The sequence below is a fragment of the Archocentrus centrarchus genome, chromosome 14 (assembly GCF_007364275.1).
Source record: "Archocentrus centrarchus isolate MPI-CPG fArcCen1 chromosome 14, fArcCen1, whole genome shotgun sequence".
NCBI lineage: Eukaryota > Metazoa > Chordata > Actinopteri > Cichliformes > Cichlidae > Archocentrus > Archocentrus centrarchus.
Genome location: NC_044359.1, coordinates 9,962,444 through 10,106,622, shown reverse-complemented (window position 1 = coordinate 10,106,622; position 144,179 = coordinate 9,962,444). Strand labels below are relative to the sequence as shown.

Sequence of the window (144,179 nt, the reverse complement as noted above, 5' to 3'; positions counted from 1 at the left end):
TCAACCTGCAGTTCTGTTGGTGAAAATGCCTTGTTGATGCCAGGTGAGAATGGTCAGACTGCTTCAAGCTGATAGGAAGACTACAGTAACTCAAATAACCACTCGTTACACCTGAGGTATGCAGAAGAGCGTCTCTGAATGCACAGCGTGGCGAACCTTGAATCGGACAGGCTGCAGCAGCAGAAGACCACACCAGGAGGCACTTCTGTCATCTCAGAACAGGAAACTGAGGCTACAATTCATGCAGTCTCTCCAAAACCAGAGAATAGAAGACTAGAAAACCCTTAACTGGTCTGATGAGAGTTCTGTTGCGACGTTCAGATGGTGGGATCAGAATTTAGTGTGAAAAACATGAAAGCATGGATCCATCCTGCTCAGGCTGCTGGTGGTGTAATGGTGTGGATGATCATTTCTGGGCACACTTTGGGTCCCTCAGTACCGACTGAGCAAACACCACAGCCTACCTGAGGATTGTTGCTGACCACGTTCATCCCCTTATGACCACAGCGTAACAATCTTCTGATGACCACTGGACAGGTCACCGATCTATTGGAGGGCTAACACAAAGAGGCAGACAAGCATTTACACTCACATTCACACCTACTGCCATTTTAGAATCATTAACATAATGAACCTAGCATGCATGTCTTTGGACTCTGGCAGGAAGCCGGAGGGAGCCTATTTGGGCACAGGGAGAACACCCAAACTCCACACAGAAAGGCCCCAGCCGGCCCGCGGAGTCGAACCCAGCGCCTTTTTGCTGTGAGAGTCTGTGCCGCCCTCCTGAAATCCAGCCTTTCTCAATAGTATTTCTTTCCAGTGACTCAGTATGTGTCGACATTCCCGAAAGATATGATACGGTTTGCCGTTTGAGAGGTGCAGTTCCTCCAACACTTGGGGTATCGTAGTATGCCTTCATATCTTTTCAGGTGTTCGAGAAAAATTCCATCCACGCACATGATTTTGTTCTTTTCCATTAAAATGCAGATATCTTGCCATCATTCATGTGATATTATAAGCCTTTCTTCATTTTACTGTCCTTGCTTTTATACATAATGTTGTATTCATGTCCTGGAGAAATGATTCCTCTTTTTAGTATGTACTTATGAGCAGCTGGAGCCCTTCATCCCACCATCACAGAAGGGATTGTAATAAAGTGTAGTAATAAGTTTTTTTCAACCAAACTAATGCAGGCACATTTTATAAAGCTGATTAAAACAGAGTGCATGGTAACCCATCCTCTTTTTGAAAGATCTGAGCTGTTAGTTGTCTGAGAGAGTCACGATTTTCCCCTTTCTGCTTCAGCGTGTGCGGTTCAACTGTAGTTCTTAGGCCATCCTCAACACACCATAACTGTCAGCTGACTCTCATCTGACTGTCTTTAAAGTATGAAAAATAAGCATGAAAATCAGACCTGCACCACCTCATCAATACACAGATTATCAGATTAAACGTACTTAGTACACACAAAGCACATTTATTAGATAAATTGGTAATTACAAACATAAATGACTAAATCAACCAATTAGAGGAGCAATTCTACCAATCAATACATACATGGACAAGGACTGAGAATATGGAACTGATGGAATGCTGCTGTCGCCCTGACCCAGTGAGAGAGGTTATATGCAACACACATGGGAACTATGGATGAGCTGAAGACCGACATCCACACTGATCAAGAAGGACCTGGAAGCTCAGTGCTAGAACATCAGTAGCTACTATTGAAGCTGGGGATCCAGAAGCTACAATGTATTCCCAGTATTCCTGTGTAGTTTCACATCTCCCTGACTATCTCACTTTTTCTTTGCTAACCTCCTCCTTTGAATACTTCCCTGCACTTCCTCATTCACCACCAAGTGTCCATGTCTTCTTTCCTCTGTCCAGAGGATACACTGCACACGTTCTTGGCAGTTTCAGCACTTCGGCTGTACTTTCCCAGTCATCTGGTAACTCTTCCCCACCACCCAGAGCCCGTCTCGACTCCTTCCTGAACTTCCTGCAATATTCTTCCTTCTTTAACTTCCGCGATTTAATCCTTGCCTCAGCCCTCATTTGTTTCCTTTCCTTGATTTCCAAAGTCATCCTACAGACTACCACCTGCTGCTGCCCAGTTACATTCTCCCCTGACACCTTGCAGTCTCCTGTCTCATTCAGAGTGTGCCTTCTGTTTAAGTTATTGTCTGCTTGTATGCACCTTCCTCCACTCTTTTGGATCACCACATGTTCCTCGGTTTTGCATGGCTTCACTAAAGATACTAAAGGCTCAAAATCCAGCTGATAGTGAGAGCGCCGGGTGGGACGAAATGATTCTTTTGTTTCCTGCCTGTTGGTCGAAATTATCTGTAGTTCACCGGTCGTCCTGTGGGGGGCAGCAGCAGCCGCACCCATATTTGTCTGTACCTGCAGAGAAGAAGAAGAAACGACTCGGACAGTAGAGGGTGGAGGAAAAAAAAACGGAGGAGCTACTCCTGTTTACAACCACATAATGGAGTCCAAATGGCCAAATACGATTCGCAAGCGTATATTATTTACTGGATTTACGCTTTGTGTTGTGTTAGGTGAGTGTTAAAGCCCAGCTTGGGTTACATTTCCATTTGTAAACGTTTGAATTTGAGTTCATTATTTTAGGTGGGAGCTCAGGTTAGCAGGCTAGCAGCGTTTACACCTTTATTTCCAATCCTTTAAGAGTTAACACCCTTTTGTTCAGCCTCATAGCGAGAGACGATGTGTAACACACCCGGAAATATTTTTACAGGGATGTAAGATGGAGAGGCCACCTTATGTGAGACACGATGTTACAGGAATTTAAATCTGTGAAATTCACTAAAATTTGAATGGAGTCTGGTACAGGACGGTGGCTGCCGCCCCTGGCCGCGTCGTCCTGCGGAAAAGTGAAGGTGGGTCCAGCCGTGGAAAGTCGCAATGCTAACCAGCTGTTTAGCTGAAATATGAGTCACTGGGTGTTTAAGACAAATGACGAGTTTATTTAAATTTTCTATCAAAGCGGAAAATATTCAAAAGCGTGCGCTGTCATTCGCGTAACCAGGATTTAAAGCAAAGCCTCGTTAAATCGCTGATTTCTGAATAGCGCTTTTGTTAGGTCTGCCTCAACGGTATTTACGTGTCACTGAGGGTGGTTGTGTACTAATCGAGGTAGCAAACAAATCCAATTTTATTTAGATAATCTAACAGCATAGTATATCTGAACACAAGTGGACTAGCACAGCCTCAGCCCCCCATGATAACATCTCATTTCCTCGTCCGCTAAGCCTTTCCTGACTCAGATAACGAAGTAAACACAGTGGACTTAATGGTGCACGTAGCATCACAACGGCAGGGGCATGATTTTTTGTGTGCAGAATTTGGCTTTAGATAACCAGATTTACGTCAGTGTTTTTGGCAGGAAGCATGGTAGTGGCTTCGAGTTGTAACTACGTGTTATTGCAGCTGTTAGTGAGAGGCACGAATTGAAATGAGCAAGAGCCCACTTACCTACTCATGCAAAGGATATACGCGCCCTTCCTAAGCACACAGTTTGGTCACACAGTAATACATTATTTTATTTATTATTTTCACGTTACATTACTGATGTGCTGTTATGTGCTATATATTTCTCAGCTCAGAGTATGCATCTTAGAGAGTCAATTACACACTTACATAATGCTGCAGTGAAAAATGCCTGAAGCACTGAAGTCCTTAAAGTCCAACTCAAGATTCACTGGTTGAAAGTAACAGACTGATCTCTGGGTTATCTGTAGTTGATTTCTGATATCCTGGACATTTGCAAAAATTATATTTGCAGACAATTTATTTTAGTTGGATAGTTTCAACTGTATGTGTTAGGAAAATGTTGACTGTAGTCCACAGTTGAGGACCCTTTTCCTCCTCTGGTGATTTCTGCAAACTTGGGCTAGAAACATTCACATCCAGGTTCTCCACAAGAATCAGGACTCTAGCACTGGCACAGCTGCAGACAGCACACATAATTGTACCAGTGAGGATGAAGCTGTAGTAGTCGATCCTTGAGAAAACAAATGTTGCACTTTCTCCAGGTCTGAATGTGGAAAGTATTGGTTATTCTCAAGATCATTCTTATTTGGAGACAGCAACACCAAACTACTTTGGAGCTTAATCTATAAGGAGCTGAGAGTGATGTTACTACATCTTTTAGGCTTGAACAATAGATTTTGTGATAACTTGAAGAAAGTTATGCGGCATCCAACATTTAACATGACAATACATTTAAAAACAGCAGCTTTTACTGTCTCACGGGACAGTACATCTGTGATGTTGGTGTTGCAATGAAAATTAATAAAACTTGACCAACTGTGAGTATATAAATGGAAAATACCATAGGACCTAAAATTGCATCTTGTGGTACACCACAGGTAATGTGAGCTGTAGGTAATGGGAAGTTGTGTATTCTTACTGAAAAGGTTCTTTCTAAAATATGAATAAATCAACCAAGTACATTGTTCCCTGTTGCCAAAATCATGTGTTCTGTTGTATCAAAAACTGCTTATATCTAAAAGAATGAAGTTGCACTCTCTCCCCTTTTAGCTGTTCAAAGAAGATAATTGGTTACCTTTAGGAGGGCAGTTTCTGTGCTGTGTAGAGATCTAAAAGCTGATTGAAATTTCTCAGACATGCCATTTAGACACATAAAGGCTGAAATGCATTGAAACCACTTTTTTTTTAAACTTTCAAGTGAGTGAGAGTTTAGCAGTTGGTAAAAACCTGTTAAGAACATGAGGATTGTGTGCCAGCTTGAGACAGCTTAAACCAGCACCTAGGGTTTTAGGATCATTAAGTCTCATTTGTATATCTGTATTTCGTTGGCATCCCAATGAAAGAAGTTAGGGGTTCATAAAATATGACCAACTGGAAACATATTAACAGAAATACCATAGGACCTAAAATCGAACCTTGTGGTACACCACAGGTAATGGGAGCTGCAGATGATCAAAGCTGCCTTTTCTGAAAAGTTTCTTTCTAAAAGATAAGAATGAAACCAAGTGCCGTGTCCCTGATGCCAACTCATTGGTTAAAATCTTATCTATTGTATCAAAAGCTGTGCTTATGTCTTAAAAACAAAGCAAAACAAAAACTAACTAAATTGGCACTCTTTCCATTTTAACTGTTAAGGAAGGTTATCGTGACCTTGACGAGGGCAATTACTGTACAATGTAAAGCTCTAAAAGTTTATTGAAAATTTTAAAAGCTGTTAATTTGAAACATAAAAGCTAAAAATTGTGTTGAAACCACTTATTCTGAAACTTCTGATAAAAATGGGAATTTAGAAATTGGTCTAAAGTTGTTGAGAACTGAAGGATTAAGAATTCGTTTTTTTTAAAAGAGACTGGGCCACAGTATGTTTGAAAGGTAATGTAAAAAGAGCTGTTAATAATCGATAAAACAATGGTTTAATAAGGTTTGCGTGAGTGAACAGTAGGATTTCAAGTCCTGTGGTATCAAGCTGAAGAAAATTTTTCTGCCATCCAACGTTTAACATCACTGAGATAGTGACTGCAGCTTTTAGGATCTTCAGGTCTCATGGGAAGGTATGTCTTTTATGATGTTTAGCAATGAAATAAGTTGTTCTAGGTTCATAAAATTTCACCACATGCAAGTACATAGTATATAACAGCACCTAAAATTGAACCTTGTGGTAAAGCACAAGAACTCTGATCTGCAAATGATGAATAGCAACCTTTTTAAATTCTCAGCTCAAACACTAACAGGCCGTCTTCTGTATTATCCAACTGTTTTTCTTTTTTTAAAACTTCCAAGTCACATGTATCATATTGATGAATCATTCAGCTTCTGCAGGCTGAATGTGATCTGGCATTTTAGGAAGGATGTTCATGAAATTGAAAGTTAGTGCAGGAGTTGATAGTTCCTTTCTTATTTGATTGTGAAGTGGATGTTTATGTGAAATGGCATCTTGAAAGCAGCAGTCACACATGTTTTTATAAATCTGGGTACTGCTGTTAGAGTTGCGTTTGTTTTCTGAAGTGTGGTGTTCCCCGAGTCTAAATCTCACTGTTCATTAAACAGACTTGGATCAAATTTTTGCAGGAGGCAGAGGCTACTTATTGTTCTGATGCTTTTGCACTCAGCCTCTTAGATCCTCTGATTGCAGGGAAAGCTGTGGAATCACGTGTCTCTGTTTGCTGATACTTGAGAGGCTTGAGTTATATGCTTATAGTTGCATGAAGGCCTTTCAAGGTGGCATAAAAGTAAATCTACTGTTTAACATTTCCCACTCATAGCTGCTATGGACAGGCTGTTAATGAACTGTACAGCCAGTGTTTGTCATTTATCAACACAGCCCTCTAAGGAACATTTGCTGTATTTATTTGTCTCCAGTGTACACTATGTGTTATAGTCACCTCTATAAAGTAATAAAATCACAAGAAAGTATAGTTGTCAAAAATGGCACTGATTTTGTGTTTAAGGCTGCCAGGGGGTCACATCCATTCTCTCAGCTACAAGAACAGATTAGGTATCACATTACCTGATACAGCAAGCTTTCAGTGCTATGAAGGTGACTCTCTTTAACTCATTAGATTTCCATGTTAACTTAAGCTGATAACATAGTCTAATCTGGTCTGAAGCAGTTTCAGTTTAAAATTGACTCTAAGTGCCACATTTTCACTAATTTACACTAATAATCATGTTGTGAATGCTAGAAAAACATTTTTTTTCTCTATACATGAGTTCACTGGTCTGTCACACAGGTATAGAGACGAGTTGGTAACAATCTGGCAGCCATCGGTTGTGTGGGGAAAAATGTATTCCCTGATTGGTTGGCGAGTGGTTGCTAGAGGTTGAAATCAGTTGCAAAGAGGGTGCTGCAATGAAAATTTCCTTGCCGCTGTTGTCCATAGTTTGTATAGAAGTCATCGACTTGTTTGCAAACATTCACCACCTACTAGCCGAGCGCTAGCAAAACTTGAAGAAGTTCAACAGAAACCAGAAATGGAGAACGTTCACCTTCAAAGTAAAAGTTGCACCAACACGTTTCAAAAGGCGCAACTTTGTATCGTGTAGTTTCAGACAGTAGTGTACGGTGAGTGTTTTTGCAGACAAGTCTGAGTCTTGTGTAAACTACGGGTAACTGCGGCACTCTGCTAGTGACCATTTACCATCCACTCACCAGTCTGTTTAATATTCATTTTTTTTTTTTTTTTTGCTAGCAGTGGTTGTCAGATGTTTTGTGAAAAGATGCTACCTTAAGCTGAATCTTGTCACCTGTTCCTCTAATAATGTCTGACTGAAGCAGGCATCACTCAGTTGGTCCATTTTGTGCGACAGTGAAATGATGCGTCAGAAGCCCTCTTTTATGAGACCCTGTGCAGAAGCAGGATGTCTGGTTTAGCAGAGACAGCTGATAATCAGCATCACGATACTTGTGATGTTGTTTCCAAGCCAGCTAATGCAGAGAAAGCCTGCCCATGTTGCTCTGTTTTACATGCTTTTGCTCCACTATCCACAATACCAACCCCCTTCGATTCATCCATCAAATGTGTAAATAGACGAGTGAATAAATGAACAGCAAAGCACTTTAAAAGTACCGGTCCGGTGTCCATTTATATTTTGTTTGGTTTGAAGAATCTTACAGGTGGCTGGCTAAAGTACTGTCTCAGTCCTCATCTCTCATAAACTGAAGCCAGACTAAAATCTGTGTCAGACATGCTTCACTGGCTGTGATCTCACTTCAGTTGTTTATTTTGCACTGTGCGACTCATGCATGCATGTTTTTCCCCACACAGGGCAGCTAAGATCAGGCGAGAAGTACTAAAATAACATTCAGTTCTACAGGACTGCAAGACTGAGGAAGTTTAAAAGGGTTCAAAGATCAGTGGAATGAATTTGTTATACTGTAATTTATGATTTTGGGGCATGTTCACAATAGAAGTTGCTGCTACAACAGCAACTCTTTTTTTTTTTTTTTTTTTTTTTTTTTGCAGTGTTTGGATTAAATCTCGCTAATTAAGGACACTTGAATAATTGAGTGAAATGAAAAATTAATAGGGATGCACTAGTTGTGAAATTCTGAGCTGATACATGTTTGGTTTGTTCTTGTTGTGCTGTTTGTGCGATGAAAACAAAGAAATCTCAATATTGACCTGACTGTATTTCAGCTCTTCATTGAACTACCTTCAGCTGAGCACACATTCAGCCCTGCAAATTTATGGACGTTGACTGATACGAATGTTTGGCTGACAAATTGGTCCATCCTTTTTGATAATTATTAACTTGTGTAGGGATGTGCCGTATGATATTGTTTTAGTTTTTATGTCATGTACAAGTGTCATGTTCACTCATGCTCACAACATCAAGACAAGTTAAGACAAAGTGTCTGGATAGTTTGCTTGAGTTGCATTTAATTGTTTTGTGCTATAAATGGTGCAGGCTGCTGAAGAGTTACAAGGTTAGGTTAGTGTTAAGCAGTTATGTTATACTTAAACATTCCAGGTAAAACACTACTTGGGCTAGTTCTGTCAGTACTATTGCTCTATAACGTTGCTGCCGCTGGCACTTTGTGGCAGTAGATTCATACTTTGAATTAGGTAGTCTGTCATCGGTGGCAGCAGTTCATTGGAAAAAAAGATGAAATGTCCTTCACGCTTCCTACAAGATGCGACCCCCAATAAAATGTGCTCGGTATTATTTTTTTCTATGTCATCAGAAATGCTGTTAGCGCAAATTTCCTTGAAATACTGTGATATAATTTTAGCCTGTATCACCCACCCCTTCTCATGTGGACAGATTTTACCCTTTTCTGAACCCCTTTTTCTCAATACCTCCAGGACATCCTGAGATGGAAAACTTCTGATTAGCAATTGGCACAAAAATAGCAACTCTGTTTATAATTACTGATTAATAATGAAGTCAGTTTAGTCACCTTACATGCAGATAATCTGCTTTATTACTGCAAACTGAATGTATTCGGTTTGCTCTTCCAGAACACTTGTTTTTTGGTGTCTTGGTTTGCATCCAGTTATTGGTGCTGGGAAGCTATTATAGACTGTTTTGGTCATTACTCTCATTACTTTAATATGTTTCTCAGTTACTCTCCTTACTTTGTTACACTACTTTTTTACATTAATTTTACACTACTTCTTAACATGTCCTGAAATGCATTGTCAACCTAATTGTCAGTTAACAATAGAAACCTTAGGTAGAGACCCACACACTGACACAAACCTCTATCCTAGAGGACACACAAGAGCTTCCTTTTACGTGTTATGAACACAAAACTGGTAACACAAAGGAAAGCTGAAAAGCAGCTCAAAGAGACTTCAAAGCGATCGCTGCACCGATTCAACTGTGGAGATGTAGAAATGTGAAATGGTGTAAAACAGAAATACTGAATAAACAGTAGTGCCAGGTTTTTAAAGAAGCACCATCCTTACCCACACACAGAATGAGAGAGGCTCTGGTCTAGTCCTAAGCTGCTTACTGCTGTAAATTTGTGTAAGACTGAATTATCTTTACTGATCGAGCAGGTTTGCAGAAGTCACATTTTATCTTTGGCTCTCTGCTCCAAACCATATGCAGGGATTTGGTGTCTGATAAGCCTTTGATCACCATAATCTATTAAACTGGACTTCCTGGATTGTATTTCTTGGTCCTATCACTGACCTTCTGCTGCCCCTTGTGGTGTTTTTTTTGGTCTGAACCCCCACTGATTTGTGCTTACAGCCACAAAACCCACATCTGCGATCGACATACACGCCGATCCTGAGGTAACGGTACAGAACGGCACCGCGGGGGTTCTTCGATGCACCTTCAAGTCCAGCGAAGTGGTCAGTAGCCACACCACGGTGACCTGGTACTTTCAGTCGAGCCAGCCGGACAATCAGTTCTCCAAAGCTCCATATGTGGTAAGTTCCTGCCGGTTGTGTCCGCTCTGGGAAGATTTCCCACAGTTTCAGGATGTTTTTCTGCGATTGTTTTATCTGTGACACAAGAAGAAAGGATTCAGCTGTTCCCTGAGGGAAGGGTTAGAGCTCATTGTGATGATTCGGTTTCAGTAGGCTTTCAGTTTCAGCGCCAGGCTTTTATTTATACATCAGGTACAGTTTGTGTATTTCTTTATACTCTCTCCACCTTCTGTCATTACATTGCTATATATTTGTTTTAATCTAATTTTTCTGTTTGCTTTCATCATGTTATTCTGTGCTCATATCTTGCTTGGGCATGATCGCTGTCTCCCATTGTATGTTCTAATTTTTCTGTTTAGTTCTTGTAGCACTTTGTTGACCTAAATCTCTTCTTAGACTTTGGTTTTCAGCTGCAGAATTTCCCTGCGGTGTTTATATTTGAGTCACCCGCTCACAGCTGGTAAATTGACTTGAACATGTTTAATCACACACAGTACTGTCAGTTTATTAGTTTATATTCTTCTGAGACACTTAAACACCAAAAAAAAAATAAAGAGTGAAGTTCACGTCTATCCCATCCTATGTACAAAATCTTTTTGTTTACAGTCCAGTCAGGCTGGGCGGGGCCTGTCTGTCTGCTGTGATCTGACTCATGTATATATAATGACATAGATGAAGGGCCTTTAATTTGCAGAGCAGTCATGGCAGAACACATCCACGCAGTCTACACTTGAAACGTGTTCATCGAGCTGCGTATCTTAAAACATCAATCTCTCTGATGTTTCAGACTCATGATTTGCAGACTAAATACTTCTCTTCCTACAGAAATGGCACTTGCCCAAAAAAAACCCACCAAAAACTGAGATGAAGGAATCTGCTCAGTGAAGGAAGAAGGCTGTGCAGCAGTAATGTGAAAAAAAGTCTTTCTGCTATCTCAAAATCTTCAGTGATTCATCTGAATGTCAAAATGGTCAAACACACTAGGATTCCATGCATTTCAGTACCAAAAAATAAAATCAAGAGATGACCTACTTTCCATGTGCAGATCTGGAGGGCTGTCCTTGAGCTGCTTTGGACAGGTTTGAGATGCTCCCTCCTTTTGTTTAAGATGTTTTACTCCATACATCAGAGAGTGAGAGAAGTTCAAAGTTGGCTTACGACCCAAGCTTGACACTCGAGAGCAGACAGGAAAGCAAAGGGGAATGACACGCGGTAAACAGTCCAGGACAGACTCGAATCTTGGCGTCAACTGAGTGAGCTTTAGCAGAGCCCCAGTCAGATTTTAAATTTAATTTGGCTGCATTAGATTTGGCTTCCAGTGATTTTTATCAAAACAAAATAATTGTGATAAAACTTTTACCTTTTTTTGCATTCATTTTGGCTACAAAGTTTTTGTTTTTTTTTTTGTTATAAATCAAATGCACATCTTTACTTTACAGCAGGGTGCTTTGGCTCCGCCCTAAAAGCTCGAGCTCACTTGCAGTTTAGTTCAGCTCCAGCCAAGATGACTAAAGGACAGCCTTTTGTAATCAAGAGACAATCTAGAGAAGAAGTCAGAAATTTTTACTGTCAGGATTAATCATTAATATGAGTTTTGTTGTATTCAGTCTGCCTTTTTTGACTACAACACTTGTGGGGAAAACAAAATAAACTCAGTCATAATAAATTGAACTAAAAACGGTGCCACACTAAATGTTTGGGAATCCAGCAAAGAAGACAATCTGGTCGAGTTGTTGCAGTAGAAACCTTGTTTTTGTGTGATGCATCCTGTTATCGATTGTGAGCCAAAGCAAACGAACATGGAAATAAGATGGAAAAACAGCTGTGCGTGTCAGATAGTACTGGTAGGTTCAGTATCATCGTACAGTCTGCATGCATAATGCTTGATGTCCTGTCCATATTTATTAGATCCACGTTGCAGAGTGTGGCTGCAGTGAAGATTGTACAGTGTGTAGGTGTCTTATGACAGCTGATGTTCCTGTATACGAGAGCATCAGCCACAGCCAAAGGAAATCAGCTTTGTATTAAAATGATTTATTTTAGCCAAGTGTTTCATTTATTTAAGCATGGTAGGCATTATTGTTTACCAGATTATCCAAATATCTATCCATTAATTTGTCAAATACAGGAAACCATTGATTTCATAATTGATGTTTTAATTATTTGTTCCACAGATTAATGGTTTTGTTTATGAAATTTAGGTTTCAGTTACTAAAGCATATTAAAGATCTTGTGCATCAAACTATCAAAACATTGTATTATTATTGATATTATTATTAGTAGTAACTGGAGATATTTTTTATTATTGTACATTTTGATCATGCTATTGGAAAATTGATCCATTTAATCACATTGAGCGGAACAAAAAAAAAAGGATTTGTGTATAGGCTAAAAGCGGAACATGTTAGCCTGTTGCTAGGCAACATGATGATGTCATAATAGCTGATATAGATGAGAACCTTCAGGGGCCTGAGATGTAGCCATTTATATTGATTGTTTAAACTAAATAAAATGAGTATATTTTTACCAGTATTTCCTTCCATGTTGTAGATTTACTACTTTTCAAATGGGCAAGGATTCCCGGGACAAGAGGAGTTCAAAGACAGAGTGCAGTTCATTGGGGACATCAACAAGAGGGACGTCTCCATACAGCTGAGTCCCACTCAGTTCAGCGACAATGGCACCTTCTTCTGTGACGTGAAGAACCCACCAGATGTGAAGGGGACGCAGGCTCGAACAGAGCTTAGGGTCGTGCTGAAAGGTGAGTTTTTGTCAGATTTATTTTTAAATTGATGCTCCGAAGTTAAACATTGTGAATGTAGGAATTGTGAAAGGTGAAATGTTGAGTTGGTGTGGTTGGGAATGAAGGAAATGAAAGATGTTCTTTTAAATGATTCTTGGTGCTCTGCGGCCTTGGCCAGACACTCGTCAGTTGTTTTCACCCACTCAGCAGGGCTCTGTTCACACACATGCTGATTGGACAGTGAGAAAACACAGTGTAGAGCAGCGTGAGCCTCAGAGCACTGAATCTGTTGTGTTTCCAAGCAAAGCAGAGGCTTTTCTCTGTTAGTGGCTGATCAAACACGATGGACTGGATGGCAGCCATTTTAACCGCAGTGTGTCGAGTACACCACCTGTAACAAGTTAAATCCTGGATTACGTAATAGTTTGTCCAAGAATGCTGCTGCACCATGGTTTCAAACCACCAGAAAACTGAAGGGGATTACCTGCAAACCTCCTCTGTATCTCCTGTTAGTCATCTCTAAACCTTAGATCCAAATCTTCCAAAACCAAGTGAAAAATGTGAAAGACTGTTGGCAGTAAAAGTGCCAAAATCATCTCTGCCCTGCCTGCTCAGTGCTAGACAGTGCACACACACAGTTGGATATCAGCCTGTGAACACAGTGAAGCATTTAGCTGCTAAAAAACTAAAAGGGCTTATATTTATCTGGTGCTCACAGCTGATTTTAGCAGCCCAGTTATTACAGATTTAAATGGAGCATGATAAGCGGAAGAAAATGGATGGATGTTATAATGTTGGGTGTTCATATTAGATGTGACCAAAGTTATAATTAATGAATAAACTGTATGAAAAATTAAATTACTTCCTGTGCATCAAAAGCTCAAGTTTCAAATGTTTTTTCTACCTCTGTGACAGATGTGTCCTGCTGCAGATATTTATCTTGTCCCCTCTCATTGTCCAGATCAACCTAAAAGTTGCAATTTCCAATCAAGAATAAAAAAACGGGATTATTTTGTAGTTTTACCGCGTAATTCACCAGAGCTTTGAGGTCACATATGACAGTTTTTCTTCACACAGCTTCAAATCACACTGGGAGTATTTCAGCATTTAGTCTGCATGGCATCTTTTATGGTCTCGTGGAATCACAAGTATTTTGATCACAAGAATTGCGATTTCATCACTGAGTGGGCGTGATCACTTCTTGCAGCCACATGGGACATGAAACACTCTGTTCCCTATCAGGGGGATGGTATTTGGGTAACTGGGCAACAAACATTATGCAGATATCCCTGAAAGCAGCTAAACGGCCCGTCTTTCTGCTCTAGCCGTCAAACTGCACGTACTTCAGTAAACGGGGAAAAAAGAAACTATGAAAAGTTGTAGGAGAAGTTGATTGACAGTTCATGGTTCATTTTTATGATTAGAACTATCACAACAGCACATGTACAAATACATCTGAGGTCATAAATTACTCCACTTAAAGGTCAAATTAATTAAAGGAACAAAAATAATTGGATCAAATATCATCAGTTAATTAATGAGAGAAGGCCAAATGAATGCAAGCTGTTCCAACACAGACGTCAGACCATTGCACCCCTGTTATTGGTTTTCACTCGGCTGAAGACCACATCTGCATGTGATGACTTCTTGGCTTCACATGTGGCTGCACCTCCTCATATCTAACATCTGTATCTAAGAATCAATACAGAGCCAAAATAGAAGATGTGTGTTGTAGTCAAGTATGTTTTAACCACAATTTCTGTTGGCGCTAACAAAGCGCTGCCTTGGTATTGTTCCAGCTTTTGTTGCTCAGCTATGAGAACCACTCCCAGCTGTATTCTTGGTTTTATGTCCAGGACTCGGGGATTAAGCTTTAGGCTTTATTTATGGTAGCATAACTGTATTTATACATAGTGTAGGGAATGAGTGGGCCCAGAATCTTATCTGTGTATTTTGAAATCCATTTTTATCTTATTGATATTTTATGTAAATTCACACACAAATATTTTCCAGGTGTTTCTGTTTATTGTCACACATTTTTTGGCTCTAACAAAGAGCTGCCTTGGTATTGTTTCCGCTTTAGTTACTGTGGGTCTTTTGCACAAAAACTTGTTTTTGTTTGTCCATTATAAATCCATTTTAAAGCTTTGAATATTTCATGCAAATTACAGCAGCAGACATTCAAATATTGAGTTAAGATAAAAATATTTTTGCTGTATTTGTGTGTGAAATATAAGTGTTTTTTTTCACAATCTTGGGCAGTTCTATACTAATCTTTTGAGTAACCGATCCCAAATTGTTGGAGTAATAATTAATGGACTAAAGAAAAGCTTTGAAAGACCTTCAGATAATTTGGGGATCTATTGCAGCACAAGAAGATGAGGGGGTGACTCAAGACTTTTGCACAGTCCTGTAGGTGTTTCAGGCATCTTGTTAGGATGGCTTCTGGGTGCCTCCCTTTGGAGGTTATCTGGGCACGCCCAAGTGGGAGGACACCCTGAAGTAGACCCCAAGCCTGCTGGAGCGATTATAGATCTCATCTGACTTGGGGATGCCTCGGGATCCCCCCAGGATGAACTGGAAATTGTGGCTGGGGAGAAGAATTACTTAGCATCCTGCCACTGCCACCAAACTTTGGATAAGCAGAAGAGGATGGATGGATGGATGGATGGATATTGGTAAAATCAACTCACATTGACCTGTTCTTTGTTTTTTCAGAGTCTCTTCCTCAGAGCAAAACTACCGTTATAGTTGCAGGAGTTTGTGGTGCTTTAGTGCTGCTCGTCCTCATTGCTGTTGCTGCCTGCATTGTCATGAGGGTGCTTCACAATCGCCATGATTATGAAGGGTAAGTGAACCATCCTACTGCTGATTAACTGCAATAAAGCTGCACAACTCTCAAAATGCCAACACTGTATTCAGAATGTAAAAGTAATGGTAATAAAAGTAATGTAAAAGTAATGGTGAAACTTGACTTTGACCCGCCCCATTAAGTAGTTCTAAGTATACACATTTATTAGATGATTTATAACACACTCGTGTACATGTGATATCACGACTTTCTGTTATTGTATTCATGCATGCAGAAATAACCACAATCTTTTTGCACTTATATTTTCAGTATAATTAATGAATTGAGTTTTCTACAGGTAATGTATTTGAATTTTATTATGAATTTTTTTGGTTTTTATTTATCTTTAGGGAAGTGTGATAATCGTAATAACCCACATCCATACAGGATCCACTAGTACAGCTTACACAGTATTAAAGTCTAAAATTTCAAAAAGTTTGAGACATTTTTATCTTGTGTACCATAAACAGTTTCAGCTGTAAAATCTTTTATACCTACAGCCATTTGATATGTTTTAAATCCATAAAGTAAAAGTGGATCGCCTGCACATTCTTTAAGTGGCATTTTTGGCTGACACCGTTACACAATATTCACGTCATTGTGAAGGGAGAGTGACGGTTTTAGCCCAAACTGTAATTTAATCGTTTTGCATTTTAATTGTTTTCAGCCTCTCACTCAAAGACAGGTTTTTGTAATTTATTTACAGTCTATCATGAATCCTTATTGTTACATGCTGCTTCATTTTCTCAGCTATGAAGGAGTCTTAAGGGCTTAAATTTATTTATTTTTTTAAACTAATTTATTGGATGTTTACACTGTGTATACGCATGTTAAAAACAGGGGAGGTGTTGCCAGTCAGATGGGAGAATTTCTGAACTTGTTGAAAAATGAGTGTTAATGTAAGAATAACTATCGATGTGGTATATTAATTTATAGCTATCAATCAGAGTAGTTTATGACCATTAATCTGTGGTGGATACAAAAAAAAATATAAGACACTAATGAGACTAAGAACCAATAAAACGTATTTTACTTTAACAAGCAAGTCATGCTATGGTCAAAGTAAGCTAATATACACACAACCAAGCCAATAAGAAAGGGTTATAATTATGGGTTTTTTTTGGTTATTTAATTCTGTTAGTAAGCAGTAATATAGTAATTTTAAGAGTAAAGCAATACTGCTAGCACTACAGTCGAGTCAGCTGTGTTTAATGCTGAAGGTGTTGGGTTTAATGCTCACATTATGCATTTATTATACTCATATGAAAATGATTGATGATAAAATGCCAGGTAAGTCACACAGATGAGTTACATGTGCTCTGTTATTGGTTTCCTGAATCTTTGTTTTGTTTTCAGTAATGTTTCACTTCAGAGATTTTCTCATCAGACCTTTAACTCTCTGTAGCGCTCTAGCACTTTAGGATCTGGTGTTTGGATGGCCTGATGTTCTACTAATTATTAACATGTTTGTTTTTTAAGAAATTGTCAGCTCTAGACTTTGCATGGCTGAGGTATTTTGACCATTTCTAGCTCGCATGCTGCAAAAAAGTCTCTTTCTTCATCTCAATGAGGTATGCACACAAAGAGCTACAAATCTGAGAGGTGTCCCTCTTTTCCATCAGGAAGGTGCCAATGAGAAGCCAGTTCTGTCATGGTGTCTTTTGAGAACATGTCCACATTTTTAAAAGGTTTGAACAGCCTTTGCGCAGCAGAAACCGCACTCGCTGAGAAGCTTCACTGGCTGAGAAGTCTCTCTCTTGTTACCAAAGCAGCTGCAAATTTCGTGTGGTAGTTTTTGTGTTCAACCTTGAAATTTTGTGGAGCCATGCCAGTGCTAACTTTTTGTGTGGAAACGGGTAAGCATCAGGCGCTAGCAACTGCTTGAGACGAGTAAGAAAAATATGTGGCAGCTCTTGCTTGACTGCTGAGTGGGTTGAGCCTGTGAGCTGAGCTAACAGTGATCTGCGGGGTGGCTGTTTTCACTGGTGCCGGTCACATTTCCTCCATTACACTGTATTAACACCACTAATTTCACAGTAACCCCTTGTACTAACATCACTGACGAGCCTGTTGCCATCTAATCAACATATTGTCTAGTCATTCAATCGATTTACATGCAAATAAGTAAGTAAGTAACCTGGTTACAGTCATCTTTCTCCTTTAAATTGATTTGTAAACTGTCATGTACATGAGGAGCCTGGTTAATATAACTGGGGTAAGGGATTAGAGTGACCTGGTTTCCCCCTTAAGGATTCTTCCCAGAAAAAAGCAGATTTCTTTGCTGCATAACAGGTTTAATGATGGATGTCATAAAACTCTACAACAACCTTAAATGTATGTATAGTCTGGTTCTGAGTAACAAGTGCATGTAAACCCAGGGTTTTCCCCAAGAATTGTTAACAATTGTTTGTGAGGTGGAGGCAGATTTGGAACAGTTTAATGCTAGGCACCTGCTATAATGTTAATAATGAAGTGGCGCAACCAAAACTCAACGCTGTAATGTGCTGCCCTGCGTTTAGATATGGCATTTACATAAGCATTTTAATATTTTAAATATGTAGTAATACATAATTTCAATCTTGACTAAATTCTGTGGGATTAGAAGCACTTATACTAATACATTTTTATTATAAGGTGGAATGAAATGATACTCCTTTTGATTTAACTCCACAGGATAAAATTCTGGGATTGGTTCCAAAATCAAAGAAAGAAAGTTTTTCTTTTGGAATCCTGAATCTCAGTTTCAAATATTTAAATAAAAAAAAAAAAACTAAGCTAATGAACCAAAGCTTTGGGGTTTAAAAATGACTTGCTTAGTATTATTCTTGGTTGTGACTAAAGTTTTAGGTGGGAGGCCAGCTTAGTCCTGGCGGTCCTCAGGCCTGGAATACACTGATATGAATCCTGTAAACATGTAACCGGGTTACTTAACTACATAAACTGTGTTTTTTGTCCTTCATTGTTTGCCACTAACGTACCAAACTAATCAAAGTCTTCCTCATTTGTTTCTGTCACTCTAACTCATCCCTCAGCAACTATTGTTTTTATGAAACGTTTTTTGTTTTGTTTTTTGACAAAATGCTTTTGTTGGCAGTGTTCAATCCACTTACTGTGACAAAATTATGGCAGCTCATTGTTCGTTTAGCATTCATGTTGTTTGCAGGTAAACTGCCTCTCTCACCTGTTGCCTTTACTAGAGTTGCACTGGTTACCTGCTTGGTTTATAAGGTTTACAACAACCTTTGGATTAATCTTTGAATTAAAATTGGATCGTCTGAGTATTGATTCAAGCACAAACCAACTGACAGTTTGTTGTTTCATCTGTTTATATATAATAAGATAAAAAAGGGACCTTTTGAGGCTTGTACAGATTAAAACCAAAAATATTTAGCGTACCGTGTTAAAAAATCTTCACTTTGGTGAAGCTTAAAAAGGATTAATAGTATATTGCCTGTATACTTACTGATTAATCAATCAGTTGTTGCTGCTCTTGTTTATGGGATTAATTGTTTGCTGTCCTGTCAAACAATTGTGAAAAAACTGATCAGTGTCCAATTTTTACATGTCTTAGGTAGAAGAGCAGCAGCTAGTAAAAGTTTTTGTCTGTCAGAAACTCTTACGTCATTTCCACTAATCTTTTGTGTGTTCAGTTAAAATAATATAAATTACTAATATTTATCCATAAAATGGATGTTGACAAACATATTTACATGATTAAATATTCAGATTTGGTATGGTGATGTAAATAGTAAAGACATGTTGATACACTCTAAGGGAATCAGTTTAGTATGAAATGTATCAAAGAGAAGCACCAGTCCTCACAGTTAATTATTTTTGAAGTGAGAAAATATTCAGATTACAGACTATATTACTTTAACATTACAAATGATAATGTAGGATAAGATCTTCCACAAGGTCATAGTGAGGATTCTTCTCTAAGGCAACAGTCACACTAACGAAAACAGTGTTTGGAGACTAGAAGAATTATTGGAACTGTGTGTGATAAACGATAAATCTTTGAACTTGTTGCTTCAAAGTTGCGAACCACTCGCAGTCAGCTGCCATGTTCATAGCAACTTTGATGCGTTGAGACAACGATAACACGGCAACAAGTCAGAGTTTGTCTGCTGTCAGTTTGCCATTCAGTGATAGCGGAAATCAAGTTGGGAATTACGTGCAATCTGTTTGGAATAATACGTCGATTAACTGTCCACATACAGAGATTCACATTAACTGCTGACATTCAGATCCCAACGTTCTCAATGTTACTTTTTACATCCAAATATGACTGGAATGCAACAATTTGGCTGCAATTTAAATTAAGTCCTTTGTTGCAGTGAGATGGAACAGTGTGCACTCATCAGTGCAAACTCACCCAGATCGATTGCAGTGAGTTGACAATCTGTCTGAGAGTGATTGTGGTCAGTCTGTCAGATGGCGATTGTTTGGAGACAGGCTTTCTTCCACCAGATGACCTGTGCAATCGTTTCGTGATTGAAAGTGGTCGCCCCGCTTACTTGCATTTGGTCAGCATAATCACATAATTACCAATTTTTTTTTTTCTAGTCGATTTAGTGTGCCTGAGCCATAATGAAGAAAAGGTGAATTTTGGGTCCCTGGTTCCTTTCTGACGTGTTTAAATGCTTTACCAAAAATCTTCAGATTATTCTCTTGTTACTGTTATTAAAAAGACAAAAAACAAAAGAACAAAACACAAAGAAAAAAAAATGCAAATATCACAAACAAGAAGCTAAAACTAATTCAAGTAAAGTATTTGTCTTTTTAAATGTCTATCAATCAGCAACAGTAAATAGTAAACGTAGGGCAAAAAATAAATATATAAGAAGTTAGACAAACAGGTTAAAAAAAAATAAGCTAAATTAAATACTTTGGATTAACTATGAAAAACAAAAAATGTAACCTACAAAATAATTACAGTATTTTGGGAAAATTCTCCAACACTTCACGTTTGTGCTGAAGAATCAATCATAAACACATTCATCAAAATATTTAATGCAATATTATTTTGGACGTGCTCCCAAAGCTGCAGGACCACCAATCTGATACGGTGTAAATCCCATCAGTGCACCTCTAGGCGGCTCTCAGCTGCAGCGTTTCATGTTCTCATCTCATTATTTTGTTTTTGTCTTGTGTCCCATTATTTGTGTCTCTCACTTTGACTGTGCACCAATGATTGCTCGACTCCGTAACACCTAAACTAGCTGTACGTCCTTGGAAAGCATGAACTCTGAGGCTCCGCAGCCTCGAAAGAAGGTGGAGTCCAGAGTGGAGGGCTCCAGGTCTACCAGTCCCTCGGGTCAGCGACAGGTATGAGCTGGGGGGGTGTTTGGCTGAAGGAAGGGGGGGTGGGAGTGGGAAGTGGCTGCCTCCATTTCACTGGAAGTAAAAGTTTATTCATCCAAACAGAACTTAGAACAACTATAACCATCCAGACTATTTGGTTAAGACCACTCTTTACTCTTATTGTATTTTTTCATTCATGTGTTAAAAAGAACAACACTACAAAGTGCTTAATCTTGGTGTTTTGCAGATCAGCTGACTTTGTTTATTACATGCCAAGCTATACTTATACAGCATGTTTTTCCATTGGTTCCATTCCAAATAAAAACCTAAAAATGCTGTTAGTTTACTATTCAAGACAAGACAATTTTATGTTGTTCATCAGGTGTTGTGTTTCTTGTATTTAGCTAACAGTGTTTGTCCGACCCAAAGAACAGTTGTATATGGACTGCAGAGCCCCCACGTGGTCCCAGTGAGGATTAATTTTTTTTGTTTTTTAGGACAAGTCCTCCCAATTTATTGTTACTTCAGTGTTTCTTCTAAAGGGTGAACTGCTGTAATGAGATTTCTGCTACATGAAAATGTGTAATCTCCCTTTATTAAAACTGCACCAATTATAACATTTATGATAAAATAACTGATCTCAGTTATTTTCACTATATATATATATATATATATATATATATATAAATAAATAAATAAAATATTGATGTTTTGATGACTTCTCACAATGTTTGCATTTCATGCGACCCATGAAGCCAGGCTGACCTGTTTTATGATACAGCATCATGCATTGTGCAGCAGACGCGTCCAGCTTGTGGCTGCACGGGCACGAGTCGGCACCATTTATATTTAGAAAGAGAAACAGTGGAGCTGGTTCACCAGCTTTCTCACTGAGAGACACTGCCACTGTAATTGTGACTGCAGCCATGGGATGACGCAGCTGCCGTAGTCACGGCTGTCGCGCTCATAACACTGACTGCATTGTCTGTGTGCGGCGATGATCCGGCTGCAGTCCTGCACTTTTATGGTTTGTTGGTCACACTTCTCTAAAGAAAGCAGCCTGTGTTCAGTTGATGGCTGCTGTGAATGTTCATAGCTTGTCCCTTCACAGTTAAACTGCTGACAACCAGCTGTAGTAAAATCTAACGACTGAGTACAGGTATCATTGCATGAGGCGGTAAAGATTTCTGCTTTCTGTGCTTGTGAGACGTGACGTGTCAGTTTATTTATCAGCGTATGTAACTTATGCGGCAGTATAATGTATTGTTATTATAACTGAATTAAACCCACTCAGAAGCTGTTAATAAGGGTCAAAAGGAAATGTGAAAAAGTTCTTGTTAGTGACCTTTCAGGGGCTTCTGTAACACAAACTAAAATCAAAATAATTGCTCAGTAATTTTCCAAATATGGGCTAAGTATCTAAACCTTTATCTGTTTGTGTGTTTTGCCTTCACACCTCAGTGGCTAATCACTAATTAAGTCAAACTATAGGAAGCTGTTTAACAAATGAACAAATCTGCCACTATGAAGCTCCCTGAAAAAACACACCTAAGTTTCTAATTTTGGACTTCTTTAACCATCTGTGTGAGTAAAATGATATCAAGGTTTGTGTTTATCCTTTTCCTCTTTCTGTGAACGATGTGGATGTTTTTGTGTCTTTCACTAAAAGTGTATCTTTCCCACTCTGCATCTTCTTGTTGTGCTCCAGGGCCCGGTGATATACGCCCAGTTGGATCACTCAGGCAGCAAAAACTCCTTCCATAAGATGGAGCCCGTGGTCTACGCCGACATTCGTAAAAACTGAAGAGGAACCGGGGACCAAAAAATAAGTAAACAAAATACAGTAAAATATGAGACCTCTCTATCAGCTGCTCTTGGGAAGGGTGGGGATATCTCAACAGGGACACAAGTGGTGCAGTTTCTCTCTTTCCTCTATCTCCTTTCATATTTTGTCCTCTTGAAAGCATGATGATGTTATACAATAAAGTAATGTCTCCATGTGCTTTGTTGGAAAAAAAAAAAACTATGAAAACACTAGTCTGTTACATCAGCATCAGATTTGTTCTCCAAAACAGTGGTACACATAAAAATAAGAGCCTTCGGTTATCATTGCAAACATTTTTATTTTTGTTCTTGTAGCTCTGTGCCCCCATGAAAGGTTTAGCAGGCTGTTGCACCAACTCGGCAATCATTGCTTGAGCTTCGCACACCTTAACTGAGCGAGCCCCGTTTAAAACACCGGTTTATAAACCTTTTCATCCAGAGAGAAGACGACTTTACGAAGCATTTATTTGATTAAAACTCGCAGCGTTTGTCTTACATTGCCTTATCATTCATTAATCACTTCTGCAGTAACTTTGGTGCTTTTATTGACCAATGAAAATGGTCATAAACTGTACAAACAGCAACATCAATAAAGATCAAAGAAATTCTACCAACGTCAAAACCTCAAGTTACATATTTGTGTTATAAACGGCAGACTGTAGTCGTCACAAAGTCTCACCTGTGCCCTCATCTGATCCGACTGATGGGGGATTGTGCAGCATTTAGATAAGTGTAAACAGATGTAGTGTGGTTCAAACATTGTGCTCACAGTGTAGAGTCCCATTAATGAGCCGGGCAGACGCTCCACCGTTTTATTCTTGTGTTCACTCGCTGGCCTTTCCAAGCTCCTGAGCTCACTGCGTACGCCTCAGTCATCCTCTCTCACAGCAGAAAACCCGATCAGCCTGTTCACCGATCAGCCCAGAAATTACTAGAAAGAAAAATAGAACATGGATGGAGAAATGTCTAGGAATTTAGGACGAAGCCTGTTACATCTAATGCCGGGTTCAGACTACACAATATTTTTCTGTTCTGATGATGGCCGTGATTATAGAGTCATAAAATCTTGCCTTTTTATACCCGAGAGTGCCTGACAGCACTGAAAAGGAGGTGCTGGTGATTTCCAGGAGAAAACAAAATAAAACTATAACCAGATGACGTCCGCCAGAGTGGTGTGCATGACACTGGCTGTTTTGGTTTTAACACATAGAGATTGACTAGCAAAACCGGCAACATTATTCAGGTTAAACAAATAAATAGTCATTTTGGTGATCCAGTCAGAGGCGAGGCAAGTCAGAGGGAGCCAATTTGGCAGCACCTTTGAAACCCCTGTTTACATGAGCAGGGAGAGACCCTCAGCAGTAATTTCAGGGGTCACATCAAAAATTGCATACGTAATATTACCAGTCGAATTCTCATGACATCACCCTTGAATAGTGTTTTAAAAGCTTTGTTTTACTTCCATTATGCGCAGACAGTGATATTACACCATATCGACACGATCATCCCAACAGAACGCTAAGAAACACAGATCGAGGTTATGTAAGCGGTTAGCCAAGACAAAGCATAACGGTACACTTACCAGCATCTTTAGTATGAACGTGAGTAGAGTCCTCCTGCTGGAAGTGTCCTGGATGGAGCATTGTTTTTTTTGTCTTTTTTCATTACGATCCACTACACTAGATACACTCACTTCTTCTCAACACCTATTTTTATTCATATTGGTCAGCCTGACACAGAAATCACCGAGCTAAAGTCCCGGATGAGCTGAAGTCCTGGTCAGCTGGGCTTGCCACACTGGGAAACCACTGAAATTACCTCAACAGTAATTTCAGTGCTCAGTGGTACATAAAAACTTCATTTAAATACAGTTTAAGAAGGTTTTTTTTATCCTTCAAGTTTTACTTTATCAGCTACTCAATCCTGAAAGACAACATGATGCTCATCCCACTAGAACGCAAAAGCAGTCCAATGCATATTCACATTGTGGACACGGTGCGCCCCAAAATAAAGCAAAATTGTACACTTACTGATATTATTCCTACAACAAAGGGCAGATGTGTCTCCTACCACACAGCTGGAACCTTCCCTTCAGATAAGTTTCTAACATGCCAGCCTCTCTGTTGAGGTGATACATCCCATATGCAGCATCAGTTTCCATCCATTATGACACACTACATAAGATAAAATGACTGACGCTTGTGCACAACACCCGTTTTTTTGTTCCTGACTTGAACCCGTGCCCTGCGTCATCACAGACTTGGATGTATTCGGGCCAATAGGCTGTAGTCTGAACTCGACATTAGCCGAATTAAAAAGGAAAAACACTCCAGTAAAACGGTTAAACCGTAACTTTTTCCCGGTGGGAATTCAGACGTACTGTAACATGAGTCAGCGGTGACCGTTCAGGGTGAAAGCGGGGCCAGCATGTACTGTAACCCGTCTGTCTGGCTTCATATCTGAACCTCTTCGTTAACACAGCTGGTGCAACAGTCTGCTGAAGCCACGGCTCCTCCTCCTCCTCCATCGGGCACCTCCATAGTGATGATGTTCTGTAAAGGCGTGTAACATTGACATAGGTTTTACATCGCCCTTCAGTAACTTTGCATGCAGATATAATAACATCTAAAGAATACATTTTTGTACTGCTCGGCTAGTTTTTTTTTTTTAATTAATTTATTTTTATAAGCAGAAGCAGCCGTCTGACGTTGGTGTTACTGTGAGCGCTTCAGTTCTCTGTAAACTCCCGGCATGTCGTTGTGGTACCTTTTTTAAAGACGCCGCCTCCCTTTTGATTTTCACCTCAGTGGAACATACAGTACCTTTGAGTTTGAGTCGCGCTCATTTTCAGTTTTTTGTCCTGGTTTTTGTACATAGAAACACACGTGCGATGCAACCCAGGTAGATTTATGTGTTCTTAAGAGTTGATGAGCAGTTCATTATTTCTTTATTTTTGAAATATGCATGTTCAGTTCAATTGAGGTGAAAGATCTATGAAAACTCGGAGACGTTTATGGAACAATACACACGTTTGCATGCAATTTACTAACATAACACACATTATTATGAGAATATCCGTCCTCGTATCTATGTATTATGTAGAGCTCTTTTTTTTTTTTCCCCCAAACTAATGGGCCAAATATCTAATACCAACACTTCAGATGCTTTAAATACATTCCAAATTTTTTGCTTTCTTTTGAAAATCCAAATTTATGTTCTGATTTTGTTTTAAAGCGAATATTTTTGTTGCAGCCGGTTTTTATTTCCTTCAGCTTCGTCTTGTGATTCCAAAATGCAGTAAAGCTCCATGCTGACCAGTGTTTGTATATATTTCTTGCTCATCGTGTAAGATATAGTGCTGTTTACTGTAACTCATTCCAGTGTGGTATGGCTGTGGATGTCTTTCCTGAGAAGGAAAGGGGTTTGCTCGAGGGGTCTGTGCAGAAGGTTGGTGGCATGCTTCATGTTTTCTCACTCGAGTCTTAATTATTTGTCACCAGACACTCCGACATGTGTGTACAGCACCTGCAGGAATTGTCTACGCCGCCGGTTTAAAAGGGCTCCGGTTATGGTTTCTTCAGCCGATGGTGTCTACAGAAAACATGGTGCAGAGGTCCAGTTATATGATAAACTTGCAGAATAGTTTGGATCAGCTCCTGAAGCCTGAATCCTTCAAAGCTCCTCTGGATGAGATCCAAAGGAATTTTTCAAATGAATGAATGAAAGTAAAATACACTTCTCGTTTTATATTGATCGAAAACAGCTTTGTTTAACATACTCCATTAACGGCTATATAATTTTCCCTCCAGCTGATAATGTAGGATCTGTATCACTTTTTCTCTCAGTATCAGTGTGTTTATTGAACCTTACAAACCTAAAAGTCTGCGACTGTACAGGCTGCAAAGCTCATCACACACCTGAAAACAAAATTTGCAAGTAGAGTCCAACTTTATTGTCCTGCTGGGATCAATAAAAGTCCAGCAAGACAATGAGAACAATAAAGCAAATATGCAAATAATCAGTGTTAAAGTTCACTGTCAGAGGAAATGTTACCTGCCAGTGTAACCTCCATCTAATCAGGGTAAAGGACAGTGCAGCTTTGCATATGTGGACGCTGATCTGTGGGGAAATAAGGCTGCCGGCTCTGCTTAACCACACCCTGTGTAGCTCTTTGCCACCAATTTCACCCAGCGGCAGCAAGCGACCTCCCACAGCCACTTATTTCCCTGTCAATCACTGGTTACTGAGGGGGGGGGGGGTCTCTCAGTCTGACCACCAAGTCCTTTTTTACTGGACAGATTTAGGTTCCTGAAGTAAGCATTACTCCACGAAGTAAAAAGGCCGAATAAAACTGGTAAATCAGTGCAGAAGCTCAGAAATCCACAGGAGGAGATGAACACCCCCCCTCCACCACCACCACCTCTGTGATTTCACAGCTTCAGTTTCTTCAGGAGAAAAAAAAAAAAGTGTTTGTCTCAATGCTGACAAATAAATGGGAAATTCTTATAAATAAGAGATTCTGTCTTGATCTCAAATTTAGGAAGCCCTCTGTCACAGCATTAAAAACAAACGTGCTTTGGTTCACCACCTTCTGGCTGAAGAAATCCACACCGGCCGCTTTGACCCGACTGCGGTCGTGACATCACGCCCCGCGTGGCGCCGCGTGTCTTCCATCTCCCCCTCTCTGTTGGTTTTTGTTGTTTTTGAGCTGCGTTTGCAGCAGGCATTTCAGAGTCTCGACCAAAACGAAACATCAGTGTACAAACCGTTAGCTGCTGGTTGCTTTGCTCCTAATTGTGACTCGTTGCAGTGTTTAGTGCCGTTGTAGAAATCGTGATGTAAACTATAAATTATGAAAGATTTCCGATCCGACGGAGCTCGCACGCGGCGTTTGGAAAGCGCGCGCTTCGTGTTTATCGATGGTAAATAGTTGTGTGTTATTTGAGAATTGTTTGCTGTTATGTTGTAAAATCTGCACTATGTCTGGCATAACAAAGACAACAAATACCCTGTGATTATTATTATTTTTTTTGTTATTTTCATTCATCTCTGAATGACTTTGGCCTCTGTTTGTTTAACGTCTTTAAAACTGGAATGTTGTACATTTAGTGCCTTTTACATTTCATCTGCTAACTTGAACATCTGCTCAAAATAGAAATAAGATTCATCTATTTTCCTTTTCTTGTATGTATTTTTTTATACACATAATATCGCCTGTATCCACTGTTCAAATTTTATATAAAACTTATTCCTGGCCAACTATCCACGTGTCCTCATCATTATCACACCAAACTGTCAGCTTTCTGTTTCATGTCTTAATTTTCACTTCCTTTGAATAAGATGACGACTGAAACTTCATAATTACTGCATGAAGTTTTAACTTCATATTAAGATCTTCAGTTTGAGGAGTATTTACCTTCTTTGTAATTTTTTTATTTATTTTTTTTAACCAAAGGTTAAACTTAAAAATATGAAAATAAAGCAGGATGTTCATGTTGTATCTGTAACATCCATAAACTACTTTGTGTACAGTGTTGTGCAAAAGTCTTGTACCACCCCTCTTTTTTTTTTTTCTTTCATATTTTCCTTCCAAGGAGCCAGACCTCAGAATTTTTTTTTTTAAGTGATCTTGAGCAATAGTTCTCCAGGCTTTCCAAAGGCCTTTTAATGTTTTTCTTTGGACACTGGCTGAGTTTTCACTCATTTTCAGTCTTGTGTGTTTTTTGTTTAAGCCACTGAACACCAGCCTATGACTCATTCAAGCGCAAAAAGGCAGCGAACTCAAGGGATGAACCAGTGTTGGCTACAGATAACAACTTGTCATTACGAGCAGGCTGTTGCAATCACACATAATTTATTCCCATTTCTTCAGTTGAATATACAAGGAATGTCAAAGATTACACAGTTTGAAAGGCATAAAATTGTATTTTTGCACCAACAAGGTGATTCCCAAAACATGTTAGCTAAAAACCTGGCATATCTCAGCATGGTGTGCAGTCCTTAAAAACAAATGTGAAAAAAATGGACAAGTGAAGGACAAAAGAAGAAATGGCACTCCTAAAAAGCCACCTATAGCAGACAATCAGTATCTGAAAGTCATGATTTTGGGGTTTTTTGCTGTTTTTTTTTTGTGTGTGTTTGTTTTTTCCTTTTTGTTTAACACAAACAAAAAAAAACCCCCAAAGACCTGACACAGTACCTTAGAGATGTATCTGGTCCTTCAATTGATCCATCTACTGTTCACTGAAGCCTCATGAGAAATGGCCTCAGTGGAAGGGCGGCTGTCAGGAAGCCATTCTTAAAGAAGGGAAACAGGGAGAAAAGGCTGACAGATTACAAAAGAGCTGGACTGAAAATCAGATCAGTGGCAACAGGATTTTATGGAGTGATGAATCCGAATTAGAAATTTTTGGTTCAAGTTGTCAATATATACAACGGTGGTCAGGAGAGAGGTGCAACAGTGTGTCTATAATAGAGGCCAATTGACACATTATTACCTGTTTGCTGATTTATTAGTATTTGTAATGACCAGTAGATGAAAATTTAAAAAGGGAAGAGGAGGACCAGAGAAACACCCTTCAACCATATTATGGGTGTTGATATTGCATAGTTTGTCCACCAGAGGGCACTCTGTACCTGTTGGCAGCACTTGTTTTGCCAAGCAGTGTGACAGAGAAAGGCAACCAACATCCAAAGAGCTTTGAGTGTCCTTCAAGAAGCCCGAAGAACTATTCCTGAAGACTGCTTAAAGAAATGAGGAGAAAGCTGCCTCAGAGAGTTCAGGCTGTGATGAAGAATAAAGGTGGTCAGACTTTCAAGTTCATTAGAACTGTACAAACTCTGTTTTTGGCCTATATGCTGTATTTTTCCATTTATGTTTGTGCGTTTCAATAAACTGCTGTACCTGTATCTCATTTTCCTACCAAAACACTGGTCAAGACTTTTGCACAGTGCTGCATGAAGTTTAATCCCAAGGTTCCCAAACTATGGGTTGGACCCACTGACTTATTTTGAACTGTAATTTTTTGTTTTTTTTAAGGGCATAATTTCTGGGTCTGAAAAGGGATGCCACTGCAACAGTGATGGACCTGATGAACACAGGTCCACTTCCCGGTGGGGGTGGGTGTAGATTTGGTTCCAGAACCAAACCTTATCTAATGGACAAGTAGGAACCATGAGTACTGCTGAACAAACAGCAAAGGAAATCTGATTGATGCAGAGATGATGAATGGGACATAAAGGAACAATTCATTTCTCTGACCTGTTTTAAATTTTGCTGTGGGATTATATTGGACTATTTGTCCCTTTAAATTGAAAATAGGGGAAATAATCTGCCTGATTTGTAAGGCTTGAGCTATTTTATTGTTTAGTGTACAAACAAGAAAAAGTTAAAATTTGAACTAATTTTTGTTGTTACCATTCAAAGACCAAGTTGCTGTAACTATTATAAACTTTTATCAGTCTAAGTGAACAGAGGTGGAAAAACTCAGATCTTTTACTTAGTCATAAATTCAGTACACTAAATATACACAGAATACAGTTGATGTAAGGAGTCATGCAATACTTAATGCTTCTAGAGAAAAATAACTGATGCTTTCATTTTTTTCCCGAAGTCTAGTTTACATTTAGTTTCATTCATTTCCATTTAGTTTCATTTAGTTTTTTGTGTTCAGGCGGCGCTGCGCTTTCTTTGCCTGACCAGCAGGAGGCGGAGCGGCCCTTCAGGTGCGCCTGAGCGCACTCGATCTTAAAAGTCTTCCTAAAAGCATCCTTCCTCACCTCATTGATATGATGGAATAACATCCCTCTGATCTGACTCTGTTTTTCCAGGAAACAAATATGTTTGGGGGATGAAAGAAAAAAAACACCTCACAAACCCGCGAGTGATGGTGACACTGAGCTTTTTATGAAAGGGAAACAAAAAGTCTGGGAATCCCGGTGAATGTGAAAGGGGACAATCCCCTAGGGAAACATGAGAGTACTGTGTGTGTGTGTGTGTGTGTGTGTGTGTGTGTGTGTGTGTGTGTGTGTGTGTGTGTGTGTGTGTGTGTGTGTGTGTGTGTGTGTGTGTAAACATGACACCTAATAAAACATGGCAAAGAGCGAAAGGATGGTTAATGTGAAACTAAACCTGCGCATCAACACAGCAGACCAGGTAAGGATCCTTCTCCTGCGCTACACCTGTTTGTTTGCGTTCGTGTGAAGTACCTGCGCACCTTTCACGCAAGTAGAAACCTTTTTAAACTCCGGATGTAAGATTTTAAATTCAAAACATCAGCTTGTGCATTAATACGAATCTAGTTTTATTAGATCATAGTTTTCACCAAGTGCGCCAAGTTCTTGTACTTTGATGCCTTAAAGTGGACCTTTATATCGCACTGTCTGTACTGTCACAGTAGAAGATGTTCGTATTAAAGACGGCCAAGTTTCGAGTGATGAAGAGCATACCTACAAAAGCGCAGCCTTCAGACTGCTCTAAAAATACTCCGTTTCAGACATTTTTTCCCCCTACTTTTGGCTCTGGATGATGTCAGCAAGAGCTGCCTATCTAGCACGGTCATCTCAGGCATACAGGTGAGATGAAGCCCCTTGTTTGTGAGGGGCAGCCAATCGGAAGAAAGTTAGGTGAGGGGAGAGGGGGGCTGAAGGAACTTGTTTCGCACACACCGTGAATCATGCAAAGCTGCTTTAGTAAAGCCCCACAATGAAAATATGAGTCTGGAAATGAACAGAAAATGCTCTGAATGCAGAACATTGATTTGTTTCACGCTGTGGTTTTATTACTTAAAAGATGCAAACATTGTGAAATAGTTGTCAGTAGTTGACAAAAATCAAATTAATTAGGAGTACTGACTATTTTTACAATATTGTTATACGAGAAAAACTAATGCGTAATTCTGAAATTTCTACCATATTACACTTCCGCCCACGCTACATTTCAGAGGGAAATTAACTTGCATATTTATATACAGAAAACTCCTTATTCAAAGATATAAAGCGTGAGGACAAATGGCAGTATTTACACATACAATGCCAATTCATTCCTTCACCTCTTCATGTACAGCTGCTCACAGGTGGAGCTGGTGGAGATGTAAAAACAGAGCCCATGCTGGTTTCCAGTGAATACTCATGTTGCTTTGGGTGTGTGAAAATGCTTCTTACTATATTTAAAAGATGATAATTGTATTGGTATTAGGGCACATTGTGTGATGCTGCTTTGTCAGGTGCATCCTGCATCTCCTTGTTACCTGTAAGGTATCCTTTAGCGTTGGTGCTCTAATGCATCTGTGAAGTCCTCCTGAGGTGGTTGGAGGGTTGGGGGCACGTTTTCCTTTTGTTTTTGCACTTTGTTTTTTTTTTCCTTGCTCTTTACTCTCACTTCCTCTTGCTGGTTAGGTTTCCCTACTAAAAACTACTTTGTTAAGGAGAGGGAAAGATTGTGGTTTGGACTGAAAAACACCCTTAAGAACAGTAAATCTGCTTTTTCCCAGCTGACTGAACAACTCTCACTTGTGCCGTAACCCAGTGTGTTTGTGTAGTACCGATCTTTGGGCACCGTCAGACATTAAACCTGCAGCAGGTGTCCAGTTTTTAAGGTTATTTCAGGTGCAAGCCTCCTGTGGAGCAATCCACAGGTGGATTTAGGGTGTCTGTTCATCTAATCCCAGATAGGCCCCGTGATGTCCAGGTCACACACGTGTGTGTGTGTGTGTGTGTGTGTAGTATGTTTGTTCATATTCTTTTTTGGCTGAAGATAGGCTGCATATTTGGGCACACGTGCATGTATTAGCTGTCCAAACTTGTAAAAATCTTTTATGTGCTTAAAAGCTGCACAAGCAAGTTCTTCTTCAAGAGATGCAGCACCAGTCCACACTGCTGGAGTGTGTGTCTTGCTCAGCAGGAGAGGAAAAAACACATGTTTTAATTGGTAAATCAAGAGGTGTTGAATTTTCTGTGAGGTCAGGGAAGAGGAAAAAAATCACAAAACACATCCCTGTGCCGCCTGAGGCACCGATCCTTGGCACCGGCCACTGTAGCAAAACTAACCAAATTATTCATGATTCTGTTTGTTGTGATTTTTAAAAAAGTGAGTAAACTGTATGTGTCAGAGTGTTGGATCACATAAAGAAAGCAAATGCTCTCAGCTACAGGTGAACCACAAAAAGTCTTTAACAATAAAAAAAATCCACTTTGTAACTGAGTTTAAATTTCACACAAAGATTTACACAAAAAACAAAAATAAAACCACAGGATTTAAAAACGAAACGTCATTCTTCTCTTTCTGACCATCTTTTTGAACTCGGGCGGCAGAAGTAACGCTGATATCGACGAGTCGGGCTCAGCGAGCAAACCATCAGAAACTCAAAATGAAATCTGTGAAAACACGAATAAGGAAATATTTCATCTGAGGCTCGTTTGACGATCAGAGGTGTGATTAAAGATGCAGGTGGTCTGCAGAAGATTTTCACATTTGAAAATGGGATTGTCTCCTCTAAATCAGAGTGTCACAACCTGGCTCATAAGGGCATGACAGAAAGGCAGTTAAAAAAAAAAAGTTTTATAAGTTTTATAGATTTAAGTGACTTGAATACAGAGCCAAGGTGCAGTGTGGAAGAAGCATGTGGGGATGCACAAAAGATCCCCACAAAGCTCAGAGAGCTGAGAAGAGCTTTGATTCGATTGGTCAGATTCAGCTGATTTTTCTTTTTCTGGCTGGTTAAAACAAGTTAAAGAATATGAAAGTCTCCTTTTTACCTTTTACTTTGAGGCTAGATTTATTTTCTAGCTGTGATTCATTCTGTGGCAGAATGATTTTCTAATATAGTCGCTGCTGAATGTAGCCAGTGGTTGTGAAAAAGAGAAACAATATTGGTGTTCATAATATTTTATAATGAATTAAAAAAAAAAATCAGCTGATTCTGTGGGGGGTAGGTAGGAGTTTTGTTCAGATGTGGTTGATTATCTGTGGAGTTTCATTGGACAGGGTTGTTAAAAGCCAAGAAATTACACTATATTCCCAAAAGTATTTGTTCATCTGCCTTCACACACACACACACACACACACACACACACACACACACACACACACACACACACACACACACACACACACACACACACACACACACACACACACACACACACACATATGAAATTGAGTGACATCCCATTCTTAATCCATAGGGTTTAATATGATGTCGACCCACCCTTTGCAGCTGTAACAGCTTCAACTCTTCTGGGAAGTCTTTCCACAGGTTTAGGAGTGTTTATGGGAATTTGTGACTATTCTTGTGTGGTCAGACACTGATGTTGGATGAGAAGTCCTGGCTCGCAGTTTCCACTCTAATTCATCCCAAAGCTATTCTATCAGATTGAAGTCAGTCAAGTTCCTCCACACCAAACTCACTCATCCATGTCTTGGATGGAATCATGTTGGAACAGGAAGGGGCCATCCCCAAACTTTTCCCACAAAGTTTGGAGCATGAAATTGTCCAAATGTCTTGGTATGCTGAAGCATTAAGAGTTCCTTTCACTGGAACTAAGGGGCCGAGCCCAACTCCTGAACAACAACCCCACACCATAATCCCCCCCTCCACCAAATTTTACACTTGCCACAGTGCAGTCAGACAGGTACTGTTCTCATGGCAACCGGCAAACCCAGACTCATCCATCAGATTGGCAGATGGAGAAGCGTGATTCCTCACTCCAGAGAACACGTCTTCACTGCTCTAGAGTCCAGTGGCAGCGTTCTTTACACCACTGCATCCGACACTTTTCATTGAGCTTGGTGATGTAAGGCTTGGATGCAGCTGCTCGGCCATGGAAACCCATTCCATGAAGCTCTCTGCACACTGTTCTTGAGCTAATTTGAAGACCACATGAAGTTTGGAGATCTGTAGTGACTGACTCTGAAGAAAGTTGGTGACCTCTGCGTACTATGCACCTCAGCGTCAGTTGACCTCGCTCTATGATTTTACATGGCCTACCACTTCGTGGCTGAGTTGCTGTCGTTCCCAATCGCTTCCACTTTGTTATAATATCACTAACAGCTGACTGTGGAATATTTAGTAGTGAGACTGATCTTGTTGCACAGGTGGCATCTTATCACAGTACCACGCTGAAATTCACTGAGCTCCTGAGAGCGACCCATTCTTTCAGTAATGTTTGTAGTCTGCATGCCTAGGTGGTTGGTTTGATACACCTGTGGCCGTGGAACTGAATAGAACACCTGAATTCAATGATTTGGATGGGTGAGTGAATATTTTTGGCAATCCAGTGTATCTCAAAGGATCACAGTTTGAGCCTGTTTTGGAGATAGAAAAGTAGAAAAGTATTCATACTTTTATAAATCACATAAAAATTTTACTTTGTTATGTGGAACTTTTCGAAAACAGGGCCCCAAAACAGAATGTAGTGCAAAAAAACCCCAGTTGAATTTATTTGTTTAAATTAGTATTTCTGCTTCATGTTCAGCAAAATCACTGAAAATCTCCACTGATGCTATCAGAGGTTTACCCCTCTGCTCAAGAGCACTTAACTACAGACGCTACAGATGGAGGCGAAAGTTTTAGTCATACTTTTTTCCAGCCTGTCTAGACATGCAGACATTTGTACAGTCATTTAAAACTGATTGTCTGTATGTATAAACTGGTCTTATTCATTATAATTACAAGTGATGTTTGTTTACAGTTTGGCAAACCAGAGAAAAGCCACATGACAAGTCTGACTTGCTCCCACAGTCATGAAAAAGATGTGTGATTTTTCAGCACACCCACATGTCTCTGAGGGGTGATCGCATTTTCTAAATCTATCAATAATGGCTGCTGACGTTTTCTTCTGTCGGGGTGGAGATATGAAGCATCAAAAAACAGCCTCTCTTTTCAAAAACATACCCATAAAAGGCTGCTCTCCAGAGATTTAGAGAACTTAAAAGTATATGAAGAGCTGAGGCTGAAATGCCTCAGATTCCGAATGGAGACTGGTGTGTGAGAACATCCAAACTATTTCTCAAGAAATCCAACTTTGGGATTGATAGATGGCATTTTAGGAGGTGGGGAGAGGTCGGGGTTGAGTCTTCTTGAAGTGGAGCGCAAAACTGGACTTCCCAACCCCCTTATATGGCATTTCCCCAAGAACAGTGGGAGGGGGGAAAAAGAGGCCAAGCCATGCAGGATATTCTCACAGGATGTGAAGATGGCTGGACGGCAGCCGACTCCGTGCAGTGTGGAGAGAAGAGTCAGCTGAGACGAGGTTTTCAATTGTGCGCTATCGACCTGTGTGGGTGTGTGAGGATGTGAAATCAACATGGTCAGGAGGCACTGTGAAGATTAGTCATCAGCTGAAAGTGAGGTAAAAGTTCATATTGTTGAGTTGCTGTTGCAGAGTTGTTGGAAGATTTGTGCTGCACGACCGGTACTTGTTGAAATTTGTGTAATTGGTTAAGTTGTAAAGGTGGAAGGAGTACAAATACTCACTCGTCCTGCAGTTAATCTCTCACATGTGAAAAAGTGCACGTTTTGCCAGCTACTATCTACTAACTAGTAACATGTCTAAATATTTCTTCCAGTGCTTTTGTCAAATATATCTAATTTAACAAGAAGCATTATCAGCACTCAAAAGGCTGGAAAAGATTGCTGGAAACTATATGCTAAAATATAATTTCGCTTAACAGAATCTTTTAAAACAGGCAGTAAAATAGTTTACAAGTTTTGATGACGTCAAAATAAAAGCCTCTATCACAGTACACTCTATCATTGTGGCACTATTCCTACTACTTGTACCTGTAAAATGTACTTAAAGAAGCAAAACTTCCATCTCCTTTATAGGTAGTCTGTTGTTTCTGAAACTATTGCTCATTAATGAAGTGGACTTTTTCTTACCTTATTGGATATATCATGTATTACATAATATCTGATGGCCTCTTTAGGACCTCAGATGTTTATATAAGTGAAACCATGTGAGGAATTTTGAGGGGAAACGCTTCTTTGATGGATCTGAAATGTGACAAGGGGCCCCAGCTAGACCTAAACAATACACTGGATTTCTTACCGGTATTAGTGGGATATTTTAAACAAATGCAGCCTCCTAATACATGCGGTGATGCAAAATTTCCCTGTGTAATGTGGTGGAGTTGAAGTAGAAAGGGACATAAACTGGAAAAAAGTCAAATGGGAGCACTTAAAAGTCTACGAGTGTTGATCTTCTCTGGCTGCAGATTAACGGCCGTGATGTTTAATCAGACTAAATATTTGTCGTGTGAGAAATCTAAAAGTCTATTTGAGTCTCTGCAGCTCTGCGATCTGCCTTAAACAGGAGTAAATGGCTGATTTATTATCTTTAGTCTTTCTCTGAGTGATGTTTGTGCGCTCTACAGTGGGTCAGACGGGGAATTCGCTCCCAAACATCACATGAGAGCGCTGTAATGAATTCAATTAGAGCAAACTGCCCTTATTTTTGTCGCTCGTGACTTAAACCAGACATCTGCCATTTTTTTAACTTTAACTGCAAACCTTTTGTTTCCCCTAAAAGTTTCCACATGTATGTCTGCTTATCATCCCCCAGGGCACACTGTGTCTGCCCTATGAGGTGATACGCTGTATTGTTTTGTTCTAAGGAACCTATCAGGAAACAGTGAAGCACTATAAAGATGACTCACTCGCCTGAAACAGTCGCTAATTTAAAAAACAAAACAAAAAAAAACAATAACAGTACAAAGATTTAATGGAAACCTGTTGCTTGCTTAGTCATCCTTTATACAAAGAGGAAAAAAAAATTTCATTAAAACGAAAAGCCCCTTTTTTCAGAGAATAAAAGCACAGTCATAAGTCACACACTACGTTAGGCTATTTTCTTGCTTCCTTCCCTTTTTCGAGTTAGATCACCTACAGCATGCTTCCCGCATTCATGTGTTTCTCACTTGTGTGATCTGTCTGTGCTGCAGCACCATGGCCACCCTCCAGCTGCCGTTCCTGCTGTTGGTCAGCTGCGTGGCGGCATCCGCGTATCCTCCCCAGCAACCCCCTCCATGCCAAGTTGTAAGTAAACAGAGACGCGCACGTCTAGTACTTTGTCTGTTTTTCATGGCATTTTTTTTTTATTTGGTTCACATTTGTTTCATTTACATTTTAATAAATGCTGATTGTGTGTGCACTTTCTCCATGCATTCAGATCAACTACAGGTAGTTTATTTTATAAAGCTTAGACCTGAATACAGTTAGTTTATTAGTTTCAGCTGCTCAACTGTGCTGCCAGCACACCTTCAGGCTTTAATAACTGGACACTGAAATGTTATTTGTCTTCAGTGGAAGTCATGCTGATAGTGTTTTTGTAGCACAGAGGGGCACGTGTCACCCAGGTGTGTCATGGTGTACAGCGCTGGCGTGTCTTTTTCTTGGAATTTCTGCTGATTAATCTTTTATTTTTAGCTTGTTGTGCAGAAATATTGCTGTTATTAAATAACAAAAAGGAATATGCATCACTTTAAGTGTGCCACAGGACTTTCTTTTCCTAGGAAAGAGCAGAAAATACATGAAAAAATCCTTCATGGGTAATAGGTTGGGTCACAGTTCTTTGTAAGTGGGCAGAGGTATTAGTAATAGTTTTAGCACTGAAACATCATCAGCAGCATGAAACAGGCTCAAACTTGTTGGCTCTAAAAATAGCCAGGTAGTGAAACTGAAAGGTGCATCACCTTCATCTGATGTGGTCATCGATGGTTCCATAAATATCCAGATATCAGCGAGGACTTCTCTGTTGAAATCGGAACGGTTTTCAGAGCAGACACCTCATCGCGTTTCTGAATGAAGAAAAAATCCTAAATTTGTCTGATGAGTCATAAAGTACACAACTGGGGATAGTGCAAAGTGTATTACATATATATTTAATTTGCAACAAATCACATTGAAAGACCAAAACCAACATAATGTACTGGTGCACTTTAATTTAAGACATTAAAAAGACTGTAATTCCCTGGTCAGTGTAGCTTTTAGCAAATAGGTAATAGGTAATATTGCATTTGTTAGGGACTGTTTTGTCCTGCAGAGTAATACATATTTGTGTCACTGGTTGGTATAGGTGGGAATTAGAATATATTAGTCCTCCATGATATCGCTCGTTTGTTCATTCTAAGCTTTTCTGAAACTACATATAGGAGTTTTTTTCGCTGTAAAAAGAGCAACATTTGGCTATGAGACCGCTTTGAATCGTTGCTTTTACTAGTTGCTTTTACTAGTTGCTTTTACTAGTTGCTTTTACTAGTTGTTTACTATTGCATTAACCGACTAACTATTTGGTTACATTTAAGCACCAAAACTACTTGGGTTAGGTTTAGAGAGAGGCCATGCTTTGGGTTAAAATACAGAGTTTAATGTTAAAACATAACATTTCCTTCATCCTAAGCTCTGATGAAGTCTCCAGTGCACACTTCATACTCACTTTACAAAACCAAAGAACTGTAGTAAGGCTAGCATCAACAATTTATGCAGTTTTTCTTCTAGACGACTGCCACAGGTTCTCATTCTGGTCACATGATGCTGCTTTTGTCAGAGTCTCTCCATTACAGAGGTGGTTTTTTTACTATCAGTCCCTGTGACAATAACGTCCCCAGAAGTATATGAAAGGCTCTGTTTTAGAGATCAACAAAGTAGGTTAGAGGAACGGCGCTGGCATAAATCACATGTTCATCAGCCAGGAAACCATGGTTTACGATCCGTTTGGGATCTCCCCCTCCCCACTCACTGTTTACTTCTGCCCTATTAAGGGGGCATTTTAGATCTTCAACAAATAGGAGAATGAAGAGTAGGTTGGAACATGGTGAGAGGGGGTGGGTGACGCATAGCAAATGGTCTGGAGCAGACTCAAACCGAGGCTGCTGCAGTAAGGACTTCAGTGAGTCACCTGCTCAAGCACACTGCATCCTCCAACCGGCTGGGTTTAGGCTCTGAAAACTGCTTGATTAGGTTTAGGAAAACATTGTGGTTTGGGTTACAATAAAGCCTTCAACAACAATAAGCTTCGCCATGAAAATGACGAGTGCTGTATACAGCCAAGAAACACACTAAAAAACTGAGAGCCACCAGCGGCTTCAATAAACCAGCGATATTTACACTCTGGGAATGAGATCATGAATGTGTTCATAGTTTTTGGACAACAGTGGAGATCTGTGACATAGAGCCTTATGATACACTTTTAGCATCAACTGTTAATCAACCGCAAGAAAAAACGAGACTGGGGGGGGAAAAGTCCCCATGCTTGGATGCCTGTAGACACTTTTTCTGATTAAACAGCATTATGCAGTTCTCTCAGTATGACTTAGTGAAACCAGGTAGGTATCTTCCAACATTCAAGTCGTTCTTGAAAGGATATTTTTGGCCATGTTATAGTGAGTATTTACAGGAGAACTGAAAGCAGTAAGATGACCAGTAATGAGGGGTTAGAGAGATGGGAAATGGAATGAAACTTGAGGTCGAGGGCACCCCCCTTGGCTTAACGGTTACGCTTATTGTGTCTAGTTTGGTGATATTCGTTGGACCAAATACTCCCATTTACTGTCATCTCTGCACTATGGCTTACTGAGCCGTTAAATAAGCCACATAGTAGACAGTAATACAAAGACCACTGACCAGACTCAAATTCTTACTGTCCAACAGCAACATTTCACATAAACTCAGTTGAGTTTCAAAGTTACAGGTGGGCATCATGGACAGATGTCATTAAAAAATAAGCAAGAATGAAGTAGATAATGTTCAGGATAGATTTTAAAGTTTGGAAGCGATCTATTAATTATTACCTCATATCAGCTTTGGCCGAGCTTTACAGAATAGTTTTACCTGAAACAACGCTTTGGATGTTGAGTTTAGCCTCAGCCACTTTAGCTCCACTTTGACAGTTTTTCCCACTTGGTTCCCATTAATAATAACTAATAAGTGAACAATTAGTAATCTTTTTTTTTTTACATTTACTCTGACTAAATGTAATGTAAACCACCTCACGCATGAATCAGATACTATGCACTTTAAGTCTGACTTCACATAACAATAAGCAATTGCAGGCCACACAAGAAGTGGATGTATCACTGATGAGACACAAAGTCACGCAGAAAATGTGTTTTCAATGATAAACGCCTTCCTCAAAGTGTGACAGATTTGTTTCTCAGTGGATATGATGATACAAAATGTTCTGCCATCTAGTTCTTGTTTGTTTACAGGCAGCTTGTAAGCAACAAGGATGCCCCTTTCGCGATACCACAAATATGCCAAGAAGCTAAATGGACTCTGCCTCAGAGAGAGAGCAGAGAGGGAGGCAGTTTTATGAGCTGTTTTTGGACATAGGGGTCTCATGGCCATGTGGCTTCAATTATAAACTGCACTTAATACCTCAAGCATCTGAGTCCATTAGGGGGGAATGAGGCGAGAAGAGAAAAATAAAGGTGTATGGTGTATTTTCTTCTTGGTTTAAGAACTTTTTGTTTTCTTTTTCTTTTGGTTAGCTTTTTTAATAATCAATTTAAAGAGAAACAATTGCAATTTAAACAAATATTTGTTTTATTAGAACACCAGGTTGTCTTGCTGCCAAGAACATGCCTTAGGCCCAGATAAATTGACTCATAAATCGACCCTCCACATCCAGATTAGCTCTGTGTTGTGTCATGGTCAGTCAACCTGGCCGTATGCCAACATAATCAGACTTGTGTGTTTGTCTGCGTTTGCAGGTCCAGATGGATGTGTTTTGCAGTGATCTGAGCCTCAGAAGTGCACCACTCAACCTTCCTGATGTCATCCAAATGCTGGACCTTTCACGAAACCAGGTGCAGAATCTCACCCATGAAACTCTAGCATACCACACCAATTCCGGCATCTGAATCTCCACTCCAATAAATCCACTTCATCCAGCCAGGACTCTTCGAAGACATGACTGATCTGAAAATCTTGGATCTGTCCAAGAATCATCTGCATGTTTTTTGCCCTCTCCAAAACAAACATCGGACCTCTTAACGCTGTAGAGTCACTGGATCTTTCAAACAACGGCCTGTACACGGGATGTCGGATTATTTTCTGTCTGATTCTCCCAAGCTGGTGAACCTTTCTCTGAACAGCAATAGCATCACCGAAATAGCCAAAAATACCTTCAGTGGATCTTTGTCCTTGAGGAAAGTCAGCCTCCACAATAACATCATCTTGAAGATTGAAGGTGGAGCTTTTGACATTTTATCTCATTTGACTGAACTTGATTTGTCCAAGAATTCAATACGGTGCATCAACAACTTCAATCTCGACAAATTACGAGTGCTTAATCTCAGCCAAAACAGCTTGGAGTTATTCCAAAGCACACAATCAGACACTCCTTATGAACTTCTCATTTTTGACTTGAGTCAAAACAAGATGGCCTTCTTTCCCCTTCTCCCAAAAAACAGCCGCCTTGAATATCTGGACGTTTCAAAAAACCAAATCCACAACATCAAATTGATGGGAAACTTAACTTTTAATCACCTCAGATACCTGGACTTGAGTTACAATCAACTCAAAAGCATGCCTGAAGAGTATTTTTCCAGTATGGGATCACTGGAGGTCTTAAATGTGAGTAATAACTGCATTACCTTGTTTTCTATTACTGATGAAGCCCTTCTACAGAGAGTTAAAATAATCAATCTGAGCTATAATCCACTGCAGACTCTGACATTTGGAGAAAACACTCTGCAGTCGCTGGAAGAGCTCTTCTACAAGGGAACGATCTCACAACTCTCGACCATCAAATATTCCAGAGACTCCCCAGCATTAAATACCTGCATCTCCAGCAGAACAACTTTGAAGTCTGTGACTCTCAGCTAAACCACAAGGATCCTCAGAGTTGCGTGTCCTTTTCTTCTGTTCCAAAATTGGAGGTCTTGTACCTCTCTGAAAACAATCTGAGGAGTCTGCCCGCAAACACCTTTGCCAACACCCCTTTGAAGGTCCTGGACCTCTCCCTGAATCCAGGCTTGGCCATGGACAAAGACTCCCTCTCCGGTCTAGAGCATTCCCTGGTTCATCTTCTCCTGAGGAAAAACAACATTTCCATTCTAAAAGCAGACCTGTCCTTACTGAGGAGCCTCAAATATGTAGACCTGTCCACCAACCAGTTGACCACTCTGCCAATGTGGAGCAAAGAGTCCTCCATTGAGTCCCTAAATCTGCAGAACAACAACTTGGTAACCCTGGAGTACAGCACCATTCTTGCTTTGAAGCACTCTCTAAAGACCCTCTACATGGGCTCCAATCCTCTAAGCTGCTGCAGAAACCTCAGATTCATCAACATGGTGCAGCAATCTGCTGTGGTCATTCCTGACATTGAGACTGTGACCTGTGTTCACGAGGAATACTCGGAGCCGGTCAGCATCAAGGAGGTGACCCGGGCAATGTGCCATGCACCAGATGTCCCGAACTATATTATTGTAGTTATAGTGGGTTTGTTACTTGTGATGATTGTGTTTGCGCTGTTTGTTAAATGCTGCCGCTCAAGAAAGCGGAAGCACATGAGAGGTTTTAGGGCATAAATGTGACTGAAAGCTTCACACGCAAGGCCATGAAGGAATCTAGGAAACAATTGAAGGTTTCAGTCAGAGATAGCTGAAAATGTGAATGTAATGTCTGTGATGCCAACCAAAAGGGACAATGTGAGGCTTTGTATTGGGGCTACCACTAAGAAAAGCTACCACTGATGGCTGGGACACCTGTCAATCAAGCAAACACTCCTCAATAGTTCGTAAATGAAGGAAAATAAGGCAAACTATTTAAACAAAAACTTTATGTGGAAAATAAATTTTATCCTTTATTTTTAAAGAGGAGTGTGGACTTCGAAAATGGACTTTTAAAAGCCTTTCTTGTAACTTTTTGGTGTTTTTTTTAAGACACAACAGGTTTTTAAAGACTTTATAGCAGGGGTAGGGAACTCCAGGCCTCGAGAGCCGGTGTCCTGCAGGTTTTAGATGTTTTCCTGATCCAGCACACCTGAATCACATATAGAAGTCATTAGCAGGACTCTGGAGAACTTGACTGCAGACTGAGGAGGTAATTCAGTCATTTGATTCAGGTGTGCTGGATCAGGGACACATCTAAAACCTGCAGGACACTGACTCTCGAGTCCTGGAGTTCCCTACCCCTGCTTTATGGTGTGCTCAGACAGAACACAAAGCAGTGTTATCAATACAAGTCAAGTGAACATTAGAAATCTCAGTTTGCCATTGGTGATGGGAATTGAGCAAAAAAAAAAAAAAAAGTTTGTGCTTTTCCAGTGACTTGATAACAAGTAAAAAGTTCACAGAGCAAGACGGATATAACAGACGCATACACCTAATGCTTGCTAAAGTCCTAAATACAGCTGTTGCATTGGATGCTTAAGCACAATACAAAGTGAAAACCTTCTTTGCTTTCTAACAACTTTATGGCTAAAGCAATTGTAGAGCCATGAGTTGCACATTATCTTACCGAATGTAACATGATAAATTAACACTAAAACACTTTCACGTACTGTAACAGTAGCATCAATAAGTGTGACTGAAATGCAGCAATAAAACATATTAAAGTAAGTATTTGGCCTTTTGGAAAGTACACTCTTTTGAATTCAATTTGACAGAAAAAAAAAATACCAGTCCCACATCTTTTTTTTTTGGTAAATATGAGACATAAAAGATGGACATTGTTATGTTACCCATTGGTTTGTAGACTGAGTCTGACATTTGCCTAGCTGATGCTAAAAACTAGCTTATTATAAAAGGAAAGCTAACTTTTTCTATCAAAAAAAAACAAAACAAAAACACGCTTCAAACAAAATATACAAGCCAGAGAAACTGTTGCTTAGCACAAACACAGGCCACATCCACATGTACACAGGTATTTTTTAAAATGGGTGTTTTTCCAAGTTCCTTTTGAATGATATCTGTCCAACAGGTAGCAAATATCCCTAACTGTGGGGAAAAGTTAACCAATCAAAAGCTCACAAACAATGACACAGCACACAGTCTGACATAAAAAAAAAGGAGATAAAGGATAAAGTTTTGACCCTGGCAATAGTTTTTCAAAAGCTTCAAAATGACGTGTACGTGTGGTCGAAAGGCCAAAACGCATTGAAAAAGCTATGTTCACTAAAATACCTGTGTATGTGTGGACATAGCTACAGAACAAGATGGCTACGCCTTTGCTCCTTTGAAGCTTTACTAAAACTTAAACGGTTGAGTTATATAAAAACTCATACCCTGTACATTTGCTGTGTTGGGGGTAATTAAGCTGTAAAGTGCCACAAAATGAATAAAACATTGAATTAAGGTTGCATTTTAACACTTCCAGTTCTCTTACCTCGAGTTAGATGGCTCTATTAGGGGTATTTGATTAGATAGCTGAAAAAATATCTGTGTTTAACACAAGCTTTAGATGTTCTCATGTAAGCAAATACCCCGCTGGCTAATTACTCATCCCAGAGAAGAGGTTCGTGGGTAAATGAGACTATGGAAGTTGTTGGAGAAATAGCACGTTATCACAGCGAACATGGCAGCTCCATGGCCGTGAAGCTAAAATTTGTTTTAAAACGAACTTTAGTATTTTACTTTTGGAGATTAGAAAATCAAAAAATTTGTGGCGATCACCACGGTAAAAGAAACACGTCATTATGATGAATGCAGAGCTCATTTCTCTGATAATCTAGAAGTTGAAGGAGAAGTTTATTGGGTTTAGGATGAGTGAACCAAGGTGATGCCACAGAAAACATCATCCCTGCAGCACTGTGCAGACACCAAAACCCTCCTCTGGCTCTGTGCAGAGCTAGATGATTTTTTTTTTGTGTGTGTATATTAAACCAACAGAATTTAGTGAGCTTTAAAGGTAGGCTAGCTGCTTCCGCCCGTCTCCACACTTTAACCTCATACTGATTTTGACCTCAGCAAGAAAGCAAATTTGTATATTTTCCAAAAGAGTCACACACACACATACACACACACACACACACACACACACCTTTGAGGGTTGAATGAAGGATTGTTGAGGACTGAGATGAAATGAAGGAGCTTTGACTCTGAAACAGATGTCTTCATTTAGACATGTTGGAATTTTTCTTTAAGCTAAAAATAAAGATGAAAACACTACTAAGGTCATGAAACAAGATTCTCTTTATTCATGAAGGCAGATTAGATGGTGTTTTTTTTTTTTAAAGAAATTCAATCTGTCACTTTACCCTTTATTTATAGTTTGCACTTTAAACTTATTCTTGTATGTGTGATTGTATCTGGTTTTGTAACACTAAGAACTGATTAATGATGCTAAAAATACATACAGGGCATTTGGTGACATAAGTTATTGTTTTTTGGTTTTTTGGGGGTTTTTTTGGGGGGGGGGGGGGGGGGGGGGGGGGGGGGGGTGTTTGCTTTAATGTTTTTACCAAAAATTAAGTTTTAATGCATCATGTCATGAAATTTTTTGTTAAAGAAAATGAAGGACATTTCTTAAAGTGTGTGTGTTTTATGCGTTCTTGTTTGATGTAAACTCAAAAGTCATATTAAAGCTTTCACTCTGTGTACCTCTGTGCAGGTTTTGCTTTAATAAGGCACATTTTGTAGTAACAGTTTAGTTTGACGGTTGCATTTTCAGCTTACTTTATGGCCAAGAGTGGAATATAGATTCAGGTTTGTTTCAATTCAGTTCAATTTTATTTATATAGCTCCAAATGCCAACAACAGTCGCCTCAGGTGCTTTGTATTGTGGGTAAAGACTCTGCAATAATACAGAGAAAAATCAACAGTCAAAATGACCCCTTATGAGCAAGCACTTGGCTCAGGGAGGGGCAGTGATCTGCTGTGACCGGTTGGGGCTGAAGGGGGAGAAAAAAAAGACATGCTGTGGAAGAGAGCCAGAGATTAATAACAATTAATGATTAAATGCAGAGTGGAGTATAAACAAAGTAAATATGGTGAATGAAATGAAACAGTGCATTATGGGAACCCCCCCAGCAGCCTAGGCCTATAGCAGCATAACTAAGGGAGGGTTCAGGGTCACCTGATCCAGCCCTAACTATATGTCTGATCAAAAAAGGAAAGTTTTAAGCCTAATCTTAAAAATAGAGAGGGTGTCTGTCTCCTGAATCCAAGCTGGGAGCTGGTTCCACAGAAGAGGGGCCTGAAAGCTGAAGGCTCTGCCTCCCATTCTACTCTTAAGTATCCTAGGAACCACAAGTAAGCCAGCAGTCTGAGACCAAAGTACGCTATTGGGGTGATATTGTACTATGAGGTCTTTAAGATAAGATGGGGTCTGATTATTCAAGACCTTGTATGTGAGGAGAAGGATTTTGAATTCTATTCTAGATTTAACAGGGAGCCAATGAAGAGAAGCCAACATGGGAGAAATCTGCTCTCTCTTTCTAGTCCCTGTCAGTACTCTAACTGCAGCCATTTGGATCAGCTGAAGGCTTTTCAGGGAGCTTTTAGGACAGCCTGATAATAACAAATTACAATAGTCCAGCCTAGAAGTAATAAATGCATGAATTAGCTTTTCAGCTTTTCCAGGGTTTTTTAAATGGGGTTCAACAACCAGTCAGAGGAGGCTTACGGGAAATCAGAAATTCAGTGGAAATAAAAAACAACAGCATAGCAGTCAAACTGGTTGAAAATTCAGTGAGTTATAATGATTTTAATGTGCACAAACTTCCATAAATACTTATTAGGTAATGTAGTTGCCCCTTAATAATATAGCAGCTGCACTGAAGCACAGGATTCAAGGATAAGAAAATATGGTCTGGTTACAACATTAACTACATTTATTTTTATAGAGTGGTTTGTGTAAATAACAGTGTCTCATGCCTCTTAGTTTCCACTTTGAAAAGCAAATGTTAGGCAGTGAATCAAAACCCTTTGAGTTACAGGATGAGTAGTCAATCAGTCCAAACTTACAAACTGATTGTTTAAAAAAGATTAAATACCTTTAACGCATGTAGAAAGCTTGACATCCTTAGCCCTCTAATTTTTGCCCATTGCTGCACCGACGTGCCTATTTTGGCAGTTAATGGTGTTGCTGATGTGTGGATTTAATATATATATATATATATATATATATATATATATATATATATATATATATATATATATATATATATATATATATATATATATAAACACACACACACACACACACACATTGATTAAATAAGTAGTCATTTTTAGTTGTAGATGACATAACAGATGTTTGTGCCCATATTTTTGTTTCACTTTACAGTGGTGCATTTGGGTGGCTTCTGTGAAGTGGGAAATTTCTAAGCTTACCACATTGAAGTTGCTCTCAAACAGTCAACAAAAGGGTGAATTCCACTGATAACTGTGGGTATGTGTTATAATTAGCTGTGATATTTCTCTGTAGCATTAAAGGAGCATGAGTGTTGCTGATTAGCTCAATAAAACTTCCCCTTAACTGACATCATGTGTGTAAATGAGTTTGTCCAGAGCTCAGTGACCTTCAATATTCAAACATATGGTGAAACAATAGCATAATTTAAGCTCATTTGATTGGGAGTTTTATGACAGGGATAAGATGTGTTTGGTTTTTCACCAAATGTTAGATGAGATAATCGATTCTGTCTGATGGAAAAACAAATAGATAGAGCCAATACTCAGTTAGCTTAGCTTAGCAGACTGGAAGCAGCTTGTCTGGCTCTGGTAATGAAAGCGATATGCTAGGACCTTGAATGCTCGTAAGTTAACATTTCAGATCACTCTGAACACCTTATTAGCTACCCTATGCAGTTTAATGCATTCCAATACATATAAGGTCTATTTTTATCCTGTATATCTTTCACATGTACAATACCATGCTTGTATACCAATTATATGAAGTCTTCTTCGACAAGCAGCTTGTATCTTTGACACCAATATTGATTTAGCTATGTACAAATTATAAAATCATTTGGGAACTGATCTACACAGACATAAGTGAAAGAGCACCTCCTTTGAGCTGGAGTTAAACCAGCAACCCAAGGATATCAGAATTTATTAACCAATAATCCTTCATGCTATTTAATGTACATTTTAGGGTAAAATGGTCAATTCTTGGCTGCAGAAATTTGTTTTGCAAAACTGAAAAGCCACCCAAAAATGTTCATACAGCCCTTCAACATGATTTTTTTTTTTACCCATAATGAGCCTCCTTTGAGTCTAAGAATACCTGTTCCACACACCTAAAGTCCTCCATTCTACCAACTGAGCTATTAAAGAGCACAAGACTAAACTGCTGACTCCAAGACTTAAAAATGACAAAAGGCAAAGCCTTACAGTTTTCTATCATTTCACCGCATTACAAAAAGCCAGAGTTAAACAAGTGACCCAACAGTTGCGCCCACCTGCAGTCCTCCATCCAACCAAGTCGAAGTGTTGAAGAGTAAATGAAATACTAACTCATGGATGCAGAAAGCCATTCTTAACCACAATTTCTTCTGCAAGACTGAATACCAAACCACAAACCTTCAAAGCTAATGATGATGACAGCTCTCCTTGATCGTTCTCGAGTTATTGCGTTCACACGATTTTCAGAAAACCAAACCTCAAAGTGAATGATGACAGTTTACCATAAGGTTTTCCTACTCATTCCAGTCTGATAACCACTGGCCTGCTTAAATATCATTTCCGTTTGTATGGGCACAGTGCCTCATCAAGCTTGAGTTGAACCAGCAACCTAAGGATCACAGAAGCCCGTTACCTTCTAACTGAGCTATCACAGAGCACATGATGAGCTGAACTTTTGTGTGCTGAAACTGATACTGAAACAATCTGGAATCTGGAACAACGCAATCTGAATATTAAATCAAAAATAAAGTGCTGCCAGTGTCCCACTGCCTGATAAAGCTACTTTCCGCTCCTTCTGTTCTTACAAGGTGTCACAACAGGCAGCTTCACGTGTTTGACTTTCTTTTTTACAGTGTGTGCCCCAAAGGGATGTGTGTCTCCTCTTGGGATTGTTTTGCTTGTTAGGCACATGTGTAAACTACCATCCCATGGGGCCTCGAGCACCTCCCTTGAGGCAGAATTAAACCAGTAATGTAAGGAAACCTGTTTCTTACACCTACAACTGCTGCACCCAGCTAAAGCCCTCCACCCAACCAAGCTGAAGTGTTGAAGAGTATACAAAATATTCAATTGTTCAACTCTAGGATGCAGAAAGTGATTGTTGAAGAGCATATGAAAATGGATGCAGATAGATGTGATTAATTCCAGTTGGTGGAGTGGAGGGCAGCTCCAAAATGACAGCGCTCCTTAGGTTCATAGTTCAAAGGATGAGGGGATTGGTGGCACTTGAGAGATGTATAGCACACTGCCTACACACATGTCATTTCCATGGAGGCAGAGTTGAATTTGCAGGATTATGGTCTTGATCCATCTCCATGAACTTTTGTTCTAACTACAGCGTTCCAATCTGTAATCCAATCTCACAATCATTCCAGTGATACCTGCTTTCTTTATGTAACCTAGTCTCAACCCAGTCTCAAAGGTCACTGTGATTACATGAGTCCTGTCTGCCTTCACACCTTTCCAACTTGACACACACAAAAAGCAAACACAGGACCATTGTTTCTATCTGCAATGTTCTACTTTACACCTCCACCTGCTCAATAATAATAATCTTTCTAGTATTCTGATAGAGTTCCCCTACAGAAACACTTTACATTCTCCAGAGTGTGAGTGTCTACATTTCTTTCACTTTGTGCAGACACACACAAGTAGGACTTCCCTCACAGAAGAACTGAGCCAGCAAGCTAAGAACACCTGTTTCTGGCACCTACAGTCCTGCAAGCTATCAAAGGCTGTATGCTGTGCTGAACTGTTCACCTCTTGTACGTAGAAATTTGTTTGCAAGACTGAAAAGCCAACCACAACCCTTCAAAGTGAATGACGACGACAGTTCCCCTTAAGGTTTTTCTGCTTCCATTCAGAGATGCTGCCCTACTTTAACGACGTTTCAGTTTGTACAGGTACACACAAAAAGCACCTCCTTCAAGCTGGAGTTGAACCAGCAATGTAAGGATGCCAGAGCAGGTCAGAACACGCAGTGCATCCCAGTTTGTTGCATATGGGGCTACACAGCCGCAGACCACTCAGGGTGCCCATGCTGACCTCTGTCCACCACAGAAAGCTCCAACACGTGAGGGCACATGAGCATCAGAACTGGACCACAGAGCAATGGAAGAAGGAAACCTCGGGTCCTGCCATTCATGTGGATGCTACTTTGACACATACAACCTACTCAAGTATTGTTGCAGACCACATACTTCCTCTCACGGAAATAGTATTTCCTGATGGCTGTGGCCTCTTTCAGCAGGATAATGTGCCCTGCCACAAAACAAAAATGGTTCAGGAATGGTTTGAGGAGCACAGCAATGAGTTTGAGATGTTGACTTGGCCTCCAAATTCCCCAGATCTCAATCCAGTCGAGCATCTGTGGGGTGTGCTGGGCAAAGTCTGATCCACAGAGGCCACTACAATCCTAATATAAAAATAAATAATAATAATCACTACATCCTAAATGACACCTAGAGAAAAATGACTAGTGTCACTTCAGCCTATGTGCATGCAGCTGGTGTACTACTGTACTTCAGCTTGATTTTAACAGTTATCCTTAAGAGTTTTCAGCTCTTGGATGCAGAAAGTGGTGCTCAGTTGCAATTTATTTTGCAGGACTTAACACTTGCAATCAAACTGACACAGTACTGATAGTTGACCTTAAGGTTTTTCCAGACCTCAGTCATTCCAGTCAGCCAGAGGTATAGTTCTCCGTTAATGCCATTTTAGTTTGCACGGGTGTATACCAAAGGCTCTTCCTTTAAACCAGTGTCTTAAGGATATCTGTTCCTCCAACCTAGAGTCCTGCACTCTAACAAGTGAGCTATCAAAGGGCACATAAGAGGCTGAATTGTTCAACTTCTGGAAAAACGGATGCTAAACCACAAAATGTTTTGCAAGACCAATCAGCTGGCACCCAAATATGAAATCAAAATGAAAAGATCTGTGCAGCAAGTGTGCTATAATGTATACCAGTGTGCTATGGCCTGATGATTACAGGCCAGGTCTGAAAAGAATGCGTGAAACATCTGCAGAGTCCCAAAGGTAACTGTTACCAAAGAATTAAAGTCACTTTCTCTGCCTTCATACAGACACCTACAAAATTACCATCCTTCAAGCTGGACCTGTCCCAACAACTTATGGATCCCTGTTTCTTTGACCTGCAGTCCTCCACTCTACCATACTCCACTCACTGAACTGTTGAAAAACACATACACTTTCACCCTGTGCTCATAAAATCTGGTTTCACAAAGCTAAGAAGGCAGCAGCTAAAACATTCAGCTCAAGGCTTCAGAAACTGGACTTTTTTATTCTTTACAAAGTCTGTGATAATCCCTCCATCCTAAAAGGCTACCTACAGCAAAACTCTGCTCTGTCCCAAAAATAACTGTCATTTCAGACTTACAGCTGTCCTCTCTGCCCTTATATCCTTCAAATTTGTTCACAAAAAAAGTGTTTAAAAAATGTTTAAATCCCACCTATTCTTTGAGTTGAACCAGCAACCTAAGGCTAACCCTAGCTTTCTTATTTAGCTTTTAATTCCCAGTTAAATTTGCAGAGCCAAGGCCTTTAACTTGATAGTGCTGTCCTTTCTCTAGCCTCACTACCTCAGCTTTCTTCCTCAGTTTACGTTTGGGATTAAGGCTCTGGAACCGAGAAAGGGCTGTTCAGCACGAGCAGCTTTATCTTAACTGTCCAAAGAAAGCTTTTTACCCTCAGTGAGTCAGACCCTCCACCCCTTATTCCCCCCATGAGAGAGAAACACAGTTACTCAAGCTAATTTACTGTCCAGGGTGGTACAGGAAGTTCTCAACGGGGCTGTCCTGTTTTATGTCAAAGAGGAAAAAGACTCTTTATCACTGTCAAGGCAGAAATCAAAGCTAGCCATCAGCTTTGGTGTTAATAATGAGGCATCGTGTTGGTACAAACATTATTTTCTAGCCTGTCAACGTGTCACCTTGTGTTTGTGTTTAATTTAAACACTGTCCCGATTCACACCATGAAGCTGTTTAAAGTCTGTGAACTGCCTAAAGATGAATATTCAGTCAAAGCTGAGAGTTCAAGAAGCTGCTTTGTGCTAAGCCCTTGTCTGTATATTTTTGTTAGGAGGTAGTTTAGGCTGTGGAGATGCAAAAGGAAAAAAAAAAAGACATAAATATTTATATCTGAACAAGATTTTGAAACATAAAGGTTATTTAAGAAGAGAATATATGACATAGGTCCTGTTTTAGACAATAAATCTACTGTGGTCCTCTTTGTTGCATTTATAATTAAGAACTTGCTTATTTGCTGTGTAGAGTTTGGAGTTACAGGAAACCCCAACTGTAATCTACATCCGTTTATCTGGAATCTGGAACTGTCTAGACTGTGTTTACGTGGGGAAAATTATGGCTGCTCACTGAATTAATAAACAAGTGCGGCCCTTCTGTTGTGTGCCTGATTGCCTGAACTGAGCGACCCACAATTTAAGGCACTCCATTTGCTTAATAATTCAAAGAAACAGGCACTATTTTAATGTCTGGCACTGAATATCAGCTGATTTCATGCTTGGGGGGGGGGGGTGTCAACACTCAGTCAGTGCAATCAGCAAATTTGATGGTGATCTGCCTTTTAGATTAGAGGCATTTTGTGAGAAAAGTTGTATTTTTGGCCTGAAAGCTGAAAGAGCATCCAAAATGGGACGTTAGCATCCTCAGGGGATGCGAAAGTTCATGGCAGTCTTCCTTGTATATTTAGACATTTTATTTTCATTTTTTTATGTGGAAATTCTGGCTCAATGCTAGTAAATATCCATGTTCAAAAGCTTAAAGCAGCATTTCCCATGCATTTAAAGTGCTCCCAGGAAAAAGGAGACCATGATTCGTGTCAGCAGCAACGTTTGGTTAGGCTCTAATGATTCTTCTTGTTGACCTCTGTTTGTTGGAGCATTGAGACATTGTTGGCAAGTCACACAGTCCTGGGGTCAGTAAAATACCGTTTGCTTCCTGTTTCCTATTCACAGTCAGTGCTGGGTTCTGGAAACACTTCGGTATAAATTATCTGTAAGTCAAATCAAAAAATTATTAAAAACATCTCCAGTTTAAGAGATTAACATCTTCAGTTCCGGGACTTTGAGGTCACAAAGCAAAAACCTTGGGCTCTACATGAAGTCTAAGAGAATTTGGAAATCCTTGTGAGCAGACCAGAGAAGAAAATAACTGGAAAACAATAAAAAAAAAAAAATTCCATGAAGACCGACTTTTCTTTTAAGCCTTCTCAAAACTGCGTAACAGAAAGTAAATGACAGCTGATGCAAGTGAAATTAGCACACCAAGTCCTGAAACCATTTTAATAATGCAGCCTCATCACTGAATACGCCACAGTGGGAAAAGGGTCAGTGTTTGTGCCCAAACCAAATCAAACCAAACCATATGTCACCATTTTTTTGTAATTTTTATTGGTTGTTGTATTCAGTTCTCCTTTCTCTGTCCTCATGTTTGCCAGTTTAACCTATCCTTTAGTTTAGTTCACTGCCTGTTTTACTTTGAAAAATAGTTTTCCCCTGTGTTGTATTGTGTTTTTACTTCCTGGCTTTGTTTTTTCCTCTTTTATCCACCTGCCCCTCATTTCCTAATCATCGCTCTGTGTATACGTGCCCCTTTGTTTCTGTCTGTCCTGTGGTTTTTGCCTCAGTCTAGCCTTTGTGCTCCCGCTGGGGTATCCTGCTACCTACCTGCAGCACTTCTTGCATCTTTTTTGTAATTAAAATCTCTTTTGTTTTACTTACAGCAAGGCCTTGGCAACAAGTCAAAAGAAACACATTTCCTTACTCCTCAAATAATACCTGATGGCAGTAAGACTTTGTCTGACAGTGTATTTGCAATGAACTGGCTAAGAATGAAGTCGAATGGCTTTTGTACAATCTTACTTGCAGGGCTCCACATTAGTGAGCCACGGGGAAATCAAATGAGACTACCACACTGCAGCTTTGTTTATTTTTCCAGCACCGTATCACCTCTCCTGGGCTAAGTTAAAAAATAGACAACAGCGGGAGCTTCTCTTCCTCGGGGAGATCATTCACCCACCGGAGGGAAACTGTTTTCCTCCTAGCTTTACCCCTTCACAACAAAAAACCAAAAACAAACCACTAGTGGGCCCCTGCCAACTCTTGCAGCTGTACCATCCTCCCGAAAGGCATCATTTCCTTCCAAAGACCTTTCCCATTCTCCTTTTGTGGAATTCCACTGTGCTTTTTTTTCCCTCTTGCTTATTAGATGAGCAGCGATACAATCACAGGATGCTTACGGAAAATATTTGTGGTTCCTAAATTGGAAGCAGACTTCAGTCACTTTTCCTCTCCTCTGTGACTGGAGATTGAGTCATGATTGAACCTGTGTTTATCATAGTGGTATCACACTGAGATCAGAACAACTCTGTTACGAGGGGAGGCTTCATCAAAGTGAAAGCAGGTTGCTTAGTCACTGATGAACAATCGCAAAAGAAAGTGGAGAGAGAAAACAAGATTTGTCTGACCATCTGCTGCAAATAAACAAAACATCTTTGTTTTTCCTTCAAGGGAAATGGCAGGTTGCCCTTTAAATAATCTATATATAACTGTGAGATCACAATTTCCAAATTTGTTTAGTTTAAAAAACCCTGAGAAGTAACCTAAATTCTCTTTTGGCTTAGACATAAAAATGTGTTGTGCAATACATGAATTTGCAGCATTAATTTAAAGTTTCTTATTTTCAACTTTACTTTCATTCAACATTTTGCCCATTTCTCATCAACAACACTGCAAGTCGCGGCAAAATTTAACCTGACTCACCAAGATATTGTTCTAGCTTAAGGGGGAGTTCAATTTTTAGGTTATCCCAGCACTCGGTGAATGCAATAATAACACTAAATGGTTAGTGAGTGTTTGCAGACAAGTCGGCATCTTCCATGCAAACTACAGGTGACCACGGCAATCTGCTAGCGACCAATGCAAGGAGGCTTTTTTGGTGCAGCACCCTCTTTGTGACCTCCAGCAACCACTTGCTAACTGGTAGAGGAATGAACACAGGTTGCCAGAGGGTTGCGGAGTGGTCTTTAGGCCTCTGTGACCGAGGCCTTTGAAGAATATTTAAATAACAAGAGTGTGCGCTGCTTAAGCCTTTAGGTTTCTGCGTGTTCTCTTATCGAACACGAATGACACAAACAATGGAATAAGGAGTCCAATTATTAAATTTAATAAAGCCATTTCAAACAGTTTTACAGATTAATCTGCTCCAGAACCGCACGCCATTCCCAGTGTGTCACGGGATAGACATGAAGTACTGACACATTCTAATTCGGCTTGCAGTTTCATATAGTCACAGTTTATCTATCTTGGTTACTTGGTTACATCATTATAGAAAACAGAATGTTTTCATTATAGAAAACAGAATGTGGAAAATAGAGAATTTCAACAACAGGGTGACCTCGACGTCTCCATTTCTATCATTGTGTAGCCTCCATCAGTGTGGTTCATTGTACAGTCAGAACACAAAGTTCATGGTGACACAAAACATTATAAGCTTCTGTATTTTTAATCAGTTATGTTTATCTTCCAATCAAAAACAAATTTCTCAGGCAAGTAAATGTGTAAGGGGACACATATACCATGAACCTCATTTCCTTCACCTTATATTTGTCACAAAAGTTTAGCATGCTAACATTCGCTAGTTAGCAGAGGTTAAAGAATGTCAGGTACAAAGTCAAATGTGGCTGCGGAGAAATTTCACTCAAAATCACAGATGTCAATTTCATGGTGGAGAAGTCACTCGGGTTCCTCTCAAGCAGCAACCTCCAGGGCTGAAGAACTTAGTCCCCATGGACGTTCTAAAATCTGTAGTTCCTCTGGTGGCCACTTAAGGTTGGCTCCTAAAAATGTTCACTAAGCCTGTTTTTTTTTTTTACGTAGAAACAATATCAACAAGGCATTTTATTATAATATTCTGTTATTTATTACACCAGTTATCAGATAGGTGTGTCTTTGTATTGCACCCGTACCACTTACAGATACAGCTTGCTACCCAAACTTGCTAGCTTGTTAGCTAATATCATCCCAGCAAACATTTCAGCACTGAATAACCATCGGCTGGAGGTTTTTGTCATCATGGAGTTATGACTGAAAAATTGTTCTAATATGAAAGCTGACCAATGTCGCAGATATTACCTTGACGCTGGTTCGAGGGACTTCTTGAATGTTGTCTGGATGTCCTCAAGATCAAGAAGTCTGCTATCACATTTTCCACTATCTCTTCACCGATTCTTGAGAGAAAGAATGAGAAGAAGAGAAACACATTTTAGTGGTGAATCAGACTTTCCATCCGAGCTAATTAACTTCACACTGAAATGCTTGTACGTGCTAACAGGACAGATACATTTAGTTTATGTATTTCTCATTTTGTATAAAAATGTCTAACTAAACCTTCATTCTGCATGGAAACAACATCAACATTCGTCTGTCTGCGACTCAGTTTTTTGCAGCCATGTTGTGACTTTTTTTCCCCGGAGATCAGGGTAGGGGTTCAACCTTTTGCTGGGTCAGCACTCCAGCATTTTATCCAAATAGGGTCATGTCTGACTCCAAAAAAACAACATGGCAGTGGCCAAAACTCTAACACTGAGGTGGCTATGTTCATATTTTTTATTCTTATTGGTTCATACTCTGGGGACTAGCTCAGGAAATAGTTGTTGAGATGTTTCATTCTGAAGTGTCTGCCAGTAATGATGATTCAGTCCTGTTTCCAGCTGTTTCACATCATAAAAACATCCTTGGGAGTATCTTTTTAAAGGTGAATGTGCCTGTTGCCCCTTTGCAGAGATTAGCTGTGCCTTGCTCCATGAGCTCGAGCCTCACCGACTGGTAAACTGAAAACAGACAGCAACCTATTATTCATCCACAGTAATCTCACTGCTCCCTCACACTGCTCACTGTCCTGATTTATCATCCATGACCATGGGAAAGGTCAGAGGTGAGTGTCTACTTCCTGTGGTTACGTGAATTGATGAGATGCTTAAGTATGTGCTACATTAAACTTTGTGCTGTTGTGTTGTAACATCGAGGAGGCCAGACGAAATGGCAACAGGAAGCACACCCCAGGACAATGGTATCATACATCCTGCATCTGTATATGAACTTACTTTGAGGTCAATCTAAGAAGATTGTTTTTGAGTGTTCAGGTTGATTTGGTTTGGAGTTGGCTGTTTGTTTTACTAGCAGGACAAGATGTTGCCCATTCAGCTGTGAGATAAACATAATGTCAGGCCAAATTTCACATTTTATTGTCAGTTCACAGCCTGAGGAGTTTTGATTAGGCCTAAAGTTGGCTGGCACTACAATAGGATTGTGTTTTTTTTTTTTTTTTCCTCAGAAAGTAACCTGGATTTGTTACTGGTGGTCTTCATAAGTTGTTCTGTTTGCACCCTGCTGCTCTGCCTCCAACGTGTCCAAAAAAGCTGAATTATGGCACCAAAACCAGAGGCACAGACTTAAAAAAAACAGGGAAACATCATGTATTAATGTGTGGCAGCACTGAATTTAATTTCCTGATTGTGTTACTTTAAATATTTGTTTTTTTCGCGTGTAGATAATTGGATAGAGACTTCCTAGTTAGGACTGAAGGATATATTTTGCACTCATGCTGAATAAATGGCAAGAAGAAATGCAGTTAAATAAACTCAGGCCAGAGGAATGCTGCTTGGGCCCCTGTGATAAATCACAGGCATTTTTCAAGGAAACTCCTACCAGCCCTTTATACCCATAATCTTTTCTACTGAGGTGTCCAGCAACGAAAATAACAGCCATTGTTAGGAACAATGCAAAGAGACCACCAAACACGCTGCTGCCATTTGTTTTCGTAATTTCACTTAAGAGTCTTTGTCATTTGCTTCAGGTCAGTGGCTATAAGGTCAGCAGCAGGACTTGTTTAGTTTAGCAGATGTTTCATCAGATGTCCTGTAGATTAATGGGATCTGTGGCAAAAATGTGTCTGTCCGTTATGTGGAACAATAGTGAGGCCTTACATAATATAATGATGACAAATATAGAAATGCAGGAACTGCAGATTTCAAGCTCACTGATGGCTTTGTAACAGCCCAGATTTGTCTCCTAAAATTTATGTCTGCACAATGAAAATACTTCGGAAATGACATTTACCAGACTTGCAGGAGGATGCAGTGGTGATGGAGAGGTTTGCAGATGAAGTCAGGCAAGAGCCTCTGTGGACTATGATGTTTGCAGATGATGTTGTGATCTGTAGTAGGGAGGGAGCAGGTGGAAGAGAGCCTGGAGAGGTGGAGGTATGCACTGGAGAGAAGAGGAATGAAAGTCAGTAGAAGTAAGACAGACTATATGCATGTGAATGAAGGTGAGCATGCGAAGAGCAGTGGTAGTGAAGGTGGATAAGTTTAAATACACTATATTGCCAAAAATATTCACCTGTCCAAATCAATGAATTCAGGTGTTCCAGTCACTTCCATGGCCACAGGTGTATAAAGCCCAAGCGCCTAGGCATCCAGATGGCTTCTACAAACATATGTGAAAGAATGGGTCGCTCTAAGGAGCTCAGTGAAATCCTTGTTGCACAGGATGCAACCTGTGCAACAAGTCAAGCCATGAAATTTTCTCACTACTAAATATTCCACAGTCAACAGTTAGTGGTTTTATAACAAAGTGAAAATGAATGAAAGACAGCAACTCAGCCATGAAGTGGTAGGCCATGTAAAATCATAGAGCAGTGTCAGCGGATGCTGAGGAGCATAGTGCGCAGAGGTCACCAACTTTCTGCAGAGTCAATCACTACAGACCTCCAAACTTTATGTGGCCTTCAGATTGACTCAAGAACAGCGTGCAGAGAGCTTCATGGAATGGGTTTCCATGGCCGAGCAGCTGCATCCAAGCATTACATCACCAAGTGCAATGCAAAGCGTCAGATGCACTGGTGTAAAGCATGCTGCCACTGGACTCTAGAGCAGTGGAGACGTGTTTTCTGGTGTGATGAAGGAGAACAGTACTTGTCTGACTGCATTGTGCTAAGTGTAAAGTTTGGTGAACGGGGGATTATGGTGCGGGGTTGTTGTTCAGGAGTTGGGCTCGGCCCCTTAGTTCCAGTGAAAGGAACTCTTAATGCTTCAGCATACCAAGACATTTTGGACAATTTGATGCTCCCAACTTTGTGGGAACAGTTTACTGATCAAACCTTTACTTTTACTGCCCTGCAGTTTAGGCATGTTCTGACATTGTTTTGCTGAAAGTCTAGTTAGCAGCATGATTCATTCAGCAACAAGGGCACCTTCACAGATGTTCATGTTACCGGGCCATGTGCACTGATGCTCCCAGATATGCTTATGATGATGTCTTGTGAGCTGATAACAAGCTGGGGGATCTTTTTCATAATTTTTTATTAAATATTTTGGGTTGGCACAGTGGCCAGCACTGTTGCCTCATGGCAGGAAGCCCACTGGCCAACTGGGGCATTTCTGTGTGGAGTTTGCTCTTCCTGTGCCTGTGTGGGTTCCTTCCAGGTACTCCGGCTTCCTCCACGGCGCAAAGACGTTAGACTAATTGATGATGCACTCATCTTTCTCTTTGCATTTGCCCAGGAAGAGGCTGGAAACCTGTCCAGGGTGTACACCATCTCCCCACATCCCTGGAAACTGATGTAAATGCATGGATGGATGGATGGATAAATATTTGCTCTCCACTTTGCCTCAGTTCATCTTAAATAAGCTTAGGTTCAAAGAAGGCAAGGACATTACTGGATTTTGTTTGTTTTTACATGCTGAGACACACAAGCTGTGCTCACAGACAGCGGTTTTACTGCGTCCAAACTGTGATTTCCACTACAAAGTCATGTCTGTTTTCAGTGTAATGCTGCCTCAGGGCCTGAAGATCACAGCCCTTTCATACTGTTTTTTTTTTTTTTGGCCTTCTTCCTTGTGTGCAGAGTTCCCTGAAATTCTTTATTGTTTTGCACTGAAAAACATTGCTCATAATTTGTTGAACTATTTGCCCACTCAGGCTTTCACAGAATGATAAATGTCTTCATGTCTCTATTTCTGACTCAGCCTCTCTCATGTTACTGACCTGATGCTAGCTGGCCTAATCAGATGGGAGATGCTAATAATCTAATAAGTGTAGCCCATGTAAAAAAAAAACTTTTTTAAATGTATTGCTGGCATCAAGTTAAAAAATTCCCACATTTTAGCATTTGATGTGTTGTTTAAGAATAATTTGGAATTTTTCCTCTCAGCACAGGGGTTTAAATAATTTTACATTCATGCTTCCTAAACACGGGATACAGAGACTGTTCCCTGAAGCTGCTTCTCAGTAGGTGAGTAAGCAGAGCAGCGTAAACCGTTTTATCCTGTGGGACTCTGGCACCTCTATCCTAGCAGGGGTGCAGGATGGCGGGACGGTAAGTCAGCGCGCTCCTAAACAGAGCCACATGTCTGCAGATTGAGGCCAACCAATCAGAGTCTTCAGGCTGGATCTGAGCCCTCAGGAACACAGTGTATCGCTTACAGCATGAGGGTGGCAGGAAGCACCAGTGTGGGGCTGGGAGTGTGCAGTTAGGCTTTTACAAGCATGCAGAGCCAAGGGATAAACTTCTGACACTACAGCACAATGGCCAATAAACAGGAAACCTGGCTCAGATGGTCATCATGATGCACTAAATAGATTTTTATATTTGCCTGTAAGAGTCACTATAAATCCTTGAAGCATTTCTTTTTGGGCTGCCTTAGCTGCTTTCAGGCCAAATGTGAGTGGATGTATGATGGCTATACACAGCCAAACAGGGCTCATGTCACTCTATAAAACCTGGTTTGCAAATCTGTTGGAGTTCAAGAGGTGGAGAACTTGTAAATGGAAAAACTGCAGCAAGGATTTTTGTCAAACTGTCACCATGCATAAATTTTAAAGTCTGACAGATCCATATGAGGAATGATACAGCTGAACTGTACAAATGTGTCCTGCTCATTGGCTCCTTTAGCATTTAGAGAGAAAAAACTGGTTACCACTGAACAATCTGCAGTCATGTAAGCAGATTAGCACATTCTCAACATCGGTCCAAGGCGAGAAACAAAACTATATGGAGAATATTTCTCTTTGCTTTTCTGAGTAAAGGAATTTTACATGATTTTCAAGCCGGGAAACTGGATGTGTAACTGTTTCATTTTGTTTTTACCAAGCAGGGAAATCCCAGAATCACTGTTACAATAAAGCCTTGTAACAAAAACTGGTGAACTAATGTGTTTTTATTGGCCGTGAGTTCATAGTCATTGTATGTGGAGGTCATCCAATTGACTGCATGTCCTGTTGCTCTCCATCATATTCCCCTCTGCAAAATGGAGCAGAGTATTACAATCCAGTTTTACCTGATCAATTCAAATAGGAAATAGGTGCAGTGATTCACTGAAATGTGTACAAACATAAATGGAAATACAGCATATAAGACAAAAACCTTTTCTTTTTGGGCACTGGCTGCCTTTAGTTTAGTTAGCTGATCCATGACTGATGGTGTTCCAAAGTGTGTTTTTCTACCCAGAGTTTGGGATCATTGTCCCGCTGAAAAATGAAGCGGTTGCTTTCCAGATGCTATTACATGGTGGATCAAAATCTGATGGTACTTCTCTGCATTCATATTTCCATCAATCTTGACAAGATCCCCAACAACACTGGCTGAAAAGCAGCCCCAAACCACTCACAGAGTGTCCATCATGTTTTACAAATGTCCTGTAGACATTCACTGTTACCTCCATACATGATTTGAACCAAAAGTTTCAAATATGGATTCATTGCTCCATCAGACATGTTGCCACTGATTTCCGGCCCAGTTCTTGTAATGTGGCATACCTCAGCCTTTTCTCCCCATTTCCCCTCCTTAAGAACGGCTTCTTGACAGTCGTCCTTCCACTGAGACCATTTCTGATGAGGTTTCAGGGAACAGTAGACGGATCGGCTGAAGGGCCAGATGCTACTCTCAGGTCTTCGTAGGATTTTTTTTTTTTCCCCATTTCTTAAGAACACGACTTTCAGATACTGTGCATCTGCTGTACGTAGATTTCAGGCTTGCCACTTCTTCTTTTGCCCCACACTTCATCCAGTTTCCTCAGATTTTTTTTTAAGGTCACACTGCACATGATGTCAAGATATGCAAAGTTTTCAGCTAATAGCGTTTTGGGAATCACCTTCTTCTTGCAAAAATAATTTTTAACTGTGAAACTGTGTCTGACATTTCGCAGATTCAACTGAAGAAATGGGAAATTATGTGTTTCTGTGTTAGGCTGTTTCATGCCTTGAATCGGGTGCCTTTTTTCAGCCTGAATGACTCATAGATCAGTGATGAGTGGCTTAAGAAGCAAAAAAACCCCAAAACAAAACAAAAAAAACAACATTCCTCTGAAAACGATCTAAAAATGAGCGAAAAGCAGCCAAAGTCCAAAGACCTTCAGGAAAACTGTTGCTCAAGACCGCTTTTAAAAAAAAATTACAAGCCTGGCTACTTGGATGCAAAATATAAATGGAGTGTCTCAAAACTTTTGCACAGTGTCATATGATAAAAATAGCTCGCCAATAATTTTTTTTTTTTACCTGCTCAGCTGTCTAAACATTAAATTTATTGCTTTTACATGTACGAAATAACAGAAACCCTCATTCACGGACTCATCTGGGTCCATCGTTGCAAGTGTGGGAAATTTTTTTTGTTAAATACCAATAAAAATATGCTTTTCTGGACACGTGGAGGCCGCAGAGTTTTATTCACGAACGCCAGCAGGACTTTCGATGCTGAACCCGTGTGTTTGCTGCCTAAACACATCCTGAATTTTACTATCTCCTATTTTGTTTTCAAACACCTGCTGGTCCCACCCAAGCAGTGGAATAAAGAGGCAGCATTTAACATTAAAAGCAGGTAGCTGTGCTTTTTTTTCTTTCCTTCCCATCACCATAAAAAACTCCCTCTGAACAGGAATTTCACATGAGACAAGGGCTGCATTTCTCTCAGAGATTCACATATTCCAGCGTAGTGAGAGAGGAAACCTGAATGTGTAGGGAGTGTTGACACGCTGGTGTTTTTTTGTGGCGTAACGTCCAGGTTATCATGTTTTTCAAGCTCGTGAAGAGAAAATGAAAGATTCAGAGCAGACTTCACAAAGATGGATGAGATTTTTTTAAACAATGAAAAAGTTCTCTTGGTTTCAACCAATCAGACCAACAAGAACACAAACTGTTGTACTCAGCTGATTTATTGTGCAGATTAAATGATTTTTTTTTTCTCATCTAGTCAGATAATTTGAAAAGGTAGAAAAGAAATGCATACTTATTGAAATTTTCACTGCAACTTTTTTGGACTCCAGAATGAGCCTTAAAAAAAAAAAAAAAAAAAAAAAAGTTACTGCTTAATTTACTTGGTTCCCCCAAATTACAGAATTACACTGAGCAGCAACACATATGTTGGACTTTATCGTTCCTCCAGGACTCTTTTTTTTTTGTGGTTCTGCTTCATGTTCCTCACAGAACACTCAATCTTCCCTCGTCTGAAAAGTGTCACAGAGTTATAAAAATCAGTCGAGAGAAAATACAGTTCATCTGACGCCAAAACCTCTTCATTTATGAGTCATTCGGGATTAACATGAGCTGCTTTTCCACTGCAGGGACGAGGTTCCTTGGAGAAATCCGGGTCTAAATTAAGTTCCAGGGAAATTTCCACTTCTAAAAAGTTTACAAACCTCTGGGGCTGGGCCTGCAGCGCTGAACATTTCTTTATTTCACATGTTACTGAAGCCCCTTTCAGACATGCGCTCCTTTCCAATAAGCTGATGGCATGTGAGCCGGTTGGTTTCATGTCTAAATAAGCACCCAGGCCACTTTTCTGCAAAACACCACGTGAGATTTTAACATCTAACTTTCAAACGATAGTGACTGCACATCTTTATGAGTTGGTGAGCTTATTGGAAAACACCCTAAACAGCAGTAATATATTAAGGAAAAAAAAAAAAAAAAGAGGTCATGATTTATTTTTAGGAGAGGTTCCTTCCTCTGAGCCTGCGTGTGAGGGGTGGAGGTACAGCTATCGCATGCTGCAGCTCTTATACCTCTTTTCCACAAATGCGGGGCCAGCCAGCTCTGCCTTTGAGACCAGCACAAGTCCTGTTAAGGCTGCAGCACTACGCGCAGGAGTTGGGGTAATCATCTGCCAGTCACTGGTCAGCTTCTTGCAATAGTCTGTCCCACACCCACTCACAGATCCGACTTTGAGCCCAGCAGCTTTGTTTGCTTGTCTTGAGAGGGCACCGCATTGGCGTAAAAGGTGCAAAAGCTGCAAGTGAAGCTGTGGGGAACATAACCATGAAGGTACCACTTTAACACATGGTTGAAGCCGGCAATGTCACACAGGTCATGTCTGAAAAGGGCTTTTACATCTGGTGTTTAAGGCATTTTTAAATAGCTTTTCTACTGCTGCTCATCTCTAATCCAGCACTGGTTCATTGACCCCGAAAAGGTCCAGGTCCTTTGGGTTGGTTTTAAATGCAGTGTTCTTGCTCAGCTGTACATTTAAATGTCTTACAAAGTAATAAAGTCCACATACTGTAACACTGTATGCTTGGAGAAGCCGCTTTCCAGCTCTCTGAAGCCAGACTAGAACTAATATTTCCACCTCACTTCCACATTTGGCAATAAAATCCACGTGTGGGATTAGCTGTGAGGAGAAAAAGTAACTAACAAACTAATATTTTACACAAAATAAAACAGCCCACTGGGTCTGAGGCCTCAAACAAATCAGTCTGCTTTTACAAAGTGAAAATGTGCTCTGCTCCCGTCATTGTCTCTTAGCGTGGAGTGACTACGGCTGGTTGGGGGGGCTGGCGGCGGCGGCCTCGTCATTGCTGCTGTCCACCTCCTGCTCCATGGGGCTGTCCTCCTCCAGCTGCTGGCTGGTGTAGTTGGTGATCTCCAGGAAGCCGCTGGGCTCCACCACCACGTTGGACTGGCTGGAGTCCGGCAGGATGGAGTACTGAGGAATCACCTGCATGCATTAGAAAGATTAGAGTCAGTTCAGTTTCCAGCTGAAGTAGTCCCTGTGAGCCAAAAATACTCGATTTCAGTTTTTTTCTGCTCTCAGCTTTGTGTGATACCACTGACAGGAGGTATCCCTGACTGTATGCATAGAAGCCCACCCACCTGCTGTCCAAGCACGTTTGTGAGGGGCAGCCAATCAAAAGAAACCTGGATTAAAGGGAGAAGCACTAAAGGATCTCATTTCAGACACAAGGTGAACTGAATGGCTGCATCAAGGCTGAGTATACAATAAATAAGGATTACTCTGTCCTGTGAATCATGCAAAGGTCCTCCAGTAGAGTCAGAGAATAAAAGATGGAGCTAGAAATGAGCAGAACAGGTCCACTTTAACTAAATATAAATAATATGAGGTTTGCATATACAGTGTTTATTTTCCCCTTTTCCTGTTATGGGGGAATCAGTCCATTTACTGATGTTTGAGACTGTAAGTGCTTTCACGCTGGGCTTTAGCATCACATAGCGAGGTTTTTAACTGTTTTGTTGAGGTTTTTTTTCAGCTTTGAGTTAAAGAAGTAAACAAAGGACTTAAGGGAAATCTGCCTGTTCGCCTGCTTTTCAAGAATCAGATGACAAGATTGATAAAACTCCATAAAAACTAAAAGAAAAAGTTTTACACTTTCATATACAACTGAGAAGCTGGGGGACACCAGTGGCCAGGTCAGTCACATGATCTCAGCCTAATGGAGCAGGTTTCAGTGACTGAAGACAAAACTGGATGCTGAGAGACCCACAAACAAAGTGACTGAAGGTGGCTGCAGTAAAGGCCTGACAGAGCATCTCAAGGGAGGAGGCTGTCTATGATGTCCTACCAAGTCCAGCCAACTTCCATGTGTGGTGCACGAGGGAGACTCCAGACTGCCTATTACGCTCTGGAAAAGGATCCTTAGAACACCTGTTGAGTAGCTGCCCTAAGGCCCTTGCAGAAGGTTGCCAACGATGGCGCCATGACAAAGTGCTCAAGGCGGTTGCAAAAAGCATAGCCAGAGCCATCAGCTCCAGCAAATACCATCTTGCCCTGAAGAGGGACATTGCTTTTGTCAAAGCTGGAGAGGAACCCCACCAACAGCAGAGGATAAGATTAGGTCTCCTCCATACAGCCTCTGACTGGCAGCTTCAGGTACATCTGGGGAAGCAGCTGAGGTTTCTTCAGAACATTGTCAATATGTCACTTCAACCAGACATGATCATCACCTCAGAGGGAACAAAACAACTGATCATGCTGGAACTGACAGTGCCCTGGGAAGAGCGAATGGAAGAGGCCAATGAGAGAAAACATGCAAAGCATCAGGACTTGGCTGAGAAGTGCCAACAGAAGACTCACTATGAGCCAGCAGAGGTGGGCTGTAGAGGCTTTGCAGGACAGTCACTCTGCAAAGTCCTCAAGTGGCTGGGCCTAACAGGAATGGCTAAAAAGAAGGCCGTTAAATCTGCGCGTGAAGCTGCAGAAAAAGCCACAAGGTAGCTGTGGATAAAGAAGGCGGATCCGTGGGCGGTTGCTGCTGAGACGCAAATTGGGGTCTGATCAACCCCGGCTGAGTCGCCTGGGTGAGAGTGTCTGATGTTGGAAGACTCGAGAGACCCGATGACCTCGGGTTACATCACTGACGATGTGCCCCAGTGCATGCAGGAGACGTATCTTGTACACATGATAGTTTGCCCAATTCCTTTTGAACCCCTGAAAATGGGGAACCGTATTTAAAAATGGCAGTTAATGCAGCTCTTTATTGAAACCTCTTGAATAAAAGCTCAAAGGCTGCACTTCAGTCACAGCTTGACTTGGTTTTTATTTAGACTCCGCTGTGGTGGTGTACCGAGGCAAGACTACAACAACTGCCATCGTCCGAATACTTATGGACCCGACTGCATTTAACTTCTTCACTGTGTGCCTTTTAAGGAAAATGTTTGCAAAGAAAAGCCTGCTTAGTATGACAAAAAAACAAACAAACAAAAATACAGGAACAGCTGCTGCGTTTGCTGAGTATTTGCAAGTAAAATTATCTGCTGCCATGAAAAACTAATGGAAATAAGATGCTCAGCATGGGTGTGTTAGTTTCTGCCTCTGCTGTGAGTCATTTTCTTTTGAAGAGTGCTTTAATGTGGACTTTAAAAAATCCCATATAAGCAAGGAGCACTGTCTTTGTTGAACCAGTTTTTAGTTGTGGGAAGCGCTGTGGCTGAAAATCAGCTGTTTTGTTAACTGAGGATCTTTTAAAAGTGACGGTTTATAACATGTTAGTAATTATCATTACGCACTGTCCTTTTAAAAAACATTTACTAACAGTGAAAGAAACTTTTGTGCTTTTACTTTGATAATGTAGTCATATGGTGTTCTTAGTACAAAAAGATTATCTGGTGTGTAATTTATCACCTAAATAATGGACAATACAAAACGCACCTCGATGACTTCCAGGTCTTCCTTGCTCCTCTGTGCTGTGAGGCCCTGCATGCAGCTGAACTGCGGGGGCTTTGTGTGGGTGTGATGCATGGCGGCCCCGGAGCTGCTGATGAACTGGCCCGAGTCCAGCGTGCCTGACACGGCCTGGACCTCCAAAGCTTTCCCCAGAGGGCCGCAATCGCTTGAGGAATCCACCACCATGGGCTCCGTGCTTGGATCGATCTCCGCCTCCATCATGGAGATCTTCAGGATGTCGGACACCGAGGGTTTGTCTCCCGAAGGTCCGGAGCTGGACTCTGGGATCAGTTTGGCGGCGGCCTCCCCGCTGCTGAAGACGGGCGATGAGTGGTGGGAGCTGCCGAAGGTAATCTTGGTGACGGTGGCACTCTGCGTGATGATTGGCTGCTGTAGTGACACATCAGAAATACTTGTTTAGCTGCTGGACTCAGTGTGCATGACTATAGCAGACCTCTGGCAGGAGAAGGAGGAGACAAAGTAACCAAAGCAGACAGCGACAAGAAGATCTGAACCAACTGAAATGATAATCAAATGTATACTTGCAGGATCTGTACGTGTTACAGCTCAGAAAAAGACAAGATATGTGTTCATATTGAAAAGTCAGATAACAAGAAAGCTTGTCATATGGCCCACAAGCTCCAAATATACAGACACTGAGTTCTCACTTCATTAAAATTATGACAAATAAGCTGATTTGTTATTTGATCTGGCCAGCTATCAGCCTTCAGTCACCGTGACAGATAACAGAGAGAAGCAGCAGCTGCAGCCGGCGGTAACACAATCATAACTTCATTTCCTTTTGTTCATCACTCTGTCGAATGGAAGAAAAACTCCAAAACAAAACATGACAAGAGATTCATTGCATTTGGCAGGATCGTAGGGAAATCCCAGCACTGAAACACGCACTATTTATTAGAGGCTGAGAATTATTTGGGAATACTGTGGATTCCCTTCCACAGATTCAGCAGAAGGGAATCCACGTTGTAATAATCTAAGCCAAAGTGAAAGACACCCTTTACCACATTTAACTTCAAAATGTGCCAAAAAAAATATAAAGTGTTATTTTTTCTTATTTATTTTCCTCCTTTTAAACCCCCCCCCCCCAATTCAATTAGTCTCCTGTCTGTACAGCTCCACATTAACATTTACAGATCTCAGTGAGATCTGTAAAGTTTTTATTACTAAACAATGAAAGCATGTTACATCTTTATGATTTAAAGTTCCAATTTAACTTTCACTACATTTCCACTCGTTGTGCTTAATAATGGTGCATATATATTTATACACAGTGGGGAATATAAGTAATTGGTACACTGTAGATTTTGCAAGTTTTCCCACCTACAAAGAATGGAGAGGTCGGTAATTTTTATCGTAGGTACACTTCAACTCAGAGAGACAGAATCTAAAAAAAAAAAAAAAACAATCCAGAAAAATCACTGTATGATTTTCAAAGAGTCAATTTGCATTTTATTGCATGAAATAAGTATTTGATCAACTACCAACCAGCAACAATTCTGGCTGTCACAGACCTGTTTTCTTTCTATTCTGCACTAATTACCTCTATTAATTGCACCTGTTTGAACTCGTTACCTATATAAAAGACACCTGTCCACACAGTCAATCACACTCCAACCTCTCCACCATGCCGAAGCTGTCTAAGGACACCAGAGACAAAACTGTAGACCTAATAAGGCTGGGCTACAGGACAACAGGCAAGCAGTTTGGTGAGAAGGCAACAACTGTTGGCACAATTAATAGACAATGGAAGAAACACAAGATAACTGTCAGTCTTCCTCAGTCTGGGGCTCCATGCAAGATCTCACCTCATGGGGTAAGGATGATTCTGAGAAAGGTCAGGAATCAGCCCAGAACTACATGGGGGGGGCACCTGCTCAATGACCTGAAGAGAGCTGGGACCACAGTCTCAGAGATGACTGTTAGTAACACACTGTGCTGTGATTAAAATCCTGCAGGACACGCAATGTCCCCCTGCTAACACCAGCAAATGTCCAGGCCTGTTTGAAGCTCACCAGTGACCTTCTAGATGATCCAGCGGAGGTATGGGAGAAGGTCATGTGATCAGATGAGACCAAAATAGAGCTTTTTGGTATCAACTCCACTCGCCATGTTTGGAGGAAGAAGAAGGATGAGTACAACCCCAACCGTGAAGCAAGGGGGTGGAAACATCAGACTTTGGAGGTGCTTTTCTCCAAATGGGACAGGCCGACTGCACCGTATTGAAGGGAGGATGGATGGGGTCATGTATTGTGAGATTTTTGCCAACAACTTCCTTCCCTCAGTAAGAGCATTGAAGATGGGTCATGGCTGGGTCTTTCAGCATGACACTGACCCAAAACACTCAGCCAGGGCAACTAAGGAGTGGCTCCATAAGAACCATTTCAAGGTCCTGTAGTAGCCTAGTCAGTCTTCAGACCTGAACCTAATTTAAAAAAAAAAAAAAAAAAAAAAATCTTTGGAGGAAGCTGAAATTCAATGTTGTCCAGTGACAGCCATGAAACCCGAAAGATCTGGAGAAGATCTATATGGAGGAGTGGGGCAAAATCCTGCTGCTGTGAGTGCAAACTTGGTCAAGAACTACAGGAAACGTCTGACCTCTGTAACTGCAAACAAAGGTTTCTGTACCAAATATTAAGTTCTGTTTTCTACTGTATCAAATACATATTTCATGCAATAAAATGCAAATTAATTATTTAAAAATCATACAATGCGATTTTTCTGGATTTTTTTCTTAGATTCTGTCTCTCACAGTCGAAGTGCATCTACAATAAAAATTACAGACCTCTCCATTCTTTGTAGGTGGGAAAACTTAGAAAATCGGCAATGTATCAAATACTTATTTTTCCCGTGTGTGTGTGTGTGTGTATATCTATCTATATAGATAGAGAGAGAGTGCGAGCACAATTATAAACTTTACTAAAATTTTCAGCCCCTTTGATGGGTCCTTTGTGGCTCCTGGCCTGTTCCCCATTCCTGCTCTAGAGTAATGTTATTAAAACAGTGCTCACTGCATTGAATAGATGTACAATACACATCACCAACCAGCAAAATGCAGCTGATAATCTCTTTTGACAAACATAAGGTGTCAAATTAATATTGACACCTTTTTTCTGTCATGGGACTGGATGTGGGAGTAGACTGGGACAGAAGTGAAAATCCACTCACATGTCACCCTCTACAGGTTATATCAGCTGACATAACAGAAACTCATTAAGAAGAGTGACAGGAATTTCTAAGCAGAAGAAGCTGTGGCTATTTGCTTACTCTGGGAATTTACTCCTGCTGTGCAGGTGTAAAATTGACTCACCTGGCTGGAGGCAGTCTTATCAGTGCTGACAGGATGGTGCGCCTGCAGTGGGGGAGGGTGGGACATGGGGGCATGCAGGGGCCGGTGGTGGGATGTGGGGGCTTGCTGGAGCCTTGGGAGCTGTGGCGTCAACATGGGCTTGGTTGGCGTGCCCGGAGTTGTGACCTTTGCCCCAGCTGGGGTTGGTGCACTCGGAGGTCTGTCTTTAGGGCTCTGGGTTAAGGTTTGGGGTTTGGGTTGACTCTGCTCTCGTAGCTTGGGGATTTTCTTAGTCAGAGGAGGAGTAGTGGAGAAGGCAGAGGAGGAAGAGGAAGGCTGGCTGATCTGAGGTTTGCTCTGCAGTTGCGGCGGATGTGGCGTCTGCTGCGTGGAGGTGGAGGTGTGCCGACTCTGCTCAGCCTCAGCTTGGCTCAAAGGTGGCGGCTGAGTGCTCGCGGAGTGGGCGGGTTGCTTAGTGGGTTCTGAAGCTGGTTGGGTGGCACGGTAGAACAAGCCTGTCTGGGGGTCCAAGGTGTCTCCTTCCAGCTCGCCCACTTCTAATACACTCTCAGTTTTTCCATGGCTGTCAGACGGCTAGAAGAAAGCCACAAAGATGACACACTAGCAATCAACTCCTAAGAGTCAGCAGTACAATAACACAACAAGACAATGTAATGGCAAAAGACTGTACAAAAAAGATGGACATAGCCACTGTGATGTGACTAATTGATTTGTGATGTTTTTTAACTTTTTGCTGAGGGCTTTGTAATCTTAACCTTTTTGAAAAAAGGTTTCCCAGAGAGGTGAGGATCTCACTGAAAAACGAGGGGCACTGCACGCTCATACCACATAACCTGTCAATCAAAAAGTACAGCCACCCTAAAGCATTCTCTACTTTATCATCCCTCTGGATGCTAATGGGGACCATAATTTACTAAATACAGATCACGCTGCATTCAAAAAGGTTTGAAAGTAGCGACTGAGACCATAAATTCATCAGGACAGTGTGTACTGAGGTCTTGGATCAACTTTTTAAAACAGTCGCCCCCTACTGGCCTTAAAAAATAATGTCGGTTTTCAAATGCACTTCGACATTTGCTTAACTTTTCAAAGTCATTTACAGTCATGTGAAAAAGAAAAATTTCACAGGACTGTATGCAGTCCTGTGAAAACTAAGTTCACTCTCACTGCTTCCATAGGAATAAAGAGGGTAGGTAGCAGCCAGGTGCTGCTAATCAACTGCACTTGATTAGCTGATGATCAGCAAGTGTGACCACCTCGATAAGAGCAGACAGTTGCTGGTCTGGAGCATTCAGGTGTGTGTTAACACAATGTCTAAACCTCTCTCTCTGGACATCTCAGCAAATTCACCCCAAGGTCAGACCATGCAAAGCTCAGAGAAGCTCCAAAAAAATTCCAAGAGCTCCATCTCAGACTCTACAGGCCTCAGTCAGCATGTTAAATGTTAAAGTTCACGAGAGTACAATTAGAAAAACACTGAACAAGTATAGCTTGTTTGGAAGGGTTGCCGGGACAAAGCCTCTTCTCTCTTAAAAAAATAAAAAAAAAACACAGCAGCAGGGCTCAGGTTTGCAAAGTTGCATCTACACAAACCACAAGACTTCTGGAACAACAGCCCTCATTTACTAATATGTGCATAGAAATGTTCTTACCCAAAAAATAATAGTGCTAAGGAATTAGACTAAGTGATGACATCCAGCAATGATGTCATTTTTAATGAAAGCCAAGTTAATTTAAGATAATAAATTCTGATATATATTTAAATTAAAAGGCTTAAGCCAACATTGTTCGATTTACATACAATTTAATTTTGTAATTTACAAAATTCTGAAAATTTTGTGGCTATGGTGTTTTGGAAAACTATAAATAATGACCAAAACCCAACAACAATAATAATAATAATCATAATAATAGCAGTCTTCGTCATCATTTTAAAGCCCTGTTTAAATTTCCTACGACAGCCTGGCCTTCGTTTGTTTGTACACGTTCCGAGGTGCTTCTAAATTTGTTTGTAAGTAGAACAAATTCACAAACATTTTACACCCTGTTAGTAAATGAGGGCCAGTTTTTTTGTTGGGACAGATGAGACCAAAACGGAGATGTTAGGCCATAATGCACAAGAACAGCTCATAGCAACTGTCAAGCACGGTGGTGGAGGGGTGATGATTTGGGCTTGTATTGCAGCTACAGGACCTGAGCACCTCGCAGTCACTGAGTTGACCACGGACTCAACTATATACCAAAGTGTTCTTAGAGTCAAATGTGAGGCCGAGGCTGAAATTGGGTCATGCAACGGAACAATGACTCTAAGCACAGCAGCAAATCTACAACAGAGTGGCTGAAAAATCCAAAGCTGACTGAAATGCTGTAGTGGGACCTGAGCATGAATGAATGTCCACAAACTTTAATGAACTGAACCAAGAGTGGGCCAAAATTCCTTCACAACAGTGTGATAGACTAATAAAGTCATACAGAAAACGGTACTTCAAGTTATTGCTGCTAAAGGTGGTTCTACAAGCTACTGAATCATGGGGTGTACTTTTTCACAGGACTGCACAGATTCCTGTGAAAACATTTTTCACATGATTGTATATACAGTTGATAAAGACACTGTCTTGTAATTTAAAGGTTCTCTGTGCAACATTCAAAAATGTTCTGGTCCAATTAACATAATGAAAAGGCCAGAATGGACCCGTTCCTTTTCAAAAGCTGAAAACTCCATACTTGCTGTCAGTTTCTATCCTGTCATCTCAACCAGTTGTTTAAAAAGTAGAAATCAAGACAATAAACATAAAAAAACAAAACCAAAAATGCATTTCTATCATTTGCCAAGTTAACAAAAGGATAAGTGAAAAATTCTCAGGAAGCATTTTGTAATCCACCAAACTCTGAATGGTTTCCACTGAAACGACTATGTTCATACAGAAGAACTCAACCATTCCAGTCTTTGTGCGCAACCAGCCCTCACCACGTGTGAAGCTGCAGCCGCAGAGGAGGCAGCAGCAGGTTTGGTTACCACAGCAACTGCGCTGGTTTTATGAGGCTTCCCCAGCTGCTGACCGGAGGATATAACCACCTCATCGTCCTCCGAGGGCACTCCCGCTCTGCTGGCTTTACCTGCAGTGAAATCAGTCATGCTGTCAGGATTCACACACAAAGTTCTGGTTTTCTTCCGTCACAGAATGAACAAAATAGAGAACTGCGTTTCACACGGTGCCCAGACTGAGGTTTTAGTTTGAACTATAGTTCATTCCATTGAAATTGTTGGCTGGCGGCAAAAAGGGAACGGAAAAGTGTTGAATATGAAGTGTACTGGAGAGGACTACCTCCTGCGATGTATTCAGTGCTGGGTTCAGCCTCTGAGGTAGAGGGTTTGGGGGACTCTGGGCTGGGCTTCTTCTCCTGGGCCAGCTGGATGGGCACAGCCATCTGGCTGAGGTCGATGGTATGCTGCCTGGGTTTGGATTCTCCCTTTTCTTTCACTGTCAAGAGGAACAACAGTGAAATTCAGCATTGACGAGGATATGAAAGTGCCTTCAGCTCCTCGATATCAAGGGCCGTTTGACAGCAGCTTGCACCAAAAATACGTAAAATAGCACCTCGCACAAATTGACATTTTTAGGTTGGCTAAAATACATGTTGCTGCAGACCGTCCACAGCAGTGTGTTTAACATCTGTGTCTGCAGCATGCTGTGACTTTCCCCTTTGCACTCAGCCTGGAAGAGGTGAGCAGCGAGTGGGCGAAATTATGAGAGCATTTTTAGCTCAGCAGCTATAAGTTACCCATTTGCAATGTCGCAAGTGCAGAAAATTATAACTGGCTAGTAAAGCTGGGCAGCGGTCTTGTTGCCAGGGGGGGGGGGGCTGCAAAAATGCTGGTAGTTAAGAAATTTTCATAGCTTGAAGCTTATAAAAACCTCGAAACACACTAAATGGGCTTGGGGTTTGATTTTTGAATCCCAGCTAGCAGAAACACGAAGGCGTGGAGAGGAAACCGATGCTACAGAAAGCTGCGTAACTGAAAATGGGCAGACTCGTAAAACAGGTTGAGCTGGCTGTGTGGGAGCCTTCTGGTAGAAATGTAATCAGAGCACACTGATTTGCAGTGTTTTTGCTGACTAGCTGAAGACTGTGGAGGCTGTATGAATATGCATTATGCATAAAGTTAAAGCACTTCAAAAGGAAGAAAAAAAAAATGTATCACACAGTTTTTGAGGCGACTAAATGTTCAGTATGGTGTACAGCTGGAACACATTAAAATGCTTTTTTTTAATCTAAGGAAGTTTTTTTTTTTTTTTTTTACTGGCAAACAGGGGAATAACAACAAGAAAAAAAAAACACACAAAACCCCAAAACAACAAAAAAACAACAACAAAAAAAAAAACCCATCGGGCAGATTTTTATCTGATCAGCACAGTGACTCACTCAACCTTCAGTCTCAACTTCTCAGGATTTTTTTTTTTTTTTTTAAACAGGGAAGTTAGCCATTTTTTTTTTCCAAACACACTTTTTAGATCTCAGAGATATATACACCTCATTCTCTATGATGCACCATTAATGTGCATTACGTGCAGCCAAAGAAAGTACACTGGGAAATTGGAGGATTATACCCCGAGCTGCTGAATGGAAGGCTTTTAATTTTTTTTTTTTTAACACGTGTGGAAAGTGTTGAGTTACACTGCCCCCAAAACGCACGCACACACACACACACCCACACAAAAGACTGCAAAGTAAAACTGTGTGAGACCAATATTACTGATAAAATGAGCACCAGAGTGATGAGTATGACAGTTTTTGGACTGTTGTGCGGCAGAAATTTAGTCGTTAAACTAAAATATGATGACATAACCTGATATAACAGCTGCCTTTTACCCTCTGAGGTCAAAAAGCAAAACAAAACAAAACAAAAAAAAAAAAAATCTAAAACTCGTTTTATTTTTCTATAGATTTCGGTTGGATTAAGGTTACTTCTCATCTTTGTTGACGGCTCGGATCTCATTTTGTTAACACGATCTCACTTTAAAACGTAAAAGCCGGTCGTCTCCAGTTCATGACAGCTATATATGAATTTATGTATTTTGAGTATTAACGCTTTAAAGCGTTTTACAGACAACACTGGGCATTATCGTCATTATGGATCTGTTAAACGATCAGATTTGGCACACTAAACAGCAATTATCTCTTTGGGAATTTACACTCAGAAGCAGATAAACGCTACAGGCTGCTTCGCAGCGCTGCTCATGTGAGTATTTAAATGTTTTTTTTTTAAAAAAAAAAAAAAAAAAAAAAAAAAGAAAACTTCCCACCTTTAAATATTCCATGGGAAAACTCACATCAATCCTGTTCCACAGGTTTGTTGTCCCATGAGCTCACTGTCTAAGCAAAGCCTCGAGCAAAAATACATAATTACTGTTGGGCACCAGCTCTCTGAGCATCAGGAGCTTCAGAAATGTTCTGAAACATCTGTTTGACACGTGAGGAGAACACCACCTGTGTTTGTGTTTCTGATCAAGCGGAAGCGATCGGACCGTTTTGAAGCTGCTCGCTGGATGCTTTGTGTGACCTCTCAACGCTGCTGAATCAGCACATGCACAGGTGGCAAACACCTCTTTACTTCACTTCGCACCTGCACCTTTTCCATGACGTGATAGCTCACCCGTGGTCTGCTGAAGTTCAAGAAGGGCTTTTATGGTGGAAGTGGCGGATTGGGATTCCCCGCCAGACACCTCCTGGTAGATAATAGTGGGGCTGGACTCCACGGCTACTTCCTGCTCAGTCCAATCCTGCTCTCTGGAGGACAGCACATGCACTACAGGCTGTGCTTCTGAGGAGTGGACAATTTTTTTTTTAAAGGAACGTTTACAGCATCATAAGTATCCATCACATTTCAGTCAACACTCCACAGGCAAAAAAAAAAACCCCACACGCAGTAGTTTCTCTCTCGTCTTCATGTCATGAGAAAAGTAACGGGAAACATACCTTGAGTGCTGCTGTGGGAGGCCTCGCTGGCTAAGCCGCTGCCCTCCGTGAGGCTCCCACCACCATCATCCTTCGCGGCCCCCTCCTGGCCTGGTGTCTGAGTCTGACCCAGCTCTGTAGAGCGGGTCACCTGCTGCAGCGTCTCAGTGACCAGCTGCCTGGTCTGTTCGCTCACCACTGCTGCCTGGAAGACCGGCTTTGGTTTGATGAGAACCTGGAGGAAACCAGAGGAACACACAGTGTCCTGAAAGCTGTGCTTTTCCAGCATTTTTGACTGCCATGTGTCCCTTTGTCAACATGGATTTATTCTTGAGAAGCAATTATAGTCTTAAGATTACAGAAATAAGTGGACATCCATCACCCTAATCCCCAAGTCTGAAAGCAGCTTTCCTTCATTAGCCTCTAACTCCTTGTTGTGGCAGAAGTCAGATGTTTCACCATCCATTCAGACTTCTGTTCACTTGCTTACTACTTTATACCTTTCTTTGCATCTTTCTTCTCAAATGCAGCTGGTTCATTCTTCAGAATGAGTCTTTAAATATTAAAATTTTATAATTTTGACACTCACTTTCCTAAACAAATAGCACACCAAAGGTCAAGCCAAAGTCAAATCCAACCTGTAGTCACGTGCACTGAACATTACCTTCATACCTGGAATGTTATCAATTCCGCCTTCTGCTTTCTTGTAAGATAAGAGAAATTTTGAATCCTATTTTTAGCATCGTGGGACCTGATTTTTTTTTTTTGTGTGTGTTGCACGAGTTCTTGCCCCAAGTGGTGGAGTTCAAGTATCTCGGGGTCTTGTTCACGAGTGATGGGAGAAGGGAGCGGGAGATCGGCAGACGGATCGGGGCTGCTTCTGCAGTGATGCGGACGCTGCACCGGTCTGTCGTGGTGAAGAGGGAGCTTAGTGTAAAAGCGAAGCTCTCGATTTACCGGTCGATCTACGTTCCTACCCTCATGAGCTTTGGGTAGTGACCGAAAGAATAAGATCACAAATATAAGCGGCAGAAATGAGTTTCCTCCAAAGGGTGGCTGTCCTCTCCCTTAGAGATAAGGTGAGGAGTGCGGCCATCCGGGAGGGGCTCAGAGTAGAGCCGCTGCTCCTCCACATCGAGAGGAGCCAGTTGAGGTGGCTCGGGCATCTGATTAGGATGCCTCCTGGGTGAGGTGTTCCAGGCATGTCCCACCGGGAGGAGGCCCCGTGGTAGACCCAGGACACGCTGGAGAGATTATATCTCTCGGCTGGCCTGGAAACACCTTGGGGTCTCTCTGGATGAGCTGGAGGAGGTGGCTGGGGAGAGGGAAGCCTGGGTTTTCCCGCTTAGGCTCCTGCCCCTGCGACCCGGCCCCGGATAAGCGGAAGAGAATGGATGGATGGATGGATGGTGTTGCACCAGTTGTGCGAGGCCTCTCCTGCTTTGCAATAAGCGCCACTATTGCCTTAATCCAGCGCTTTCACACAGTCCAAACAAACGGTCATGATGCCTCTGGCTCAGATCTAGCTTTGTTTCTTAAAGTAGGACAACATTGAATCAGATGGCATGTTTGGCTTCCACAAGCGTCTCTAGGCTGTTTGGCCCCATCCTCGTGCCACATTAGTAAATTTTTCCTGACCGATCCGGCCAGGCTGCATCTGTTTAAACAGGACTTCCCTATGACATAGAATTTGCCTCTTGTGCGAAATGGGAAATTAGTTTAACAAAGTACTGACACAGTGGTTACTGAATGATGCACCTCATCCGCATCATTCAGGAACCATGAGCCTACGCTGTAAATCTGCTGCGTCACATGTGTTCTGTAAACAAATGCATGACCTGTTTGGCGCTGTTCCGATGATGACATAATTAATGTTTTTCATGGGAAGTCATTACAAATGACTCAGGTTATGTCACAGCTTTGCAAATTCCAGGAAGAATACCACTTCTCCTAAATACAGCCTTAAAAATAATATACAACAAGCGCCAAATGTGATGATGTATGCAAAGCGGTTGTCATCACATAGTTGACTGCAGATGAGACGGCCTTCAATATATTTTTTACATATGGGAGCAGTTTTTCTTCTGGGCTTTTTGTACAAAAAAAAAAAAAAAAAAAAAGCTTTCTAACACACAGATAACACTGGTGTAAATGTTTATTTTGGCAACTGAAAACTGAAACTGGAAAAACTGAAGACATAAAATAAGTCAAACCTCACTTTTGGTTTTGGTTTTTGGTTTTACACAGGACACAAATCCCAGTCTCCCAGCTGAACTGAATCCATGAATCCACCACAACCTGCTCCTTACACTGACTCTGATCATCTACCAGCTTTTTCCTCAAAGTTAGTCAAATGCCCTGAAACCACATCGCCAACACGGGGATAACCAGACACATCACACAGGCACAACATCGTCCTGGAGGGATCCCCGTTCTTTATATTCTCCTGTTAAAGGGTTTATTTTTTTGGCGTTTTCCCTAATGTAAATTAAGGGCCTAAATACGGAGGACAGGATTTCCTCAAAAAAAAAAAAAAAAAAGCCAGTGAAGGGAACCAGAGAGGGGCAGGTGTGGGAATAAAACCAGGCACCTTTAACATAGTTTACTGTGGGCACAGATGGAGAAAGACAACTGTGTGGGTGCAGCTCTTGCTGCTTCTGTGCACACACACTGTTGCTGATTACAGGAAGTGTTTCCTTCCCTCTTGATGGTAACATAGGCTATACCAGCGAGAGCACCGAACCATGGTTAATCCATTCACATCTTCATGGCTGTTCTGTGGCTTCTCAGTTATTTTTATGTGTGTAAATTTGGTTAAAGATAACAGCGGGCTATAACATATTCTTAAAAACATTGAAATAATGTTTTAAATAATAAGATAAAATATCTGATGGCGAGGTCTGGTAGAAAACCTGGAGGGTGCACAGCTCTTAAAGCGCTGTAAGACTAATTTGTCATTTGCGATACGTAATAAAGTTCGTTTTGCCTCGACTCAGTCGGTTTATCGCAGGTAATAAGTTCCCTCTCACAGCACAGTTTGCTGTAGGACAGCACTTAGACTCTGAGTTTCTTACTCATGAGCTGAGTCATTTTTCCATCGGCTTCAGTGGCTGCTGAGTAAGTAGGTCGCAAACGTCAAAAGTCACTGCCTGAGAAAAACAGTTTAAATATTACAGAAACAGGAAACAAACTTTGGTAAAGAGGTGTCATGTTCGTCACTGGAAAAGTGTTAATAAGTGGCTGGTTTTTAAACCGGTTTAAAAAAGTGTGGTGATTCTTCAGATGAGATCTAGTTTGTGGTTTCACTAACTGCACGGCAGATCAGCACTGTGGGTGTTTAACACAGTAACTACAGTACGCCCAGATCACTGACCACAATTTCCCCTTGATGACTAAAAACAGACCTTGAATTCTGAATTTAGAATTTTTTTTTTTGAGAAGTATGATATCAAAACTATAACAAAGAGTTTGAAATTAAAAAAAAAAAAAAAAAAAAACAGCAGAATTTTGTTACCGTTTGGCCGGCGGCTCGTATTTTTTATTAATCTTTCAGTTTAATTTAGTGAGTTAGCAGCGCAAAATGACCTGGAAACTGGCATAGTGGGACTTACCCTCTCAGAATATTTCTGACAATTTTATTTTTAATACAAATTCCCCCAGAGGGTTTAGCAATATCAGGCGGAGGACGTAGGCTTTAGTCTGAACATCCTTTTTGTGGGTGTTTCTTCTTAAATTACTAAACAGACTTTCACTAGTCATTTTACATATGTCAGAAATCTAAGAAGTTCTGCAGAAGTGTTCAAAAACAGACAAGATAAAATCCCCAGGAACCGAAAGAGCGATGACAGGGGCTGATTTCAAAGCTCCGGACTCGGTGTTAGTGCAGATCTACTGTAGCTTCTAATAGGAGACAGCACGAGGAACTAATTAGAAATCATAGGATGCTAATAGGATACAAAATGTCCACTGACCACAATAACTGTAGCCCTTGACTCTGCAGTTCCCCTCAGGTGAGGTTTAACCTCCTTCAGCTCATTGTTTTAGTTTTTACAAACTCTCCTCCAGCTTTTCTCCACTTTTAATTCAGGCTCGCTGCACATCAACCAAAAGCTCGGATAGAGTCACAGTATGCTTCTGCTGTTAATGAAATTATACAGTCTCCTGACACTTTATTAGGCACACCTTCTAGTATCAGGTTGGTCCCCTTTTGCCTTCAGCGCTGACTTAATTCTTCATGGCACAGAATCAACGAGGTCCTGGAAACATTCCTCAGACATTTTAGTCCATGTTGGCATTGTGGCATCACACAGTTCTGCTGGCTGCACATCCATGATGGCCCATCCCACCACATCCCAAAGGTCCTCTGCTGGATTGAGATCTGATGACTGTGGAGGCCATTCGAGTACAGCGAACTTATTTTCACATTCAAGAAACTAGTTTGAGTTGATCTGTGCTCTGTGACATAGCACGTTATCCTGCTGGAAGCAGCCAGCAGATGGATATGGGATGGAAATGGCCAGCAACAATACTCAGGTAGGCTGCGGCGTTTAAATGATGCTAAGTTGGTACTACGGGGGCCTCAAGTCTGTTAAGAAAATAACCCCTCACACCATCACACGATCTGATCCTATCATCTGAATGCTGCAGCAGAAATCGAGATTCTTCAAACCAGGTAACTTTTTTCCAATCTTCTGTCCAATTTTGGTGAGCCCGTGCAAACTGTAGCCTCAGTTCCCTGTTCTTAGCTGACAGGCTGACACTGCGCTGCTGTGGCCCATCTGCTTCAGGGTTTGAAGTGCTGTGCATTCAAAGATGGTCTTCTGCATACCTCGGTTGTAACCAGCAGTTATTTGAGTTACCTTGAGTTGCCTTCCTATCAGCGGTCTGGCCATTCTCCTCAGGCCTTTGGTATCAACAAGACATATTCACCTAGAGAACTGCCGCTCACACTGGTGTGCAGGAAAATCCCAGATGATCAGCAGTTTATGAAATGCTCAGACCCGGCCGACTGTAACCAGCAGCCATGCCAATCATCTTTCTTCCCCATTCTGATGCTTAGTTTAAATTTCAGCCGGTCGTCTTGACCATGTCTACATGCCTAAATGCACCGAGATGCTGACATGTGATCCACTGATTAGATATTTCCATTAACGAGCAACTGAACAAGTGTACCTAATAAAGTGACCTGGGAGCGTATATAATTAATCACATTAATAATTGATTATGAAAAGTATCTCTAGTGTATATTTAATGTGATATTCAAATAGCTTTTAACTCCCGTGGGAAGACGCCGGAGCTCGTCTTGTTTTGGTGGAAATGAGCGGAGACGGGTCGAGTTCAGCAGCTGCACTTAAACAGTTAACGACGGAGCATCTGGGAGCTGAAGAGCTTCTTTTGGGGAGTTCATGGATCCAAGATCGGCAGTAAAAACCAAAGGGGGTGTATTTCCGAGCCAAACGTGTATTTCTGAGGTGATGGAAATGACTGCAAATGTAGCTCTGCGGCAAATAGCTAACTCTTTTGTGAACGCGATCAACAAAATAAGGGTGATAAAATGTCAGCGTTGTGGTTGCAGCTCGCTGCTGTGCTCAGATGATTAATTAATGGAGGTTTAATACCAAGATCGTGTCACACTGCAGTCTACAGCTGTTCGATGCGACAGCCAGCCAGCAGCAGATTAAATAACTGTCAGAGCATTTGGAGTCATTTCTCTATGCGAATAAGGGGAAGTAAAGGTAAGTGTTAAAGCCCTGGTATATGTGTGCCTATAGAAAAAGGGGATTTTTTTTCCCTTCTGTTTAAATAGCTGTACATTTATTATAATAACCAGCTCTCACTTCTCTGGAAACATGCAGTGGAGGTGACTGACCCGCTGAACTCAGGGGAAGGAGCTATTCTCCTTCTTGAGCAGATCTGTTCCTACTTTCAGAGGAAGAAACCCTTTTCTTACCCTTTATTCTTAAGATAAACACTGTACGCCACATCACATGACCTTTGTGGTAACTTGTCAGTCAAAAGGTCACATGATTATCCACTTGATGTTTGTCATGTGATAACCTCAGGAGCATGTAGTTAACCAGTTTGCAATGACGATATTTACAACATTTTATTGAACACTGCTGTCAGGGCTTTCAAATTCTTTTGGAGTAGCAGGGGGGCATGCCAAAGTCGCAAACGCCTTATGACCGAAACCGAAGCCATGACGGCAGCAGACGATATGAATAGTCACATGGCAGTCGTGAACGAATCAAATGGCTCAGATTGAAAGAACGTAAATATTGCCACGTGCGTCCACATGGCGCTGGAAATGGAGACGGCGAACGTGCAAAAAACATTTTTTAGGAAAATTAAAAAGTAGACGGCGCAGAGTGGTGGAGTAGGTGGAAAATGCGCCTGCCGCCGGCATAATTTGAAAGTTCTGGCTGTAACATCATTATTAAAAACAAAACAAAAGCATGTCTCACCTGCGTCTTGCCCTGCTGGCCGTAAACGATCTTGGTTGGGATGATTTTCGTGGCGGTGGTCTGGACTCCGGAGCTCATGCCTTTGGGCTGCGTGACGATCATTTTGGTGATGGGCCTGGAGGCGGTGATGATCGCTGGTTTGGTCCCCTGAACTGCCTGAAGGCTCTTCTCCCCCTGCAGCACAAACAGCACACTTACTAGAATTTTTTCAGCCTTAAATGAAAAAAAAAATTAAGCAAGAATCACAGAAAACCTAAATTAAAACACTAATTTATGGGAACAAGTAGCCACTGAGAAGGTCCCCTGGGAACCGAAGACGTCCGAGCTGAGTTCCCGCGAATATGACTGTAGTATTACCGATCTCTGTCCAGCTTTTACACCATTTTTAAAGTTACCTGTTAAAGTCCTTTATCTTCTTCTGATCCTCTTTTCAGCCTCTTCCTTTTCTTTCAGCCTTGCCTTGCTGTGTGATGGATGCTTGTACCATGTTGAGGGGAATCACTAGTGAAGAATTTTTTTATATTTCCGTTCAACAAGTGAAAATTGTGTTACATTTACTCCACTGCATACAACAGTCACTGTCAGACTGTTTTGTTACTTTTTTTTAAGGCTAATTTTAAGAGTTGTTGTTTACAAAGCTAATATTTCACCACAGAGTGGCTTCAAAAGCAAGTCAGTTCCCAGAGACGCCCACATTTACCAACTTTGAAGATTAAATTGTTTACAAAAATATGATTTTTGTCTTAAATTTCTGTTCGGCCTCACATCTGTTTGTGTCACTGGACCGAACCCCTCAACTGTTGCCGTGAAGCTGGTTGGACCTGGAGAAAAGGTGAATTTCTCCCATGGTCCAGAAGCAACTTCTATCATCCTTCCTGGTACGATTAAAAAAGGCAAACACCAATGAATGCAGGTTGCTCCACTTCTGAACTGAGCTTGTTCAGTGATTAAATGTGCCCAAAGATGTCTAGAACAGAAGCCAGCTAGCTTAGCTCTAGCATGGCACCCTCAGTCAAACGATCTGATCAGGAGATGCGGTGATTGCGGGCTTGCGCCAGGTGGGATAAATCTGAGCGAGGAAAGTGAAAGACTGAACTGCGGTCCGGCTGGACAGCTGTCAGGTGTGAATGTGATGAGGGGTTTCCTGAAAAGGTGAACTTGCCTCTCAGCAAAATTCCCCCAAATAGAGTTAAAAATGTCAAATACATTGTAAATAATGAGGTGATACATAAGGGGCTTAATATTTTGAAAGCAAACATAAATATAAATACAGCTGGTAATTCCCCATTATCTCAGTTTCCCAATAACCAGTTGTGCACTTCTGCTTATATGCGAGTTCAACAAGTAGGTCATTAGTTGCATTCGGTGAAATCCTGGAGTTTTGATTTTAGAGCTCTACACAGACGGACTAATCTTGCCCTATTTTATGCAAAAAATTAAACTGCTCCTATGAGTTTAATGCACCTGCAAGACTGCCATCACCCTTCTCACTTTACTCCCAGAGTGTTACTCAACTGACCCCAGCATTTAAAAGCGTGGTGACCACATTCTTGCCGGGCAGTCCTTGGATGGTAGCTCCTTTGCCCGTGGTTTTCTGCACCACGATGACGTTGGGCTTTGAAGTCATTGGGATGGTGGTGATCTTGGTCGTTGTGCCTGCAGCAAACAGTGAGTGATCAGAAACGGCACTAAATGTAAAACAAACAAAACAAAACAAAAAACAGATACAGAAAATACTCAAGACCTGTCACTGACTCACCGGACACAATGTTGCTGCTGATGATCTTTCCTCCTAGAGTGGCCAGAGACTTTGGCACCACGGTGATGATGCTGCCGCTGGTGGTCTTCACGTAGGTCGTCCCGCCACTGGAGGCTGATATCCTGGCCCCAATGCTGGGACTAACAGTGGGTCTCGTGTAGGTGGTCTGAGTAGCTACACAAAGGATTACAGTATTAGTACTAACTAACTTGTACTGACTGGAGGGTCTCCATCAAAGATTAAATTAAGCTGTTATATAGCTGCTGAGATACTTAGCTGCATTCACATATTCTATGATTAGATTTGACATCAATAAAAATGTGAGGAGAGCAACAAAGAATCAAAGTAACCTTTCACACGACCGCATTCACTGTTTTAAAGCACATTTAAGGTCAGGTGCTCCCACTTAACGGCTGCAGGTGACATCAGTAACAACAGTTTTACTCTGGTTACAAACACAACCTTTAAGTTACACGACAAGCCCTCGTTTCCTGCACCCCCACCTGTGGGCTGAGTGACCAGTTTTGTGGTCATGATGGCTCCGTTGCTACTGACAACCATGATGGGAGAATTGCTGCTGCTGGACAAAGCCACTGAAGGCTTGGGCAGGATTTTGCTGGGCTGCACCTGCTGAGTGATGATCTTCACCCCTGCACACAAACACCACACGCACACAGAGCAGCGTAGTCATTTTAAGTTAATCGTTTTTTGAGCAGATTAATTGTCATGTTTTAGTATCTCTTTAAACAGCTTGTGAGTTATAAAAGTTCATGAAGATCAAAAAAGGGGTTCATAACCAGCAGAAAGGTAACTGAAGCACATAAAAGGAAAAAGGGTCAAAGAAAGAGAAAAGAGGCGTGTCATGCTTACCAGACTCTTGTTTGATCTGAATGGTGGGTTTGGCTCCTGGCGAGGTGGTGGTGGAGTGGGTCTGACCTACAGTGGAAGCTCCTAAAGGCGAGCTCTGCTGCAGCTGTTTGGGTGACTGCTGTTTGGGGAACTGGGCCAGGATCTGAGTGGGGGAGGCCATCAGGGTCTTAGGTGAAGGAAGTCTGGCTGCAGAGACCTTCACTCCAGCTGAAGCTCCACCTGCAACCGTGAATTTAGACAGTAAGACTCAAAGCATAGCAGGTGAAGTCGTAGTGGCTGCTTCTCCCAGTCACCATCACGTCTAATGTTATGTTACCACAACTAAAAGTTCAAACACTTAACAGACATTAGGTGGTCAAAATAAAAATAAAAAAACAAAAACAAGCAAGTTTTAAGTCTTTTTACACTAACGAGTCACAACTTATTTTATTCAGTTAGGTGTCACTTAGATTATTTGGAGGTCTCTTGTTAATGATATTTGCCACATTTATTCATTAAAATGTATTTTAATAAATTGATATCTAAAATGTTCGGTCATTCTTTATGGCTTCCTCTGCTGCCCCCAAGTGGACAAAGCAGCTATTAATGCAGTAATGTGACCTACAAAAGTGCTGGAGTTTGAGGTGGAGAACAGAGCAAGGAAAAAACTACACAGTGAAACCAAACTGAATGATTGTTATGGAAAGTAATCAAGTGTTTGTTGATACAGTGTTGACATTTAGTTTACTAAAAATTATTTTGAGCCCGGGTTTTGTAACGGCACCTTTGGGGGCACACTTTCCCCCCCTCATTTTTTTGAAGATGGGCCAGAAAAACATTACAGTAAACCATCAATTTTTAACTGACTCCACTCTCGTTATTACTATAAGTCAGCACAGAGGAAGGACTTACATGGTGTGACCGTTGACATGACCACTGATGGTGTAGAAGAGACCACTGTGGTCACGGCGATGGTGTTGGGGTTGGAGGAAGGGCTGGAGCTGGCTGGAAAGACCACTGTCTGTTTCTGTGTGTGTGGGGTCAGCACAGAGGTGGAGCCCAGCTTGGACACAGCGTTGGCATTGTTGTGGGCGTGAGACTTGGACAGGATGTTGGGCACAAAGCTGGAGCTCGGAGAAGTCGTGACGATGATCACCTGATGAAACATCAGAAGTTTAAACTCAGACGTAGTGTCTACAGAGATGTGCTGAGGCAGTGTATGAATGTCACCTTCTGTGTGGTGGTGCTGGTCGTCTGGATGGTGGGCTTGGTGAAGGTGATCTTGACGGGGGAGAGGTGGGGCGGCAGGGAGTTGGCGATGCTCTGCATGATGCTGCTCATCTTGGGGCTGCTGCTCACGGGCACCGTGATGTTCTTGGATACCGGCGGAGTCACCTTGGTAACTTCTTTCAGCATCACTGGAGATGAGCTGGAAGAGTTTGTGCGCCTTCGCTTGCGAGGCTTCTCGTCTTCATCGGAACAACTAACACCTGAAAGGGAAAAATAAAGGATCATCAAGACTGTATCACTGAGTTGGGGGAATTGCTGACAGCCAAGAAGGAGAAGGAACTGTTCTGACTATGATCAAGACCAGATATGTGAGATTAAAATCAATAGTTGCTAATTTTAAACATGTATCTGTTAAACTCCTAATCTGCACATTTCTACACAGTTCTATGGATCCTGAATTCATAAAACCTTTTAGTTACATCTTTAGTGCTAATAATGTGCAGACACTCTGTCTCATTCCCTTGCTACATTCTCCTGTCACACACTGTTCATACCAGCTGTGTAATACGCGTGTTTAATCGGCAGCAGATGCTTGTGGAATTGTCAAACCCAATCCAACATATCCTAAGGGACGCCATGTTTGGGAAACTTAGATCTCAGATTCCCAGCCAGCTTAAAGTCCAGAGTGTGGGGAGAAGATGTGAATCATTCGTACTGTGGAAAGACTGAGCTCTTACACACGCTTAGTGAGTTTCCATTGAGATGTTAGAAAAGTTTGCAGTGTTTGATGCAGCAGTTTAAAAATCACCTAGTAACAAATAGACAAGCCTTGCAGCGCCCCCTTTAGGCTGATCAGTAAAGAATTTTTTTTTTTTTTTAATGTAAACTGAGTGGTTTGTCCAGAAAACACAATCTTTACCTCCTCATTTAAATATCAAAGTCTATAAAAACAAATATTACAACATGAATCTTGACCACTTTACTCAAAGACATCCGTACTCATTTTAAGGGGAAATTGTTGGTGGAGGGCTGGAGATTTATTTCATGCCTGAACACAATTACAGGCAAAAAACTGCATTCTGTCTCCTGAATCCAGACTGGGAGCTATGTTTATAAATGTGAGATTTGAAAGTTCAAATTAGGGATGTAACGGTTCTGAAAATGTCTCATATTATGTTTCCGTCTTCCCAACATCACACACCCATCACACAGAGTACTGAGCTCTTATTCACCTACTAACAGAGGTACTGAAAACTTACATGCAGCAAGCCAGCAGACAAACAGAAGGATAAGGTGACAACTGTGGCAGAGAAACAGGGATGCTACTGACATGTTAGCTAAACTTTCTTTAACTGAGCATCTGTGCTGGTATAAATAACATATGTGTAAATAAAGGATGAGTAAGAAGGGTCCAGAAACTATTTGAATAATGTATGTTATTTAATGGCATGCCGATTAGCCATGCAGTCCTCTTGCTTAAGTTTTTTGATGCCCGGTCAGAGCAGGTTGGTCTGGTGGAATTTGTGATGTTTAAAGATTAAAGAAAAAAGTTAACTGGATATAACCATGATCACGATATGTCTGCAACAAAAACAGGTTTTTTTCATGCTTTTTCTTGTTCATCTATTTAGGCAACAGAAGTGCAGAAAGAACCACGGATTTGGAGAATTCTTCCATCCCTGGTTAAAATCTACGTGCCTTTAGATTAAGCTATGACTTAGATAAGACTAGAATAAATGAAGCTGGATTACTATTTCTAATAACGTGCCTCCTCTCTGATAAGACCTTTACTCCACTACAACACTGCTCATACAATGTGAGCATATAACTCCATCAGCTAACTGCTGCATTTGATGTTGTTCATACTCACTTTTCACATAGACAGTGCTGCCGCTGGGCAGCACCACCACATTGGATGAAGGGCTGGGTGGTCGTGGAGATTTCACTGTTGCGCCTATAGGACCGCTGGTCGCCGTGGCGCTGGTGGAGGTGCAGGTAGTGCTCGTGTAGGAGTAACATACCACGACTACAGGGAGGAAATGAAACACATAATTCAGTGTCCAAAGTGTTTGAAATCACACAGAGTCTGATGCACAGTGAAGTGTTTCTGGCTTACCCTCTTTGTTTCCTGTTTCAGCTGGCAGCAGGAGGGAGGCGTTCTGATTGGCTGTGGCGCTGGCCACAGCATTAGCGGTGACTGTAAAGGCTGTCTGGGGAACCAGCCTTGGCATTAAGGGAACAAGCCGCCGCCCTTCGATGGACCACTCAGAAGAGCTGTTTGGACCTGACATGCTGAAAAGAAAAAAAATAAATAAATAAGAAAAATGTGAAAATCTGATCTGAGGAGAACCCCCTGTAGCAACCTTTGAGACAGCCACCAGTACAACAGAAGTTACTGAGGTATTGAGGTGGGGCGTGAAAATATTTCTTCAATGGGGAATGATAGAAAAGATTGAGATCCACTACCTTAAGCCAAGCTGCCCCTATCAAACAGAAGGTTTTAACATCAGGTGGGTGGAGCCTGTGATTACAGCCAGAAACACAGCCCTGCTCTTAGCTCATGATGTCACACAGAGCTAAGAGCAGTTTCACACTTACTGATAAGCGATGGTGGTGAGGCGCTCATCGTTGACAGCCCTGCGGACCTCTGCACGATGCCGCTCTGTCGAGATGCTATGAAGACAAGTAAAAATGAAGGGCTTGTTTTAAATAAACCAAACTTTGTGCAAAAATTAAAACAAACAAACATAGCAAACAAATATTACCCGAGGATTTTAGTGAGCTCTCCCAGCAGATCCTTCTTGTCCTTTGTCAGGTCTCCCTGGGCTCTCAGGGCGCTGATGACCCCAGCGTAAGCCTCCAGCTCTGCGAGACACAAACACATCACAGTGTTTTTCTTGACATGACAGAGATTATGAGTTCAGTAAGATCCATTTAGGCTTTAAAAAAGATGTTGAAAACATTACATTTTACTGCTCCCCCCTCTATATTGAATTTCTTTGACCTCACCCAGTTTACGCAGAATTCTTTTGCACTCATCCCTGCCCAGGTCGAGGATGGTGGGCCACACCACCGGCATGGTACCAGTTAGCACTGGTTTCTCCAGCTGAATCATTGGCTGAAAAGAAAATGAGCAACAACTCTAGTAAAGACTGGATTTTCCATAAACCACAGTGCTTCATGGTTGAGCAAACAAGGCCTGATACATTAATTTTTAAAGAGCTTCAGAAGAATCCTTTTCTATAGAGGCAAATCAGACTGATCATGCTAGAACAAGCAGGGTTTTTCCTGAATACAAACTATGTTGGCACACATCAAAGAGCTTTTCTCCCATATTGGCTTCTCTTCATTGGCTCCCTGTTAAATCCACAATAGAATTTAAAATCCTTCTCCTCACATACAAGGTCTTGAATAATCAGGCCCCATCTTATCTCAAAGACCTTATAGTACCATATCATCCCAATAGAGCACTTCGCTCGCAGACTGCTGGCTTACTTGTGGTTCCTAGGATACTTAAGAGTAGAATGGGAGGCAGAGCCTTCAGCTTTCAGGCCCCTCTTCTGTGGAACCAGCTCCCAGTTTGGATTCGATTCAGGAGACAGATGCCCTCTCTATTTTTAAGATAAGGCTTAAAACTTTCCTTTATGATAAAGCTTATAGTTAGGGCTGGATCAGGTGACCCTGAACCCTCCCTTAGTTATGCTGCAATAGGCCTAGGTTGCTGGGGGGGTTCAAAAGTTATTAATCTCTGGCTCTCTTCCAAAGTGTGTCTTTTGTCCTGTCTCTCTCCCCTCAGCCCCAAAAGGGGCTTCCCACTGTCACCAAGTGCTTGTTCATAGGGGGTCGTTTTGACTGTTGTGTTTTCTCTGTAATTATTGAAGGATCTTTACCTTACAAAATAAAGCGCCTTGAGGCCTTGTTGTGATTTGGCACTATATAAATAAAATTGAATTGAATTTTAATTAATTTAACTTCTGGGGTATTGATCTGGTCAGTTAAGTAGCAGAGGGGGTTGTTAATCAGTTTCAGCTGCTTTGGTGTTAATGAAATTAACAACAGGTGCACTAGAGGGGCAACAATGAGACAACCCCCAAAACAGGAATGGTTTTACAGGCGGAGGACACTCACATTTTCTCCTCATCTTTTTTGATTTTTCACTAGTTCTGCATTTGGATAGGGTCAGTTTCACTGCTGGTAGCATGAGGTGATACCTGGACCCTACAGAGGTTGCATAGGTAGTCCAACTCCTCCAGGATGGCACACCAATATTTGCCATTCACAGAAGGTTTGCTATGTCTCCCAGCAAAGTCTCAAGCGCATGGAAGAGATTCCAGGAGACAGGCAGTTACTCTAGGAGAGCTGGACAGGGCTGTAGAAGGTCCTTAACCCATCGGCAGGACCGGTATCTGCTCCTTTGCGCAAGGAGAACAGGATGAGCACTGCAGAGCTACAAAATGACCTCCAGCAGGCCACTGGTGCAGTGAGTCCTGGGTTCCCCCTGGTGCAAGACAATGCCCGGCCTAATGTGGAGTGAGTATGCAGTTCCTGGAGGATTAAGGAACAGATACCATTGAGTGGCCTCCATGCTTGCCTGACCTAAATCTAATAGAACACCTCTAGGACATTATGTTTCGGTCCATCCGATGCTGCCAGGAGGTCAGTGAGGACCTGGTCCAGATCTGGGAGGAGAACCCCAGGACACCATCTGTCGTGGAGCATGCCCTGATGTTGTCAGGCATTCATACAAACATTTGGAGGGCATATAAACTGCTTAGTACCATTTTGAGTTGCTTTGCATAAATGTCATCAAAATAGACTAGCCTGCTGCATCATTTTTTTTCCCCTTTGATTTTTGAGGTGTTTTTGAATTCAGCCTTCTGTAGATTGCTAATTTTCATTCCCATCAACAGATGTGGCATACTTTCATTCCCAACATATTACCCAGTCCATATCAGTGTTTTTAAAGTGTTCCTTTAAGTTTTTGGGTGGTGTATATATAAAAACATCTCTCCAGCAGAGAATCTATATAGCACTTGTAAATAAAAGTGAAAATGTGGAACTTCCAGGCAAGTTATATGTTCAGTACATTACCATGGGGATGTAGCCAAGTAAAATGAGACCCACCTTCATAACAGTGAAAGCTCTGACTTTAAGCTCAACATAGCTCACAAACCCATTAATCATGCTTTGTAGTAAAGTCCTCTGTACTGTCTGGTATTCATTTACAAGGCTCTACTCCAAAAATTGCCCAGCTATCGTTGCACTTTGCTGAAAGTCCTGTATTATTTTTGTAATTGCAATTACTTGTGCATATGCATCTCTTAACTTCTGAAAATGTATTATGACATGTGTCTTTTATTAAGTGTATATACACTCAAACTGGATGTGTCTCTACTGAAAAAAGGATAACATTTAGCAAGTTTAAATATATACAGTTGTACGAATAATAAATGCAGTAATCTTAAGAAAGGGATTGTTTTTGCAGATGAAGCAGAGGAAAAAAATCATCACCTTCTAACCAGCTGGTGCGCTTGGCGCACTGAAAGCGTGCAGTGCCCCAACAAGAAAGCTATCGGTGAGAACAATTGAGATGTTCAGCTATTAAACAAATACAGTTCTGTGTCACGTCTGCGGTTGTTTTATTTTACTACAGAGTAAAAGAACTGAACGAACATCCTCCAAAAAAGTGCGCTTTCTGCCGGGGATTGTGTACCCCTCTGCTGGCTAGACTGCCACAGACCAGCCCACACAGATTTCAGTAAGATCTGAACAGTTAACAGTCGGTGTACCGCCCATCACTGGGCCTCTTAACTAATAAATACTGCCAACAATAGATATAAAAATCTCATTTGGCTCAATCCAAAACATTCCTGGTGCAGACTGTGCATGCCGAAGAGAACTGGGAATACTAACACTTAGAAAGGGAACGCGTTATTCTCCCTGGGTTAGGCATAATGGTGTAAACAATGAATGATGTTACTGCTACATTTTCTGGGTCAATTTCTGTCAGTACGCCGCGGAACGGCGACACATACCGCCTTCATCAAACTGCCCCATGATGCTTCCAGTGCAGTGTAAATATGTCCAGTAACCTCACAGGACATACTAAGATGCTGTCTGGGTGAAGTACCAGCAGATTAACATCATATTTAGTCATCACGAAGAGGAAAAATATTTGCAATGGATGCTGTTAGCTTAGCCTAGCCACCTAGCTGTTTCTATGAGCCAAATGTCTTACCGTCCGATAGCAGTGCCACTTCAAGGCCTTCGAAAAGCGGACATCCCCATAAATACGGCTGACCACAAGACATCTAGAAAATCTACCACATCGTGGAGGAGATCCGTAGCAAAAGAGCCAAAGGAAACGGGAGCTAAAGTTGTAAAATAGCCAGATCTGCCTAAAGATGTGACAGTGTTTATGTTGTCTGTTAAGTATCTGTGGCTGGCCTGTGGACGGATGCCTTTCTTCTTCGTGTCAGAATACTTGCTGCTTCTACTTCTGTACCGGCGCAGAGTTGCCACCTACAGGCGTCAGAGCCAATCACAGCTCCTCAGGAAGTTCATAATTAAACAGTCAAAACAAAGATCTAGACAGGCTCTGGTGGATTCTTTTTTCTTTTTCTTTTTTTTTTTACGGCTGTTAAGAACTGAAATATAAAGTACAATTATACTTATAATTATACTTTGCTCTAATGGCAGAAAGCTTTACTGTGTAATAGCTGCAGACTGGAAATCAGCTGATTCTGGCACTTTACTGACTCTGATACTTTAAAGTCCAGCTACCACTTTTGTATTTTGTGGATGTGGTACTTTGTGGTGTCTTTAATGTTTAATTCTTCTTTTTTTTAAGCAGCAGTCTCATGGTGTAGTTATGTAACCTTTCTTTAATTGTAAATGCTAGTATGTAGATTCAACCTTGTTGGACCAAGCTGGAGTGGCACCCCCAATTTCACTGTAATGTAATTACAATGGCAATAAAGGCCTTCAATTCTATTTACCGTGAACCCATTGGAAAAAAAAAGACAAAATTCTATAGTGAAAAAAAAAAATAATAATAAAAAAAAACAGGAATATTTCTGTCAAGTTTATGTTACTCAATTACTTTGGTGTAGTATGAATTGCCATGAGGAGGGGTGGGGTCTAACAGTAGGAAAAGTTGTAAAACTAAACTAATAATTCAGTTACAAATCCAAAATTTAGGACCTCCTTCATATTTTTAGTTAGCTGGATTAGAGCCTTTGACCTTATGTTTGACACCCCTGATTTAATACTAAGTGGAGGTCTGTAGTATCTAAACTGTTTTGTATACATTACTTCAAATGTGTTAACCTCCAGAGGGTCACAAGGACAAACTGAGGGCTCCATTATTGTTACAGAACAAAACAGAAAGTTGTGCTGCATTCATAGGAATATTTGCTTTTCTTTTTTTGAAATATTGGAATATTTGGCAAGGTGACCCTTCCTCTTGCCCTATGACAGCTGGGATAGGCCCCTACTCAATAAGCACTTTAGAAAATGGAGATCTTCATGCTCCCGAAACACACTCCCAAAACACAGCTATGAGCGTAGGTGGAAATCTTGTTAAAAACTAATGAATCAATCATCAAATGACATTAAAGGAGCTTACATCCCTAACAAAATCAGCCTGATATCAGACAGAACTATTAGTTTTTTAAAAGGTTCATACTGATCGAGAAAAGTTGAGAACAGTTATTTAAAAGAGACCCTCGGTGCACTATATTCCAGCATATGTTGAGGCTGGTGTCTAATTTTGCGTTTTCCTTTGCAAAAATAAAGAAAACGACATAGAAATGAGTAAATAAAACTGTAGAATTGGTGCCAGATTTTTACCAGAATACAGAAAACTAAGTCCAGACCCTCAGAGCACCTGCTTAATGTGCCCCAGGCAATGCTGAAATGAAACCTGCGGCCATACATGATATAAAATTGAAGCTCAAACAGGCAGCAGTTAAACAGAGGTAAAGGCGAAGTGAAAGCAGGTGGGCTTTTCTACATAATATCTGCATAACTCGATCCTTTGTTGTATTCATTGTGTATAAGCATGTAGACCTACGTGTAATCTGAATAATTAAAGAGCCTGCTGCACATAAAATCTGGTAAGGTACAATAAAAACCGCCCCATTCGCTATAAACCGGGCAGTTTAGAGAACTACGAGGGGCTCCTAAACGCATCGTGATGGAAGGTGTGTTTTTCTCCTCTTTTCACTTTTTTTGGGGAGGGGGCACAAAGCGTTTCCTTTTCCCCAAATGCATTTCACAGCGGAGCAACGACCGCGGCTCTTTGCACAAATTAATGACCGTCAAAGAGAACAGATCCGCAGCAGGATGCTCCAGAAAGCGCAACGCGTCCACATCCGCGCGGTGAACAACACCGGGACGTCGCGGAAATAAGAGGAGGAAAAAAAGTTCAATTTGGATTCAGCAGCCAAAGTTTGACGTAATTCTCTCCCGGACACCAGGAATAGTCTGGAGTGTCATCATGGAAGTATTTCCTAAGGAAAAACAAGGGATTCTCCCTGAGCTTGGAGGTAATCTGTGAATGTGAAAGTTGGGGGGGAAAAACCCTTTTACAGGCTTCTTCTCTGAGGTTTTCCAGATGTCTCCTCTGATGCAGACAGCGGCTTCTTTCTGAAACACGCTCGGAGGAAAGAGGCGCATTTCGTCGTTTGTGCTGGAGTTTAAACAGCTGGATCGTCCCGTGGACATAAACGGGGACTGCGGGGACTTTTCTTTGATTTTTAAAACCCTCACGCTGGATGTGAAGACTCGGTAGCGTTTGGGGATGTGCATGGACACGTAGGAGGCGAAATGAAGAAGCAGTTTTAGTACCGAAGAGTCAGGCGTTGTGATGGTAATGTTGTTTGGGTGAAGTCGTCGGAAACTCACAAGGGAAGCCCAATGAGTGGCACACAGTCAACACTCACTGACAGGTAGGTTCACGGCTCTCTAGCTTGGCTTTTATTTGCTGGGTAATTATGGCTTACATGCTGACAGTGGGTTTTTCGGGCCAGTTTGTGACTGGAATGACACTTTATTACATCACACCAGACTCAATTAAAAAAAAAAAAAATCACCTAAATGAAGCTCATCTCCCCGGTTGCAAAACACCAACAACCTAAAATCAGATTAGATTATTTGCATTTTAGTTTTGCCCTTTTTTGTTAATTCGGCAATTAAATAATTTTAAGTTCTCACGCGGTGTACTAGACGTTTGAAGCCATGGTTGTTGGAGGATATAAACTAAAAGCTGGATTTTGTTACACTGAAAGGTGTTTCATCTACTACTTGGACACCGAATTAAGCACACGGCTTTGATTAAAAAAAAAAAAAAATCACCATCTTTAATAATCTAACAGCAACGCTATCCAGCTAATAAAGAAAGGACAAGTCCAAATTTACAGTTTTCTTAATGGAGTTCGTGAACACGCTCCCGCTATAAAACTGTAATTGGCCAGAGAACGGGGCAGGGTTTTCCCCCTGAATATGCTTGGCTGAGCTGAACCAGATAGGGGCCTTTTCGTGGTGTTCCTGCTTTGTTTTCAATTAGTTGCCTCCAGTATATTGCCTAATTTGAGAGTTTCCTGAGCATTTTTGCATTCAGCTCAGGTTTCAGAAGTGCCCCAGAAATCTGTCCTTTAGTGCTTATTCAGTGAGTCAGCATGTTTTGCAGGAGACACACAGAAATCAGCACCAGTGACAGGTCACTGGACCTTGGACATCTCCAAATTCTTGACTAAAGTCATATGACTTCATACCAGGCAGGGAGTCTCACTGACACTGCTGGCCTTTGCTGTTTTAGCAAAGGGCAGCAGGTTTAATGTATTAACCCCTTGATGTCAGCATTACTGCACCTTTGTTAATCACCCATAACAAAGTCTCACATTTAAAAAAAAAAAAAATATATATATCATATTTACTCTGCATCCTGATATTGTCTGATTTGGAGTTTGTTGGCACAAAGCTGAAACGTTGTGTTCAGTTTCTTCTTTCTATAAGGACATAAGTCATTTCTGTATTATTATTATTTTTTTCACTGGATAATCAGGTGTTCCCTTTGAGGCACACATGACTGCCTTGGAAAGTCAGACAAAGTCATTTGATTTGTCGACCTTCAGCCTGCAGAAAGGACAGAGTCATTCGGCTGCTTTGCTGGTTTTTACAACAATGAGTCAATTCTGTGCTCATATCTGCCTAAAGATCATACAGTCTTTATTCTTAATAGACCCTGGAAGGCATAGCCTGCCCTAATATGGATTTGACTCATGAATCATCACTAGTCATACAGCTCAGTCTGGATTTGAAACACTTCTCTCCATGGGCATGAACAGCGAGGAATTAGGGACTTCTTTCACTAAGGAGCTGGTTAGCCTAGTTTAGCACAATGGCTAAAAGTAGCAGGAAATTGATTGTTCTTGGTCTCTTGAACACAGAGGCACCAAACCTGCAAATGTCACTGTAAAAATAATGCAGCAAAATGATTGGTTTTACATTTTTAGATGTGTGCAAACATATTTGGAGAGATACAGGGGCCGTCAGGGGGTCGCCATCGGCCCCGAGGCCTGCGCGATTTATTTCCTCACTGTTGAGTTTGATGGTCCTCTGGCAGCTTTGGGAAGACCTCATTAAACCATCCAAGTAGCGATGAGTAGCGACAGGTGTTGTGGACTTAATCAGAGCAAGCCTATAGCCCACAGTAACAGGGAATTCCTCATTTAAGGGAAATGGGTACTCGCGTCTCTCTGTGAAGGACACATGCTCATCCACTCAGTGTGGCACTCACGAAGCCCACGGACACCTAAGGGCATCACAGACCTGTTATTGCTCAATCTCTCTCTAAGCAGTCCTGTTTGTTATCAGAATTAACCAGACAAATTGCCCTACAAACTATGATTGGTCATGAACCACCATCCACAGATTAGAGGACGAGCTATGTGGGCAGCACGGTGGTGCAGTTGTTAGCAAAAGGGTTCCTGGTTTGAACCTGCCGGGCAGCTGGGCCTTTCTGTGTGGAGCTTACATGTTCTCCCCGTTCCTGCATGTGTTCTCTGCACGTACTCCAGCTTCCTCACTCAGTCCAAAGCCCTGTTAGGTTAATTGGTGATTCTAAATTGGGGCGTAGGTGCGAATGGTTATCTGTATGTATGAGGGTGATGCCCAGGGTGTACCCCTCATCTCGCTTCATGACAGCTGGGACAGGCTCCGGCGATGCTGAATTGGATAAGCGGTCAAGCAAATGGATGGTTTGGAAATGATTTTTTAATCACCTCTTAAATTTTCCACAACTTCTAACAAACAAATAAACAAACAGTCCTAACCAATCACATAACCTCCTTGGTGGAGGTGATATTTAAAGAGTATTGTATTGATTAACCAATAAGCTCTGATGGTATAATTTCCTCAGTGGTGCTTGGACAGCTTTATTTAATGATCTCACGCTCTCTGTCTCCCCCATCTTCATATAATGAGGGATGATTTCCTTCACATAGACGCGTCTTTGTTTAGCTCATTTGTTTCATTATCTAAACAACACATGTATCTATGGAATTTAAGAGGTTATTATTGAAGTGTTCGTGTCATTGCCTGTTAACGCCTGCTGGAGTGGCAGCTCCTGGAGATTATGCAAATGTTTCTCACTGAGAAGAATGCAGCAACCCCCCCCCCCCCCCCCCCCCCCCCGCAAGATTTCTGCTAACATCTGTGATATTTTACAGTCTGGACGTGTTCTCGTGTCTGCCTCGACTCAAAGGACCAACCAAAACCATCCTCTTTCCTGAGGTTAATGGGTCTTGCCATTCTTCAGGCGCAGGCACCGTTTCCTGCAGGTTAGCTTTTAGGCCTACAAAGGAATTTTAGGATCGGAAATATGACTAAAAATAGGTTTACAAAGACAATAAACTCAGACAAACAGGTTAGACACATTCATTTGGAAAAAAAAAGAGAGAAGAAAAACAAAAACACGGAAGTCTATCTCTTGTAAACAGTGTACACAGTTTATAGTGTTCAAATTTAATCTCCATTTCTTTATATTTTGTGAGGAAAATGGGGAATAGATGCAGTGATTTATTGAAACATGTGCAAACATACATGGAAAAACAGTATATAAGCCAAAAACAGAGTTTTTCCAATTCAAGCAAGCTTGAAAGTCAATTCTTGGTATGACCACCTTCATTCTTCAACACAGTCTGAACTCTCTCAGGCAGCTTTCTTCTAAGTTCTTTAAGATGTCTTCAGGAATAGTTTTCCAGGCCAGCCACCTCCTCCAACTCATCTGGGGGGGGACCCAAAGGCATTTCCAGGCCAGTCGAGAGATATAATCTGTCCAGCGTGTCCTGGGTCTGCCCCGGGGCCTCCTCCCGGTAGGACATGCCTGGAACACCTCACCGAAGAGGTGCCTAGGAGACATCCTAGTCAGATGTCTGAACCACCTCAACTGGCTCCTTTTGATGTGGAGGAGCAGCATAAAGAGTAAAGTAGCAGTCAAATATAAATAAATGAGGGGTGGCCCAAGACTTTTGCACAATCCTGTAGAAGAACACTGTGCAGTTATTAACTTTTATTTTACAAAGAAGCACATTTACTGAGATTTAATTAGTTTTTTTGTGCCTGTTTTTGGTACATATGTTGTAACATTTTGCTTTTTTTTTTTTTTTTTTTTTTTAATTAAACATGCACTGTATGTATTTATGGGCTGCAAACCACTGAACATGTTAAAATGTATGCATTTAAATTAAATTCAGCTGCATGTACTGTGGTCAGTAAACAACTGTGCGGAGAATAATATCAATACGTGTTAGAGGAGTTGTAACTGTTTATAAAATTTAAGGATACAGTGTATGCTGTTTTACCGTAATTAAAAACTGGATCTTGAGAAGAAAAATGCTGCAGTTAGCAACAATGCTCTTGTTTCTCTGAATAAGCTCTTTGACCTGGTGTGACACTGGTGAAGGGGCAGTTGTTGGTACAGTCTGGAAGATACAATAAAATGAGTGTCAGAAGCTAAAAACATACAAACACATGTAAATCTGTCCCACTGAGTTCCTGTGGAGCAGTGGTTTCCAGGGGTGTGCCTTGGGATTCAGTGATTATTCAAACACACACCTGCACTTGGAAGTATTAGTTAGTGTCCCGTGTTAGCAGTCTGTAAAAATCCTTTATAAAAAAACTTCTGTTAAAGATAACCCCAGTCCGCTGACGCACGGCGGATGGTGGGATTATGAGGGCGAGACGCATTAAAAGCCCCTGTTGACAGCGAGGAGGTTAATAAAGGAGAAATGTATTACATTGATGATAGGAACAAGTCACAACTAACCACCAGCGGTGATGACACACTACCTAATGAAAAGCAAAAGAAAAATGTTAGACAGTGTTGTGAAAGTTACCCGTCTTATGGCTTCGGCTGGCAACAGCCCTATGCCCAAGAACGTCATCTGCTGGGAGAAGTTGGCTAATGTAAAGCCATCTCTTCTAACAGAAATGTGACCTACTTTAAAAAAAAAACAAAGCAGCTGATTGCTTGTTAAACTCCAAAGTGTCTGATGAGGTGATGGAAGCAAGGTATATGCTAGAGGAGTGGCGACAGACTCGCAAGCTTGGTCGAGATGCTGTGCTTGGGTTTTCAAAATTGCTTCCATATAATACAAAGAAGAAGTGATGACATTTCAGATGACTTACAGTCGGTTTTCCACATATGACTACACTTCTTAAAATTTTGACTTTATCTTTGGCGTGCGCTCAAAAGTTGGAAAAACACTGCAGTAGAGCGATCAGGGAGGCAGTGGGATTCAGGAAGGAGCAGGTCAGACCACATATTTTGTTTTTGTTGGAAGCACATCTCTATCAGACAAGGGTTCCCCCCTTACTGTAAACCTGTCAGAGATGCTGATTTTTTTTTTCATTTAAGCCTTTTTGTGAGTGTGAGAGTGATGCTCCAGTGGAGAATGGATGACAAACCCGAACGCTTCAGGCTGTGGAACAGCTGTGTTGCTCTTTGTCACACAGTTTTGCTGATCTGTACCCCCCTCCCTTGCCACCCGGGCCCAGACAGGAAGTGGTGACATCATTGCTAAACAATGTACATCAGGCCCTTCCTGACTGAAAATGTGCTGGCGACACATTAGAGCAGGCTGACTACCAGCCGGACAGAGATCTCTACATGTACAGTACAAGAGCTTTGCTAATGGGGAAACTGTTGGGTTTGCCTGACTGTAAGGTGCCTTCAGATTGGGTACCATATTAATAACATTTAAACAATAGCATTGGTTATTTTTAGCCAACATGACAAGAACAAGGAAAGTAAACTGAGGATATCCCAGCTGTTACAGGGCAAGAGGTAGAGTACACCCTGGCAGAGGTGGAAATTAACGAAGTACAAATACTTTGTTACTGTACTTAAGTAGAATTTTATTTTTCTGACAACTTTTTACTTTTACTCCCTACATTTTTACACAAATATCTGTACTTTCTCCTTTTTACATTTTCAAAGCAGACTTGTTACTTTAGGTTTAACTCGTCTAAGAGGCGTTTTCATTTCCGGTCACTTCAAGCATCAAACCGATCTGAGCCTAAACGGGTGTATCCACCCCCCCCCGGGGCTTATCGCATAAAAAGACACGAAAGAGGCAAAACCATATAATTTATGCATCATTTATAGAGCTGTGCTCAGGGGTTAAAGTGTTTACTAGCTAAAAGAAGAGTTGCTGTGTTTTCAGGGAGGGAAAAGAGAGAGAGAAGATCACTCAGAGATGGAGAAAGATGTAAGAAAGAGGACAGGAGAGGAAGAAGAGAGGTTAGATTTAAAGGTAAGGACTGCTCAGCGACATCTGATAAAATGGAAATTTAAAGTTTTATTTTTTTAAATCAGATATTGGATCTGTATATGATGTGAAGATGAGTTTTTTTTCATCTTGCAAAACAAACAGGTATTCTAACTAGCACGACAATACTGCAGTTTAGTGCAGGATAAACAGGTTAGTTTGCTGTACTGTGGTGAATTTACTGTAAAGCTCTGTGTTGAACTGGCGCAGAACAGAGATGAGTTTAAATTTAAGATGATGAAGCTTAGAATCATTCACTGATTTCAACCTTTTATACCAACTTTATACCCTCAGTGTTGGGGATGGAAGATAGGTTGTGAAATATCTTGTTGAATTCACTTGTGTAAATCCACACAGAGCAGTAAACCTCAGAGCAGCTGCAGCTGATCACAGCCTGCACAGCCTAATTATTGTGAGCTGATTCTTTAACCCACTTTGAGCCACTACAACTAAACTTAGGGTCTCCCCACCTGCTGAATCCCACTATAACCCGTGACAGTACTCATTTTTCTGTTTAGGTGGTGAGGCAGATTCACCCTCTACAATGTAGGGAACAGGTAATAGAGTTTTTTAAATTCTTTCTTTTTCTCTGTCATATTTTACATAACAATGTTCAAGCTGAGTTTATTCATTGGAATTAGAATTTAGATTGAAATAAAGTTTGTATTCTCATGTAATAATATTGTTTTATTATTACATTAATATAGCACAAGGTTCAGTTAGCTTTGCACAAAAATAGCTGGTAGAAACATCCTGCAAAGAGCTACTTTTACTTTCTTCCTTTGGGTAGATTTCAGAGCCTGTACTAGTAAAGAAGTTGAATCAGTACTTCAACTTTTACTTTTATTTACTTTTATTTTTTAACACAAGCATTTGTACTTCTACTTAAGTACAGAATGCCTATACTTTTGCCACCTCTGCACCCTGGACAGGTCGCCACTCTGTCACAGGCTAACAGAGAGACAGATAAACATTCACACCTGTGGGCAATTTAGAATCACCAATTAACCTAACCCCAGTAACTGCATGTCTTTGGTGGATTCCAGCCTTCTTGATGTGAGGCAACAGTGCTTACCCCCATGCCACCGTGCTGCCCAGGAACAGCTCTCAAAAGTTAAATTATATACTCACCGGCCACTTTATTAGTTACATCTTGCTAGTACTGGTTGGACCCCTTTTTGCCTTCAGAACTGCCTTAATTCTTCCTGACACAGATTCAACAAGGTCCTGGAAACATTCCTCATGGATTTTGGTCCATGTTGACATGATAGTGTCACACAGTTGCTGCAGATTTGTCAGCTGCACATCCACGATGCAAATCTTCCATTCCACCAGATCCCAAAGTTGCTTTATTGGATTGAGATCTGGTGACTGTGGAGGCCTTTTGAGCAAAACAAACTCATTGTCATGTTCAAGAAACCAGTTTGAGGTGATTTGAGCACATTATCCTGCTGGGAGTAGCCATCAGAACATGGGTACACTGTGGTCATTAAGGGATGAACATGGTCAGCAACAATACTCAGCTATGACTCATAAGAACAGGCAATGTTTTTCCAGTCTTCTGTGTCCAGTTTTGGTGAGCCCAGGTGAAGTGTAGCTTCACTTTCTTGTTCTTAGCTGACGTGAGTGGTGTGATTTTCTGCTGCGCTAACCCATCGGCTTCAAGAGTCAGTGTGTTGAGTATTTAGAGATGCTCATCTGCATAGCTTGGTTGTAACAAGTGGTTAAGCTACTGTTGCCTCCCCATCAGTTCAAAGTGGTGTGGTAGCAGGTCATCTTGACCTTGTCTAGATGCCACTTTATTGGCTGATTAAATATTCACTTCACTGTGCAGTTGAACAGGTGCACCTATTGAAGTAGTTGGAGAGTCTATGTCACCAGTTTTATAATGTGATCATGACACGTGAGTCCAAAGAGCTTTTTAATCAAATCTTTATTATTTATGTTCTGTTTGCACCAGGGATACAGTCCTTACAGCTGAATCTCATTATTGTGAAGTCTTATGGGTGCTGGAAGATGCAGCCTTCCAAAAGTAGTTAGTGTTGGGTGAGTCTGTTTAATATTATAGCATTCATTGGAGGATGGCTGGTTAATGTTTAACAGCCCATGTTGAGCATTTTGATTAGGTCACTGCTAGAAGTTCACAAGCTTCTATTGAATTTGGATGTTTGTGGAGGGAGCCAATGATGTCACAGAGAAATGCAGAGTGATTTATTAATGGAGCAGGCATGATAATATTCATTTTGGAAAGAGTTATTGTTTTACTTATGCAGAGTTGATCCTACCAATGATCTTTGTCTGTGTATTAAAAGCCTTTTATTTATAATTTTTTTCTCCAAGTCCAGGATCTTTACAATAGAATGATGAATAAACAAAAACAAATAAGAGATAGAGAAAAATAAAATTAGAAAAGACACTGGGAGGTGATATATATAAAGTATTGGAGTATCCACTCTGATTTAGCGGCACTGGTATGATAGAAAATGGGGCCATCTGTGAGCCACATGTTTGCAGTGGGTCACAAGTTTGTTCGCTGTATTTGACACTTTATTTTATTTTCACATCATCCCTCCTGCTGCTAAATATCACCACCATCACTGGGAAGTAGTGGGTGTGGAGCTGAGTGCCAAAGCATCAACAAAGTGGATAAACTATAAAGAGTTACACATAGCAGGTTTTGGGGTGTTTTTTTTTTTTTTAATGGTTTTTGTTGAAATAAGAAATAAAATAAAATATTGGTAACCTTATCCTTCAACACATCAGCTGTCAAAAACTGTGACAAGCTAAAGCAACTCAAATAGCTCGCTCTATACTGTATGCATAGCGGGATACCAGCTGTGCTATCAGCAGATGTGGGCTGGCGCTGATGTGACGGGATAAAGGCTGAGCTTGACTTTGTGTTCTGCCTGAATACTTTGCTTGATTTTAGATTAGTTTATATTGGGTTCATGCCTTTTTTTTTTTTAAATATATACAGTAATGTGAAAGACGTTTTCACAGGATTCAGTGCACATCTCAGCCTCTAAATGCCTCAGTTAGCATGTTGAATGTTAAAGTTCATGACAGCGCAATTAGAAAAAGACAGAAGAATTATGGCTTGTTTGGAAGGTTTGCCAGGAAAAAGCCTCATAGCAGCACAGCTTAGGTTTGCATCTGTTACATCTCAAGAAAACACAAGACTTCTGGAACAATGTCCTTTGGACATTTGAGACCAAAGTGCAGATGTTTGGAGATGATGCACAGCTCCATGTTTGGCTGACACCAAACACAGCTTATCAGCACAAATACCTCATAGCAACTGTGAAGCACAGTGATGGAGGGGTGATGATTTGGGCTTGTTCCGCAGCCACGGGACCTGGGCACCTTGCAGTCATTGAGTCGACCATGAAGTCGTCCGTATACAAAAGTATTCTAGAGTGAAATGTGATGCCATCTGTCTGCTGAAATTGGGTCATGCAACGGAACAATAATTGTAGGCACAACAGAGTGACTGAAAAAGAAAATCAAGGTGTTGCAGTGGCCCGAAGTCCAGACCTTAACCTGGATGAAATGCTGTACTGGGACCTTAGGAGAGCTGTGCATGAACAGATGCCCAAAAACCTCACTGAACTGAAGCAACATTGTAAAGAAGAGTGGGCCAAAATTCCTCCACAATGATGTGAGAGACTGATAAAGTCATACAGGAAACAATTGGTTCAAATTATTGCTGCTAAAGGCGGTTCTACAACCTACTGAATCATGGGATGCATAGAGTCCCATGAATTTTTTTTTTCCCCCACATGACTGTATTATTACACACACAAAGGTCTCAATCACAGAAGCCTCTGTCCCGGTAAAGCTTTTTTTGTATGCTTTGATACTCACGCATCACTGTTTGCCAACACACACACACACACGCGCACACACACACACACACACACACACACACACACACACACACACACACACACACACACACACACTCAACAGTACCAGAAATGTTCAGTCGCTCCCACAAGAGAATAAGACTGGAGGTTTGTTTATTCAACTTTCACATCAACTTTTTAACCTATTATTGGCTGCTTTATATTCCTTTAGGACTGGATTGTTGGATTTGGGTTACAGAAGGCACAATTAAGGCATAAATGATTTAGCATTTCAGTGTAACCTGCTGCTTTCATAATAAACAGTGGTTGCTACTATATTTGGAGTTTCAGCTTCATACTTATTGGATTTCCAGTTCTCCGGCTCTCTGGAGCAAAGTCCTTTGCTGCTGTTATCATCCCAGAGGAATTGTCTGGTATTTTTGGCATCTGAGGCCCAAGTAGATTGCTGCATGTTTTTTGTTTTTTTTTACCTCTTTTGATAAATGTGGAGCAAGTAAAGAAAGCCTGAGCTGTGACCATGTATCCCAGCCCAGTAAGACTAAGACAATTAATTTAATGATCCCTTCAAGGTTCCCGTGAACCTTTCACACAGACATGAGCTCTGGAGGAACCAGCATGGTTATTGAAACATGACCTATCGCCGTGTTTCAAAGACTGCCCAGCATGGTCGCATTCATTGAAGAGAATGCCTAGTGGGATTTCGATTATAGGCATAAATTTTTCAGGGCACCCTATGAAATCAGAATATATGCGCTACAGTGTAAAATATTGTATAACTATCAGAACTCTTCAAAGGAAAAAGGTCATCCCCGAGCATCACGTTTTGCTGAGATATTTATTGACTTGGATATCACGCTGGTGGGTTAGACCTCACTGTTTAAATTAGGTGTGTCATTTGTGTGCTGTTGTCAAAGATTTGGTAGTGGTGACACTAAGTTGTTTCATAAAAAGGTTTCATAACATCAGAGGCTACCGAAATGCTACCATTAGCTTTTTACAGCTTTTAATAGGCAGAAATAAAACACGCAGAGCTTTCCCAGTTTCACTGCGTTTTTTGCTGAATGTCGGAATTTTTTTTTCTGGTGGCAATTTAGCCATGGTGTTAAGGGTTTAACTAACTCTCTAGAGGAAGACCATATCACTGCTACCAACTTGGGGAGCTGTCATGGCACTTACAGTAGCAGCTCTCCTGCTGGATTCTCAGTGGAGCCAACCTATTATGTAGGATATTGTTTATTAACTAGCAAATAATTGTTAGGGTGCTTAAACGTGTGTTGTTTCCTTTGCGCTGGCATGACTGAGATGTTGCCAGATTTAGGCTCTTTTTTTTTGTCAACAAAAATAAGAAAAGCCACATTCACAGATTTGCAAAATCATAGTATGTCTTTATACCAAACAGTCATCTCAAGGCGCTTGAGACCAGGGGAAAGCCTCTTGGTGGCAACAGCACGGCTTAGATTTGAAAAGATACATCTGAAGAAACCACAAGACTTTTTCCAGCACTGTTCTTTGGACAGATGAGACTAAAGTGGAGATGTTTGGCCATAATGCACAGCATCATGCTTGGAGACAACCAAATACAACATATCGGCAGAAACACCTCGTACCAACTGTGAAGCACGATTGTGGAGGCGGTGATGATTTGTGCTTGCTCTGCAGCCATGGGACCGGGGCACCTTGCAGTGATTGAGTTGGTCATGAACTCCTCAGTATACCAAATGTGAGGACATCTGTATGAAACAAATCAGAATGGCTGAAAAAGAAAAAAAAAAAAATTAAGGTGCTGTAGTGGCCCAGATTGCAATGCTGTGGTGAGACCTCAAAAGAGCTGTGCATAGATGAACGTCCACAAACCTTAATGGACTGAAGCAACACCGTAAAGAAGAGTGGGCTGTGTTTCCCCCACAGCCATGTGAAAGACTGATAAAGTCATATAGGAAATGATTTCTGCTAAAAATGGTTCTACAAGCTGAATCTTGCTATTCACTGACTTTTTCACCAGACTGCATAGAGTGCTGTGAAAACCTTTTGCAACAGAATTTAATGTGTGGACTTACATTCATAAATCTTTGCATTTTGCACCTAACCCCCATCGTCAGCTTTAATAATTCTGCTGTGTGTTCTTGAGGAAGAACAGTGAAATGTGTTTTCAGGTGTCTCAAATGTTCTCACCTGATTGTGTGGCCCAAACTTTATGACCGTGGCTCATACATCACAAGCTGAAAGCTGAATTCCTCCCTCTTCTCATACACTTAGTTACTGCCACCCCCCCCTGAGCAGGATTCAATCTGCCCTTTTCTCACCATGTCCTATCAGCTGCTAATCTCTTCCAAGCACAGCAAGGAGGATCAGACCTCAAGGTTAACACCATAATAGTCTCCTGTTCAGCATAACCCACAGTTATCTCTCTTTTTGTCTGTAATTGTGAGTATCCGCTGCTTGTTTAGTCTGGTTCATTTTCCAGGAACCGGGCTTAGCGGAAAATATTCCTAGTTCTCTGTCATCTGATATCCCAGTATTTCATTTGTTTCTTTCCTTTTATTTACCATAAGGAGAGTTTAGATAGGATTGTTCACTTTGTGAGCTTTAGTTGAAATTTCCGAAACCCAGTCTTCTGTTTTTCCTCAAAGACACCTCCTTCGTCGTCCTCCTTCCCACCTCCCTCCTCTGCTTCTTTCTCAGCCCTCTCCCGCATTCAGGAAACTCAGGCCGAGCCAAAAACCCTGGTCCCTGTTTCCGGGAATGTGTCCCACAAAGCCACAGTATAGTAAGTTGGCTCTGACGTGGGAGCCATTGTTAAAAGCCCAGGGCCCCCATTGTCCGAGGGAGGAACAGCAGCACAAACAAAACCCCCTCTTCTGGAACGAGTAGGAGGGGCTGGAGGGGGTTGAGAAGAGGCAGCCTGAGCTATTAATAAATGAAATGCCACCTTCAAGTCCAGCTCCTGTGGGGGATATGCTTCTTAAATCCAATAAAGTGGGAGTACATGGAGCTTATTGAGTTGTTTTACTGGTAAATTATCCTAAATCAGACATCACCAACTCCGTAGTTCCACTTAGGGATGTACTCTATCATAACAGTTAGACTTATCCACAGTTGCTTTGTGAAGTTGGGGTTTTTAAACCTTGATTTTAGTCACTTTAGAGAAAGATACCTGCTAATTAGTACCAAGTAACTTCACCAAGTCAACTCAATGGTATGTTATTACAAATACCCACTCAGAATAATCAGATAATTACTTTAAAAATGCAACAGTTCAGGGACTTGAAGAGGTGGAGGTGAAAACTAGAAAACAGAAAAAAAAATAAAAATTAAACATGTAAGTACCTACATGTTGTTCAAAGGTGTGACATCCTTAAGGATGCATTACTTTAACATGTAATTCAATTAAACTGAGTTATTAAAAAATGACCTCCATTGGAGTAGCTGTGAAGAGGAAAATTAGCTATAGGGAACTGATGTTTTGTACCAGGCTTTAAACATGTTCGTGTCTGCTCTGCAGTTAACATTTTAAACAAGGGAATCTGAGGGGATTAGCTCACTTTTAAAGCTAGCCTCAGGTGGCCACTAGTGGAACTGCAGTTTCTGCCACTTTGGGGTCAATCACGGGGGGGGGTTACTGTATTTTGGAGTCATTGCCAAGATAATGACGCTCTTCACTTTTATTATAAGAGATAGTTATTAAAAGGATCTATATCTTTTCAAGGGGGTTTCTAACACAAGTACAGAGAAACACACAAACACACGCATAAAGCAAAAATGCAAATATGGTTACACATTTACAAATTAATCAAAACCGCTTCCCCTAAAGTACTTTAATGCATACACCGAATGAACACATACTCATACAAAATTATATAAATGCAGGCAGACAGTGCTAAACAGGTACACACGCACACACACACACACACACACACAGACACACACAAAATATATTTTACATGGGACTTTTTTTTTTTTAACTGAGTGTCTTTTGTCAGGTTCAGGATTTGAAAGGATATTTGGGAAACAATATTGGGTGCAACATCAAAATCAGCTTTATTAACTGTAGTTGAATGTTTAAGGTTTCATGTTTTGTTGGATTCTCATTTGGCTTTACGTCTCTTTAGGACTCTTCAGTCGCTCTCCCTTAAAAATGAGTTCGACCCTACAGGTAAGAGACACAGATTTATGTCTTTATTTGGCTTTATTGCTTGACTTTGATTGTTTCTTATTTGCTTCATTAATTGTCTGCAGAATCTTTGCTTTGTAAATCAATTGTGAAAGTTTATCTGTAAATCCCCATAATAATAATACTAATAATAGGCCTGAAGAATAATGAAAGACTGATTCTTAGCTCATAGTTTGACTTTCTAATATTAATGCATGACTGCTGACATGGACTGTACTGCATCACTAGAAAGAAAGCAGTATAAATGCTGTGGTATTGACTTTAGTTTAAATAGCTTTGTTTTGGATAATTAGACAGGCAAAAAAAAATCAGTTTATAGGAGTTCCTCAGGGACATAGGAAATTGCATAGATGTAGAGTTCCAGTTTTAATTATGTTAAAGTCACTGAGGTATTTAACTTTCTTTGCCCTATGCTTGTTCTTATAGTATGTGCTGTCAAACTATTATTTTTCCAAGGCTGATCTTTTTGCAATACATTTGATTTCAACTTATCATATAAATTGAGTATTTACCACTGAGGCTGGTGAGGGAGCGAATAGAGATGGTATGGGTGTAGGCAGAAAGTCAGAAAGAAGTTGTGAAGGTGGTTGCCTGGGTTCCAGGGTTGACATTAATCCTTCCTGCCCTTTTGTTCACCCTGGAGTCTTGAGGCTCTTCACAGAGTCCAAAAGACAACCAATTATCCACTCAACTCTCTCTGATAGTTCTTTGAAGTGGGAGTAACCAGACAGGCAGATTGCACTAAACTTCCTCAGCGGCTGCAGGAAGAACATCAAGTTCTTCTGATCTAGCAGATGTTCTTTGGAGATTTCATGTTGTCGGTGAGGTTGGTTTGCAGAATTTATTGTAGACTGAGTTTGGTTTGCAGATGGATTCACTGATTTCAGAGAACTGCAAAGATTGGTCAGGTTAAAATGAGTACTCCCGGCATGAGTTCATGGGTGTTTTTGTGCCATTTGTGCAACATTTAGTTCAGTTTCAACTCAGGACATCACTTTAAAAAAGCAAAACACAGAATGGTTAAATGGATATGATTAAGTGAAAGTGTACCTCATGCACTCCACAACGTGCCTTTCCTTTACTTAACATTAAAACAAAACTAATCATAATAATATTTACTCTACTCTACTGTTTACAGCTGTTAAATTTCTCATTTGAAGGGTTTTCATTAATTTAAATATGTGAGTTCGATGCATATTTGGCACGACACAAGTTAGATTTTATATATTTTATGGCACAGTTTGTTATCACACACTGACCTCATTGTTAAATTTCATCAAGGTCCAGCAGGTCCAGGGGCAGTGTTTTTAGTTCATATCCTTACAAATATTTACCAGGAATAGTGGAGAAACAGGAATGTGCTCAGGTTCATTTTTGGCTTTATTTATTTATTTATTTTAATTTGTTTACACTGGATATTAAAATAATGGGTGTCCTAGCATTGAAGCTAACCATTTTTATATACATTTTCAAAAGGTTTGTGAATCTTTCATGTTAACAAGAATGTGGAAGTAGAGGGATTATAGAGGATAAGCACTCTGGCAGTGAAGTATTTTATATTTCTGGCTTCTGAACATCGGTGTGCCTTTGGTTCAGAATGGTGTGGGTTTTTTTTTTAATGCTTCATCTTTAGAATCACCTCTAAGGTGTATTTTTCTACACAGATCTGCATAGATGTTATGTGCAAATCAAATCCAACTATATGTTTATATGAAACTGAGTGGCATCGGCAAAGCAGAAGTCACTTAAGTCACCTCTAAAAACTCATCGTTTTTTCATTGGCCACAGTCTGAGAGATGACTTTTATTGACTTTTACTCATTTGTTTTACTTATCAGTACTTAAAAATTTTAATTATGTTTATTCGTTTAAAATGCTTTTTTATTTTATTGTGTTTTAAACATTAAGCACTTTGGTCAGCACCCGCTGTTTTTAAAGTGCTATATAAATAAAGCTGGCTTGGCTTGGTGTATGTGAAGTAAAGTTGACAGAGGGCCTAACATCGACCCTTGAGGAACACCATATTTTAAACAAATATAATTTTCATATCACTTCAGATATAAGTCTGTTCCAGATTGTTACTTGATAAGATTGTGTCTTTATGCAGAGGAAAGAACAACTCTGCTTTTCCCAGGCACCCTTTCTTTCACACACACACACGTGTCTTACTTTAGCATTATAAAGCTATAAGTACAGATGTTTACTTAGATAGGGCCAGACAATGACGTGAAACCAACAAAACAGTCAGCATCAATCTTCGTTTGACAATGGGAAATTCAGCAGCTCAATATTGCATTTGCATGGTGGTGTTTTGATTTTTACAGTTTTTTAAAATTGTTCCTATAAAACTCTCCAAGGGAATAAAGGGGACAAAAAAGATCTTTCAGTAGTGAGTCTCAGCAAAGACAGCAGGAGGCTGTTTAAGAACATTTCAGTGTCTTAATTTGTCATTTCCTGTGTGCGCCTGTGTTCCCTTTCCCACTGTATCAGACCAAGGTACACAGTGCAAAAGAATGAGGGTAAACTTCATATATTAATTAATAATTTTCATTTGCAGCAGTATGTGATGTCGATATCAACTCTGGTCAATAACAGCAGCAGGTTTTTATTTGGAAAAAAAGAAAAAACACACACACACACACAAACATGATACCATGAAGTTAAGTATATAGTTTATTTTGGGGTTTCTGACTGTCTTTCGTAGCATGCAGTGAAATGAAATGTGTGTGTGTGTCTGTGTGTGTTGACAAATGGCAGGTCTGGTTCAGCGCTGTGTGATAATCCAGAGAGATGAAAATGGCTTTGGGCTGACAGTAAGTGGAGACAATCCTGTGTTTGTGCAGCTGGTCAAAGAAGGTAAGACTCTCTCTCTTTCTTTTTCTCTGAAACACACACACACACACACACACACACACACACACACACACACACACACACACACACACACACACACACACACACACACACACACACACACACACACGCACATCGCTGACCCTCTCCTGTCTTTTGCATTATAGATGGAGCTGCAATGCGAGCTGGTGTCCAGACAGGAGACAGGATCATTAAGGTTACCCTCCTCATTTAGTTTCTGCTTACTTCCAGGATCAGTAAATGAATCTTTATAAGCCCAAAAATAAGTTAAAGGATGAAACCGACCACATTAGCTGGGTAACACACCCAGAACAATGACATTTGCTTTGAAACTTTTATTTTAATTCAGATCCCCATGGTCAGTGCTGAATACCAATCCAAATCCAGTTCCCTTTTCTTAGGAAATCTGTATCTATTGCAGACAGTACAACAGGTTTTCAGAGTGGTGCTTTGCTTATATCTGCAGCCTCAAATGTAGTATCTGTACAATAAAACCACTCAGAATAATACAGAACTGGGTATTGACGAAGAGACTACCATATTTAAACTGGTCTGTTGATGGACGCCCAGCACAAGAACACAATTAGATGCATAAAAATGATAAACTCAGTTCACTGTAGGATGTTTTATTCCCCACTTTGGCACACATTTTTTCCCAAGGAGACATTGATAATGTTGTACTGAGGGGCTCTTGTGAAATGTGCTATAGATAGTCAGTCAGGATGACTATAAAAAAGAAAACTAATATTTCCATAAACGTGTATACTTTGAAAAGATGGAGGCGGTAAGTGCAGCTGCAAGACTGCAGCACAGAACAGGCATCTATGTTAAAAAAAAAAAAAGAAGTCAAGAACAGCATCAAATGAGATGCTGCGATGGAGGTGGGTTGCAAAGAGGCTTGCAGGTGTGTGGCAATTATTAAAGAGGCTGCTACTTTCAGCTGCTCCCTTATTCCCCACGAGTCGCCACAGCCGGCAGCTCCGCATATCATGCACATATCCGCATTTCCTCCATATCATTCCCATTGGTCTCTCCCTACTTTCTTCTTTCTTCTGCTCTATCAAAATAAAGGCTGAAAAATACTATGAAAACCAAATCATCCTAAATGCTGTCTTGCTGCTGTAAATGCATAAAGATAAATATTAAGATATATATGTTATCTAATAACAGATGAGTCACCGAAAGCTTCAGGAAGTCAGAGAGATGGACTGATATGCGCTGAGAGTTTGGATGTTGTTATGGAGTTTTTTTACAATAACAAAAAAAAAAAAAAAAAGAAGAAGAATGATGTCACACAGAAAAAGTGACTAGCGGTGATGAAATGGCTCCAGTGGAATTCGAGGATGTGTAAAATGGCAGATTAAATAACTGTAAGTGCATAAAGTGGGCAGGCACAGCTTTACTTTGAAGTGAGAGACTGAATCAGGTGAGCGACTGATTGATATATGACAGGTAACACTTTAGATCAGAGAGCTACCTCTGCAACTGGATGTTGACTTGCTATCAGCTGTCAGTTATGAAGCAATAAGTGGTGAATAAAGCAGTTTTATTCTTTAAGTACCATGTCCTGGTCAGTTATAGAAATTCTTTGCTAATGCTGTTTATCTTCTAACAGGTTAACGGGACCTTAGTTACACATTCAAACCACCTTGAGGTTGTAAAGTTGATAAAATGTAAGTATACACTAATAATTTATAGCTTTAGTGTGCTGGATCACATCTGTCATGTTGTTTTTCATGGCTCATTAAGAAGATATAATTAAGTCTAAATGAAGAGTAGTTGTGTTGTTTTTAATTCTAAAGCACAGACTTGAGCACTTATTGTTGTTGTTTTTTTGTAATCTAGGAAGTTTACAAAAACCCCTCCACATTTGTGCAAAATAACAGCAGTGCCACTTATCAAAAAATGATGAGACGCATTGGTTAACGTCACATTGCAGATAAATATTTTGACTCAAAGTTTTTACCAGTTAATGCAGCATAACTGCAACAGCTAGCAGTTCACACAGGAAATTATATCATGACTTATCAGCGTACTTGTTCTGCAGATTGCTTATTGTTCCTTTAATTCCCTTAATGTGGTCTCTCAGCTTTTTCTGATGGCTTTTATATTCTCCCCTCCCTTCACCCTCCCTTCATTCCTTTCCCATGACTCCTCTCTGGCAGCGGGCTCCTATGTAGCCCTGACAGTGCTGGGGAGGCCTCCAGGGCTTCCTCAGATCCCCCTAGAAGAGGAGAAGGAAGGACAAGAGGAAAATGGAGATATCAGCACACCATCCACTCTCTCAGCACCCCACTCACCTGCACTGTCAGGTGGGGAGCAATGCAGTCCCTTGACCAGCAGCACGCCCTGCAACCCCCAGGACAACACCACATCCTCCTCTCTGTCTGATGGGGTAAGAAAGAGAAGAACCCCATCATACTGTGTAAGCAGTGTCACATTTAGCTCAAAAGGATGAAGTAATGTGCAGGTGAATACAAAAGCAGGGATTTCTGTTAGTTTTCATGGAATGCGAGTGCATCTGAGCGGTGGATAAACTTCCATTTGCGCAGTAATTTTGAGGTGTAAATGCACATAGCAAAAGCACTTATCGGACGACAGCTGCTGTTTTACAAATGAAATCACTGTTAAACTTGTTATTGCAGGTCTTTTTTGGAGGCGGGGCATCAGCAAACTGCATCAGATGGTGAAAAAAATAGTACTGCTGGAGGAAAATTTGCTTTGTTCTACAGGAAAATATTGCCCAATATGGTCACTATAAGGGGGTCGTTCCTTATACGAGTACTGAAGAAACATTTTATAGGTTTTGACAAGTAAACCCAATGTTCCAGCCACCAGTGTAATGGCACACAGATTGATCCAGCAGGCTATAAAGTTGTTTCAAGTGCAGCACTTTGCACTTATTTACATTCTGAATGGATAACTTGGCAAGAAGTAATCCACCAGAGGTCATTCATTTAATGAAATTAAATATAATGTAATGAAATAACACAGTCATGATTCCATAAGATCAATAAAATGTGATTTGTTAGTATTTGTAGTAATCACAATACAGGTGGATGAAGGTGCAGGAGAGACATTTCCTTTAAAAAATGCTAATGAAGGCGCTTCATACTCAGGTTAATGTCTCCTTCTGCTAGATGTCAGTGCTAAAGTGAAACTTCAGTGCTCTGACATGATGTTATTTTTAACTGTGACAAGCTTCGTGATAAGCTTATCTGGCTGGTACAACCCATGCAGCTCATTATTTTTAATTAGCCTCATCGTTCCCGTCCATTTCAACCAACTTTTTACGGAAACTGCTGCAGTATGTCAACAGTGTGTCCTCCGTGTAACACTGAAGGAGTCAAACTTTTTCTGCAAAGTGCACACGATTTATTGTTTGCAGAAACTCTGGACTTTAGGTTTTCATTTTGGAAGTTATTTAATTGTCTGTGACAACTGATTCAAACCTGTGCAGCTGATCGTTTCTTACTTAGGGAGGTGAAACCAGTTTCATGAAATCTGACTTAATTCTGACTCTTTTATCACATCAAATACAACATCATACTCGCAAATCGCACATAAGGTTGCAAAAGTGCTGTCGTACTCAGATACATGAGGGAAGTGGGATGCTGTCATGTTTCTGCGTGTAAGCAGGATTACTTGTTCAGTTCTTAAGTCTGTCGCATTTTCTCCTCAGTACAGTTTACAGATAAAGCTGGATAAATCCAGGTAAAGGTCTTCATTTTCCTTATAAAACCTGCTATATAACCAACCATTGCACTTAAGGTTTCCCACTGAAGGCTGTAATGTAAATAAAACAACTTTAATTGCCATTAATTCTACAGTGTGAGCTCGCTCTAAACTGACAGCACTCTCTCACATGTAAACAAACTGATCTGTTATCCCTCCCATGTCTAGTCTTCGGTGTTGTGTCTTTCCCGTTTGGTTGCTTCCTAGTCTGGTTCTGGTGTCGTTGTCTTGATGTCTGTTTTGGTGTTTCCTTTGTGGACTTACTTCCCTGTGTTATGCCAAGTCTGTGTTGTGTGTTGTTTTTTTCATTTCCTGTTTTATTTTGACGATCCCTTCTACTTTGTGCTTTATGTTTAGGTTTTGCTTCCTGTGTCTCGTTAGTTTATTTTGTCGCCTGTTCTCCCCGATGTTTCCACTTCCCTCATTGTCCCTCGGTGTGTATATATTGTCTGTGTTTTCCCTCGTTCCTGGTCTTGTCCTCGTCAGTGTTGCTGTCAATGTTGGCTTTCCTGCTGTGTGCCCTTAGTATTTTGAGTTTCTTGTGAGTCTTGTGTTTTCGTGCAGCTGGCTCCAGACCAGTCTTATATCTCCTGCGTTTCACAAATAAAGCTGAAGTATAAGTTTAGCTCTAGCCTCTCATGGGGTCCTGTCTGCCTTGCCTGCCACAGCAACACATGACACACAAAGAGAAATAGAAAAGAAAATAATTCTGCCAAACGTTTCCATCAACTTTCCACCATCCTACTGTCAGTAGATTGTTAACATAACATCCACATATAAAATAATTATATAATAAGCATTCAAACTCCCTTTTTTTGTACCCTGTATATTCTGTGATTAATTGGAGGTCCATGGTGCTCTTTGGTCTGCTTGATATTAACTGATAGGAGGCTGAACAAATTATTTTATACAGTTCCAGGTCCATAAGTACACTGTATTTGGACAATGACAAATTTTTCTGTTTCGGTTTTGCTTCTGTATACCACCACTGTTAAATCAGTTCAGCTTTAATTCAAGCTTTAAATGTTACCATATTCTTTTAGGAACAGCCATTTTTATACATACGCCCCATTTTAGAGGCTCAAAAGTAATTGGACAAAGGAACGCCATTTGAAATATAAGGATTGGTTTTAATACTCAGATAAGAATCATTTGCAGTCAGTGGCTGCCTGAAGTCTAGAACCCATGGACATCACAAAATACTGTTTCCTCTTTTGAGTTGCTCTGGCGGGCTTTTACTGCAGCCACCTTCAATTTCTGCTCATTTGTGCATCTCTGTTTATTCAGTTTTGCCTTCAGTAACCGAAAAGCACGCTGTGTTGGGTCGAGATCAGTTGAGGGACTTTCTGTTCTTGAGTATAAACAGTAGTTTTCAGTAGTTGTAAACTCTGTTTACATTCATGAAGGCATCTCTTAAACGTAGACTTTAATAATGATATGTCTACCTCATCATCAGTGTTCTGGACTCGATAGGTTTATTTTGGTTTTTCACCCTCGTGACCGCCTCCTTCACTTGCGTCGGCATCTTCCACTAAACAGCTATGAAAAGCACATTCAGCAGGCTTCTCCTTAACATGAAACCCATCCTCAGTCTGATGTCCAACTGCTTTTGAGCCTCTGAAAATGGCGGACTGTGTAAAAAAAAAAAAAAAAAAAAAAAAAAAAAAAAAAATGGCTGTAATTCCTAAACAGTTAATACAATACTTTCATTAAACCCCTATAAAGCTGAAAGTCTGCACTTCAGTCATATCTTGCTTGTATGATTTAAAATTCGCTGAGGTGGCGTAGAGAGGCAAAATTACAAAGAATGTTGTCATTGTCCAAAAACGTATGGCTCCAACTGTATACAGTATATGTACGTATACGTCTGTGCCTGCATTTCAGGAAGGAGCCACGGCGTCCTGGAATGGTGAGTCTGAGGATGGAGACAGCGGGTCGCCTCTGAAGGAACAGACATCACCCGCGCGGTGTGGCAATGGGCCCTCGATCAATAACAACTCAGTGAGTGTACGCACACATCAGAACATTTAGTGTGGTGCTTTCTTCAAAGTATTGTGCCAGCTGCTCAGGACGGCTGATGCTGAGAAAGTTATTTTGGTCGTGTATAAGTCGATAAACAAAGTTCCTCAACATCAATGCTTTTTTATGCCATGTTTATAAATCTTTTCCAGCTTCCTAATTTTTAATATTTGTTACTTTTCACAGATTTATTTCAATATATTTGAATTTTAAAAGCTGATAAATGTCAAGACTCCTCGATAAACTTCTGCTTTGAGCACGAATTAACAGATTTGATCTATTATAAGACCTCTCTTCTCTCAGGACTCGCGTGTAAAGTTAAATCCAACTTTATTAAGAAAATCAGCAACACTTTTTAGCTGTTTTTCTGACCGTTTACAGCGACATTTTTCATTTTTACCTCTGTGTGAGTTTTTGAGCTGCTGCTGCTGACCAAGGATTGTTTGTAATAATCTAGTGTAGCCGTAACTGCCATCTAATGTTAAATGCATCACAAAGCCTCACTGCTTACATAGGCCGCTTTGTAAAAACAGTCTTTTTTATCACAGCTTCTATAAATAGGAATTAAGTAGTACTTTCCACTCTAGGGGGAATTTCCCAGTATTCAGCACCAGACTAAACATTCAATTTGGTTTAAGTGTTTTGTGTGTCCACGTGTGTGTGTGTGTTATGCTCATGTGTATGTGTTTCTGTCTGTGTTCTGCATTAGGTGCACAGCAGCCCCGTCTCTGACAGCCTTGGAAGCAGAGAGACGCCCTGTCAGAGCCCGGACATCAGTCACAGGGACGGCCTCAGCACCTGCCCGTCGCCAGATGCTGACGACGCCGCCGACACTGTAAGATGCACGCACAGATTTTTATTCTCTTTGGTTTTCTAGTCATACTATAAAATCATTCATTTCAAGACATTTTCAAGCTCACGTGAACTAAAACTGGACGAGCAATGGCAAAAACAGTCATTGAGTATCAGCTCCCAATATGTCATTGAGCCCTCACCTCTTCAGCGTGGGTATGCACACAAGTGAACTCCCTAAAGTGTGGCATTCAAGTCTTGCGTGATTTAGTCACTCCAAATTCATGGTCATTTTGAATTGAGTCCATATAATGGAAGCAGCCTTGTGAGGCCCTTTGTTTTGAGCTAACTGAATGCTAACATGTTTAGAGGGTATGAGGTTTTCCGCAGTCTCCATTGTGTGTTTGCATGCTGCATTAGTCACATATGCTTACAAGTCCTTAGGAACGCCACTGGGTAGTAGACAAACCTCATTATTGCATCAACAATAATTATCAGAAAAGTAGTCGCTGGAAAAGGGTGAATACATTTTTAGTGTCACAAACACAGAGACGGTATATAAAAGGTGGACATAGCCACTGTGACCCCACCCACTCGTTTTGGAATCCCTTGTTTTTGAAATGCCAGCGTTAGTGTTTAAGCCAGAAGTTCCAGTATTTTGACAAGAGAATACTATGTTATCAGCCATGTTATCAAGCCTCACATGTTTGGTTAGAAAACTACATGAGTATAAACTGTGAGTACAACACGGAGACACACAGCCCCTATTTTGACCCCTGCCATATAAGGTTTTTGGAACCAGAAATTACCATATTTACACCAGAAGCCGGAGTGCTAGTAAGCTTGGTTAGCAAAAACCACCCTCATAAATTGTAGGTTGCAGTGCCCACACACAGATAGATACCTGTTAATTAGTGCTACACTGAACAAAAATAATACTAGAATTTGACTTACAATAACTGAAGCACAAACTTCTTGGTCGGTCTACAGCACACAGCAAGCCGGAATATATGTTAGATAATTCCATTAAAGTGCTACAAAATGCACCAACATCACAAACACTGCAGTGAGTTTCAGTTCAGTGACTCAAATTAGCACCTATTGCCGCCTGTGTAAGCATAACTTTTAATCAAAGCAACTGTGCCCTAACTTGAGGCAAAATTGAAACAGGTGAGTTAAAAAAAAATCACCCAGCATACAGGTGATACAAACTATTCATTGTGACCAAAATCAATTTTAACACAGGACTGACTCACTTTAGGAGGAAATCACAAGTGGCCATTAGAGGAGCTGCAGTTTGTGTCACTTCAGCATTGGCTTTATTTCAGCTTTGGAGGCTGTGGCTTGCTCAGACACAGTGAAATGACTCTTTATATTACAGAACGTCCAGTCTGGGAAGCTATAATTTGATCTTTTTAGTGTGCACGGTGAGCCAATAACTGTCTGTACCTGCAGAAGTTCTAGATGTGCTCTTTATCAGCTTAACTGAGAAGGTTGCTAATGTTTGTGCTCTCTGGGCCCTAAACTGCAGATGTCTTGTAAAGATCTGGGTAACTTAATGAAGGAAGTTTACAGTAGTAATTTGCCTTTGAACATTTGAAATTTTACATCTCAAAATTGGTTCAGGGAAGAGAGAGAAACACAAAGAAGATTAAACAAAATTTCAGGGAACGCTAAGGGTAAACAGCATTAGGGAGGCAATAAAATCACTTATTATTTTAAAGCAAAAAAGTCTCAACCCTAACTTACCTTCTTATCAGCAGAAACAAAACAGTGGAGTGACTATAATTAAATGCTCCACTAAATAGGTTCCTGGCAAGGGTTCAAGAGCAACAGTAAGGACATAGAACAAGAGGGAGGAGAAGAACAACATGAACGTATACACAATATAAATTAGGCAAAAGCCTGTTATCTCACAAAAACACACTGCTTTAGGTGTGCATAAGTGGCACAAGTGCTCAGAGGCCTACGAGTTTATATATATATATATATATATATATATATATAATATACTGTAGCTTCCTTGATTCTGAAATAGCAATTTGTGCTATTAGCACAAATCAAAGCATGTTGTACAAATGCAACAGGAAGCAAAAATATCAATCAAATGCTGTTAAAAAGCATTTGACTATGAGCATTTGAACAATGTGTCACTGCAGTACATGTCCAGCTGTTTTGAGGACTGACCAAATAATAGGCTGATATCAACAACCCCAGATTCACTTCTCTTTTGTGGCTAGACTACTGAGTGCTGCTGGCTGACTGTTAACTTCTGTTGACAGGCAGTTTTAAAATTATTTATTGAGTCTTTCCTAGTTGTGAAAAAGAAAATCTTTCTTTGTCATGTGAATCTCGTTGTTTGATCCTGTATTTTACCTTGATTATATCACACAGGACTCCAGTACCCAGTGCAGTGTTGGTAGCCCTCCTTACCTCGTTAACCCTCAGATTATTGGAGCAGAAGATGACTACTTTGACTCCTCACAAGAACAGGTATCTGGCAAAATGTCTCTTGACTTTTGGGTCACATGAATATCATCTAATAAATGGATCTGTTTCCCCAGATCAATGGCGAGTGTAGCTGTTTCCAGAGTATTGACTCGTTGAAGTCTCGGCCGGCTCACCTTGCAGTCTTCCTCCATCATGTGGTCTCACAGTTTGACCCTGCACCCCTGGTACTTCCACAAACACATGTACACAGTATAAACCAGTGTATAGTAATGCCTGTGCCACCAATGTAGTCAGAATCATGAGGCTTGTCACCAAAACGAGGCCACTGTGCACTAAAAATGAAAAGCATACATAGGCATATAGTAAGCGCATATTTATATTGTGTCATACAGTCATAGCAAGACATTTTAATTGTAGTTGAACTTCATTATTTCCTTAGTTCTTGGTCATTCTCCATTTCCACACTGTGTTGATGACTCACAACCACATACTCTATGTACGATGGGCATAGAATCTGTCACATAACCCATTTGTAATCACAACCCCAAGTCTGACTGCTCCTACTGCAGATGTAAATCTTGAAAAAGAGCTCATTATATATATATTAGGGGTGGGACTCGATTAAAAAAATTAATCGAATTAATTACAAGCTTTGTAATTAATTAATCGAAATTAATCGCATTTTAATCGCATTTCAATATTTGACATGAGAAATATTAATTTAAGTTTAGTTGATGAATAAATCAATATACATACTGTTTCCTCTTTTAGAAATTTTGTTTATTTTCCCACCAGTCTACTACACAGACCAATGAAGGGTGGAAGTGCCCTGTGATAAGCAAACTCCTGAAATTAAAGTTAAGCATCATAACTGGATAGTTTTATTCAACATTAATGTCTCACTTGTTATAGTTGGAAATTAATCATTAGCTCAGCTGTATTCCTTGATGTTGAAATGTGTTATGCTTGTTTTAACAGTTTATTTTGAATTACAGACTTAAAATTAAACCACAAAAAGGAGAAAAAGTTCGTTCTCCGTTTAACCAGCTGCTTTTACACAGCTGTGCTTCACACTTACGTTGCTAGGCAACATGAGCTACGCAGAGGTGACGGCAGCTGATATGAAGGCTAGCTGCTCACTTCCGGCCTTTGTGGTGTTCGTGGGCTGCGAAAGACGTGGGCCGGGTCCTTCGCAGGATGCGGCCCCTAATTTGGACATTGTGCGTCGATATAATCTGTATGCCGGGAACTCGTGCACTGAGAAACGTTCCACGGTGCAAAGTGCGATTAAAATGCGTTAAAATTTTTAACGCGTTAATTTCCCCGTAATTAATTAATCGAAATTAACGCGTTAAAGTCCCACCCCTAATATATATATATATATATATATATATATATATATATATATATATATATATATATATATACCTTATCAACTGCCAAACTATTGATAAGGTAGAAAATTTATAGAAAAACACAAAGCATGCCCATTAACTAATAAGAATAATATAAGATAAATGATTACCGTATTTTTCGGACTATACGTCGCTCTGGAGTATAGGTCGCACCAGCCAAAAAATGCATAATAAAGAAGAAAAAACATATAGGTCGCACTGGACTATAAGTCGCACTTTTTTTGGGGGGGGGGGGGGGGGGGGGGGGGGGGGGGGTTGATAGAATCCGAGACTCAGAGCACAAATTCTATCTTGAACGGCAATTTAAAATAATAATGGATTAAAGAACAGGACGAACACGGTTACACCTACGTTATGCTAACGTAGCACATTCAGCTACATGACGCACAACGAACACGTGTTCAGTATTGTAACGTTGTAAACACACTTCCAAAGTCGGCGATATTCACAACAAAGGTCGTCTTTATTAACAGAAAAACGGCTGCTGTAGGCCACAGCCACGCCAACCACAACTACAACAACGGAACAGCAACACACACACAGGCAAGCTCTCGGTCTTTTTCTCTCTCTCCATGCTGCCTTCACGAACCTCCCGAACAGTCCGAATCCCACAACATCAACACGCTCTCTAACTAAGAGAATCGCTACAGTATGTTAACGTAACATTAAGTTATTCAGATAACCATAGCATAAAGAACATACTAACAAGTTAACCAAACCATCAATCCATTGAATTCTTCATCCTCGGTGTCACTTCTAAACAATTCCGTACACTCCGTAGACGAAGCGCCGCTTCCTCTTCTGTGTCGCGTTAGTCAGACTCGTCGTCAGCTGCAGTTCCAATTATTCCAGCCTTTCTGAATCCCAACAGGATGGTTTGTCACTGAAGCCCATGTTTTCTTGATCCATCCAATGACTTCCAGGAAAGTTGGGTGGCGCATTCTCCCAGTTGCCGTTAAGCTGTGCTCTCCATCCATCATCCACTGCGCCCACAGGTTACGCAAGACTGCCTTAAAGCTGCAGTTCACGGAGATGTCAAGTGGCTGGAGTATTTTGGTTCATGTGTTATAAATGTCACATATACGTCGCTCCGGAGTATAGGTCGCACCCCCAGCCAAACTATGAAAAAAAGTGCGACTTATACTCCGGAAAATACGGTACATTTCAGTATCATAAGAAGTTTTTGCTTTAAGTGTACAAGTTCAGTATGAGCATACTTAAGTATGTTAATGGTGCTGTAAATTGTACACTGTTTTACTGAAAAAACTGAGAAAGCTAAATAAGTGTTGACAAGTTCCACTTTATCATAAATGAAAGTGGGCCAAGGATCGAGCCCTGTGGAACACCACTGCTGATCTAAATACAGGTCTTTTCTCATGATGTTGTATTTTATTCATGATTTGAAGAAGTGATGCAATAAATGAAACTACACAAAGACAGATTAATGAAAAGCTCTAATTGTCTTTTCCTCTTGATGGTTAGCTGTGTTACCTTTACGGTGATATGTACAAGCAAACCAGCTCCAAAGAAAGTCGACGCTTCTTCATCGAATTCCACTCACTCTTCATGGATCGAACTGCAGTAAGTTGGTCTCTTAGACTTTCTTCATCAGGCAGTGTCTGTTCTTTTAGACAAATTTTCTGTTTTTTTTTATTGTTTCTTTGTGTGTTGATGTGACTGTTAACTCTCCTTCTATTGTCATATCCAGAATCTAAAAGTACCAGTGCCAGAGCCAGTGTCAGCTGAACTGGGTAAGGCATAGAAAATGTAAAAGATGAATTGTCTAAAATATCATATTTAATTACTTTAAACTTCACGCACGTAAATATCAAAGAGTCCTTTGCACTAAGTTCTTGATTTTATTTACAACTTCAATGAGCAGCTCTGTACATACTATACACATCACCCAGAATATTTTTCTGGCATATATCTCTCATGTGTATGTGTACAGTAATATTTCTCTATGTCATGAAACAATCTGTGTGTCCATGTGCACTTTTTTGTGCCTTACTTTGGAAGTAGAAGATACAGTCAGAAGAAATTAAATATACTGAATAACACTGTCCACTTCTGCTGCTTGTGGCCTAAAGAGGCAAACTAATATTTACAGCTCCACAAGCAGTGAGACAAAAAGTTTCCTGTAAGAGCTACACAAAAGCTAAGACCACAAAATTATTATTTTTAAGGAACAGTGTTTGTGTGTATGTGAGTCAGATTAAGATCAGTGAAAACTGCAATATTGTGCAAATCCATGAAACATAAATGAAAAGAGTTCATCCTCTGACGATGTCTATGCAGGATCAAAAATACGGCCAAATATCTGTTATTTTAATTTTTACTGTTTTTTCTTATGTACTATATAAGATATGCCATGTATGTGGGTGTGAGTCACGGGGGGGTAACAGTCTAAGCAGAGACACCCAGACCTCCTTCTCCTCACCCACCTCCTCCAACTCTTCAAGGGGGATACTAAGGTGTTCCCATAACAGCTGAGACATGTAATCTCTCCAGTGTGTCCTGGGTCTGCTGTGAGAATCAGAGCACCTCACCTGGGAAACATCCAGGATGTATCCCAATCAGATCCTCAAACCACCTCAAATGGCTCCATTTGATATGGAGGAGTCGCAGCTCTACTGAGCCCCTCATGAATTACCGAGCTTCTCACCCTGTCTCTAAGGCTGAGCCCAGCCACCCATCAGAGGACGTTTATTTCCACCTCCTGCATCCACGATCTCATTCCCACAGCTTGTGGTCATAGGTGAGGGTAGGAGTTTAGATTGACTGCTCCGTTCTCGGTTCACCACAATAGACTGGCACAGCATCTGCATCATTGCTGACACTGCACCAGTCCGTCTGTCAATCTCTGGCTCCACTCTCCCCTCACACGTAAATAAAACGTGTTTGCAGTGAGATTTCAGTAGTGCAGAAACAAAGAACATGTGACTGATGACTGGTCATGTTGGGGTTTATACCTGATCTATTTAATAAGGTCAGTATTGGTGTCTGAAGTATTTTGTCCTATGAGATTGGTGCATCTCTGATTTCATTGAAAAATGTGTTATGAGAGGTTCATGGTTTATAAATTCTGTAAGTTATTTTATTTAATCTCTTAAATTGGATGTTCTGGTTTTGAATATTGTGTGTGTGTGTGTGTGTGTGTGTGTGTGTGTGTGTGTGTGTGTGTGTGTGTGTGTGTGTGTGTGTGTGTGTGTGTGTGTGTGTGTGTGTGTCACAGAGAAGCGAAGGCTGGAGTTAATCCCAGAGGACCTGTGTAAACAGTATACTCAGGCATTACAGGATATGCTGTTACCAGACCTGCACAAGAACCTGGAAGACTTCAGGTAGCTGTCACTCAGCTGTTAAACTCATTCTTAAAATAAATGTTTAACGTGAATATTTTTCTGGCATATATCTCTCACGTGTATGTGTACAGTAATATTTCTCTATGTCATGAAACAATCTGTGTGTCCATGTGCAGACAGAAGCGCAGCATGGGTCTGACGCTGGCTGAAGATGAGCTCTGCAAGTTGGACTCTGAGCCAGGAAGAGACCAGCAGGCCATGGAGAAGGAATGCTCCTGTGCTGAACACATCCTCTCCAAGATTGAGGATATCCTGTGAGTCTCTAAACCACAAAGACATGTACATGTGTATTTTTAACCCCTATGTTCCTTTTATGGTTGTATTTAAAAAAAATGCATCATACGATTGTCTGTGTGCTCTTTCAGGTTGACATCACAGAGCTCAGAAGAGGAGAAGTGGTAAGAGGAGGGGCTTTTATATTTTAGATCATCGGGCAGCTGCGGGACAGTCAGTGTGAGGAAGTTTTGTAGTTTCTGTTCTGTTATGATATTTATAAATCAGTGTGCCGCCAGTCAGTAAATATTATGAGAAAATACCTCAAACAAAGACAGTCTGAGTGCAGTTTGGGATATTTGCATATCAGTGTGCCATGTGATCATATAGATGCTCCCCCGGCAAACATTTTTACATCTACGTTTTATCTAGTTGTTTTTGAAAAATTATTCCAAAATGCAAGTTGCACCTGCAGCCCTGATGTGACTTCTCCATCTGCTCAACATTCTTCTTGAACTTCCCCTGAATGACCTTCTTGGAGTTTATAAAAAAAAAGAAAAAAAGGGGGAATTTGTGACATGAACAAAATGAAAACTGAAAATCTTGCTCGTGGGATACTCATGAAACTCTCCACAGAAGAAACTTTAACTCCTGATCTCTCGCTCCAGTGGTGACATCCTATCCTCACAGCTTTATATCGCTGACGTAACAAGGACAAGTTCACAATGAAACACATAATAAGGCAGTTTTTTTTTAATGATAAAGAAAAATAACAACCTTCCAGTCATCAGTATGTGGTGGACATTGTGTGGCTCTCTAAACACAACCGTTTCATAACCAAATAAGTTGTCAGTGCAGTTTTTGCCATCATATTGTGATCAGTTTTGACTTCAGTTTTTCAATCATGTTTTCTCTCCTGCTCCGTGGCCGTTATTATAAAGATAATTAGGAGCTGTTGCATAGTTGGTAAAAACTGCGGCACCCTGTTCTGTGTGGACATATTACACTGTAGATTGTAGGTTAACACATTTTGTTTGACTGTGCATCTGTTGTTGCAGCCAAACGATGCAGTATGTGATTCTCACCTACATGAAGCACCTCGGAGTGAAAGTGAAGGAGCCTCGCGGCCTTGAACACAAACGTGCTCGCATCAATTTCCTCCCCAGGATTAAGGTGCAACCCCTTCCACACACGCACGCACGCACGCGCACACACACACACACACACACACACACACACACACACACACACACACACACACACACACACACACACACACACACCTAATGAATACGTAATTAAGGTCATGGTTCAATGGATGAGTCTATGGGAAGTCAATGACTCGTCAATTTGAATGAACATTTATTTGTTTATAAATCTTAAAAACATTTTTTAGATTTACTCCGATGTCTTTGGAGTAAATATTTCCTAGTAATTTTTTATTTTTTTTTTACTTTTTTTTAATACAAGCAGAAAAGCATGATGTCTGAGAAAGAGGGCGAGGAAAAGGTGAAAAGGCCTCAGCTCTGTTGGGTCAAAAAATCTGGAGCCAAAATGAGAAACTCTGTCTGGCCGGTCACTTGTGGATTCAGCTTTTTAGATCCAATTAAAAGTTAAAAACACTCAAAAAGATCCTCTGGAGAAAAGGACAGTTTGCTGCAATGCAGTTTACTGAGCTTCTCCAAAAAGAGTCAAATAAACAAAAGAACAAAAGCAGCAGGGAAGCAACCCTGGGATGTCAAACCTTAGGCACGAGCACCAGCAGCAGACAGAGAAAGAGAAAGAGGGCATACACTCTAAGTGGTGTTGGCTTCCCTGTGAACTTTACTCCGGCAGAAGAGATTCCAATTCGGACCTTTTGCAAGACTCAATTAGCAGCTGGAGATGAGCAGGGTTTGTTGCAAGGGTTTATTGACACACAGAGTTAGACAAAAACACAAGAAAGCGTTTACGCGCCTACCGGAAGTGTCTGCCTTAAGCACGTGAGTTGTGAGTTAGCAAAGCCCACAACAGCAAAACAAGCAAAAGGAGACAAAAATAGAAAGAGCTCTCGGCCACACCTATAGGAGGGTTCATATAGGATTCCCCACATGAGTATTTCCACCTCCCTCCTTCGTTCCCTGCTAATCTGCATAAAGTGTCGTCCCCTGAAACCTGATCACAGACCAATAACTTCCGGGCAAACTGCCAACTAGGTTCTCACGTGTGCTAAAAATGCACATTTGTCACATCATGACAAATCCAACAGGCACAGTAAATAATGGATCCCCCTCCAATTAAAAGGCCTTTGTTACACCACCACTTTTAGGCATAACCACCTTAATTAGAATTTATCCCCATAATAATTATCCAAACACAGGCAGGTCTGCTGAGTCATGCTTCAGGGGGCACACAGCCATAAAGTAAAATCAAGCATAATGCGATGTCCTCTGAACAATAATATGTGCATAAGTGAATTTGAGGCCTCGTGCATAATATGAGATTAAATATAACATTGTTCATTAATCCAGTGTATATGACCGCTATAGTTATTAATACATGATACTAGGAATGATTACTGTAACTACTAATACCATAGCAATAAAAAATCCCCAACAGTGGCTAACATGAATCATCTCTCACATGGCAACCATAGCAGGCACAACTCAGCCTCTCCAGTACGTTCATCATGCTTATTACGCAACACCTCCCAGTACATTCAGCTTGCTTCCCACTGCATTCTGCCCATTGACAACTTCCCATTAAAGGCCAGTCTGCTGTGCTGGGATCGACGTATAAGGCATACAACACAGAATCACAGCTTCCCCGAGGTCACATAGAGTTTAAGGCACAGGGCTACACAGAGTTCACTCACAATAACAGTAGTTTTTCCACACAGGTTACTTGTAGCATTTTAAGTGAACCTTAAGTTCATATTGAGTGAGATTAGCGTATTAGATCAGGTTAACTGAGAATCATTCACTCTAGTGTCTAACGTCTAATTATTCCCATCAGTTTCCCAACATCCTCGGCCCACCTCGGCGTCTGAGCAGAGTGGACTCCACCTCAGGTGAGAAGAAAAAGAATATAGTGTAACCAGTGTTGTGTATTTCTGTGCATGCCCGATAACGTCATGCTTGTGGTTTCGTGCGCAGTTGGTAAGGCTGTGGAGCTGAACAAGCAACGCCCACCAAAGCTTCCTCAGCCGCCCATTGGCATCTCCGAACTGTCAGACTTGTCCGCCTCGAGTTCCGGACAGATCTGTGCAAATCACCTAAGCGAGGGATCAGATACAAGCACCCAAGTTTTGCCTTCCACCACCACCACTCCTACACACAGCTCCCCCACCACTCAGGTCTCAGATACCAGCGCACAAGAGTCAGACTCCAGTAAGATATTCCAGTTTTTGTTCATCATCACATTCAAAGATGACAATATTTCTTATTTCTATTTCTCCTAACAAAATACATGCAAAGGAATCCTAAATATTTCTCTCAGGAATATTTTTCTTATAATCTCCAACCATCTGTTACACAAGGGATGAACTCAGAGTTACTCAGATGCTATCTCTAGTTTCAGTAACATGTACCAAATATAGCCACAGTTCTTCAGAACAAAGATGTTGTTGAAATTGTTCAAATCAAGCCTCCATTTGAGTCTTAGTTGTCTTATTTAGTTTACTCTCCTTTTCTCTTTGATATAGATGTCTCTCCGTTCTGCGTCCAGCCCAGGCCGGGCGACAGTCTGCAGTCTGCTGACAACCATGACGGTGTCTCCGGTCCAACCAACACTCACTTTGACTTCAGTCCCTCCACTGTGAAGCAGCGGGAGGAAGATCAGGAGGCCTTCAGGTATTTACGGGTTTGGACTTTCTCTGGTTAACAAGGGATGTGTGAGGGTGTTGAAGTGATGAGCAAATATAAAACTGCAGTTTTTAAAGACTTTCTTATTTACAGTTTGCATATTAAAGCAGTCACATTACTCCTGGGCTGTTAGTGCATTTCTGTTATTAAGGGAAATAACAGCATTCATCCTTCATTTTTATAATTGCCTCTTTCCCTTTGTCTCCACCGGTAGGATTGAGGTACAGTGTGACATCCAGAGCGAAGACGACCAGGGTGGAGAGGCAGAGTGTGAAGAAGATCCTCTGAACTGGCAAAGGCTGGTCAGCCGAGGCGTCCTGACGAGCTTAACGCCGCAGGAGATCAAACGGCAGGAAGTCATCAATGGTGGGTCACCGATATTTCACAAGTTGCAAAAATTATGAGATATATATACGCATGCTCATTTTATGCCCTTGCATGTGTTCATCTCTCCGGCCTTTAGAGCTGTTCTACACTGAGCGTGCCCACTTGCGGATGCTGAAGGTGCTGGACTGTGTTTTCTGCCAGAGGCTGAGCAGAGACGGCATCCTTCCACCAGAAGACATCAAACACATCTTCATCAACCTGGAGGAAATCATTCAGCTGCATGGTGACACATTTTACACACATTCAAAGCCACAAGTTACAGAGCACTAAACACAAATCACAAGTTTTAGTATGGTTCTGTTTACAGCATTAGAGGCAGAAACATTTTTTTTGATACTCATAATTCATTTTTTCTTTATTTTACTTACTGAAATAACTGAGTGGGGTTATGGTCCTATTTGTGTCTGTCATACCTGTGCTGGTTCTTTTATCTGTAGCAGATTTTCATAAAGTTTGATTCATTCATTTTGGATTTCAGTCATTTCAGTGCAAAAAGAGTGTAGTGTGACTCCTCTCCATCAATAGAGCTGTTTTTATTTTCATTTTCCTCTTCTTGCATTTTGCATCTGCCTCAAAGCTCTGCACCAGTACTTCTCACTACTCTAGGTCTGCAAGCCATGGTCCACTGAAAAACTACATGTAGTGACTGGAAGTAGAAAGTTGATGTTCCACATTGATTGTTGATAAAAAGGCAATGAACTGATTCAGGAAAACGCAGCCACAGTGAGAGGAGATGTTCCAGAGCGGCAGAGAGAGAGAGGAGGTTCAGGGCTGTAGCAAGAGGGTCACATGGGGTGATGTTAAACAGCTTTGCTTTGGTAAATGTTATGATGTTAATGAATTGATGATTGGCGCATAGCAGTAAGGAGCAAATATGTGATCGTCACCAATGATGATTCACATGAAATTTCTTCTCGCTGTGCTCCACAGTCTCCATAACAGAACAAATGACAGCAATCAGGAAGAGGAGCGAGACGTCAGTGATTGGTCAGATTGGAGATGATCTCCTGGGATGGGTAAGGCTGGCTTTCTACACGCTTGCATTAAATGGTTTACTGCAGAATATTTTTGAAAGTTACAGAAGAAACAGAATATTTGATCACTTCTCTCACAGACGTGTCCAGTTTTCTTTTCCTACAGCACCACCATCAGGTCAAAATTTAAATTTGGGCATTTATGAGTAAATACCTGCAAAACTAAAACCATTCCCATCAGTTTCAGCTCTGCTTTGTGTTTAGTGCTGATTAGGGAATATTATCCTGCTAACATGATTACTGATAGTTTGGTGTTGACCTCATCACTCCCCTCAAATATGTTATCTCTAGAAATTAGCAAATGTCAGTTAATATCCGACTGGACCTACAGGTGGATGCTGGGGTGGTGGAGGTGTCATAAAGTGGAACCAAGGTTATTGTCAAGGGTTTTATTCAGACCTCTTTTTATTTTAACTTTGGGTTGAAATGTCCATCAAATACACCATGCACTCACCTAAGGGGCCTTTAGAGCTGATAATTAAGTATTCTATGCTTTCTTTGTTCATGCTTTCAGTTCAGTGGGGAGGAAGAAGAGAAGTTAAAGAGCGCAGTGGCAACTTTCTGCAGCAACCAGCCGTCTGCACTGGAGCTCATCAAGACGAGGCAGAAGAAAGACCAGAGGTTCAACTTGTTCATGCAGGTGAGTGCACGACGCTCATTGCTGCCTACCACCAGGAAGAAGGTTACCTATGATGAGACAGATGATGGCAGGCAGGAGAAAATTCTATTAAGTTTTATTTATATAGTGGCAGGTGACAACAGCTGTAAGCCGAACCCTTAAATCATTATTACAGAGAAAAACTCGACAATCCACGAACCCTCTTTGAGCTCCCTTTATATCAGGAAGAGACCTGCAGCAGAACGAGGCTCAGGGAGTGCAGTTATTGTAGTAAAAGCGAAAGAAGAGATTATTAAAATGGAATCTAAAAAATATCATTAAATATAATAATAATAATTTAGGCCTCCTTCTTTTGTTAATGTCTGATCATATATTTATGTGCGTAATGACCTGAGATCTATTTTTATTCTTATTTTATCTTTTCATGCTGCTGCAGACACAAAGTAAAACATCCCAAAAGCTCAAATGTGTTAGATTTGTTTATTGTCTGATGCCTCATCTGTTCCAGAAGCTTTTGGTTGTTGACCTTCCTCATTCCTTGTTCCCTTTCCTCCACGTTGTCATTCTTCAGGAAGCTCAGAGCAACCGTTTGTGTCGCAGGCTGCAGCTCAAAGACATCATCCCTGTAGAAATGCAGAGAGTGACCAAGTACCCGCTGCTGCTGGATAACATTGCCAAGTACACAGGTATAAATGAGATTCTGTGCATTTTGGTCCTGTTCTGAAAACAGAGAGTAGCTCGTTCATTTAGGAAAACCACACTTCTTTTGGTTTATCATCAAGAAGCTGTTGGCTATGTTGGTCTTCTGTTCCCACAGAGGACAGCGAAGAAAGGAAAAAGGTGAAGAAAGCTGGAGACTGCTGTAAAAAGATCCTCAACCATGTCAACCAAGCTGTCAAAGAGGCTGAAAACAAACAGGTACACGCATTAGAATAACTCATTTAATCAGTTTATTTAAAGAAATGTGCAGATTCACACAGGCTGAAATTTTTAAAGGTGTTTTATGAGTCGTGTTGTGTGTTAACAGAGGCTAGAGGAGTATCAGAGAAGGTTAGACTTCTCGTCTCTCAAACAGAGTGAAAACCCTGTGATCCTGGAGCTGAAGGTAACTTGGATTTTAATCCTTGTTCGGTAATGCTGTGGGCTCAACATTCAGGCTTTTCTTCTCACGTAGTATCTTTATAGATTACAGCTGCAGTGTGGAGATTTACTCTGGATTATTTATGAAGCTGTGCCGTCTGCTGTACTTACAGAATCTGGACCTCACCAAGAGGAAGATGGTTCACGAGGGGCCTCTGTCCTGGAAAGTCAATAAGGAAAAGACAATTGGTGTGTTACACATTAGCACATGAGAATAACATTAAAAAACAACATAATATCAGCCAAAGGATTGTGTTCATTTTTACAGATAAACAACTTTTATGGGGTTACATTGTGTCTAAAAGGGGACATAAATATTCAGGTTTTGTATAGTAATGCGTGCCCCCACACACACACACACACACACACACACACACACACACACATATACAGTTTTATATCGCCCGTATCTTCTTTTCAGAGCTGTACACGCTCCTCCTGGAGGACATCTTGGTTTTACTGCAGAAACAGGATGAACGCCTGGTCCTCAAGTTTCACGGCAAAAACCTGGCCAGTGTTGTGGACACCAAGCACACCTTCAGCCCCATCATCAAACTCAACACGGTCTTAGTTCGCCCTGTCGCAACTGGTAAGAACTGGAGCCACGTGGAAAGGCTTTCAGTTTTGTAGCGTGTGTGACAAATTCAGACATTTCGGTGAAGTGAATAACCGGTCATACCGAGTGACGCCATAGTAGTGGTTTACACGTTCACCTAACAAGTGAAAGATCCCTGCTTTGATCAAGGGAGGAGGCACAAATCCCTTTGGAGTTGCATCGGGAATGGGAAATCTATCAACTCAAATATGCGGAGCTTCCTGCTGTGGCAGTTCCTTGTGAATAAGGGAGGAGCTGAAACTAGCTTCTTCAGTAACTGGTTATACATGTTGGACTTATTGGATTGCATTTTCAGGTGGTCCAACATATTAGTCCAAACTAAAATATCTCAATAACATTTGGATATATTATAATTTTGCACAGTTGACAGTTTTGGTTTTTGACTGAGACCAGGTGAGATCCTCACTGATGTGTGTCCTGAGGAATTTAAAGGTTTTCACCCACCTGTGTGTCAGTGGTGTAAATCGGAGTGTACTGCTGCGTCCTCCCCCTCAGATCAGTAATCGTCTCCTTAGTCTTATCTGCATTTAGGGAGAGATTATTTTCCTGAGTCCAAGCCACCAGTCCGGCTACCTCTGTTTTATATGCCATCTTCTCCCCATCAATGATCAGCCCAATGACTGTAGTGTCATCTGTGAACTTTATAATGCTGGTGTTGGCCTGAGAGGCTACACAGTCATATGTGAAGAGGGTGTGCAGCAGTGGACTCAGCACACATCCCTGAGGAGCTCCTGTGCTTACAGTTCTGATGCTTGATCTCTAGTTTCCAACTCTGACTGACCGGGGTCTGTCCTGCAGGAAGTTGCAGAGGGAATGGTGTCTCACATAGTCATCATGAGGATGTTAGCTTGCCAATCGTTGCCTTTAACTTTAACCTCACAAGTTGCTACAGTGGCTCTCTTGGTGTCAGTGGCGTCACTTTCTGTATCTATTTTGAATGTATCCGTAAATATTGTGTAATGTGGGGAAATCCCTGTTTAAAATTCTGTCATCATCAGACAACAAGTCTTTCTTCGTTCTGTCCATGTCCGAAAATGGGGCTCAAATCTACGAGCTGACGGCTCAGACGGTGTCCGATCAGAGAACGTGAGTGTTGCACCAAAACCGTGTTCACGCTGCTTCATCTCACCAGTTTGAATCTGTTTCATCCAGCTGTGTCACCTCTGTTTATCCAGGTGGCAACGTTTGATCACACAGTGTGCTGACACCATGAAGGCCAAACTGCACAGCAGGGACACACCTCCACCTCAGTCCGAGTGAGTCGACCAATGCTGCAACTTTGCTCACTAATACTCTTTTTTTAATTAATTAATTACTTTATTTATGTACTGTTCACAATGTAAATGTGTTTCAGTGCTGAGCAGAATGCGATTAATATCATCAACAATGGGATGCCCAAAGAGAACAAAGACGAGACGCGGAGTGGACATATCCATTCTGCAGGTATCTGTGTTTGTCAGCACCACAAATACTAACCATACTGCACTGGAGGTTTAATGTTTAAAGGGCTTATCCAATGTTTCATCACCTTTTTCTTTTAAATCTCAGATATCAGCATCCCTGATAAAGAAGCTGCCTCTACCCCAGACATTCAAGATCCCCCGGAGAGTCTCAACCCCTTTGATGGGCTGAGATCAGAAGACGAAGAAGAGGAGCTGCCAGTGGTAGACAGGCAGGAGGAAGAGGGGAATGGAGAGGTGGATGAAGCAGAGCTAGAGGCCTTCCTGGATGGGCAGCTGGCAGAGAGACTGCTGCAGGAAGGATCGCGACTTGGCATTGCCCTTGAAAATGAGGAGGAGCACAATGTTTTTGTCCAGCCTTCTTCCAAAGCTGAAGAAGCTCTGAGGACATGTAAGTCCTGTAAATGTTCTTTTTGCCTTGTGCTGACGTTGAGCACTGTGGATAGTTTTGGCACTGAGATATTTGTATTATTGTGTTAAAGCCCGAGAGCTGATATCAGGGAAATAACTGCTTACTTCTGTTTTAGTGGCAATGTTGAAGCAGGCGGTGTTCACGCACATGTTGAGTAGAGAAGCAGAGGAGGAAACAGAGGAGAACAAGGAGAGTGGAGCCCGTGGGAGTCAGTCAAGTCCCTCTTTGCCTGGGAGCCCCGAGGGGCCCTCCGCTACCTGTGGTGAGAGCCAGGTGTCTGAAAGTTTACAGAAAGATGACCTCCAGCCTCCATCTGAAACTGCTGAACGTAATGGTAATGATGGCACTATACTATGGTATTAAGAATTAGTCACCAAAATATATTTATATAACCATCTCACCTGATCTGCATCTCCATCCAGGTGGTTTTATGGTCCTGGATTTCCCCGGCTCTGAGGAAAGCAGCACTGATGATGATGCTGGAGTTGGAAGTGATGTCGGGATTGACATGAGGAAGCTACTGTCATCATCCTCGCAGATGGGAGGCGGAGGCCCCAACCTCAGTCGGCAGCTCATGACCCACCTGCGCCTCCTACAGGCCGACCTGCAGTATCTTAAGGTGCTGCAGTTTTTGAGGGCTACTTCCTACATTTGCAAAACCTACACATGGTGGGAAATCTAATCTCAGGGGAGTCAGCCTTGCGATGTTAAATATTGCAGTGTTGGTGTCATTACTCAGAAAAGTAATGTATTACACATTAGATAGATGTTCATCAGCATAACAAAAGGAAAAGATCAAAATTATGTTGGTTTGTTTTTTAAAATATTTTCAATTTGGTGCCCAGTCTTTGAGCTAAAATTGAAAATCATGGTCCTGCTTACTTTTAGCCTAAACTAGATTTTATTCTTTCATAAATCTGAAAAAATTACCTGCAGGATGTTTTCCACCCGGATATGCTCTTCTCAATAACTTTAGAAAATCATGCACAAAAACCTGCACCAAAAAAAAAAGTTTCCTGCACTGGTTTAGTGTTTGGTTTATGAGTGCATTCTCATAGTTTATTAATCAAAAGTTTTTTTCTAATCCCATTTGATCCTTGGTGATGCGGTAGTTCCCAGTTAAGCTGTAAAGCAGCATTTTTTATAACCCTGTAGTGCATCATAGTGTATCATATTTGATATGCAAGTGTTTGAGATCTTTATAAAATCAGTGTGATCTTTTTTTTTCCCTTTTAAAAAACCTAAAAAAAAAAAAAAAATTGCACAATAGAATTTTAAGAATTTTAAAAATGATACAAATTAAAACTTTAATATTCAAATTGATATTTTCTTATTTTTTAAGGTGGTTTTTAGCAATAGTTGTCCGGGCTTCCTGAAGGTCTTTGAGAGTTTTTTTATCTTTAGGGGGGGAGGGGCCAGTGTAGACAAACCCCAATTTAACAAGAGTACTTACAATAGTACTTTAAACTAAATTCTAAAAACATCTATATATAATTTAACTAACTGATATCATCATTGTAAGTGTCTCAGATAACAGCCATTGGTATGACTTGTACCATCAGCTTGTTAATAAGCAATAAAGATAAAGGGCCCTGTGACAGGCTGGCGACCTGTGCAGGGTGTACCCTGCCTCTTGCTCTGTGTCAGCTGGGATAGGCTCCAGCCCCTTTGCAGTCCTGAACAGGATAAGAAGAGAATGAATGGATGATGAATTTCCCACTGCAATTGCTGTCTCTGCTTTAAGAGAACATGCTTTTTTTTTTCTCATTCATGTTTTGACTCCTGAATTTAAGCACCTGTGGCACATTTTGTCTGTTTGACTGTATCTCTGTGTGATCTGCGGACCACAATCAGTCATGCTGTAATAATGATCTGCTTCCAGGATATAGAGATGAAGTACAACGAACTGCAACAAGTGCACGGCGATGCAGCTACAGACTCCGATGACAACAACGGTGTGTTTTGATTCTCTCAGTCAGCTTACTTTCATCAGCTTCACACATACTTCAGTGTTTTTGTAATTCAAAGTCTCTGCCTGGTATTTTTCAGATGGGATTTAGTGATGACTTCCTGCTCTCTCGGCTGTAAGGGCCAGGTTTCATGTTGCTGCATGGTCACCTTCCTCGACCTTTTACCACTGAAGGATTAATAATGTCTGATCTCCTGCTTCAAAGGATGGCGTCGTCATCGCAATCCGGATTACTCCACTCTAACCTCCTTCACCCAGCAGGAGCAGAAGAGACATATCATTGAATTACTCATGGATACTTTTTACTATTTTAATAATAATCACTGACTGCATAAATGATCTGAAACACTGGATATAATGAATGGAAAAAGGCTAAACTGACCGTCTGAATTCACGCAGACATTCAGCAGAGAACTGCAAAGAGACAGGATGACTGTGACCAGTACCTGAGGTAGATTTTCTTGCTCAAAATTCAATGTAAAAGCCAACAATAAAAAAATAACCTCTATATTATAGAGTAGATATAAAAGTGCTCAATAAAATGCCAAAATGGAAAACTAACATTCATTCCAACCATCCTTAACCTTCTCCAGAAGGTGTTCTTTAGCCAGATTTTGCATGAAATTGTAAGCAGACGACAGTCTGGCTGATTCTGGATCAAATGCCTACCAACAACTCTGAAGCTCACAAATTTAAAACCTGTATCTTGTTTTTAAATCATCTAAAAATACAAATATAAAAATGAACTTCTGCTCAGCAGTTTTAATGCTGTGATTTTTATACAAAGAGTCAGAGAGACATGTCAGTAACAAATGTGTATTCTCCGACTGGTTGGCGAGTGGTTGCTGGCTGTCGCTGGGTTGAGATCGGTCATAAAGAGGAATGTGGTGCTGCACCAAAAACCTCCCTGCAGTCCCTTTGGTCACTAGCAGATTGCATCGGTTGCCTGTAGTTTGCATGGAAGATGCCGACTTTTCTGCAAACATTCGCCAGCTGCTCGCTGAGCAGGAGTCAAACTGTGAAAAGTGTGACGCAGACCAGAAACGCACCTTCAAATTAAAAGTTGTGCCCTTTTGAAATGTGCTGGTTGCAGCCATAAGACACAACTTTTACTTTGAAGGTGAATTCTACATTTTTAAGTTTCACTAATGAGTAGCTAGCGAGTGTTTGCAGACAAAACAGCCTTTTCCATGCAAACTACAGGAAACCGCGGCAGTCTGCTACTGGCTGAAGCAATCATGAGTTTTTGTTGTGTGACCGATTTTTTTATGCAGCGACCTCCAGAAACCACTCACCAACCAGTCCTGGAATAGTGACCAGTGGATGCAATGGTGTCGCCAACCGGTCTACTTCTATTTGAATTTTAATTATTTTATTTGAATTTAAGATATTAAAGACTCTGTGAGCTTTAGAGTTGGCTATTGGATGTTTTTCCTCCCTGCTTTTCAGTCTTAGCCAAGCCAAGCTAAGCTAAGGTAAGCTAGCACACCTGATGGGTTTGAACTTTACGCACAGATGTAAAATTTTTGCTGATTAACACAATTTCAGGAAGAACGGGAAGACCAGGAAAACTAGTTATTCTGATTTTAGAGCATTAGAAGAGCTCAATATTAATTTATTGTAAATTAGCTTTTATTGTTGTGTTACATACTGTATGTGCAGGTTAGCAAGCGATACCAGATACAAACAGACAGTTTGAAGTTCCTCATTAATTAGCTCAGTTAATTGAATTAGTGCTAATACTGAATTTTAAGTAGGTTTAACTTTGACTTTGCAGTCACAGTGCTCTCAGTTTATGAGGTAAATTGCAGTTTTTAGAAAACCAGTAAGTATGAAATACATAATTAAGATTTGATTTATGTGCATTAATATGAACCTCCCCATGTTAAGGAAAGTTCTCTGAAAAGTGAAATATATTTTTTGAAGCACTTGGTAAAAAGGCTTATAAGCTACACAATATTACTTTGGGGATCAGCTTAAAATTTCCATTAACAAAATATCCTGTTTGCAAAGCTGCAGCCTTTTTTACAGAAACTGTGACCGGCCGTGCTCGCTGTTATTTTTTAATTATTTATTCCTTTTGGGTTAAAAAGCTTTTTTTCTGATGGCAGGTTAATTTGACTTTTCATCTCAAGAAAAATTAAAGGCTAATTTCTTGAGATAATAAGATGATTTATCACAGAAGCATTTTTTTTTTTTAGATTATGTGAAGATTATAGCAAAACTCAGTAGCCCTTACCTTTACTAATTAGGAAGTTAGAATTACTGAAGTGGACTGAAATCTAAATATTTGATTAGAAATAAGTACACTGTGAAGAAGTGGCATAGAAAACAATAGGTTCATCTGCACTCCTGTGGCTAATACAGTATTACTAATATAGTATTACATGCACATGTGTAAGAGTTAAAACATAATTTTTTATTACAGCTGTTTCATGAACTGGTGAAACGAGTATTTAGACCTTTTATTTTAGTTTAAAAAAAAAAAAAAGTCCTGCATAAGAAATAAAACAGTTTCAGCATAAAATATACTTAAAATATAATATGTACATGTTATATATGTAGAATGACCCTTCTTTGAATGACATATACATGATACAGTGTTACTGGATTATAATTATAGATTCATTAATGTGTATATGCATTAATGGTTGTACGTCTTGCTGCGTTAAACAGTATGGAGCCCAAAATACAATATTTGCAGAGATACTTCATTACAGTACAAGTCTATTAAAACTGTACTTGCCTAAAGTACATACTACTATCACACGCATGGCCGTTATCAGCTTCTGTACTCCTCAACTTATTGTATGTTTGCCAGTTATCATTGTCTCAGTATGATTTTTTTTTTTGTTTTAGCAAACTGCATAGAAATGCAATGTTGTACAGGACTGGACCTAAACAGTAAGATTTTAAACAACCTGAAGCACTTAAATGTAGCAAAAAAAAAGAAATAATACCCTGAGGTTGCAGCCCATCAGTTTTCAGTCGGCTTCAGGATATCTTTCTATCAAATAAACAAATTAAAAAAAAGTAGAAAGATTCCCAAAAAATGCAGATGGAGAAAAAGCTCTGAAAATTGAGACTGCTGATGTTTTCCTGTTTGTGACTGCAGTATGAGCATTTCAGACTTTGTGCCCATGTGAACAAAGTTTTACTGTAAATCAGAAATTCAGTGTGTACTTCAGGCCTTTTCCCTCACAGGCATTAATAAAAGTGTTCACAGACAGTAATGTGCTTGCTCGACTAGCCAAAGTGTACATTGTAGTTTTTCCCAGTTGTTTTGTCCAACTTTGAATGTTAATTAAATCTTTCTGCTACATGTTTAATCTAGAAAAGTACAGTCACGAGGCGTCTGCACTTCACTTGGACTGAAAAGATATTCACTGGCCACAAGACTGCACCGTGGCTCTGATTTCTGGACAAAATATATATAGGCAAAAATGATTGTTTTGGACTGCGTTCATGGTAAAGGCATATATTGTACAATGACTTTTTCATGCTTTTACGCACAGCTTTTTTGTTTTTACACCATAACATCATGTAATGCTTTAACACAAGCTACTTAAGAGGAGCATTAATCAATTTTATAAATGTTATTTTAAATGTTTTTTTTGTTTTTGTTTTTGTTTTATTGTTATTAACTCTGTTAACATGATTATGACACAAGAAGCTCCGTTTTTGTGAAAAACTAAGGAAAAGATAAATGGAAATTTTGTTTCATTTTAGTTTATCTTGGTGGGGTTTGATGGTGTGGGAACATAGACTGTACATAAAAAATGGAACTAAGCTCTGGGCCTGAAAAGTGAAATCTATGCATACGTGCCTTAAACTTGTTTTCTTTCTAATGGCCAGCAGGGGGCAACACACCTGCTTGCAAAAGGAAGTCTGGTCTGGAAATGTAGGTGTCTATAGGGTTTGACTCGTTTTGGGGGGCAGCCTCAAGTGGCCATTTGAGTAAAAAATTTATTTCTAACTTCCTGATTTTCCTGGTTATTATAATTCAGAGTTTCAGCACTATGGATCTCTGTCTGTGCATCGCAAGATGTACCTGACAGTACAGATGACATCTTTGATTTGGTCTTGTAAAATACAGTTTCACCTCTTCATGCTTCTGAAAATGAGTAAGTTCCAAAAACTGTAGTTCATCTAATGACAACTTAAGGCTGGTTCCAGAAGCAAATCAATCCCCACAGGTTCCCATATTAAAATGCCCAATGTGACATTTAAATGCATGTTTGTATCCTAGGAGAAAAAAAAGAGAAACATTTTGGCCTCTGTAGATAGTTTTTTTATTCATAACAATTCTAAGGATGATGAGTTGTTTTTTTCCTTACTCATGCACCTGGATACTGGACTTTGGGGTGTGTCCACTGTGATTGGCAGGTTCCCTGACACAGGCAGTTGTAACTGGTTGGCGCCTGTTAGACGTCACCTCTGTGCTTCTGAGTTATTAACCTGGACCCCTTAGCTGTATTTATGGTGTTGGTGGCTTTTGGAGCATCTTTATTAAAGTAATCTAAAAAGTTCCAATATATAATATAAATGTAGTATCTAATATGGCCAACAAGCTTGTGCTTTAGCTTTGGTGAGTGAAATTGTAGTATTATACTCCTCTGTTGCTTGCCATTAATAAGCATGTCTATGATCTGCATTCGTGTAGTTTATGAAAGCAGCTTGGTAACCACGCTTGCTAGCATTATTTCCTAACTTAGTAATTGATCTTCTTGGTCAAATATGGACACTTTTGGCTCAAAAAAAAAAAAAAAAAAGGTAAGATGGCAGGAAAGAAAACAATTGTGATATCACATGGCTACATCCATCTTTTCTATACAGTCTATATCTTAAAACAAGAAGATTGATGTGTTCACAGTTCATAGAAATACAGAAAATTTGTTCACAAGCCAAAAAGACTGGAAACTGCAGCTCTGGTGTGTGTACGTGTAGCAGGTTCTCTTTAGCGGTGACAGATAATAGTAGTCTCTTGCCACACACTGTACTTTATTTACACTATACACAACTATTACCAGCTCCAACACTTTCCCCAGCTGGAGCTCCACTGCCTTGCAGACAGCCCAGCTTCTTGCTGCCTTCCTCTGGTCTCAAGACTTTCCCCGCTGGCCCTACACCTGCTACAAAGGAGAGAGCACGATTAGTAGCTGCACACCAGGTGTGCCGCTTTCCCGAGCTGGAGCCACCCTTAAC

The 144,179-nt window shown here is 40.8% G+C and overlaps 4 protein-coding genes across 6 annotated transcripts; 3 read left to right on the top strand and 1 right to left on the bottom strand.

Annotated features, from left to right (window-relative positions):
* Window positions 1-2,428: 2,428 nt before the first annotated feature.
* mpzl1l (myelin protein zero-like 1 like) lies at window positions 2,429-27,877 on the top strand. Its single transcript, XM_030745829.1, has 6 exons — window positions 2,429-2,561; window positions 9,715-9,896; window positions 12,447-12,657; window positions 15,358-15,487; window positions 20,713-20,818; window positions 22,503-27,877. The coding sequence occupies exons 1-6, from the start codon at window positions 2,489-2,491 to the stop codon at window positions 22,596-22,598; spliced, it is 798 nt and encodes a 265-aa protein (XP_030601689.1). The 5' UTR covers window positions 2,429-2,488; the 3' UTR covers window positions 22,599-27,877.
* Window positions 27,878-35,588: 7,711 nt separating this feature from the next.
* On the top strand, window positions 35,589-43,599 carry LOC115792624 (transforming growth factor beta activator LRRC32). The gene is given in 8 exon segments (XM_030747233.1): window positions 35,589-35,968; window positions 37,560-37,653; window positions 41,328-41,460; window positions 41,463-41,492; window positions 41,495-41,574; window positions 41,576-41,648; window positions 41,651-42,331; window positions 42,334-43,599. Coding segments are annotated over 7 exon segments (1,902 nt in total). The 5' UTR covers window positions 35,589-35,968; window positions 37,560-37,563; the 3' UTR covers window positions 43,149-43,599.
* A 20,486-nt stretch (window positions 43,600-64,085) lies between these two features.
* emsy (EMSY transcriptional repressor, BRCA2 interacting) lies at window positions 64,086-94,160 on the bottom strand. The gene is made up of 20 exons (XM_030747188.1): window positions 94,003-94,160; window positions 90,774-90,882; window positions 90,530-90,629; window positions 90,363-90,437; window positions 89,881-90,056; window positions 89,635-89,790; window positions 87,765-88,024; window positions 87,447-87,690; window positions 86,556-86,774; window positions 86,189-86,335; window positions 85,686-85,859; window positions 85,446-85,582; window positions 83,927-84,100; window positions 77,484-77,697; window positions 77,161-77,328; window positions 74,831-74,986; window positions 74,473-74,621; window positions 71,505-72,077; window positions 68,162-68,566; window positions 64,086-65,713 (listed from the first exon to the last, which is right to left on the bottom strand). Exons 2-20 carry the CDS (start codon window positions 90,877-90,879, stop codon window positions 65,531-65,533), a joined length of 3,816 nt encoding a protein of 1,271 aa, XP_030603048.1. The 5' UTR covers window positions 90,880-90,882; window positions 94,003-94,160; the 3' UTR covers window positions 64,086-65,530.
* Window positions 94,161-96,032: 1,872 nt separating this feature from the next.
* arhgef12b (Rho guanine nucleotide exchange factor (GEF) 12b) lies at window positions 96,033-142,950 on the top strand. Of its 3 annotated transcripts, XR_004020995.1 has the most exons (37): window positions 96,033-96,715; window positions 110,574-110,617; window positions 113,392-113,490; window positions 113,655-113,704; window positions 115,124-115,181; window positions 115,674-115,903; window positions 119,128-119,244; window positions 119,972-120,097; window positions 122,449-122,547; window positions 122,619-122,729; window positions 125,403-125,501; window positions 125,629-125,671; window positions 127,156-127,261; window positions 127,399-127,536; window positions 127,648-127,680; window positions 128,554-128,668; window positions 130,490-130,544; window positions 130,630-130,863; window positions 131,178-131,325; window positions 131,549-131,703; window positions 131,801-131,947; window positions 132,655-132,740; window positions 133,273-133,398; window positions 133,949-134,063; window positions 134,195-134,295; window positions 134,405-134,482; window positions 134,631-134,706; window positions 134,939-135,106; window positions 136,132-136,219; window positions 136,309-136,389; window positions 136,488-136,576; window positions 136,682-136,984; window positions 137,121-137,339; window positions 137,428-137,624; window positions 138,888-138,960; window positions 139,055-139,425; window positions 142,309-142,950. XR_004020995.1 is itself a non-coding variant. In XM_030746313.1 (36 exons), exons 1-36 carry the CDS (start codon window positions 96,684-96,686, stop codon window positions 139,063-139,065), a joined length of 4,047 nt encoding a protein of 1,348 aa, XP_030602173.1. In that variant the 5' UTR covers window positions 96,033-96,683; the 3' UTR covers window positions 139,066-142,950. The 3 variants fall into 3 exon arrangements, 2 of the variants coding, with proteins under 2 accessions (XP_030602173.1, XP_030602172.1); XM_030746313.1 differs by having other exon boundaries at window positions 131,552-131,703; window positions 139,055-142,950; XM_030746312.1 differs by having other exon boundaries at window positions 139,055-142,950.
* The last annotated feature ends 1,229 nt before the right edge of the window (window positions 142,951-144,179 follow it).

What these genes read in the sequence shown, in the direction of transcription:
- mpzl1l (XM_030745829.1), top strand. Translation starts at nt 2,489, where the DNA reads ATGGAGTCCAAATGGCCAAATACGATTCGCAAGCGTATATTATTTACT. An exon ending in TACGCTTTGTGTTGTGTTAG is followed by an intron (nt 2,562 to 9,714) that starts GTGAGTGTTAAA and finishes TTGTGCTTACAG; the next exon opens with CCACAAAACCCACATCTGCG. An exon ending in AATCGCCATGATTATGAAGG is followed by an intron (nt 15,488 to 20,712) that starts GTAAGTGAACCA and finishes CACCTAAACTAG; the next exon opens with CTGTACGTCCTTGGAAAGCA.
- emsy (XM_030747188.1), bottom strand. Translation starts at nt 90,879, where the DNA reads ATGATTCAGCTGGAGAAACCAGTGCTAACTGGTACCATGCCGGTGGTG. An exon ending in GAGCTCACTAAAATCCTCGG is followed by an intron (nt 90,438 to 90,529) that starts GTAATATTTGTT and finishes TTGTCTTCATAG; the next exon opens with CATCTCGACAGAGCGGCATC. An exon ending in GCCAGCAGGGCAAGACGCAG is followed by an intron (nt 77,698 to 83,926) that starts GTGAGACATGCT and finishes GGTTTCCTCCAG; the next exon opens with GTTCTCATCAAACCAAAGCC.
- arhgef12b (XM_030746312.1), top strand. Translation starts at nt 96,684, where the DNA reads ATGAGTGGCACACAGTCAACACTCACTGACAG. An exon ending in CTGACGACGCCGCCGACACT is followed by an intron (nt 120,098 to 122,448) that starts GTAAGATGCACG and finishes TATATCACACAG; the next exon opens with GACTCCAGTACCCAGTGCAG. An exon ending in GAGATGATCTCCTGGGATGG is followed by an intron (nt 132,741 to 133,272) that starts GTAAGGCTGGCT and finishes TCATGCTTTCAG; the next exon opens with TTCAGTGGGGAGGAAGAAGA.